General features: G+C 42.0%; 2 long non-coding RNA genes across 3 annotated transcripts; one reads left to right on the top strand and one right to left on the bottom strand.

Annotated features, from left to right (window-relative positions):
* Window positions 1–8,971: 8,971 nt before the first annotated feature.
* LOC148007339 (uncharacterized) lies at window positions 8,972–93,433 on the top strand. Of its 2 annotated transcripts, XR_015650882.1 has the most exons (5): window positions 8,972–9,464; window positions 29,822–30,009; window positions 86,851–87,008; window positions 92,625–92,708; window positions 92,800–93,433. It is a non-coding gene; the product is annotated as an uncharacterized LOC148007339 (long non-coding RNA). The 2 variants fall into 2 exon arrangements; XR_015650893.1 differs by lacking the exons at window positions 86,851–87,008; window positions 92,625–92,708; window positions 92,800–93,433 and adding an exon at window positions 31,227–31,536 and having other exon boundaries at window positions 9,007–9,464.
* Window positions 11,041–14,994, bottom strand: LOC102549042 (uncharacterized). The gene is made up of 4 exons (XR_015650868.1): window positions 14,911–14,994; window positions 14,588–14,820; window positions 13,952–14,057; window positions 11,041–11,393 (listed from the first exon to the last, which is right to left on the bottom strand). It is a non-coding gene; the product is annotated as an uncharacterized LOC102549042 (long non-coding RNA).
* Window positions 93,434–144,179: the final 50,746 nt, after the last annotated feature.

Raw genomic sequence — 144,179 nt, forward strand, 5'->3', positions numbered from 1 at the left:
ATCAAGGCCTTGCATATATGTCAGCACTCTACCAAGGAACTATATTCCTAGGTCTTTCCTAAAATGCAGTCTTGCTAAATTGTCCAGAGCAGCCTTGGACTCACTCTGCCATCCAGGCAGGTCATGAAATTTTTATTCTTCAGTCCCAGCCCCTAGTGGCTGGAATTATAGGCATGTGTCACTAAGCTGCTACATGCCAGTTGGACTGAGAACAAAGGCTAGTGACAAGCCCAGTCAATTTAGCATATTGTTCAATAATGTAATCCATATATTCACATGGTGACACATGTAAACTATGGAAGAGATTGGTAAGCCTTCCTGTGTTGATTGAAGTTCATGTCTTTAGACTATAGACAATTCTTTGCTATCATTCATAGATAACTGCTCCCTTCCTGAGAAGCCTTCAGCCTGATAAAAATAGATGGAAAACCTGGCTCACTACCTGTTACTTCAGCAAAGCTTCACAACTTTTATTAGCCCACTAAGCCATACAGTTGGGCATGTGCAGTAATGTTTAAGCTTCAAATTAAAGTGGTATATGTATGATTGGTCCCAAGTGGTCCTGAAGGCCTAATACATCACAGAGAAAGATGGCTTATGGCCTTAAATTTCCATTTTTGCTGAATTGTCTTTCCCAGTCTGTACCTATGGCCTCATGGGAATTTCCTTACTGCCAGTGAACAGAGTAAGAGAAGACTTAGAGTTGATCTAAAATGATTCTATACAACGCACAATACAATATGCAGAATAAGATATCTGTGAGCCTAAAAGGCTGAACCCTGCAGGAAGAAATGCTTCTATCATAAACCATCATGATTTCACTAAACTAAAATGTATGATTGCCACCTGGCCACTCTGGGATTGCTTGACGTCAGAATCGGAAGGAAAGCAGAAACTTATGTGTTGGGATGATGGACCCAGTTTGCTGGGGAGAAATTGGACTACTCCTTGACAATGAAAAGTATACCCGAAATAATGGCAGCTTCCTAAGGTTTTTGTTAGTAATTATTGTATTCCATGAATGAGATAAAAGGAAAAGAGTAATCCAAGCAGGGCCCAGAGCCTTTGGGAATAAAACAAAAAGCTACTTGCCAAGGTTTTTGCTGAAGGTTTCAGGAACATAGAATGGCTGATAGAAGAAATTAGCCGTAAGTACAAGCTCTGATCACATGATCAGTTAGAGGAACTACAGGAAGAATGAGTGTTCTTTCTTACATGGGCATGTTTGTGTGTGTATACATTGACTTTCTATCAGTATGCAAATACCGCAGACCTTATATTGTGGCATTGAAAATCCAGGCTATTCTAGAGGAAGAATTGGTATTTCATGTGCAGGCACAATGTATCATTCTAGGTTGAATTAGTGACTTCAATACTTGTGGTTAAAGGTTCATTATCTGGCTAGTTTAAAAAGAAGCCTATACCACTGACTGCTCCTTCAGAGGACCCGGGCTCAGGTCCCAGCATGCACATGGAGGCTGATACCTTTCCTTAACTCTAGGTCCAGGGGAATACGACAGCCTCTTCTGGTCTCCAGATGCACTGCACAAAACAATACACAAACATATGTGGGGGCAAAACACCCATACACATAAGATAAAAAATACATTAATCCTTTAAAAAGAAAGAAGAGTGTAGATTGCTGTCTATACTCAAGTGAGGGTGAGAGCCTGTGATTAGGCAGTGGGAAAGGAAAGGGGGCTGAGGGTTTTAGAGACAGAGACAGAGAGAGACAGAGACAGAGAGACAGAGAAGAGACAGGAACGGGAGAAGATGGAGGAAGAAGACAAACTGGCTGCACGTGGCTTGAAATAGCCACAGGTAGCTATGAATGCTGTAAAGGAACAATAGAATGGTATAGGGTCATTTGCCCCATCTAGCAGTGCAGCTTGTGTTTATATCAAATGAGTTTTGAGTTCTTTGAGTAAACATTGTGGTGGTTGAGAACTTACTGATATAAATTTGACTGATAAAGTATAAGCCTCTGGAGTTTTGATTTTACTGGGTTATGGGGATTTGTGACAGCTATCCACAGGGGGCAGCTGGCTGGGAAGATATGAGGGGTTTGGAGGCAGGCAAACTGAAACAGTGAAGGCTATGCCATGCTGCTCCCAATGGGACGGGAGAGCATGTACTGGAGCATAGCTGGCATTCGTGGGGATTGTTTTTTAACTATAACATGCAACAGAGGAAGAGGACTCTGTGTGTGCTAAGCTGCAGAGGGCTGGGCTTTAGTGGTTCATTTTGTTTGCCAGCTTGACTCTGCTAAGGATGTCTCCAATGGAGCCAATACCCATGGTTACTGGGAAAGTCATTTCTGATCATTCCTTAAAGTGGTTTCCATGAGCAGTTAGCATTTCAACTAAAGGGGACAGATTGTCACTATCCATGTGCTGGACATCATTCTATCAACTTAGTGTCCAAAGGAGAAAAAAAATGGGAAAGGGTAAATTTGCTTCGATACTGATTTAAGCCATCATTTCTTCCACCCCTCCTTTTGGACAAAGGAAAATCCTAGCCTTTTGGTTTTCAGCTATATTGTGTCTTTTTCCAGGCAAGCCTTTGTATCCTAGGTTTTGAATTAGAACTTCACCCATGGCTTTCCTAAGCCATCTGCTTATAGGGTAAAGGACTTCAGCTTGCATTGTCTTGTGACAAATCCCTTCTACTAACTCTTATACCCCAGACTCTCTTATCCTCTACTAGTTTTATTCCTCTGGAGAACTTGGTCTTCCTTTTCAAAGCATTATTTTAGCACAATATAATCTCAAACAAAATGTTTGTGATCAGAAGTGCCCCTGGTGTTCATTCTTTCCTGAAAAGTCATAGTTCATTAACAAAGTCAGGATTCTCAGAAGTCTTGGAATAAAGTCATCTATTGAACCCAGTGTTTCTGAATTTGACTTGAACTCTTTTCAAAGGAAACACTTTGGGACTTGCTATTCTACAGCCAAGTTTGGCAACAAGACCCACAGGCCAAATGTGACCTGCTGCCTCTTGGCGTAAATAAACTTTGATTGGAACACAGCCATGTCCATTAGTTTACGGGCTGCCTGAAGCTGTTTTTGCACTAAGACACCCAAGCTCAGTTGTTGTCATAGAGAATATATGGCTCACAAAAGCTAAGACATTCAGAATCTGGCCCTCGGCAGGAAAGGCTTACAGACCCCTGCTCCAGGATAACTTCTTCCTGTTCTTCTTAAAATACAGGGAGACAGAGTGGGAAAATATTGGTAGGAGCTACAGAACAGATAGTGGTACTGCAGGGACCCCAGAACACCAGGCTCCTAATGATATACCTTTCCCAGGACTCCTTTCTACCTGCATGGCCCAGCCTCAGTTCTGGCGCATCCCTCTGAGTGGTGAAACAACACCCATCTTCTGGTCTAAGAGCCTTTATTCACTACATTACTTGCCTTGCTTCAGATGTGGAGATGCAAGGAAGCCACATCAGGCAAGGTTCTGACCCGTGTGCATCCCCATTCAAAAAAGTATATCCAAACCATCTTGAGGAGAAACTAAAAAAAAAGTATATTATCTGGTGTTCTAAGGGCAGAAATACAAATGAACAAGAGGGTGGTCAAGATGAATGAATGAGTTTGTGCTGGGTATTGTCAACTTGACTTAAACGAGAGTCATCTGGGAAGAGGAAGGATCAATTGAAAAACTACCTCCATCAGATTGGCCTGTGGGCACGTCTTTGGGGAAATTTTCTTGATTAATGATTAATATAACAGGGCCCAGCCCACTGTGAATGGTACATAAAGGTAGTCCTGAGTTATGTAAGAAAGCAAACCGTTATGGCTAGAGAGATGGCTTAGCAGTTAAAAGAATGCAGAACTCTTCCAAAGGACTTGAATTAAGTTCTCATGTCAGTTGGCTTACAATTACCTTGGATTCTAGTTTCAGGACATTGAAACCTTTTTTTAAATATCTGTGGGCATTGCACAAACATACAGATATTCACTCAGAGACATGAGTGTCATTCCAATTAATCAAATCTTTACAAAGAAAGAGACGCACACCCCCCAGAAGAGCCCAATCTGACCAACTTATCTGCCATCTGGGCCCAGATCCAGTGCTTTAAATCAGTTAACCCCAACACCTACTCTATCAATGAGCTTCTAGACCAAGAGGAGCCTTGCTTCACAACCCAATCTGGGAGCATGAAGATGAAAAACTGAAGGATGGCTGTAATCAGAAAAGTCTTAGAGATGGTTTAGTATTTATCAAGGTTCAGAGAGCATAGGCCTTGAGCCCGATCAATGACTGGTGGCAATGGGTATTTGCATGTAGAGCTATGTGGACAATAAAAGTACTGAATGATATATTACAGTTTCAAATGCCACCGTCACTAACAGGTGGAGGGGTGGGAAGAAATGATACATGGACTTTGCAATGTACATAGCCTATGCTGCCATCTTGGGCCATGTTGACAGCTGGGTCTTTGGTTCTACAGCTCCTCCGGGTCATGTTATTGTCTGTGGCCCAGGTTACCACCAAAGACCATGAGGGTGCCCATGAATCCATGTACTGCCACCTGAATCCATGTTGGTGTCTATGTTGATGATCATGTGGATGTTCATGGTCTGTGCCACCACCTGAGACCAAGTTGATGCTTGTGGACCATCATTCCACTGGAGGCCATGCAGATATGAGTAGTCCTGCAACCACCTGAGGCCATGATGATGTTCATGGTCCATGTTACCGTTGAAAACTATGTGAATACCCATGGTCTCTGCTGTTTCCTGGAAGCATGTTGGTGTCTGTGGCCCACATTGCCACTGAAGACCATGATGAAATCCATGGCATCTGCTGACACCAGAGGACAGTTAGATGTTCATGGTCTGTGCGTGGAAGTGCATTATCTGTGCCCCTGCTGACTGCATACAAGGAAGCAATGTCTTCATTAGTTTCAATGACTACAGATGCACAGTTGAGAAAAAGAGTCACAAAAGGCTTCTGTGACAACCTCTATCCCTACAACCCCTGAAAAGTATAACAACCTAGACAGGAAGTCATTGAAGAGAACTCTTAAAGATAGTGATAAGGATACTGAAGTATAGCTCTTCACAACAGATGGCTACAGGTAGGGATAGAGATTAGAAAGGATTCACATTCCTTTAAGGGGCTGGCCACTGGGAGTTTGATCATTCTCCAGTGACTATATGAGCAACAGAAATGGGCTTGGATTTTTTCCCCCATTTTTGAAGGTGGGGAGAGGCCACAAGAGTGAGAGAGGGGAATCTGAGAGGACTGAAAAGTGAGGGTGATTGGGATGATTATGTAAAATTCCCAAATAATCAATAAATATATGATAGAAAAAGAAAGAGGCCAAGCATGGTAACACATCCCTTTATTCCCAACACTTATAATGCAGAATAAGGGAGAATCTCTGAGTTTGAGGCTAGCCTGATCTACATGGTGAGTTCCAGAATATTCAGGACTACATAGAAAGACCCTGTTCAAAACCAAACAACCAAACAACACCAACAAAATAAAAACAAACAAATAACCAAAATAATAAATAAATAAATAAAACAGAGAGAGACAAAAAGAGAGATACAGAGAGACAGAGACAGAGAGACAGAGAGAGAGACAGAGACAGAGAGATAGAGACAGAAGAAAGAACGAGTGAGTGAGATGACCAAGCCAGTAGTAGACAGTAAGCACTGCTCCTCCATGGTTCATGCTTCAGCTCCTGCCTTTATGTTCCTGCCTTGAGTTTCTGCTCTGACTTCCTTCAATGATGCACATTGATAGACAAGTGTAAGCTAAATAAGCCCCTTTCTCCCCCAAATTGCTCCCAGTATTTTGCCACAGCAAAACAAAGCAAATTAAGACAGACCTGGAAACTAAAACAAGTTAAGGAGCACAGAGGTTGGCCTCGTAAAGGCTTCAGCAGACGCTTCCTAAGCAGGAAGAAAAGGAAAGTCGAGAGTCTCAAGGTGGGATTTTACTCTGACTAGAGTCTAAAGGGAAATAGAGAGCTTTTGAGGCAGAGAAGTGGTCAGAAGTCAGAGACTAATGGGATGTCATTGGTCACAATTAAGAATTTTAGACCGCATCCCAAGTAAAGTGAAAACAATTCCCAGGATGCCTGTCTGATTTATGTGCAGATTCTCTTTGGAAATTCTGCTCCAAAGACCTAGATGGTACAACAAAGTCATGTGTTTGGGTGTGGCAGACGTGTTAAACAGGCACATGTGTACACCATAAATGAAGTATCAGATTCCTGTCCCCAAGATTCCCAGGTCAATTCCTGTTTTCATCCATTGCCTTCGTATTGATTACTGTGAGTGCTCTTTTCCACTCCCAACAGTGTCTCAGTTTGAATGATAAATTGTGAGGTCACAGTAATTATACCCCTTCCTTCCATGTAATTTAAGCCTTGGCTCGTGAGGTCCATTACTCTTGGGTCGATGGCTTATTCTACCTTGAAATATAAATCCCTTACAATTAATAGAAACTGTCACATGTTTATGTCTTGATTCCTCCCTCTGCACTATCTGTCCCCAAGGACAAGATGCAGGTGTTTATCTTGTATTTATACAAAGAGCATTTCTGATGTTTAACCTGAAATACAACATGGCCTTCAGCCCCTTACCATTCACAGATTATGCCAATGGCCTTCAAAACAATCCTGATGGATGTGTGGAGAGTAGCTTCTCTCTTGGGGACAATGAGTGGTCAACATTTCACAGTCCCTGTATGTCAGAAATAGAACTTGAAGTCATTAGGCCTCATTCCTTCATACAGCATCTGGCTGACTTCACTTCTTGAGTGGGGTACTGGTAACCAGACAAAGGAGAATCTTAGTGACATTTCCTGTGTGTGCTTTGGGAATATAAAATGAAAAATAATAGCCCTTGGCATAGTAAGTGATTGGGGAGTGGCCAGGGATGTTGACAGTGAAGAGATTTTTATGGTTATTTCCTAATATATGTCAGTTTAGATGTAATATCCTATAAAGTCAGAGCTGACCCATCTCCCTGGAGGCATTCAGAGCTGGCACACAGAGCCAAGACAGTGTTGCACACATCCAAGACCAATTTGTCAGTGATGCTCATAAGACAGTTCTCTGAACACCAGCCTCCAGGAAGGTGCACACAGAAGATCCAGAAGTATTGAGAAGTCAGATCATGGTGGGAGCTTGTAAGTCATGACTAGGACTATATACTGCATTCCAAGTTAGGAGGAGGAAATTCCAAAGGCAGTATCTTGGAGGTCCTGGTGTGTGTGGACTCCGCTCCAGACACATCTCTAGTCCCAAGGGCCATGATTTGCAGGGACAGGAACATGGTGCTTGCAGATGCTTCTATCAATGGCTTAACTTGGACACATCAGAGTAGTGTCTGCAAAGCTGAACTTTTCAGCTCCCATTGGAGATACTTGGGAAACTTGGGACAGATCATCAGGTGATATGAACTAGAGAAATTGATTTTCAAATACTGTGAAGGGGCATGGATTGGTTCCCTTCAACCAATGGCCATGGGGTAGCTGACATGAGGACAGACGAAAACTCAAGCAGGTGTTTAGACTATGTGGGCCATTCTCAGTATTACCGTAACTACCTTTACCGTAACTACCACTCTCCTAACACAGGCTGCCTTACCAAGCATTCTGCTAAGCAGAATGAATAGGATATCAAGTTCTAATGTTCCTTCTAGAAAATGCTTCTCCTAGCGTAGGACATCTGCTTTAGTGTATCCTAGTATAAATCAACAATTACTTAATGAGTAAACAGAATTAAGAAAGCCTGGAAAAATTGCTATTCTAACCACCTCTCTTCTCAAGATGACTGGTTTATTAATGCTAGTGGGGGGGGTGAACATAGAATCATAGAATTCCTTTTCAATTATTAATTTTTAATTTATGTTTCTTATTAGGGAAAATTTGAATTTTGAATGTCTAAAGATTAAAGACAATAACATAATCACTCATTTTCAATAATTACAATTAACGCCCTTTGCTATTCTTTTCTCATATGCTGTATTATACTTTTTAAAGGTTTTTATAATTTTTTCTTTATGTGCGTATGTATATTGATGTGTGAGGTATGTGTTCAGGAGTGCCAGTACCCAAGAATACCAGAAGAGGGCACCGGATTCTCTAGACCTGGAGTTACAGGTAGTTGATATGGGAACCAAGCTCTCGTCCTCTGTAAGAACAGATTGTACTCTTAAACACTGAGCCATCTTTTAAGCCCCTACCTTACATATTTCTAAGACAAATTTACCAACATCATATTGAGGACAGAGACATTATGAATGCATTAAGAGGAAAAGGAGCCCCCTTTCTGGGAGTCTGATCAAAGTCTCTCTACAACTGAGAAGTAAGAATTACAGCAGAACCAGAGGGAAAGATTGCTGACACTGAGTTGTTACTCCTTTCCTATACAGATATTTTATGTTAATGTAGCAATAACCCAAACTTAAGGTCTGAATGTCTATGACCTTGAGTAGGGCTTCATTTCTTCCCCAGGTATACCTGAGAATCTTAAATAAAACCATGAGTTTTGTTTGCAGAGAGAACATCCTCACATCTCTGTATCCCTTAAGATTAGACTTCTGCTCTATCAGTTCTAATCCTGTCACGTGCTCCTCAGGGCTCACTCAGAGGTAGCTCATTAACTACCATTTAAAACATTAACTTCAAACTCCACCAAAATCCTATATATGACTATTATATTAAAATAAAAACACCGAGCTGTGACTCTCTCAAGCAGCCCACACCATGTTCTCCATGTGTCTCGCCTTTTCTCTAACCTTCACACTTAAGTCCATACTGAAACTTTTTAATCAGATCTCTAATTCTGCTTCACAATCTCAAATTGTTGTCAGTATCAAAGCCACAAATTCTGACTTAGCGTGAGACTAGAACCCTAAAACTCTGAGAATTCCTCAGACTGCTGAAGGTGGCAGTGTAGAACTCCGTCCCTCTGTTACTTCACTGAGGGCAATGTCATTTTACTCACGAATATATTCTGTGAGTGCTCTAGCTCTCCTTGATGCATGGCATACATGGTGATCCAAAGAGGCCATCAAAGACTTGGATATATGATCTACAGAAAGGACCAGGGCTCAGACCTTCAGTACTTGTTCTTTTTTCCATATCCATAGCATAAAGGGCAGGTAGAGAGCAGGTAGTGCTTTGAGCACTATGGGAACCTAACACTACTGTGGGAAGTGTCATGGAGGACTATCTATGCTAATATCATGATCATGGGAAAGTCTGTGAGCATCTCCTGGGCCATTTGGACAACAGCCTTGGAGCAGAACAGCATCAATAATTAAGAAGCTGGGATAAACTCTAGACTTGGCTAGCCCTCCTGCCAAACCTACTTCTGTTCATAGGAACAGCTTACAAACATCAGTTAAAGCTGACTTGTGGGTGATACTTGAGCCAGCTGCAGAAAGGACAAAATGTGGCTGCCAAAGAAATAAGGTTCTCCCAATTTACAGGTAAGAAAGACAAGCCTTGGAGGGAAAAAGAAAACTGTTCAGCTACTGGTTAAATCTAATCCTGGGTCCCATCCCTCCTCCTTCATCCTGCCTTCCTAGCTTATAGTTAGGTCCTAGAACTGAAAGCATCCTTCCAGGGAAGAAGCATTTCTACATGACTGGTTTGCCAGTCAGCTTGGTTTGGGTTTCATAGAAGCCAATTCTGGGAACACTCAATCAGTTCTTACTCATGTTCAGCTAGAGGAAGCAAGAGGAAAGCTAAAAGCTGAGATATGCAAATGAGCACTAGGACTGCCAGACAAGTTAGTTCTTTTTTCCCCTGCAGAAAGGCATTCTCCTTTCTGCTCAACTGGTGCAAGAAGAGGAAAGATTTTCTTTTTTTTCCCCTAGACAACCAACCCCAGGAATATAAGTATCAGATCTGCACTTTTCCATATTGACAAATATTGGGTAAATAAGAACAATGCTGGCAAAACAAATGACTTGCCCTCCCCAGAGACAGGAGAAAGGGAACCCACATCACTGAAAGAGATCTGTTTTTTGCCCACCTTCCTTTCACATAGAACCAAGCTTTAATTAAGGTGCAGCTCTCTGGAGGGCACACCACAGTAGTGAAAAAGAAAGTGAACAGATGCTTCTTTTATAAGATAGAAAAGAAATAGTGGTTTAAATCTGTGGTTTAGACATTCAACTCTGTGTTACATCCTACAGAGAAGTCCTTCTCCTCAGTCCTGTAGAGCCATGGCCTCTAGAAACACTTGCAGAGTAGCTGTAAGACATAGCTGGAAAGAGCTCAGGGAAGGCTGGCTAACACAGCTGATGCATTAGTCAAACTTTTCCACTGCAGTAAATAGGTATATGAGAGAAGGAACTTAGAAGACAAAATGGTATGTGGGATTATAGTTTCAAAAGTTTCAGTGTGTGGCCAGCTAACTGTACAGCTTTAAGGCCTGTGTCAAGGCAGAAATATGATAGAAGGGTGTGCTTGAGTCATAGCAGCCAGGAAGGAGAGAGAGAAGGGTGGGGCGGGATCAAGGCATAGCACTAATAGTCAACTTCCTCTATTCAGTATCTGGATCCCACCTGTACCTCCCAATAATGCCAGGCGGTTACATCTCCACCAGTGGATCAAGCCATTATTTAGATCACAGTCATCGTAATGCATCTGAGACAGGATGCATAGACAGGGAGATTTGAGGGGATGTGGAAAAGGAATGGAGTCCTTCACCTGCAAGTCTGGCTGGAGCCCCACCAGCTGAATGTCAAGAACACATCTGGCTGTTAGGATGGCCAAGTGGTCTGAGGTGACAAACTCAGGTTCAAGAGTGCAAGCTAGCACAATTTGCTGTGAGGTTGCTGACTCAGAGATAACTCTTCTTTCAGATAGAGCTGTTGCCGGTAGGAATGTTAAAATAGTCGTGAGCCATGCTGAAGGCCAATGATAGCCTCTTTTTTCCCAGCTGTAAACCCACGTGTTTCTAGAGTTGACACTGCATAGGAGTACAGGAATGAACTCATTGCCTCTGCAGACTTAAAAGTCAGAAGAAGTTTGGAAGTCAAGCAAAGGCAAAGTTTATTCAAGGAAAACAATTTTATTAGACTTTAAAATACAAACCCTGGGGAAGCCAAACTGTAAATCTCAGTTGGTACCCAGAGAAGGAGAATGGGGAAGAGAAGGGGGAAAATCATGCAGTATGTTAAGCTGTCCTGGAGGTTAGCCACTTGTCAGATATCAAGCATGTGAAGGGAGTGGGATAGACCTTTAGAGAAAGAGTGAGAAAGCTCAAAATGCCAGAAAAGGTGCTGGCCAACATTTGAAAGAAAGATGGAGAGAGGAGGGAAAGGGAGGGAGGGAGGAAAAAGGGAAGAAAAGACAGATAGAGCTGAAACTCAGGGCTACTTATAAGGACTGCACGAGTGAGCAGGATTCTGGAAATAAAAAAAATAGATTATCTCATTAAAGGTATAATTATTCCACCTAACTCTTTAGCTTGGCTTAACGTAATCCTGACTTCTTAGGGATAGTCCATTGGCCAAAAGATTGACCAGCCCAACTAGATTAATAAAAGAATCCTGGCTTTAAAGTCCCGACAATAACTCAGGATGCTACAAGCATTAGCAGGGAGCCTTGTCTCTGGCCTTACACACTGCTGACACAAATATTTCCCCAAAGCCCTTCTGAACTTTGTATTGGGAATCTTTAAGCTCCCTGAAAGAACTCATTTTATGTCTCACCAACTTTTAAGAAGCAGGCTAGATGCACCGTCTCCAGTAAATCTGCACACTCCAAATTTCATCCCTGTAGTGCTTTCCCAGTCTCTGTATGACCATCTCACCCAGACCCCACACCAGAGGACCCTTAAACTCATATGGCTCAGGCAGCAACCACCCCCTCCTATTGCTCTCATCTTCCGGCTCCTGATAATCTTGCAATTAAGGGCTGGGCTGGAGGAATTGGGTTTGAACACTTAGATAAGGCCTGCCAGAGCTCAGCACTATCTCCTTTTGTTTTCAATCATCCTGACATAGCCGAGGCAGTGAGGGAATGACGTGCATGCTAATGATGCCCACAGAGTGAGGCCAAGATAACAGTTCTCACCATAGCCGTGGTTGAGTCTCCCACCACTGCATGTAACTGGGTCACTATTTTTAGTTGAAACTTCTAGTCAAAAATGTCAAATTGGAAATGAATCTGAATTTGGTTGAGGAGAAACTAGGGAAGGTGCTTTCCGTCTCATCTCTTAGCAGCTTGCCCTGGGAACTAGAAAAGGCCCTTTCTTGGCTAAGGCCATAGGATTGCCTACCTAAATAACTGACATTCTGTGGATCAAAGACTAGAAATGCCCAAGGGGGAAGAGAGCAGGCCCTATGAAGCCAACATCTCTGCTGTGAAGTTCTTACCTGCATCTGCCTTCTAAGTTCTATACCAAGGCCCGGTGTCCTTGGTTATTAGATAAGAAAATGGAAATGCCTTGTGGGGTCATCTCTACAGTCAGCACATATAGCAAGCACTCCTTTCAGTCTGAGCTGTAGAAGACACACCCACCTTCTTAACCTCCACTGCTCTTCTGCTCGACACCAAAAGTGCCTTATTTTTCAGGACAGAATAAAACACAACATCTTAGAAGTTTTCTTCTAAGGGATTAGGGATGTCCCCGCAGCTAAGAATGCTGCTCGGTCTTTCAGAGGACGGGGTCCCAGCATTCATGTGGAAGCTCCCAGCTCTCTGTAACCCCATTGGACGGGGTTTCATGCCCTCTTTTTTTTTTTTGTACTCTGTACACATACATACACACCAGCAAATGCTTGTACATAAAAAATAAAACCAATCTTTAAGAAGAAAATTTTGTTCTAGATCTGGCTAGATTAGAACTAGGTAGAACACTTGCATAATATGTGAGAGCTCAGGATTAATCTCCATACTTTCAGAAAAACAAGCAATATCAAAAATACTGTCTTCATGTAATAAAAGGTTGTGCCGAACTCAAGACTAGGGAAAGATCAGTCATTGAAAGCAAGTCTCCTTCTCCTGGGCTGGGGGCAAAATGTCTCAGTGACTTAAAGCTACAATCACTCTTCATTTTCTCTCTGTGTCTTTGTCTCTCCCTGTCTCTCTCTGTCTCTGTCTGTCTCTCTTTGTCTCTCTGTCTCTGTCTGTCTCTCTCTGTCTCTGCTTCTCTCTCTGTCTCTCTCTGCCTCTCTCTCTCCCTCTCTCTCTCTCTCTCTCTCTCTCTCTCTCTCTCTCTCTCTCTCTCTCTCTCTCATAGCCTCCAAGATAGAAATATCATGAAATGCTTTGGTTGAAATGACAACATGTGTTCTGTACTTTATACTAATTCTATCATTTAATAGGGATGTCCTAGGTAGTGACAAGAATATATGTCAGCCTCGGCTAGCCTTACCCTCATCCATCTTATTTAATGAAATATGATCATTTCCTGAGTTGAGGAAGGACTTAACAAAAAAACATGTACCAAAATGTGATACAAAACTATTACTATAACATGAATAAATTATACAGTGATATGGAACCAGGTTATATAGGTGGAAACTTAAGCAAATCTATTCTTTCAAGAATGATCTGCCCTGTAAAACTATGGTCCTAGTAAAGGAGAGAAAGTCAGAGGAGGTGGCTGCAGCGAGCAGATGGATGCCCCTGCTTCTGCAGAGAACTGGGTGGGAATCTTCTTGAGTCAGTACTAGTCAGGAATAAGGAAAATAACACGATTAAACATCCTCCTCACCAAGGGAAGGGACTTAGCTGAACTTATTTGCTCCCAAACCCTGAGAGAACCACAATTAGGGTAGAGAATGGGATCCTGAAGTGATTGAGAATGGATTCATGTTTGACTCCTTAGGCTACTCTCTTCCCCTTTCTTCTCTCTTCCCATATATATGACCATCTGTACAAGGGTAGAAAAGAAGAAATCCCACAAGCTGCTGGGGGGCACATGTGGGAGGGTTGCCTACACTCACGGGGCACTTACTGTGAGCCACTTCACATGTGGTCCTTCAGTCAAATGTCCACCACAGGAATGGATTTCCTCATTCCACAGATGAAGTTCCAGGCCCATCCAAAGGCACAGCTGGACTCTGAAAACAGTATAGCACACTAAGAGTCCATATACTTCTCACTGTCCCCATCGCTCCCATTGGGACAAAGACCCTTGAGCTCTGCCCCAAGAACTCAAGGTTTTGTACTTAGAGGTGATTTGTGGGATTTATAGTATGGACCTGATAGCAGCACACAGAAAATGTCTACTTATGGCAGTACAGATTCTTGAGAGCTTTCCGTGTGTGTGTGTGTTTGTGTGTGTGTGTGTGTGTGTGTGTGTGTGTGTGTGTGTGTGTTGTGTGTGTGTATGAGTGTGGGGGGGGGCTTAAATGGGCTTAAATCTCTGCCAATCACTTTATATCATCTCATCCTAGGACACCTCTCAACCCACTCTCCCTTTGGGCTATTTGTTATTTCTTGTCAGCCTAACTGCTACCCAGCTTTTCAGCAATTCCCCATCCCCTTATGTTTCCACTGACATCAAGCGGGCTTCATCTGATTATCCCTGCAATCACATTCACACACTTTATTCTACCTCATCATCCAAAAACCTAATCTTGGTATTTACCTTCCCTGTGTGAGCATGTCCACCCAATAGCCATGGTAAATTCTGGAGCCAGCCTTTCCTTTAGTCTTGTTCTACTTCACCGATGTAATATCAACACAGACAACATTTCTGCCACTCTGCCTACTTGTATTGATGAGACTCCCAATTATGAGACTGAAGCAATCTCCCAGTTGGGCCGTCTGCTTCCTGTTGTGGCTCTTGAGTGTATTCCGTAGTCAGCATACAGACAGGTCCTATGCAGGAATAAATTCGGGTATATACCTGGTACACTAGAAATTCCATTGTATTCCTCTCCAGAATGTCAAAGAACCAGCTTTACCCACATTGAAATGTAGATTCCCAGACCCAGAGCCAAGCCTCAAAACCAGGAAGGGATTAGTAATAACAAACACTCAAGTGGTGTCGCGTGCCCAACGTCTCGCCAGCAAGAATGACGCGCGGCAACAGGATTCTTCTGCGAACAAGCCTTTATTGTACAGCTCTCTTGAACAGGGACAGGGACAGGGGACAGGGGACCCCGAGGGAGGAAAAGGCACTGCTTATATATGCTTAGGAGACTCGTGTCGCTACCCGATTGGTGCAAGCCCCAATGCCCAATTTGCATGCCCCGAGAGCGGGCTGTGACTTGCTTGGCTCATGTGCACTGCGTCCTTTGGGGTGGACAACAGCTGTGCCCTGCTGACTCATTCACAGGAAATCGGCGCCATCTTTGGGCGCGGTACGGGCGGCTACCAACAAAGTGGTGTTCCTGCACACACAATGCTGAGTACCCGGATGGGTGAGACAGGAATTTCCTAAAGAACCTGCAGTGGGGCTGCTCTTCTTTCCCATAACCCCTGAATGGAACTAGGATCTGATTTCAGGTGCAAGCAGGTCAGGTGCCATCACAAGATTTGTCTCCGCCACTGCTTGGAGGTGGGACCCTTGGTCATGGGTTGCTTCTGCAGAACTGATATTACACAATGACATAAGCCATGTTATAATGACATCTCCCTGGCAGGGTTGTTGTGGGGATCAGTACCTCACAGTTTGCCCAGCACTTCTCAAAAGTGCTAAATACTTCACAAATGTGAGTGTTATGGTAATTATTGATGCATTTTCCTGAAAACATCAGTTATTTTTTGGCTGATGGCTTTCCTTAACTTGGAGGCTAGGTAGGGATCTCCGTGGAAAGTCACTGATTGCTAAGTAACATGATCCCCCATTTATTCCCTGATCCTCTTTTTCTTACACATGCACCCACATGCACAGACACTAAGCATATGTATGAAAGCTTCTATTGTACCTGTTAAGGATAATTAAGAAATGAAAGGTAGTTGTCAGTCACCGATAATCAAGTCGTGTTGGTACTACTTTCATTGATTGCAGAAATAAGCTTTATTTTGGCACCTGTATATGTTTTCCAAGTTAAGCAGAAAATATAGCTAGAAACAAGTAACATTTGTTTATTTAAATATACCTTAGATAGATAAGTGGTCCTCACACATTTCAGAGGTGGGCAGAATGTAGCATTTAAGATGTTTTAATAATGAAAGACTTTTCTGGCAGACACACACACACACACACACACACACACACTCAACATATAAATACACACCAAGTTTCATTTTTTGACACTGCTTCTTTCCACATTTAATGCTATTCACTGTTTCACAATTCTATCTACAAATCATCTTTGTTTTAAAGTACTGGGGAGTTAGCACATGCTAAGCAAACCCTCCCCCTGAGCTTCAGGCCCTCGCTGATGAAGCAATCATTCCACCTCTGTGCTACATTCGCACTCACCACCCTCTTTTGAGACAGGGTCCACTTAAGTTGTTTGTTCGGGGTCTAGTTAAATTGTTCATGTTACCTTGGTATCCTCCTGCTTCACCTTCTAAGACTCTGGGATCACAGACCTATACTGCCAGATCCTTCTGCCTTTTCTGTTAGAGTAGAGAAATGTTGATCAAGTGAATAGAATTCTAACCTGGATAGAGACCTACATTTCCAATTGGCCAAGATCAATCACATGGGTAAGGGACTAACTCTAGGGAGGTAGACTTACCTTAAGCCATGCTAAAGTGATGTGGGAAAATTAGTCCTTTACTGAAATCCTGTACCTTTTCTTCTTAGAATCCCTGTTCCTAGCTCAGCAGCTTGCTAAAACACATAAGTCTGCTTTTCTTCTTTCTACTTATTTCTCAACTATGCTTTCATTAACACCTCGAGCTTCCCCAACACTTGGTGTTTCCTTGTTCTTTGTCTGAAGTCTCCCTCCCTGCCACATAGCAGCTTGCCTGCCATGTACCCAACCTCAATGGCACAGCTTAGTTTTCTTTCTCTCTTCCATTCTCTTTTCAAGAGCTGATGAGATTTGCAACTTGCCTGCCCCTGGGTTTTGTGTTTAAAACTCTAATAAAACTGTTCTTGTACTTACATTTCAGTCTACTCTTAAATTTTTGTAGTAGTGAGACCAGAGACCCCCAAAAGGAGAGTCCAGTTTCTTCTGCATCATCACCTTCCCTTAGCCTTTTGAAAGATGCTCTATTCTGGGCTTCTGTTTTCCTTCTTGCATGAATTTTTTCAGTATCAACCTGTGGTTTTTCCCAGCAATGGGTCCAGTTCTGTTTTGTCCATTTGTGTATACATGTACCATGTACATGTAGTTTCCAGGAAGGTCAGAAAGAGAGTATTGGATCTCCTAGAACTAGAATTACAGATGGCTGTCAGCCACCATGGGGTTGCTAGAGGCTGAAACAAAGTCTTCTCTTGGAACAGCAAGGGCTCTTAAGCATAGAGTCATCTCTCCAGCCCATTATAGACACATTCTTTTTTTAAAATATTTACTTTATTTTATTTGTGTGTGTGTGTGTGTGTGTGTGTGTGTGTGTGTGTGTGTGTGTGTGTGTGATATTTGCAGTGCCAAAGGAATCCAAAAGAGGGCATTGGATCTCCTGGAGCTGAAGCAGCAAGCAGTTGTGAGCAGCGCAGTATGGATGTTCAGAACCAAACCCTGATCTGCAAAAGCAGCCAGTGCTCTTAAACATGGAGCCATCTCTCTAGACCACCTCAGCACATTATAAAAGGGGGTGTGTCTCGACCAAAGTGGGCATGGGCCCAGAGTGTTCCATGAAGAGTGGACCTAGCAGTCATGTGTTGCTCAGAGTTGTGCATGCCCATTTTCAACCTGCCATTCCAAAGCAGAAAGAAGGGAAGAGATACAAAGAACTTTGTACAGAGAACTGAGATTTCTCAGATGGCCAAGGATTCCAGATGCCACTTTTTCTTTATCCTAACATTTTAGGTATTCAGATTTTAGGATACCAGGGGGCTAACAGTAATGATATTCCTTCTACCTCTATGTGTAGCGAAGACTACAACTCAATGTGCCTCCTCCAAACATCTGTACAGGGTCAAAACTTCACATTCTTTTCTGGCAATACAAGTCACTTCTCTCCTTTTTATGCTTCCCTTTGGAAATGTAGAGTTAGACTGTCTACATGAAACCGACCCCCTTCTTAGAGACCCAAGTCTTCATCATAGGCATGAGCTAATCTCTGAGTCCCTGCCGTACTGCTATCTCTCTGTCTGTCTGTGTGACCATGGCTTTACTAACTCCTCTAATATACTTATTACCTCCTAGGAAAATTTGCTTCCGTGTACCCCTTGAATACCAGTGTGGTAGTTTTAGTGAGAACGGCCCCCATATGCTCATATGTTGGAATACTTGGTTGTCAATTGGTAGATGGATTAGGAGGTATGGCCTTGTTGGACAAGGTGTGTCACTGGGGAGGGCTTTGAGGTTTCAAAAGACTCAGACTGTTCCCAGTGTGTTCCTCCTTGGTCTCTTGCTTTCAGTTCAAGACATGAGCTCTCGCTATTCCTGATGCCATGCCTTTACTCTATCACACTGGACTCTAACCCTCTGAATCTGAAAGCACAATTAAACATTTTTTAAATATAAGTTGCTTTGGTCATGGTGTTTCATCACAGCAAAAGAATAGTAACTAAGATGAGCAGACCAGAGACCTTTCCGTTAGAAGCACAGAATCATAGTCATTGGGCCAGGCCTCTCTCTGCCTCAGTTTCTTCACAGAAAACTTGAAGCCTCTCATTCACAGAATTTGGTGAAGATTAACTGGGTCTCTGAGGAACTGAGCACTGTGTCTGATGTGGTGTATAATTTAACAGTGTTGGGAATGGCTGATCATCTTCTGTACCAAGCTTTTTATTTGTGCCACAAAACATTGCAAAACAGATGTTATTGCCAGACCCATTTATTAGACTGGGAAAACAGAACTCTCATCAGGAGACCTCTCACCAGTAGATGCCGTCTACTGATAGGGTAGCCTGGCATTCAGATTCAAGCAGTCAGCTCTGATTCCAGAGCCCCATTCTTGATCATTGTGGGAATCACCTCAGAGACACAACAGGAAGGTAATAACTCTGCTGGCCAAAAGGCTGAGCCCAAGGCTAGGTCCACACCGATTCCAACTGCAGGCCTCTCCTTCCCTTACAGAGGGTAGGACATCTTCTCTGGGGAATGTTTGGGTAATCTCTGCTCAGTGCTTCAGTGCTTCCTACAAATGTCCCATTGTGTAAAAACCACTAGTCACATGAGATCCTGCCCCTAGTACCTCATGTCACCAATCTCAAGATCAGCATTTCCCCTCTATAGTACCTAACCTCCAAACAGAGTAACAGTCTGAGGAGTCCTGATAATTAGAATTTCAGCATGTGAACATGGTAGTGGGGAGGGACATACAATCTGACCCATAATGAAGAGTTCAGTACCCTTGAATCGCTTGTTGCAAATCCCATGATCCAGCCCCCCACAGAGGCCCTTCTTCATTCTGAGCCAAATAAGCAGTCCTGTGTACCTAGAAAGGCTGGGGGGTCCGTAGAGCAAGGCCACAGGCAATAACCTGAAGGCGGGTTTCCGGCAGGGAGTGAACCTGGCACCAGGAAGATGTTTTCATGCTCCTAGTGAATGATCTGGGTTTTAAATGACTTTTGCAAAAACATGCTCATATCTTACTAAGGCCTGTGGGCTTGTTTTAATCACTTCTCAAAGCTACGCTAGACATTCACAGCTCAGGATACTCAGTTTAGCCTAATAAAAAAAAAAGTAATTACATCATATTAAAGATAATTTGATTGTTACTGAGACGATAATTGAGTTGAAATGCTTATTGTAACAGACACATCAGATTGGCAAGGAAGAAGCTAGGCTTAAATGCAAACAGTGTTGATAGTGGAATTAAAAGATTGTCGATGCCGTTAATCCAATCGTAATTATTTTCTCAACATAAATTCCCGAGTAGCAAGGCACAATTATATCTACAAACAGTCATAAGAAAATAATTACTTCACACTTCCACCTGAAGCAACAGTCCATAAAACCCTGATGAGGTACGTCCTGAGAAGCATGGCTCCTCTGAGTTACAGTAGACAGCAAAGGCCAGCTCCTGGGTACCAAGTTCTGCCTGCGCAGTCTTGTCTGAGAATGTTCTTTGCAAAGCCTGAGAATTTCTTTGCAGAGGAATAACACATCACCAGTCCTCAGCTCGTCAACCTGCTCAGCCTGCCAGCCACTGGCCTCATATTCATCAACATTGCACCTTCTTGCCTTGTTTGTCCCTAGAAGACTCACAGCCTTCTGGAAAATGCAGATTTCATAGTCCACCACATCAACATGTTATCTTTTTTCTGGTAACCCCCAAGCCAAAAACAAGTGTTCCATGGGCCAAAACTGAAGCTAGTGTCCTAGGTTGTTTTATATTTTGATAAGAGTTAGTTGTAGAAAAAAAAGGTTTTATTACATCATACATCTTTCATCACTGGGGGAAGACAAACTAAGAGTCCAAGGCAGGAATGTGTAAGTAGAAACAGAAACAGAGGGATCCATGACACCAGCCACATATGTGGCAGAGGATGGCATTGTCCAGCATCAGTGGGAGGAAAAGTCCTTAGTCCTGCAAAGGCATGTTTCCCCAATGTAGGGTAATGCCAGGGCTTTGAGGTTGGAGTGGGTGGGTGGGAATGGGAGCGACCTCATAGAAGCAGGGGGAGGGGGAGGAGGTATGGGAGGGGGGAGGGGATAACATTTGAAATGTAAATACATAAAGTATCCAAGAAAAATAAAATTATGTAAACAAAGAAAACAGTAAGGCTCATATGTGCTCACAAACTGAAATAGCAAGCACAAGGACCGCAGCAGTCTGCGACATCCCTTCCATGTCATATATGTTACGGCTGTTAGCTTGGTGTTGTGTGGGACTCTTAACAGTGGGAGCTGGACTCTTTTGTCTCTCACTCTGACTCTTTTGTCTGTTCATGGGATTCTTTTCTTCCCATGGGCTTGCCTTGTTCAACCTCAATATCAGGGCTTTTGTCCTGCCTTATTGTACCTTGTGTTGTGTTCGGTTGTTGTTTCTTGGAGGCCTGCTCCTTTCTGAAGAGAAAAGGGTGAGGTAGATCTGGGGGAGAGGGGATGTAGGGCAGGGAAGGAACTGGGAGAAGTGAAGGAAGGGGAAACTGTGGACAGGATATATTGTATAAGAGAAGATTATTTTTCAATAAACTTTTTGAAGTAAGATAAAAAAAAAAAAAGAAACAGAAGCAGGGACCATGGAGAAATGCTGCTTACCGGCTTGTTCCCATAGCTGGGCCAGCCTATGTACTTATGCCATCCAGGACCACTTTCCCAGGGGTGGCTTTATCTTCACTGGCCTGGTGGCCTCCTATGTCAATCTTCAATCAAGAGAATGTCCCTACAGGTTTACTTACAAGCCAATCTTATGGAAGCACTTTTCCAACTGAGATTCCTCTCCCCAGGTATTAGTTTGTGTTAAGTTGACGGGGAAAGTTAACTACCTCAGTGATGGAGGACCTTCATACTTCAGCATTTGGGGGTTCTCTGGAAATCTTGTTATACCTGTTGTCCTTGTCTTTTGTTCTTGCTTGCTATCTCACTCTTTTCTACCTCCTCAAACAACAATCCTACCTGCCTCTCACAGATAATCCACAGAGATACCAGGCTAACAGAGGCAATGGACAGGAACCCTATTGGAATGTTTGTTTTAGACCCCAAAACCACATGGACACCTGTGAGACTTGGAACAACCAGGATAGGGAACATCCATCAAGATCCTTAGGGAACCCTCCAGTCCAGATCCACTATTAGAGGCCCTGCTCTCATCTCCAGAGGTCTGGCCAGGAGATGTTCCTAGGAAGCTCTGATATCTATCTGTAAGAATATAGCATCTTGGCCAAAGCTCCCCATCCTTACAGACGGTCAGGCACATCCTAGCTCTCTGTCTTTTCAAGTGTACAAGGGGTATCCTCATGGTTACTAAACTCAGCCGTTGTTATTCATGGGAGACTTCACAGTATAGAATAAAGAAGCATCTATGCTCACAGCATGGGAATCTGATAGATTCTGTCCTCCTAGAAGAGCCAAGCTAAGGGGCTCACTGAAGTTTTCATAGGATGGGATGTGTTATATTGATGAAAGCTGGGGTCCAGATCAGCAAGGAAGGGGAATGAGAAGCCATACCACAGAACTGCAAGCTGAGTCTACCTTTATGCCAGAAGTTTAATCTTTATATAATAATATTAGATTGGTATGTCTGAAAATTCACTATGCTTTAAGAATGACCTGAACACGTTATCCGTTTCTGGTTGCTCCATTTCCAGAATTTTCTGGTATGATCCTGGTTCTGAGAATTTATTCTTTCTTTCGGGGCTACAGATCAAATCCATGGCCTTGCCCATACTGGGCAAATGCTCTCATACTGAACTACATTCCAGTTTGATATTTACCTTTTATATAGAAATCTGGTAACTCTTATCTTACCAACACAGAGACTACATTACTCTAGGGATAACTTTGGAAAGGGTAAGGCTTGGCTCTTGTCCTTAAAGTCACTTTGTTCCTAGAAAGGAATCCAATTCATGGAATGCACTGCACTCCATACTTGTGTGCCCTGGGGACTATTGACCCCATCAGCTCCTCTATTTTACCCATCAGAATGTCTGCTTAGAGAATGGAAAGGAAAGGGTTTTTAAGCTCGTTTAAAGATGAAGAAGAGTTTTTCACAAATCTATCTTGTACCTGTCACCTGTGGGCCTTGGTCCCCCTGAGGCAACAGGAATTCTCCTAGTAAAGTGTTGCCCTTATCATTTGGGTCAACAAAGGCTTTATGAAGGATATAGGGGCCAATCACAATACAGAAGGTTGGAAGCAAAGTAAAAAGAAAATATATGCCCCCAAGATACGAGCTATAGTATCCTTTTAGAAAGAAGAGAACCATACACAGTCCCTATTGTGCGGAATCTGCCATTTTCCCTGTAGGTGTGGAATCCCAGTCACTGGACTAACGAGAAGTCACATAGAAGACCAGAGAAGAAAAAGGGTATGGGACAACTAGAGGAAGGAGAGTGCTTGAATGCTGTCTTATGACAGTAATGGGCACCAAATATAGAGGGCATGGGAAAATGGTACAGAGAGAAGAAAGTAGAATGAGGGGTCTGCAGGCCTAATAGGCAGCCTGAAGACACAGCTCTGATTCAGTAATGAGAGTCATTGAGAAGATGCAGGGCAATTTGCACCTAATTTCTCATGAACAGAAACACCTTCACTCTGTTCTGCAACATCATTCCAAAGACAAGCAGTGAGGAAGGAGGAGGAGGGGGTGGAAGAGGAAGAGGAGGGGAAGAAGAAGAGGAATAGGGGGAGGAAGCAGAGGAGGAGGAGGGAAGAAAAGGAGGAATATGAGGGTGAGAAGGAGGAGGACAAGGAGGAGGATGAGGAGGGGAGGAGAAGAAGGAATTTTAACTGTAGTCACACTATCTAGAAAATAAAATCTAGCCTTTGAGTTCACGCTACACACTTGGCACCCCATTGGATCATTATTTAGATTGTGCAAGAAATTGATATCAGTCCAGGGTCCCCCAGACCAAGTTTTCAGCACAAAAACTATTTGTTTGCCCTAGAGGGATAAAGAGCAGGGGCTAAGAGACAAAGAAGAAATAGAAGGCTAGGGAGAAGGAGAAAGGAAGAAGGAAGGGGAGGCAGGAGTATTTGCCATGGGTGTGGGCCTGATGGACAAAGGACTGCCTCTGGATTGAGAGGTGGCAGATGTGGCCCACAGGCAAATGGCAGTTTATAAAGGTAAAATGGGAGAGCGTATGCTAAAATGAGGTCTTTAATTTTAATTGGGCATATCAATTATGTGAGCTAGAGGAGGCTTTTGATTGCTGGACTTCAATACTTGGATAGCTGGACCTTAGCAGTCAGCCTCTGGAGGAGGAAATGGACAAATATGGGAATAGACCTCGGTATCTAGCTTTAGCAATGTAATCCAACATTTTTTAGCAATGTAGAAAGAAACAGGATAAAGGACAAGTCCTACCAGAGCCACATTCACCCTGCTTGAGCTCGCCAGAGTCCTTCAATCACTGTCTGGAGCAATCTACAGAGACCTGGTTGGGTAGGTCCAACTGAGGAGAACAGAGATCTGGAGTGGCATTATTATGACTTCAATGTTGTGCTATTTCCTCCAGAAATGATGAGGAAGCAGACAGAGGGATATTCCAGGGAACTGAACAAGTTGGTGGGCCCAGTCTAGGATAGTGTTGGAAAGTTCAGTAGACAGGGGGTGCTCCATGAATAAAAAGGAACACTAAACAGACCCATGCTTTATCTGATCTAAAACATCATGACACTGGGAAAGTGGAGTGGGCAAAGACCATCTTAAAGCTTTCCCAGATGGGGATACTGTCCAAGAGAGGATATAAATGCCTAGCAAGGTTACTTAAGCATTGTTCTGGGCACCAGCAAATATTTACAAGATCATTTCCTTTTCCCATTGCACCTCAAAATGTGTTCAGTAAGGCTTGCTTTATGGTAACACCTACAGTTCATTTACAAATAAGATGATTATGCAGATTGTATTGTAACAAAGGAGGGTGGGCTCTCACTACAATGTGATCGAGTGTCTTTGCCGGAATGTGGTCAATGAAGATTCAAAGAGGTAGGAGAGTATGGGAAGATAGAGGTAGAGGATAGAGTTGGGAAGTCATAAGAAAAAGAGTGCTTGTGACTCCCAGAAACTTGGAAAGAATTCCAAGAAAGAGTGGCTGGCTTAACACTTTCATGTATAGGAAGTACTGCCCTGCCAGAACCATTGGAGAAAACATCTGTTGTTTGTTGTTTTAGCTAGGTATGTAGCGCTCAGAAGCTTGTCACAATACTGCTAGGAAACTCCCACAGAGGTGCATAGGAAGGTGTGTCTGGGGTTGAGCATGGTAGAGCATGACAGGGGCAGGAGCACTGGCTATGCTGTTGCGGAATATTGACTGCTGTCTCCCTGAGCTTTGTTCTTGCACACATCGCCCCCAAGGCTACCCTGTGCACCAGACCAATAGCCAGGAGTGATGTATAAGAAGTTCCAATCTGTGAGCCTCACAGGGCTCTGTGGGGGCTGCACAGGGGCTAGGTGTTTGCCTGACCCCATCCCAGCTGAAATCAGGCTGCCCCTGCCATTCTCCTATGGCCTCCATCCCAGTAAGGAGAATGGAAGGATGTTTAAGTAATTAGACTAAATCAAACAGATGTTCCTTTCGGTGTGTTTGCGATTACTTTATAATTAACTAATGGGCTTCAGAGCAGTCACTTTTATGTGCATCTAATGGCTACATAATGATATCACCTGTTCTGCGGCTACATTATAGCAGAGATGGAGGCTAATGAACTTTGAGTCTATATCCTGTCACCTTTGCAATCAAGAGTTACATTCTGAGTGGCAGTGACCAGCAGAGGGCTTGGGTATCTGATGCTTCCCCAAATATAATCCTTTACTCCTTGAATCATGGAAAACCTGATGGCCCACTGAGAAGAGAACTTCATGGCCACTAGGGAGGTTTTACTTAGCTGGGCATGGTGTGTGAATTCCCCATACCTCATTTATTTCTTAACTGCCCTACAGAGGAAGAGTGAAAAACAGCTTAACAGTCAGAGTCAATGAGTAGCAGACCTAAGCATCCTAATTTCCTTTAATACCCTTCTCTTAAGAACTGTGCCAGGTACAGCAGCAGAAATTTGGGAGTTAACAGCCTCAGTGCTACCCACCTACCCTGCTCTGGCTGCCAGTAGGCCGGAGGACGGTTACCCATTGCAGTCTCCTACTGCTGCAGATAGAAGAGTTCCTTACTGCTGCAGATAGAAGATGAATCAAGGCGTTAAGGCAGGGCTCACAGCATTGACTTTGTAATGAGTCAGTAATGAGTCTGTGCTGATGATTTCTGATGTTCCTCTGGTAGGCTTCCTCAGCCTTCCAAACTCTGGCACTCTATGTAGCTGTGAAAGTGAGCCAGGAGAACCATGGTGATGCTCTCATCCCCCCTTTCTCTTTCTTTGTCTTTCTGTCTCTCTGTCTGTCTCCATTTCTGTCTCTGTCTCTCTCTGTCTCTCTCTCTGTCTCTCTGTCTCTGTCTGTCTGTCTGTCTCTCTCTCTCTCTCTGTCTCTCTCTCTCTCTCTCTCCCCTACCCAACTCATGAGGCAATGTGCACCACATACATCCATCAGTGAATATTCAGACTGCTGCAAAATGTGGAGGTACCCAAATGAAATCAGTGTCCTAGTAGGGCCCCATTCAAGCCAGTTGAATGTAGGAAGTCAGGGCATTGCAGGCTTGAGCCCACCTGCCGCTCCCTTATTTACCTGTCATCTGGTTGTCAGAAATAGAGGAGCAATCTTCAGATGCTATTTAGGATTCATATCCAGAGGGGCCAAAGTCAAATGACCTGGGTTCAAGCCTTTGCTCTCTCTCCAGTAAGTTCACAGACCTCAGAGAGTTTATTCTCCCTGAACCTCGCCCCTTGTAGAAGAAAGACAACAAGCAAACTTTCTTCCCAGGGCCTGTTTATTTACTCAACAAATATTTGAGTGCTGCTCTACCAGGTGCACTCAGGATATAAATCAATGAATGCATCAAAGGCCGCCACTCTCACGGAGGACGGGAGAACACTATAGACAGAGGTGACCAGGGTTAAGGAGAAAATCGAAACAGAGCAGAGGCCTGGAAAAGGCCCCTGTGCCCACTCATGGGAAGAATTGCTGCTCTGCAGAAGAGCATGCTGGGTACCACCAGAAGTGCAACCAGATAACACAACTGACACCAAAGCTACTGGAGCAAAAGACAGAAGAAAAAGATGAGGGTCCCGAGGACTTTGAATCCCCAGTCCCAGCCATGCCGGAAGGGGCTTCTCCCTTCTTCCTTCCCAGCTTTCCTCCCTCTCCTTAAGCCAAAGTTTTTATCACAGATATCTGATAAGAACAAGTCAGGAGGGTGGTGAAAACATGTGTCATGGCTGGAGAGGTGGATCTGCTGAAAGGAAGGGTGTTGCACTTTCATAGGACCCTAGTTTCCTTCCAACATCCCACAAGTGCCTGGACCTCCAGCTTCAGATGAGCCAGCACTCTCTTTCCAGCTTCCATGTGCACTGCACTCATGGGCACAATCCTACATAGAGACACATGACTAAAAATAAATTAAGGAACAGGAAGCATAGCTACATAGCTACGAGAATGTTCTGCTCTTCCAGGGGACCCAGCCTCCCCCCACAGGACGGCTCACACCAATCCAAACTTCTAGTTCCAGGGAATGTCATGCCTTCCTCTGACCTCTTCAGGCACTAGGCACACACATGGTGTACATACATGCAGGCAAAATACTCAAGCACAAAAAATAAGTAAATCTAAATTTTCTTAATGTAAAATATCTTTAAAAATCCTATTTGTCTGTCTTTCTTATTAAAGAGCAAAGACATCTTTTTTCTATGACCTCACGTGGAGGTGACCTGCATGTAGGTTGGAGACCAGTCCAGTTTAAAAGCTGAGGGCCTTGTGTTTGTCTCTAGAGAGGTAGGGCTGAGAAAGCCCCGTCCAGACTCATTGATACGTCAGCTGCTCATCATGAGAGCACTTTGACTGCCACCTTAAAACTGTGGCTTTCTTTATGAATTACTCCTTTAAGCATGAATCCCACATCTTTTGTTAAAATTATGAAACCATCTAGTCACCTGACAATGGAAATAAACACCTCCATAGCGTCTGCTGTTACAATCCTTCATATGTTTTCTGAGCAGTATATTCATGCTTGTGACTGTTGAGCAGGCAAGGATATCAGAGCTGGATGATTAATGGAGCCTCTGCCAGCTTCCACAGCCAGGGGCAGGCTGGGAGAGGGAAGCAAAGCCTACCTCTATCAAGAATAGATTATTAATAATTTCATTCCCTTCCGATCAGCCATGATCATTAATCTATTGTGAGTCTCACTTCCTACAAACCTGAAGCCTTGACTCAATAAAATGTGGTCCACCAGAGCCCTGGGGAATCTCTTTTACACTAAGCAGGTGTTGCCAATCTCCATTCCAGATTAAAAGCAGAAGGGAAATCTTCTGTGGGGGTTGAGAACTTTTAAGGCAAACATGTCTTTGTCTGTGAAAGCTGGATTTTGCTCCACAGTATCTTCTGACCTCAGAATATGAGGACTAGATTGATCCTTTTATAAGCTATGGGTGTGCACAACATAACCTGTGAATAAGACTCATCTCGTGCATCATTGAAACTGTACTTCTATGTTCTTTGGGCTAGGATATTCCATGAGAAGTTTTATGTTATGAAGAAGGGAAACACTCAGAGGTAGTTGGGACAAAATATTGGTATTTCAAGGAGCAAGAAAGAACAACCAAGGAACCCCAGAGCATATCTTCAGAATCTCATTCTAAGAATAAGAAAAGAAAGCCTAGAGGCTTTTTATGTTAAATAGGGAACTAGAAGAATCACACAGACCAAGCCTGGAACCTGCCACACAGCCAGCATACAGGTCATACCGCAGGACATATTAGGTGTCCAGTGCTACAGTATCTTCCAGTAGTAGTCATCATGGTTCATAGGGAGTCAGAGCCAAGGGAACAAGAAAGGTGGAGGTCTAGGGCGTGAAAGCAAACGGCTAGGTTTTCGGGGAGGGAGAAGCATTGGAGACTATAGAGAAGGTATCCTAATTTGGTTTCTGTTGCTGTGGTTAAAAACTCTGACCAAAAACTAACTTGAGGAAGAAAGGATTTGTTACATCTTGCAGGTTAAAATCCAACATCAAAGGAAGTCAGGGTAGGGACTCCAGTAGGAATTTGGAGACAGGAACTGAAGGGGAGACCATTCAGGAATGCTGCTTCCTGGTTTGGTTACTGTGGCTTGCTCACCCCGCTTTCTAACCCAGGGCCACTTGCCCAGGGGTAGTGTCAGTAGGGTGTGTCTCTCATCAACTATTAATCAAGGAATCCTCCCCACCAATTTTCCAAAGGTCAGTCTTAGGTAGGCATTTTTCTTGTGGAAGTTTCCTCATTACAGATAAAAGTACATTGTGTCATGTTGACAAAAAGCACAGAACCTGGGAGGTGAGGGAGCAGGGTTAGATGGCTGAAATTTCCTTACCAAGGAGGACTTTGCCTGATCACTTTCACAGGAGCATTGGGGACCTGTGAAGGGACCAGGTGCACTGGATGTATGGTGCCTAGGTAAATACCTGTGAGCAGCCTCCAGCCAAGAACAGGACAACCAACTGCAAGGGATAATAATGGGGACAGACGTACAAGTCGGGCTACTAGCCCATCTCTCGGTGCAGCATCACTACTAGCAGTTGGCCTTCTGTCTGGGAAGATACTCCCTGCAGAGCTAGATGGCCATGGAGCCTGGAGTAGCTCAAATGACAGCTGAACCCCAGACACTTCTGATTGAACAGAGGGCAAACAGGCCCTGCCTTTGTTCTTGTTAATCTAAATTGAATCTAGGCAGAGAAAGATTGCAGGACAGAAGTGAAAAGCCAGCTGCATTTCAGATACTCTGCTCAGAATAGAAATGATGGGCGAGGCTTCAAGAAGGATGGCCAGTGCCATACAGTTATCCCCTTTGTGGAGATGACAGAGTAGAGTTGACTTTATAATGCTGAAACCTGAAACTTCAGTCACTGGCAGTCCCACTAAGGATAGAAGAGGGGATTCCATTCCTGTCTGTCTTTTATCTAGAAGCACAGGCTTCTTAGGATCAAAGGCATCTGCTGAGTGAATTTGCCTGGTCAGGCACAAGGAAATGCCCATTTACCCCAGATAGTACACTGACAGACCAAAGAAACATATCAGTGCACTCTAGGTATAGGAACTGATAGGTTTTCTGGGATTACTTCTAGGAGAAGGGATGATTCCAGGCAGCTGCATCACCAAAATCTGTACCCCAGCATGGACAATAACACAAAAACAGTGTGGCATTGGTCCTGCCCCTATCGGCCTTCTGATTCTTATGTACCCTGGGACTGCACAGGATTACATGGAGCCCTGCTGAGGGAAGTGGGCAATAAGAGGCCAGCTTTCAGTTCAGGTAAGGGTCATCATCTCCCATTTTCCTTCTGTGAGAGAATGTTAATAGGTCAGTCTCTTGCTCTCATGATCACAGCTGTTTGGGTTCAAGATGGTGATGGTCTTGTCATACCCTGAAGACAGTTCCAAGATAGTATCCCTCACAGGAGCAGCACCCTCACAACAGTCACATGTGCCTTCAGCCAGGAAGACCAGGGATGATATTATGACATCTGGGCTATAAGATCTACCTGCTGTTAATGTCAAGGATGACAGAGAAGAGTTGATAGTTTGAAAGCAAGCAGTTCAATCTTAGCTTTGTCAGGTGTAAAACCTTGGCCATTACACTCCTTGGCCATTACACTCCTTGGCCATTACACCCAGAGAAAATTCCTAATTCTAGGACTTCATGGTCTCTAGGGAACATTCCAAAATTTCCCCAAAAGCTAACCAACTTTTTTTCTTTGCTAAGACTATGTAGAAAGGTATACACACACACACACACACACACACACACACACACACACACACACACACACACGGTGGGATTGAGGAGAAACAAAGAGCCTTATCTTCCCTGGAAATTAAGCAATATTCATTCAGTCTACAGAAATGTAGCCCAAGCTCCTTTCCATGTTAATCTAAATTAAATCTGCAAATGGAAAGAGAGTCTCCTGTGACTAGAAACCAACCTCATCCAGTGGCCTGCCCAGCACTCAGTGAGTGAGTACCTTGGGTGAGCAGGGGTGTTATAAAGTAATATGCTGAATTTGGGGCATGCATGTCAGATTCTGAGAGGTGTAGCTAAGGTAATGTTTTTGTTGTTTATTTTTAATTTGTGTGTGTGTGTGTGTGTGTGTGTGTGTGTGTGTGTGTGTGTACAAGTACACTTGTATACTTGGCAGAAAGAGGGTATCAGATCCCTTAGAGCTGGATTTGCATTTGATTGTGAGCTCCCGGGTATGGATGTGGGTGTTGTGTACTGAATTCAGATCCTCTATAAGAATAGCTTAGTGCTCTTAACTGTTGAGTCATCTCTTCAGCTGCAAAAGCCATATAGTTTTAAGACAGGAACTGTGAAGAGATTTGTGTCTCTACCCTATCCCTACCTAACACTCTCTGCCTAGTGAGTTGACCACTTAACAAGCAGAAGCCAGGAGTACTGTGGCTACATTTTAGACATGAATGTAGGTATGCAAACCATGTGGTCCAAGATAAGGTGCTTTGAATTCTTACCAGGAGCCTTTCCTCTTAATCTTCTTGACTTCGAGCATCCTGGTCTCAGTCTAAACAACCTGGAAGCCTCATACCAACCACCTAGCCACACAGAACTCAATGTGTAAATGGATAACAGGATAATTTGCCTGGCCCTGGTGAGGAAGATTCGGAATGTGAGGTAGTAGGTAGTGGAAATGAATCTGGTTAATTGAAAGAAATCAGCTGTTCAAATGCCACAACTTGCCTTATACCAGAAGAAAACATTCAAGACTATTTAAATATAAACTTCTTATGTACAATTAATTTTTATAAACTTTGGTGTATTTTTAAAGTAGTGTTTGTGTCTGTCTGTGTTGGGTGGCAGTCGTGTGTGCAGGTGACTGCAGGTACTAATGAAGATCAGAGGCATCAGATCACGAGATCTGGAGCTACAGACAACTGCAAGTCGCCTGGCCTGGGTGCTGGGAACCAAACTAAGGTCTTTTGCAAGAGCAGCACATTCTCTTAACTGCTGAATCGCTGTTTTAATAAGTATGTCCTGTGCAACATTGTGGGCATATTTATGCTCAAAATAAACTAGTTATCTATTTGATATCCAAAGTGTGCCTTTCATAGTTACTTTCCCATTGCTGTGCCAGAACTTCATAACCATAGCAACTTATAAAAAAAAGTTTAATTCTGGGCTCACAGTTCCAAATGGTTAGATTCTGATCCCATCATGATGAGGACCCTGGAATGAGGAAGCATGCAGGCATGGTGCTGGTGCAGTAGCTGAGAGTTAATATCTATTATACAAGTGTAAGTTAGAGACAGAAGTTAGAGAATGTCATTTGGTTATTGAAACACTAACGTCCTGTCCAGTGACATACCTTCTCCATCCAATCAGGGCTTACCTTTTAATTCTTTTCAAACAGTTACAGCTTCTGGAGAACAAATATTTAAATATATGAGCTCATGAGAGAACCACTGTCATTCAAACCACCACAGTGCCTATATGGCTTTTATGATGGCCGTAGGCTGATGAGTGGCTTCTTATGAATAAAACTAGGGAGCTGGCAGCAGCTCTCTGCTCCCAGACCCGGTGAGAGAGAGACCCAACCGCCTGGTCAGGTGGGCACTCCTGAGGCTGCAGAGCGGAAGAGACCACCAACACTGCTCACCCCTGCCCACATCCCTGGCCCAAGAGGAAACTGTATAAGGCCTCTGGGCTCCCGTGGGGGAGGGCCCAGGAGCGGCAGGACCCCTTCCGAAGACACCGCCGGACCCTGAAGGAAACAGACCGGATAAACAGTTCTCTGCACCCAAATCCCGTGGGAGGGAGAGCTAAACCTTCAGAGAGGCAGACAGGCCTGGGAAACCAGAAGAGACTGCTCCCTGCACACACATCTCGGACGCCAGAGGAAAAAGCCAAAGACCATCTGGAACCCTGGTGCACTGAAGCTCCCGGAAGGGGCGGCACAGGTCTTCCTGGTTGCTGCCGCTGCAGAGAACCCGTGGGCAGCACCCCAAGAGCAAACTTGAGCCTCAGGACCACAGGTAAGACCAAATTTTCTGCTGCAAGAAAGCTGCCTGGTGAACTCAAGACACAGGCCCACAGGAACAGCTGAAGACCTGTAGAGAGGAAAAACTACATGCCCGAAAGCAGAACACTCTGTCCCCATAACTGACTGAAAGAGAGGAAAACAGGTCTACAGCACTCCTGACACACAGGCTTATAGGACAGTCTAGCCACTGTCATAAATAGCAGAACAAAGTAACACTAGAGATAATCTGATGGCGAGAGGCAAGCGCAGGAACCCAAGCAACAGAAACCAAGACTACATGCCATCATCGGAGCCCAATTCTCCCACCAAAACAAACATGGAATATCCAAACACACCAGAAAAGCAAGATCTAGTTTCAAAATCATATTTGATCATGATGCTGGAGGACTTCAGGAAAGACCTGAACACACTTAGGGAAGCACAGGAAAACATTAATAAACAAGTAAAAGCCTACAGAGAGGAATCGCAAAAATCCCTGAAAGAATTCCAGGAAAACACAATCAAACAGTTGAAGGAATTAAAAATGGAAATAGAAGCAATCAAGAAAGAACACATGGAAACAACCCTGGATATAGAAAACCAAAAGAAGAGACAAGGAGCTGTAGATACAAGCTTCACCAACAGAATACAAGAGATGGAAGAGAGAATCTCAGGAGCAGAAGATTCCATAGAAATCATTGACTCAACTGTCAAAGATAATGTAAAGCGGAAAAAGCTACTGGTCCAAAACATACAGGAAATCCAGGACTCAATGAGAAGATCAAACCTAAGGATAATAGGTATAGAAGAGAGTGAAGACTCCCAGCTCAAAGGACCAGTAAATATCTTCAACAAAATCATAGAAGAAAACTTCCCTAACCTAAAAAAAGAGATACCCATAGACATACAGGAAGCCTACAGAACTCCAAATAGATTGGACCAGAAAAGAAACACCTCCCGTCACATAATTGTCAAAACACCAAACGCACAAAATAAAGAAAGAATATTAAAAGCAGTAAGGGAAAAAGGTCAAGTAACATATAAAGGGAGACCTATCAGAATCACACCAGACTTCTCGCCAGAAACTATGAAGGCCAGAAGATCCTGGACTGATGTTATACAGACCCTAAGAGAACACAAATGCCAGCCCAGATTACTGTATCCAGCAAAAGTCTCAATTAACATTGATGGAGAAACCAAGATATTCCATGACAAAACCAAATTTACACAATATCTTTCTACAAATCCAGCACTACAAAGGATAATAAATGGTAAAGCCCAACATAAGGAGGCAAGCTATACCCTAGAAGAAGCAAGAAACTAATCGTCTTGGCAACAAAACAAAGAGAATGAAAGCACACAAACATAACCTCACATCAAATATGAATATAACGGGAAGCAATAATCACTATTCCTTAATATCTCTCAATATCAATGGCCTCAACTCCCCAATAAAAAGACATAGATTAACAAACTGGATACGCAACGAGGACCCTGCATTCTGCTGCCTACAGGAAACACACCTCAGAGACAAAGACAGACACTACCTCAGAGTGAAAGGCTGGAAAACAACTTTCCAAGCAAATGGTCAGAAGAAGCAAGCTGGAGTAGCCATTCTAATATCAAATAAAATCAATTTCCAACTAAAAGTCATCAAAAAAGATAAGGAAGGACACTTCATATTCATCAAAGGAAAAATCAACCAAGATGAACTCTCAATCCTAAATATCTATGCCCCAAATACAAGGGCACCTACATATGTAAAAGAAACCTTACTAAAGCTCAAAACACACATTGCACCTCACACAATAATAGTGGGAGATTTCAACACCCCACTCTCATCAATGGACAGATCATGGAAACAGAAATTAAACAGTGATGTAGACAGACTAAGAGAAGTCATGAGCCAAATGGACTTAACGGATATTTATAGAACATTCTATCCTAAAGCAAAAGGATATACCTTCTTCTCAGCTCCTCATGGTACTTTCTCCAAAATTGACCATATAATTGGTCAAAAAACGGGCCTCAACAGGTACAGAAAGATAGAAATAATCCCATGCGTGCTATCGGACCACCACGGCCTAAAACTGGTCTTCAATAACAATAAGGGAAGAATGCCCACATATACGTGGAAATTGAACAATGCTCTACTCAATGATAACCTGGTCAAGGAAGAAATAAAGAAAGAAATTAAAAACTTTTTAGAATTTAATGAAAATGAAGGTACAACATACCCAAACTTATGGGACACAATGAAAGCTGTGCTAAGAGGAAAACTCATAGCGCTGAGTGCCTGCAGAAAGAAACAGGAAAGAGCATATGTCAGCAGCTTGACAGCACACCTAAAAGCTCTAGAACAAAAAGAAGCAAATACACCCAGGAGGAGTAGAAGGCAGGAAATAATCAAACTCAGAGCTGAAATCAACCAAGTAGAAACAAAAAGGACCATAGAAAGAATCAACAGAACCAAAAGTTGGTTCTTTGAGAAAATCAACAAGATAGATAAACCCTTAGCCAGACTAACGAGAGGACACAGAGAGTGTGTCCAAATTAACAAAATCAGAAATGAAAAGGGAGACATAACTACAGATTCGGAGGAAATTCAAAAAATCATCAGATCTTACTATAAAAACCTATATTCAACAAAATTTGAAAATCTTCAGGAAATGGACAATTTCCTAGACAGATACCAGGTATCGAAGTTAAATCAGGAACAGATAAACCAGTTAAACAACCCCATAACTCCTAAGGAAATAGAAGCAGTCATTAAAGGTCTCCCAACCAAAAAGAGCCCAGGTCCAGACGGGTTTAGTGCAGAATTCTATCAAACCTTCATAGAAGACCTCATACCAATATTATCCAAACTATTCCACAAAATTGAAACAGATGGAGCCCTACCGAATTCCTTCTATGAAGCCACAATTACTCTTATACCTAAACCACACAAAGACACAACAAAGAAAGAGAACTTCAGACCAATTTCCCTTATGAATATCGACGCAAAAATACTCAATAAAATTCTGGCAAACCGAATTCAAGAGCACATCAAAACAATCATCCACCATGATCAAGTAGGCTTCATCCCAGGCATGCAGGGATGGTTTAATATACGGAAAACCATCAACGTGATCCATTATATAAACAAACTGAAAGAACAGAACCACATGATCATTTCATTAGATGCTGAGAAAGCATTTGACAAAATTCAACACCCCTTCATGATAAAAGTCCTGGAAAGAATAGGAATTCAAGGCCCATACCTAAACATAGTAAAAGCCATATACAGCAAACCAGTTGCTAACATTAAACTAAATGGAGAGAAACTTGAAGCAATCCCACTAAAATCAGGGACTAGACAAGGCTGCCCACTCTCTCCCTACTTATTCAATATAGTTCTTGAAGTTCTAGCCAGAGCAATCAGACAACAAAAGGAGATCAAAGGGATACAGATTGGAAAAGAAGAGGTCAAAATATCACTATTTGCAGATGACATGATAGTATATTTAAGTGATCCCAAAAGTTCCACCAGAGAACTACTAAAGCTGATAAACAACTTCAGCAAAGTGGCTGGGTATAAAATTAACTCAAATAAATCAGTTGCCTTCCTCTATACAAAAGAGAAACAAGCCGAGAAAGAAATTAGGGAAACGACACCCTTCATAATAGACCCAAATAATATAAAGTACCTCGGTGTGACTTTAACCAAGCAAGTAAAAGATCTGTACAATAAGAACTTCAAGACACTGAGGAAAGAAATTGAAGAAGACCTCAGAAGATGGAAAGATCTCCCATGCTCATGGATTGGCAGGATTAATATGGTAAAAATGGCCATCTTACCAAAAGCAATCTACAGATTCAATGCAATCCCCATCAAAATACCAATCCAATTCTTCAAAGAGTTAGACAGAACAATTTGCAAATTCATCTGGAATAACAAAAAACCCAGGATAGCTAAAGCTATCCTCAACAATAAAAGGACTTCAGGGGGAATCACTATCCCTGAACTCAAGCAGTATTACAGAGCAATAGTGATAAAAACTGCATGGTATTGGTACAGAGACAGACAGATAGACCAATGGAATAGAATTGAAGACCCAGAAATGAACCCACACACCTATGGTCACTTGATTTTTGACAAAGGAGCCAAAACCATCCAATGGAAAAAAGATAGTATTTTCAGCAAATGGTGCTGGTTCAACTGGAGGGCAACATGTAGAAGAATGCAGATCGATCCATCCTTATCACCCTGTACAAAGCTTAAGTCCAAGTGGATCAAGGACCTCCACATCAAACCAGACACACTCAAACTAATAGAAGAAAAACTAGGGAAGCATCTGGAACACATGGGCACTGGAAAAAATTTCCTGAACAAAACACCAATGGCTTATGCTCTAAGATCAAGAATCGACAAATGGGATCTCATAAAACTGCAAAGCTTCTGTAAGGCAAAGGACACTGTGGTTAGGACAAAACGGCAACCAACAGATTGGGAAAAGATCTTTACCAATCCTACAACAGATAGAGGCCTTATTTCCAAAATATACAAAGAACTCAAGAAGTTAGACCGCAGGGAAACAAATAACCCTATTAAAAAATGGGGTTCAGAGCTAAACAAAGAATTCACAGCTGAGGAATGCCGAATGGCTGAGAAACACCTAAAGAAATGTTCAACATCTTTAGTCATAAGGGAAATGCAAATCAAAACAACCCTGAGATTTCACCTCACACCAGTGCGATTGGCTAAGATCAAAAACTCAGGTGACAGCAGATGCTGGCGAGGATGTGGAGAAAGAGGAACACTCCTCCATTGTTGGTGGGATTGCAGACTGGTAAAACCATTCTGGAAATCAGTCTGGAGGTTCCTCAGAAAATTGGACATTGAACTGCCTGATGATCCAGCTATACCTCTCTTGGGCATATACCCAAAAGATGCCTCAACATATAAAAGAGACACGTGCTCCACTATGTTCATCGCAGCCTTATTTATAATAGCCAGAAGCTGGAAAGAACCCAGATGCCCTTCAACAGAGGAATGGATACAGAAAATGTGGTACATCTACACAATGGAATATTACTCAGCTATCAAAAACAACGAGTTTATGAAATTCGTAGGCAAATGGTTGGAACTGGAAAATATCATCCTGAGTGAGCTAACCCAATCACAGAAAGACATACATGGTATGCACTCATTGATAAGTGGCTATTAGCCCAAATGCTTGAATTACCCTAGATCCCTAGAACAAACGAAACTCAAGACGGATGATCAAAATGTGAATGCTTCACTCCTTCTTTAAATGAGGAAAAAGAATACCCTTGGCAGGGAAGGGAGAGGCAAAGATTAAAACAGAGACTGAAGGAACACCCATTCAGAGCCTGCCCCACATGTGGCCCATACATATACAGCCACCCAATTAGACAAGATGGATGAAGCAAAGAAGTGCAGACCGACAGGAGCCGGATGTAGATCGCTCCTGAGAGACACAGCCAGAATACAGCAAATATAGAGGCGAATGCCAGCAGCAAACCACTGAACTGAGAATAGGTCCCCTATTGAAGGAATCAGAGAAAGAACTGGAAGAGCTTGAAGGGGCTCGAGACCCCAAAAGTACAACAATGCCAAGCAACCAGAGCTTCCAGGGACTAAGCCACTACCTAAAGACTATACATGGACTGACCCTGGACTCTGACCCCATAGGTAGCAATGAATATCCTAGTAAGAGCACCAGTGGAAGGGGAAGCCCTGGGTCCTGCTAAGACTGAACCCACAGTGAACTAGTCTATGGGGGGAGGGCGGCAATGGGGGGAGGGTTGGGAGGGGAACACCAATAAGGAAGGGGAGGGGGGAGGGGGATGTTTGCCCGGAAACCGGGAAAGGGAATAACACTCGAAATGTATATAAGAAATACTCAAGTTAATAAAAAAAAAAAAATAAAAAAAAAAAATAAAAAGAAAAAAAAAAAAAAAACTAGGGAGCTACAATTTCAGTGTTCCTAGCATGCAATCTGAGATTGCTATTTTTTCATTAATTTATGTAACCATTTCATCCAAGCCACCACTTTGTGAGTCTGTAGTAGGTACTTTTCTTGATAAAAGTACTGGCCTTCTGTGACCAAGGCGACTTGTGGAGTGAAAAGTTTATTTGTGCTTCTGGTTCTAAAGGGGTGAGCCCATCACAGTGAGGACACATGGCAGCAAGAAGCAGGTGTGGTAGCAGAAGAGGGAAACTAAGTGCTCACATGATAAATTGCAAGTGTGAATCTCAGAGAGGTAACTGGATGTGGGATGAGACTATATATACTCAAAGCCCATCCCAGTGACACTCTGTCTCCAGAAAGCCACACCTCCTAAACTTCCCTAAACAGAGAGCTACGAATGGGGAACTAAATGTTCAAATATTCACATTTGTGGGGGATATCTTATTCAAACCACAATGGGCCACAAATGGAATCCTATCTTTCTCAAAGTCTGCCTTCTGAGTCTTCCCTGAGACTGTTACTTAAAGGCATAGATACACCTCAATGACCTCAGTTGTCGCTACAGAGCCAGCTCACTCCTGGGCAAAGATAGGAGTGAGGGTCTCTTGGGCTTTGGTTCTATTTCTGCTGGACACAATGCTTGTAAGTCTCAACAACCTTGTCTATATATTGGGATTGCTAATTCTTTCTATATTATACCAGGAGCACACACAGGAGAAACATGGCAAAAATGTTCACTGGATTGTAATGTCATTTAGATCAGGGTCAAAGTATGCATTGGTAAGATCATTGATTTGCATTGAGCAGAAAGACCGTGTTTTGTGTCTTTCTTCTCTTTTGAAGCAATCCCATCTGCAAACTAGGCATCTTCTCAGGATGCTGTGTCTTTCTGGTACTCCAATATTGTGCAGGCATGGGGAGAGGGCCTGTTCTATCAGAAGCATGGCATCCCTAACCCAGCCATTTCCAGACAGATTTTTACCACTTGATGACTGCCATTCCATCCACAGTGCAGACAGACAGCACACCAGTGCACCATAGATACAAGTATTTTTTTCTCATCGGTTTCTAAGAGAAATAAAACACAAAGTTTGGAGGCTGTCACAAGCAGGTGTAATTTAGACTAGTTCATTGGTCCACCTGAAAGATATCTATTGATGGAGCATTACATCCTATACTTTTAATAATGAACTCAGTAAATGATTCCTTGACCTACGTTGTGTATGTCAAATATTTTATTTTGGCTGATCCAATGATAGGCAGATGCTTACTGGCACCTCATAATCTAGGCTGCCCATCAATCCCCACATTCCACTGCTCTCCAGAGTTCAGTCAAAGTCTCTATGTAGACACTGGAAGCCAGTCAGCTATGCTGGAGGTGGTGACAACTATAGTTACAATTCTGGAGCATTAGTGACCTACAGCTAAAGTTGAGTCACAATCACTCTTCTTGGATTAGACCTTACAATTGTTGAGTCTTGACTTTCATTTAAATCCAATAAGTAGATTTCCAGCAGCAGCAGCATTCAAAGCTTCGTAAGACCCAACTGCATCTCAGGAGATGTTGCTGCTGTCACTGCCCTACCTATCCTAGCTCTCAGTGAAGATGGCACGTCTACATCATCTTCCCCAGCTAGCTAGTTTCCCTGTAAGGTCACAGAATGTCACCTTCCTGCATAATTGGTCATGCCTGCCAGACTGAGCTAAGATATAGTAAGCACAGATGATGTGGACCAGATTAAGAAGTAAGAAGAGGACGCAGATGCCTTGTGAACTGGGTATTGTCATATCTACTGCCATTTGCAGCACAGCAATGCCAGATTCTAACCTCATAGTCCACAGACTGGGAAGGCCCTGGTGTCTTATCACCTGCTTAGTCATTCATTCAGAATCCTTTCCAGGTCTCACTCTGTCCCCCTACAGATTTGTCATCAAGGACACCATAAGGACAGTTTTAACTTTTAGAAGGTGTATAAAATGGTGCCCCTTCCAGAGAAAGTGCTTAATGGCGGCACTGACATAGATTGGTCTTAGTCTTTAAGCCACAGGTAACATCTTAGCTCCACTAGGAGATAGTTGCTGTTAACACATGGTCACCAATGGTAATGGGGATTAGGTACCCCAGGATCTACAAGGAGAAGTCTAGTAACTGAGCAGCTAGGAGCTCTTCCAGAACTGAATTGGGGTCAGAGACACTGGAGTTCTTGCTTGGACCCAGTTCTGTGTCAATCAACACTGCCTGTTTTCCTACCCTCATTGTCCCTATCTGCATAAGCAGGCAGTGAGATGTTTTAGTGGGGCTTTTTAACACATTTGCTTAAGAACATGCTGAACACTTGTAGCGATGGAGTACCCAAGTGAAGCAAATCTCTACAACTGCAAAACAAATGCCATATCATACCAGGATCTGATTGGAAACAGGGAATACTGGGTCTTCCCACTGAAAGGGTGTCACTTCCTGAATTTCTTCTCCTTCTACCCAGGATGGCACAAAGAGAAGAGCCATCCATTTAAAAATCAAACAGATAAGGGAAAACGTGACCCTTCCCACAAACCAAAACCAACCATGGTTACACCTGTACTAGTTTAATTATTCATCTATTTGATCATGTTAGATTAAGTAAAGAGAAGGCATTCTTAAAAATGAATTAGTGAGCTAAAGGCTAAGGCAGAAGGATCACTTGAGTATGAGGGTCCATATTTGTCCTTGGAAGAGGGCAGCAGAAACAAATTAGACTACAAAAGCCATGGTGGTAATACAACTGAGAAAGGGCTGTGGAGGAGGGGGCTATGAACCAATGTATGCAGTTCAAACATCTGGAGAATTTTATCTGGAGAAACTTATTCTTCTTTGTACCTTGGAGAGAGATAGGAAGCACAACACTACTATTACCCAGACTAAATGATAATTCCTGGAAAGCTGGGTCTGAGCTGGCTTGATTAGCACTGCAATGATAAACAGAGGATAGAATGTAGCAAGTCTAGAGACTAATTACAAATTGTCTTGGGTTATATTTAGTCCCCTAAAGAAGCATTGTTGCCCGCTTCTGTCAAACCTAACATCCTGTGTCTAGCAGGTAAAACAAAACCTGAAGTTCTGATAAACAGATTAAAAAGAAACTGTGGAAATGTATTAACAACATACTACTCTTCACCAAAGAGCTGAGCGTGATGTCATATCACATTGGTGTCCTATACTGAGATTTTTCCACTGTGCCGGAACCGCCTACCTAGTGTTTCCACCAATGTATTTGAAAAGCACCTTGACTTATGACTTATCTCTGTTTTGTTAACATCACAAAACTACTGCCACATTGGAACATAGAATTTGAGGTGACCTAAATCTATGTCTGGGCCCTGGTCACTCATTGTCTCCAGTTTAAATGAAATGAAAGCTGTGGTTTTTGCACGGACACCAGTGAAATGAATTTTACACTACTTGTCTTCAAAGTGAAAAGAAAACATATGCTTGTTTTTAAAGTCATAAAATATATTAATTCATTGCTGCGGTTTTAGGAAATTAAGGTAACTACCAAAACTGTAGCTGCATTGTATCCCTGATTAAAACTATAACCAATAGTATTTTTTTATTTGTATGGATTAACCCAAAGTTTAGCATGAAGACTCATGCTAAACTTTTCAGTTTTGGGTTTATCAGCAATGGAACAACCAAGAGGCAGCGTTTGTCTTCAAGGTCACCCAAACTCAAAGATCATGCTTCCTAGAGAAGAAGCTGCAAAGCAGGTCAACTGCTGCCAAGAGAAGCTTCCCTGGGCTCCCTGACCTCTTTCATCTTTCCTGAAGCAATACTAGAAATGGCTATGGCTAGAAGATAAAATGGAAGGCTAAAAGGGATAGGTGAGGGCTGTCTTCAGCACTCCATCCTTTGGTTTTGTAGGGAAGAACAAAGGAATGAGACCTTTAAACAGGGATACTGTCACAGAGTGTGTCTGACTCACATACCCAAATACAATTCTTGAGAGCCACATCCTTATCTCCTCATTACCTCGCTCTCTTCTGTAGACCAAATAGATAGGCTCCATGGCATATGTTCATCTCAGAATTATGGACTTCAGAGCTCTTTCCTAGAGACTGGCAGAGCTGTGTGATAGATATCAAACCCTTAATGACATGGAGCTATGATAATTTCTCTTCATGGGAAAGGAACATCATAGTTTTCTTCCTTTAGCAGAATCAAAATTGACTGTGCAGAACATATAAGAATTTCTAGATTATTATATAGTATAGATTATTCTTGTTAGTAGTCTTTCTATCAGACAAATATCTTTATTTCTTCCTGTGTTAGACTTGAACTCAGCTTTCAAATAAAGCTCTTTCTTTTCAGCTTTCTTAGCAGACAGCCCCCAGGTGTCACATGTCATTTGCAAGGCAGTGAATTTGGAAATCACATACTAGCCAGAACCACTAACTGGACAAGAGGGAGGTTTAAGCTTGATATTTATGGGTGCCCTCCAATTCTTTAAGCCCAGCAGAATCATGAAGTGTCTTTCCCATCATCATCCTGGTAACTTGGTAATCCCAAAGCCTGAAAAAAGAGTATAAGATCTTTGACATATGTCCTTTGGTTTTTGGTGTCCTTTCTACAATGATTAATCTTGCATGTCAGTTTGAGCATAATGTGGGGGGCCAAAGATACCCAGATAAACATTACTAGACATATTGTGTCTGGGGATGCTTCTTCATTAGCTGTTGTAAGTCACTATTTCTGGGGAGACCTGACACAAAATCTATTCACTCTAAATAGGGCACTAATAACAGTCCAAAACAATGATACCACAAAAGGCCAATTTTGTGAACAAATGAATAAAACAGGTCTAGTTATAAGAATGAGGGTGAGTGGTTAGATATAGCAACAGGAACTACTCACATCACCCAAAGATCACTCAGCATTAGTCTACTACAGTTTATAACCCCTGGAAGCCTGGAAATTATTGCACAATTTACTGAAATCTCAGTAGGTCAGAGATTATTTCTTTCTGGCTGCTCAGTGGGTCCACACTATCAAAGATGTTAATGCTTGAAGAAGGAGGAGCCTTGTCTATCTGGTCAGCTTCAGGGATTTTCAGAGACTTCTGAGTTGATTAATTCCTGACTCTTACAGAGCCTCCTGAGTCTTCTGGAGCTTGGAAGGAAATTGCTATATAACAGGACTGGTCATTAGAATTGGGAAACTGAAATAAGTGTGGACCCAGCCAATCTTCTTGCCCCAACCCTGCTGATAGGAGGAAAAAAAAAGAAAAGTACAAAGATTGGGCTTTCTCTTTGCCTGGCCATCTTCTAGATACCACAGTGATCTTCTCTTGCCTCTAGACTTGACTCTAGACTAGGACTTTCTTCCTTTGCTCTCTTGTTTCTCAGGCATTTGATTTCAAACTAGAGCAATACCTTTAGTCTCGTGGGTCTTCAACTTGCTCAGTATAGGTTTTGAATTTCTCAGCGTCCAGTACCACAGACTATCTCCCTCTCTATCTAACTCTCTTTTCCGTATCTGTCTCCTCTCTATATATCTTTTCTCATCTGTCTATCTTTATTTTTAAGTATATCTCCACTGTTTCAACCTATCTCTATCTTCTGCCTCTGATTCTGTCTTCTCTACCTCAAGTATCTCTCCCCTTGGTTCTGTTTCTCTAAAGAACTGAACCTAATGATGTTTTCGAGATAATTGCCACTCCCAGAAAAAATGGTACCAGCGTCTCTAAGGCCCAAAACAGATTTCCAAGTGCTTCTTTTGTTAAAGATTCCAAAACTCTGACAATCCTGTATCCAAATTTCACAGTGTACTGCTGAACTTATGCTGGGAGTTTATTAAAACAAACAAACAAACAAACAAAACACTGAAAGGCCATACTCAGTTAACATTTATTCCCAATATAGTCTCCTCCAATGGCCTTAATAGACACAAAACATCAAAAGATGCTACAGGTGTCATGAGAAGGCACAGACTGTGGATTAAAGACAAGTCCTTCTGGGAGCAGTTTTGAGGGTTGTGTTTATTTTAATGGAATGAAGTTCTGGAAAGATGCTTCTCTATGCAAAAAAGATGAGTGACTATGAGCTTGCAGGAGTGGCCCAGGAGGGAGTGCCAAGTAGTTTTTTTATTGGTGTCACATAAAAATAACAAAGGCCCTTGGTGGCCCTTAGTGCAATTTTGCAAATTATGCAAAGTGAATAGAATTTGTACTGGATCTTTATTACCTTTTCTTTCTTTTAATCTTTTTTCTCTTCTGTCCTATTTTCTCTTCTCCTCTTTTGAGGGGTGGGGGTTGGAAAGTGAGAGCCATGGGTTTGTAGGAATAAGTTTAATTATTTGTGCTGAGCAGAGAGGCCAACATTCTCCCAACAAAGCAACCCATGTCCTTGGTGCCTCACCTACCAGAGCCTGGATCCTGGCACTCCGAGTGTGTGGTTTTCCATCTATCTCGAGCATTTGGATTAGTCATCTGGAAGGCTATCATTTGGCCCCACATCATCCTGTGGGAGAGAGCAGAGCCCCAGAATACTACAGGAAGAAGAGTGGCTACCCTCTTCCATTGCCCTTGGAAAACAATGGTGTTAGAATCATTGCACAACCCTGTTTCTCTCTGAGACAGTAAGTTGTCCTCCAGCCAGGGACATGAGTAGCCAAACCTTCTCACAATGCCTTGCCCAAGCCATCTTCCTGAGGGCATTCTGGAAGGTTCTACATATGAGTCAGACAAGGACCACAACTCAAGAACAAAGTCTATAGACCCTTCTTTGTCTGGAAACATTGTAATAGCACTGTCCTCAGTTGAGTACAGTTGTTATTCTTTGATGCTAAATCTCAGCATAAACCTTGGAAAAATTGTCACAGTTTAAAGTTCCTCAAGTAGAAACTTAAAGAAGTAGAGAAGGTTAGGAAGGTGTTTGCTAGGAGGTGTTCTTTGGGGTGAAAAGAGCAGGGTTAGACAAAAGAAGGTTTAGTTTGGGATTCAGACCACCAGAGACGCTCTACATTGGAGTAAGAATCTGGAGCCTTTACCTTCTGTCCGATTAACTGTGGCGTAAGGGCTATTCTGAAAGAGGTCAGTCAACTTGGTAAGGTGCTCTTCAACCAAGAGAATTCTCAGAGAACAGTGAAGGGTTGTCTGTCATCTTCTGATACTTCTTTTAGTAGTTTGGGAATAAGTCCTTTGAGGTTGAGAGGAGTTAGAGGCTGCATATCACAGTGATCCCTCACTGTCCCTAGGCCACTGACAGCATGCTAGGTATACTCTGTAACAATGATCACACCTGAGGCTTTAGCTAAACATTAAAGATAAACTATACTGTTTGGACTTTTGAGGGAAGAGGGGGAGATGATGTCACTGGCTGAGTAAGGTAGAGTGGGTGTTTTAATGGCAATCATTGCTTAGCCCAAACTGCTTTTTAAAAAATTTATTTTATTTTAAATGTACCTAATAGCTGCACAGACAATCTTTCCAGTCCTCCAATTAGCCTGTGTGAGAATCACCCATTCTCTTCCTATTTCGCCTTCATTCCTATCAGGACATTAGTGGGCACACTTAGCAGTGGATATGTGCCAAGAATTACAACTCTGAAAAAAACTCATTGTCCAGAATCTAATACTATCCACCAGCAACCATGCTTGTGATGATCTGCTGGCAAAGAGCTACTGGGTCAGTGGATAATACAGGCCTTTCAGGCAAGTGGTCTGAGACAATTTCCTCTCTGCTATCAGCATGGGTCATGGAGGGCTGCAGCACTTGACTATGGTACCTGAAGCTAGAGAGTTATGATGTACATAGGAAAGACTCAGGACACATCATCACTTTGGGCTATAAGGAAGCAGAAGTGGCACATAGCAGTGGAAGAAAGCTCCTCTCTGCTGTCAGTTTGGGTCATGCATGGTCCCAGAACTTGACTATAGAGCCTGAAGCTAGAGAGTTATCATATAAATAGGAAGGACTCAGGGTTCACCATCATTTTGGGTGACAAGAAAGCAGAGGTACCACAAAGCAGTCGATGAAATCAGTTATTTTCAGAAATGATGAGGGTCAAAGTGAAGAAGAGTCTGGGTACTTAGGGTTATTATTGCTACATCCTTTGTTCACATTGAAATCACTGTGATCAAAAAACAAGTGAAGGAGGAAAGGGCTTATTTGGTTTACACTTCTACCTCATAGCCAATCACTGGAAGAAGTGAGAATGGAACTCAAGCAGGGCTGGACTCTGAAGGCAGAGCTTGATGCAGAGGACATGCAGGAGTGCTGCTTACTGGCTTTCTCTATAAAGCTGGCTGAGCCTGTTTCTTACAGTCCATGGATGGTGCCACCCACAGGGGACTGGATCCACCCACATCAATTGATAATTAAAAAAATTTCCTACAGCTGGAGCTTATGGAAGCATATTGTCAATTGGGGTTCCCTCCTTTCAGGTAACTCTATCTTGTGTCAAGTTGACATAAAACTAGCCAGCATAGTCACAAGAAGAAGAAGGAGGAGGGGGGAGAGGAGTGAGGGAGGAGGAAGAAGAAGAAGAAGAAGGAGGAGGAGGAGGAGGAGGAGGAGGAGGATTCAGTTCTCTAGAGGACTGGCTCTATCCTGAGGCAATGAGGATGTGAAGTAGCAGTTTCTTCTAAACTCAAAAGCTCCAATTATTTGGGATTGTAGACTGTGAAAGAGCAGTTGTAGTCAGGTCTGCAACCAGTAAATCACACTGTTTCCCTGCTATATGGTCAGTCTCATACAGGAAGCCAATATCTATCTCCTACTGACTTAGGAAGCCCACTAACTGTCTTTAGACTCAGCATCACAGCTACCAGGCTAAAACTTGAGCCTCTGGTGTGGGACAAGTTCTGTATAGGATAGTAGAGAAGTCAGTCCTTTCCTATTTGTGCTTAGGTTTCAGCCTAGTTCAACAAAACTCTTCTTCCTGCTTGGCACTACTCCTTACAGGGAAGCCAAAGCCTATAGGCCTGGTTGTGCCATCCATTTCTGTTTCTTTTAAGTTACTGGAGACCATACTTCTGGGGCCCTATGATCACAGTCCAGTCCTGTGGGAGTCGCAAGACTTTGACTAGGAAGGTATCACAAATGTCTCTTTGCCCCAGCTAGGGCACCTGAAAAAAAAGACAATGCTACTCACATCTAGTATGGCTAACCAATAAGTGTATTGGATTTACATAAGAAGAAACAGGGGTAACACAAAGGCAATGAATCGTGAAAGTGACCTATCACATCTTTGCTGACCATTCATGAAAGCTGCATCCCTATAGCTATCTGCCCAACTTGTTGACAACTCCACTGAGTCTCCCTTTTGCTAGCCATTGTTTGCCTCTTTTATAAAACCTCGAGACTTGTAAATCTTGCAGTTTTCTGAGGTTTAAGAGCCTCCCTCCCCTTTCCTTCTCCAGGAGGAAATGTTTGAATATGGGGGAAGTGGCTAGATAAAATTGGAGCACATTGATCAGTAGTTCTTACTCTGAAGGTTGAAGGAGTGGGAGCCAGTCTATCAGCAGAGACCTGGACCTGAGTGAGCACCTTGCGAGCAAAATCACATACCCCAGGCTCAGAGTCCACCAAGAGGCTAGTGGGTAAGTTAATGGGGACCTGGGATGTTTTGCTCTTTTATACATGCTCTTTTATATAGCATGTGAGGTAAGACAAGCCAATCTATGCTTCTGTCATGGACACACTGAGAGCTTCAGTGAAAGCCTTGTAGGAATGAGTAAAAGAACTTTTCTGGCCTTTGTTGAGATACTGGGACACATAATACATGATTCCAGGGCTGGGCTAGTTTTCAACTGATGCTGCAATGTTAAGGGATTGCTACAAGTTTAATGGATTGGAGCAATATACATTCATCTTACATAGTTCTAAAAGCTGGAAGTTCTAAATGACTCCCAGGGGCTAAAATCAAAGGGCCTATGGAATGTGCCAGCTTGAGTGCTCCAGACCAGATCTGGTTCCTTCTCTAGTTTAGATTCTAGAGGCTGCCTATATTTCCAGCTTCTGGAAGTAGATGGCGATTCCAGCTCTAGTTGTTTTGTCCCTCTTCCCATCTCTGTCTCTGCCTCTGGCCCAGGATGTTTTTAATTGTTGGACTTAGTAGATAATCTCCTGTCTCAAGTCTCAGCCATACTACAGACTTATTTTTGCTTTCTTAGAGAACACATGGCAGGTTCTAGAGATAAGGATGTGAGTCTCTTTGGGAACATTTATTTAGAGAGACATCATGACTTCGCCTGTCTCTGAGTACGATTAAGTGATACTGTCTAGTTCTTCAGGAGCACAGCAGAGCCTAACACAGATTGGTTCTTAAGAAGTAGAGCACAATGTGGTCTTTGGAAAGAATTCCTAGAGAAAGCATGGCAACTTCTAGGTAGGCATGGTGGCCATGAAGCCAGAGACTCTTTCCTCCTCCAAATAATCCCTTTCCTTTACCCTTCAACATTCTGCCTCCCACAAGAGAAGCTATCAGCCATGAATTTCTTTACATGCCTTTCTACTCATGAAGGCAAGAACATGTGCTTAAGCTCTGGACAAGGGTCCTTGAGGAATTGCTGAGGACTTTATTCTTCTTTGATTAAAAATAAAAGGAGAACTAGAATCCTCTACTTCCTCCAACTTGTAAATATACACTAGTGTGAATACACATTAGTGTGAGGACAAGAAGATGAGATTTAGCACAGATGAGATGTTCACTAGTGTGGGGATCATGGGCAATATACCCAGGAGCTTCTTTGTTTTTAGAAACCTTTAGAATACCTTGCTTTTATATTCATTATCATAATATAAAGTTAAGTTAGAGCTGTGTGTAATCCTAGCACTAGGGAGACTGAGCCAAGAGGATGGCGAGTTTGTAGCCAGCCTTGGCCATGTTACAACACCCTCTCTTGATATCCCACCTTGCCCAGAAAAATAAATTGCATTGTTTAAGCTATTACAAGCCTTAGGGCCTTCCCATGCTATCAAATAATTCCTCAACAGAGCAAGGAAGAAGGAATGCTCTGGCGACAATGATGGCATGAGGCTCCCCACCTCAGGAAGATTTATGCAAGATCAATAAAAGGTTGGTATGTTTGTGCTAACATCCTCAGGCAGCTATGACAAATTGTCACAGACCAGTGGCTTCAAACAGCACTCTGTTCTCAGTCTGCAGGCCAGGTTTGTTACAGTCATAGGAAGAATCTGTTCCCCCTCTTCGGACTCTCTGAGATACCTAAGGATTCTTTACCATGCAGCAATATCTCTGTAGTCTCTGTGTCTGTCTTCACACACTGTGACATCACTGAACTTAGATCCATTCTAAGCCCTCTGTAACCTCATGCTAACCTCACCACCACACATTCGAAGACCCATTTTCTAATCAAATCACATTTGTTGGTTCTTGGTGGACAGAAATGGGGGCCACTATTCAACCACACAAACACGGATAATTATTTCAAGGATACTGAACGGGTACTCTGCAGATGTTTAAATCACTCAAAGATGAGTTTGCATGGATCTGAGGTCCTTGCACTGGACTGTGAAGTCAGAATCTTCACTGTTCAGCCATCAGGCTCCTTTTGTGTTGTATGTCAAGTGAGTGTATTTTCAAGACTAATGAAGACGTGGAAATGCCAGTGAGCGTTTGGAATCATAATTTCTGCTCTGTCACACATGGGAAGAGCAAACTACAAAAGGAACAGGGCCTTGAGGTATCAGCAGAGAGGTAATGGCAGTGAAGGTACAAAAGGGTCACCGCTGTGTCAGTGTCAATGAGCCAGTGTAGATTCTCATATGCTGGGTACAGTGCAGAACAGAATGAGTATTTCTCCCTGCTCTCAGCTATGCAATCAAAGAGGGAAGGTGAGGGAATGGTGGTGCAGTACAAGCTCTAGGAAATAGAGCTTCTCTGAGTTCCCTAGCAATAAAGATAGAGAGTCTAGACCACAGCAGAACTAAATTCATTATGCCTTAGGGCTGTAACTAAAAAGCCTTCAGCTTTCACTCATGCAATCCAACAGTGGATTAGGGAATGCACTAACCAGACCTTCTTGGACCATTATGGACTGGGTATTGGTCTGAGACCCTGGAAGAGTAAAAAGAGCTTACCAGCTGCAGCATGCCATCTGCTATTACCCAGTAAAGACAAGCTCATTTCACAAAAGGACAAATATAAGAAAAGGACAGGAACAGGGCAAGGATATGTAGTCAGCCCAGACAGAGCCAGGACTGGACAGGCACCTTGACGTATTGCCTGCACTCCTCTTCAGGCTGCTGTGTACCTTCTGAAGAAAAACCCTGTGAACAGTTGTAGAAAGTCTCTAAACAATAGTAGTTTCCTAAGTTTGTCTGCTATGAGGAAACATTCCCTGGGATGGTTGATCATCAATTGACTATGTCTGAAGGTACTTGGGTTTAGCAAAGCATACTTGGTGTGGTCTGTGAAGGCATTTCCTGAGAAGATTGGCATATGGGTGGCACCATCCACTAGACTGGAGTTTGGGGCCAGAGAAAGATTAAAGTTAAAGAAAAAGGCAGTTTCAGTGTGAAAGCTCCACCCTTCATGAGCCTGACAAAATCTAGAATCACCTAGGACTTAAGTTAATGGAGGCAGGAACACCCATGCTTAAGATAAGTGGAACTATGTGGTGGTTACGAAGCTGCTTACCTCAGCTTCAAATCTGCTTAAGTCCATTGGTGAGCTAGTGAGACAGGTTGTTTACAGGAATGCCTGGGATAAGGGAGATTCCCATCCAGCCTTCTTATTTCAATGGATATGTCTGACCTCCAGAGGAGCCTGACATTTAAGACAAAGCTCCCAGATCAGCGATCCATCTATCCCCTGTCTATTCATGACACAATTCACTTTCCAGAGAGCTAAAAACAGAAAAGCAGAGCCCGAGGTATGAACTATGTATTGTGCTATCCATAGTTTCTTTACTCCTTTCTGTGACCAAGTGTGTGTTGGAGGAGCTAATGGAGCACACTGCAATCCCAGAAAGCTACGGCAGGAGGATTATAACTTCCAGGCTAATCTGGATTATATAGCTAGCCATATTTCCTGGCTCCCATCTCTGGAGCCCACAGATCTTCAGGGATGGCTAGAGGTAGGTAGCTAGGGAAATGGGCCTCTACTGACTACCTTGGTATGTTATCTTGAGGAATATGAATACTCCAGAAGGACATGGCAGAAAAGAATGTTCCCTGTCAAGCTTGCTTGCTACTAATCTAACACACACTGATATGGACAAGCACTGACTCACACAGGCAGTTTACAAGAACAGGCAAAGAGCCACCTGATGCCTACCTTTTTTGAGCCTTTAAGAGTTTGGTGACATATAACAACAGCAAGTTGAACATTAATGAAGCAAGAGATAGGTGACCGCTATGGGGACCTCGGTGTGAGCTGCACAAGGCCTAGTCCACAAGAGATCAGAATGGTATGTGAGACGTCTTGCTAAAGAAGAGAAGGGAGAATAGTCCATCCCCAGGTTCAGTACTTTGAGCTTAAGAGCAAGTGAAATAGGATAAGTACAGAGATCTGGGAAGGTCCTGAGGCTAGATAGCAAGACTAGGGAATGTCTGCCATGTTGGTCCCAGAGAGCAATTTTGCAAATATGGGCTCCAGTGGGAAGCCAGTGACAGGGTAGATTTCACTGCAAGAGTTTGCTGGTTAGATTTTTTTTCTGTCAACTTGAGAGAACCCAAGCTAGAATCACCTGGGAAGAGGGACCCTCATTGGAAAAAAGAGTCTCTATCAGACTCTATAGGCAAGTCTCTGAGGTGTTTTCTTGATTGATATTTGAGGTGGGAGGGCCTAGCACACTGTGAATACTGACACTCCTATGCTGGTGGTTCAGGGTTACATAAGAAAGCAGACTGAGAGAGACATAAGGAGCAAGTCACTTAGCAGTGTTCCTGAATAGGTGTTGAATCAGTTTCTTCCTTGGGTTCCGTCTCTGACTTCCCTTTTTGAGGAACTACAAACTATAAACCAATACAAACCTTTACCAAGTTGCTTTTGGTCAGTGTTTTATCATAACAATAAAGAAGCAAACTAGGATATATGGTATCTATGTTCCCATGTCATTCCCATGCTTTACAGGAATAGGGCAGCATGAGGAGGCCACGTCAAGGGGACAGGACACAGGAACCTGGAGTATCTCATAGCGAGTTGGGAAGCCTAAAAGTCAGCTCACAGCTAGTACCAGGCATTTTGGTTGTGAGCCTAGCCTTTAACGGCTGAGCCATCTCTCCAGCCCAAGTACCAGGCATTTTGACTGCCATGTCTACACTACATTGACTATCATCTCTTCCCACAAAGGTTTGCTGAAGAAAGGCTTTCCAGCTGTGTATCCATGAAGAGAGGGGTCTACTTTTGCTTCTGTGGGGTGGGGCATAAAAAAGGGGAGTCACTCCCACAGTGGAACTTTTCACCCTGACTAGGGATGGATGGGGAGTGAGGAAAGGACAAACACACCTTTTGCAACCTAGAACCACAGGGTGTGTGCATTTGACACAGCACATGGAGAAAGGCCAGGTTTGGCCAACCATTCTGTGGTCCCATTCCTAGAGCACACATTCACTCAAGACTCTGCTCACCAAGGGCTCCCTCCATTTCTGATACTTTCCCAATCGGCAGTTTCAGGGTCCCCGCAAGGGTCTCTACACTATAGCTGTGTTGAGGTACAGAGGGAGACTGCTCCCCTGGACCCTGAAGGGAAAAGTTTCACCATTATACCATAGTCTAAGCAGACAACGCCATGGCTACAGTTTAGTATGAACTACCAACAGAGATGGAAGACAGATTGCTGCAACGGTCCTATTGGAAGGAAGGATGCCAGCAGCAGCCAGAGCGACCGGCTGCAAACCTGCACAACTTGAAAACCTTAATTGGTTGGCGTGTCATAATTTTCACACACATGTAAATAAGGTTAATGAATTTTATTGCACACAGATGATTTAAATTGTAAAACAATCAAATGACTTTTCAGGTAATACTTTGGGGCCCAAATCAAATAAAAATTTCAAGTCATTATAACTTTGGAAAAAGAAACTAATTTGAATATGCGATTTAAATCCATTAAACAGTCTTCACAACTTTAAATGGTGATAATAGAAACCAGAAAAGCTCGAGAGTGGTTAAGATTAATTAAGAGTGAACGCATTGGGGAGACGAAAATTACAGTGCCATAATTTTAGAATGCAAATGAGGTCAAAAAGTTTAAATTAATGCTCATCTATACAAACACAGCCTCCATAAAGGAGAAATATTTCATTACAAGGATTTTTATAAGTACTGAATTCTACACTTCTGGTTATATAAGTAGTAACAAATTGATAAACCACAGCCTGTTGTCAGATAATCACAGCACTTGTATGGCTGCTAACAGTTAAACAGGGAGCTATTTAGAAATCTTGATCCACAGAGTTCTCTGGTTTGATTTCTCTTCCTCTGGAGACAATGTTAGTGATGCTTAGATAATCTGTAGTAGTTCAGTTGGCTATCTACTATTTCATGGACTCCTTTGCAACGATGGTCAGAAATATTCCTTGGACTTCCAGAGTTGTATAGATAGCTAGGAGTGCTTGTTATGGAACCCAGACATTTGGTTCTGCTGGGTGATCTCTAACCAATGGTCATCATAAATATACAATGCTCCTTGGCTCTGAGATGGGACAAAACGTTTAACACCACCGAATAGCACAGAGTCAAGAGAAATCTAGAACCTGTACCCTGAAATTGCATCCCCCAACAGCCAGGTCCATGTAAGGCAGAAAGGCATTTCTTGTGTAAACCTTTTATGCAGGAAGTTGGGATGCCAGGCAAAGGTGTAGCTTCTGCCAGTGTCTGAAGTCTGGCCTCAGGCAGATCCTACAGGGCCCCCTGTGGAGGCAAAGAGAATTCTCTAATTGCCTTCTATACTCCCTTCAGTCAGTCCTTTCTTGGCTATGAGCCAACACCCAGAAGGTGAGAACTGTCAGCCCAAGGCAATGTTCCAGAGAGTGGAGTCTCTAGCAGTCACCAAGCACAACTCAGGGATCAGAAATCAGTTTAGCAAAGGCCACGGAGGACCATCAGCCTTCACTCTAGCTGTCACTCTGTGCTGCTTTTCCCCTTTCCTTTCCATTCTAGCCCTTTCCAGGTCCCTGGAGACACTTCCCTGAAAACTTGATGGCATAATGAATCCCCATCTCATATTTACTAAAATAAGGAACTATATAGGCTGGACGGCCTCAGGCTTCCCTTACCTTAGAAGCTTCTCATAATGGACAGCCTATCAGATATATGCTCATCCTAGGAATCATCCTCAGTGGAATCAAACTGCCCTTTCTTTGTCTGAAAACTTTGTTATATACACAGACACAGACACAAACACAGGCACACACACACACACACACACACACACACACACACACACACACAAACACACACACTTACATCCCAATACTCCACCTTAGTCACTTGACATGGGAGATGCCAATCAGAATGAAGAGATTGGCTCTGAGTCTGGCATATGACTCAAGATGAGACAGACCCTCAGTCGTGGGACTTTTGCTGGAACCCTGAGAAGTTGGTATTTGTCTACTCTGAGTTGATTAACCGGAAATCCATAACCCATCTAACAACAAAGTGATTTCAAAACCTGCTGAGGTGATCACAGAAGAAAATGAAGCCAAGTACTTCAGTGGAATGCTAACCACAACTGATGACACCATCTGAGCCCTACCTGAGGCTCTGTTTGGGTGGGAACTGTTCAAGACACCTAGGAATGAGTTCTGGTTACAGAGACCCTCCTCTGAGCAACTGATACCCTGAAAAGACACCCAGGAAAATCATCCACTAATCTTGAGCTGTCTGGTATAGCGTGAACTTCAGAATTCAGAGTTTTGTGGACACCCTTGGATCAGGAGTCCTAGTCATGGTGTGACCTTGATGAAATGCCCTTTCTTTCCTTGGTCTCACTTATCCTTTCTGTAATCTCAGGTCATTTGTGGTATATGTTCAGTATAGTGGTATCTAAGAGTGTGTTTCAGGAATCTATAACTGATTGTTTCAAGAAATGCAAATCAAAATTTTTTTTTGAGATACCACCTTGTCCAAGTCAGAATGGATATGAAACAAACACAAGTGCTAGTGGCTTAGGGGCACTTATTAAATTCTGGTAGAAATATAAATTTGTGCAGCAACTGTGTGGAGGATCTTCAAACACCTGCATCTAGAATTTATATATCCCAGAAATGGTATTCCTTAGGATTCTAAGTGAGCATTCTATAGGTGCCTTTGTATACTCGGGTTCTGTGCAGCATTCTGTACAATTGCCAAGCAACGAAATAGGACTAGGTGTCTATCAACATACAAATAGATAGAAAATGTGATGCATATGGTGGAGTATTAGTCAGCTCTAAAAACAATAACAAAATTACAGTTTGAAGTATTATGAATGAAACTGGGTGTCATCATGACAAGCAAAATAAACTAGATTCAGAAAGGTGAATATTGGATGGCTTTTCTGTGAAATATAGTATATGCTAAAATATGTATGTATAATGTGTATATATTTGTACACACACATACATAAACACACACACAACACACACACACACACACACATACACACACACACACATAAATACTTCACCCACAGATGGTCTGAAAAGACAACCAGGAAAACCATATTCTATTATTTTTAAATTAAATTGTTTATTTACTTTATGTCCTGATCACACTAGTCTCTCCCATCCTCTCTTCCCTTTTCTCCATCCATCTCTCCTCCCCTTCTCAGAAAAGGAGGGGCTTCCCATGAATTTCAATTAGCCTTGGTACATCAAGTTGCAGTAAGACTAGGTACATTCTATTTAGAATAGACTGGTAGGGCAGTTAGGGAAAAGGAGTCCAAAGGTAGGCAGTATAGTCAAGAGACAGCCCTGCTCCTTAAGAGTACCACATGAAGACACAGCTGCACAAATGTTACATATGTGCATAGGGCCTAGTTCCATCCCATGCATGCTATCTGGTTGGCAGTTCAGATTCTATAAGCCTGATGGGTCCATGTTAGTTGATTCTATAGGCTTTCTTGTGGTGCCCTTGACCCCTTTCCTCCTTCAATCCTTCCTCCACCTCTTCCACAGGATTCTCCAAGCTTCACTTAATGTTTTGCTGTGAATCTCTGAATCAGTTTCTATCAGTTGCTGGGTGAAGCCTCTCTAATAACAGTTATGCTAGCCTCCTGTCTGCAAGTCTAGCAGAATATTATTAATAGTGTCAGGGGAAGCTTCCTCTCAATAGTATGGATCTCAAGCTAGCTTAGCCAGTCATTGGTTGGCCCTTCACTCAAATTCTGCTTTATCTTTTACCCCTGCATATGTTGTAGGCAGGACATATTGTGGGTCTAAGAATTTGTGGCTGGGTTGGTGTCCTAAACCCTCCATTGGAAATGTTGCCTAGTTACAGGAGATGGCCAATTCAGGCTCAATAGTCGCCATTGGTAGAGTCTTAGCTTATCTTAACCCTCATAGATTTCTGGGAATTTACTTTGTCCTGGGTTTCTACATCATCTCAAAGATACTCCTGACCCAATCCAATAGACTCTCTTAGTACTCTCTCCCTACATCTTCCCACTTCATCCTTCCTGTTCCCATCCCTCCCCCTTCCTCATCCAGTCTCCTCCCTCCATCCAACACTCCTGTCAAATCTATTTCCCCTTCAGTGAGATTGAAGCATCCCTCCTTGTTATTTAGCTTTATTGTTTCTGTGTTTTGTAGCATGGTTATCCTGTACTTTATGACTAAAATCCAGAATATGTGAATACATACCATGTTTCTCTTTCTGTGTCTGCATTACCTCACTTAGAATTACCTTTTCTAGTTCTATCTATTTGCTTGTCAATTTAATGTCATTTTTAATGACTGAGTAATACTCCATTGTGTAAGAAATGTAAGACATTTTTTTATCCATTCTTTGGTTGGGGAATATTTAGGTTGCTCTCAGTTTCTGGCTCTTATGAATAAAGCCTCTATGAACATAGTTGAGCAGGTATCTTTGCTGTATGTTAGAGCTTCTTTTGGTAAATACCCAGGAGTGCTATAGCTGGGTCTACAGGTGAATCCATTTCCATTTTTTGAGAAATTGACAAATTGATTTCCAAAGTTGCTTTACAAGATTGCACTCCCACAAGCAATGGAGTTGTGTTTCACCTTTTTTCACATCCTTGCCAGTATGAGATGAGTCTTTTGATCTTAGCCATTCTTATTGGTAGAAAAGTCTTGGAAATATCAGGGATACAGGCACAAACCACAGCACAATACAGGCAAAAATACTGTAAGCCAATGGGTAACATGAAATTAAATGGAGAGGAATATAAAGCAATTCCACTAAAATCAGAAACAAGACAAGGTTGTTCACTCTCTCCATATCTATTTAAAATGGCTTTTGAGGTTTTAGCTAGAGAAACAAGACAGCTAAAGGAAATAAAGGGGATACTAATTGGAAAGGAAGAAGTCAAAGTATCACTATTAACAGATGATAGAACAATATACATAACTGACCCCACAAATTTTATAAGGGAACCTCTACTGCTGACAAACACCTTCATCAAAGTATCTAGAAACAAAATTAATGTAACAGAATCAGTAGCTCTCTTATATACAAATGATAAGCAGGCTGAGAAAGCAATTAAGGAAATAGTACACTTCACAATAGCCACATATAAAATTTCTTGGTATAACTCTAACTAAGCAAGTCTAAAGATCAGTATGACAAGAACTTCAAATCTTTGAAGAAAGAAGGTAAAGAAGATACCAGAAGATGGAAACATCGGAGGATGTCCATAGATAGGATTAACATAATAGAAATGGTTGGCCTACCAAAAGCAATCTACAGATTCAGCACAATTCCCATCAAAACCCCCAACACAATTGTTTACAGACCTTGAAAGAGCAATACTCAACTTTATATGGAAAAACAAAAAATCCAGAATAGCTAAAACAATCCTGTTCAATACAAGATCTTCCAGAGTTATCATCATTCTTGATTTCAAGCTGTGCTACAGAGACATACTAATCAAAATGTATGGTACTGACATAAAAACAGATGATGAAATCAAATTCAAGAGCCAGAACTAAATCCACACACCTATGGATGCTTGATTTTTGACCCAAAGTCAATACTCTATGATGGTCAAAGGAAAACATTATCAACAAATCATGCTGGCCTGCATGTAGAAGAATGCAAATAGATCCATATCTATCATCCTGCAGAAGACTTAAGTCTAAGTGGATCAAATTCCTCAACATAAAAACAGATACACTGAGTTCCCTGCACCCAAATCCCATGGGGAAGAGAGCTGAACACCGAGGAGTGCAGACATTCTGAGACCGAAGGAGAGACTGCTACCTCTGCACACCTCTGCCCACATCCCTGGTCCAAGGGGAAACTGCAGAGTGGCTCTGGACACAGATATATAGGAACAGACAGCCGTAGGTACCCGTGGTTCTGGTCTGCGCACAAGACCGAACTGAATCGACCAAACATCTCCCTGCACCCAAATCCCGTCGGGAGGGAGCTGGACCCTCAGAAGTGTGGAAACTCCTGAGAAGTCAGAGGAGACTACCCTCTGCCCATAATCCAGACCCCAAAGGGAATCACCTAGTGCCAACTGTAACCCCTGGGTGCATGCACCTAGGAGCAATCAAAACGATCATTCATCATGATGATCCCAGGAATGCAGGGATGGTTTAATATATAAAAATGTATCAATGTAATCCACTATGTAAACAAACTCAAAGGTAAGAACCACATGATCATTTTATTAGATGCTGAGAAAGCATTTGACAAAATTTGACACCCTGATAAAAGTCCTGGAACAGACCAGGAATTCAAGGCTCATATCTAAACATAGTAAAAGCCATATACATCAAACCAGTAGCTAATAAATGGAGAGAAACTTGATGGAATCCCACTAATATCAGGGACTAGACAAGGCTGCCCACTCTCTCCCTACTTATTCAATATAGTACTTGAAGTCCTAGCCAGAGCAATCCAACAACTAAAGGAGGTCAAAGGGATACAGATTGGAAGGGAAGGAATAAAAATATCACTATTTGCAGAGGATGTGATAGTGTAATTAAGTGACACCCAAAGTTCCACCAGAGAACTACTTATCCTGATGAACAACTTCAGCAAAATGTCAGGGTATAAAATTAACACAAACAAATCAGTAGCCTTCCTCTACTCAAAGGATAAACAGGATGAGAAAGAAATTAAGAAAATGACACCCTTCACAATAGTCCCAAATAATATAAAATATCATGGTGTGACTTTAACCTAGCAAGTCTGTATGACAAGAACTTCAAGTCTCTGAAGAAAGATCTCAGAAGATGGAAAGATCTTCCATGTTCATGGACTCGCAGGATTAATATAGTAAAGATAGCCATTTTGCCAAAAGCAATCTGCAGATTCAATGCAATCCGCATCAAAATTACTACTCAATTCTTTATAGAGATAGAAAAAGCAATTTGCAAATTCATTTGGAATAACAAAATCCAGGATAGCGAAAACTATACTCAACAATAAAAGAACTTCTGGGGGAATCACAAACCCTGACTTCAAGCAGTATTACAGAGCAATAGTCTGAAAAACTGTAAGGTATTGTTACAGAGACAGACAGATAGATCAGTGGAACAATTGAAGACCCAGAAATGAACCTACACACCTACGGTCACTTGATCTTTGACAAAGGAGCTAAAATCATCCAATGGAAGAAAGATAGCATTTTCAACAAATGATGCTGGTTCAATTGGAGGTCAGCATGTAGAAGAATGCAAATTGATCCATTCTTATCACCATGTACAAAGCTTAAGTCAAAGTGGATCAAGGATATCCACATCAAACCAGATACACTCAAACTAATAGAAAAGAAATGGGCAAGAGTCTCAAACACATGGACATTGGGGAAAATTTCCTGAACAAAACACCAATGTCTTTTGCTCTAACATCAAGAATCAACAAATGGGACCTCAAAAAACTGCAAAGCCTCTGTCATTAGGACAAAACAACAACCAACAGATTGGGAAAACATCTTTACCAATCCTACATCTGATAGAGGGCTAATATCCAAAATATACAAAGAACTCAAGAAATTAGACTCCAGAGAGCCAAATAATCCTATTAAAATGGCATACAGAGGTAAATAAAACATTCTCAGCTGAGGATTATCAAATGGACAAAAAGCACCTAAAGAAAGGTTCAACATCCTTAGTCATCAGGGAAATGCAAATCAAAACAACCCTGAGATTCCACCTCACACCAGTCAGAGTGACTAAGATAAAAAACTCAGGTGACAGCAAATGCTGGCAAGGATGTGGAGAAAGAGGAACACTCCTCCATTGTTGGTAGGATTGCAAACTGGTACAACCACTCTGGAAATCACTCTGGAGGTTCCTCAGAATATTGGACATGGCACTATCTGAGGACCCATCTATACCTCTCCTGAGCATATACCCAAAAGATACTCCAATATAAAACAAAGACACATGGTCCACTGTGTTCATTGCAACCTTATTTATAATAGCTAGAAGTTGGAAAGAACCCAGATGCCCTTCAACAGAGGAATTAATTCAAAAAATGTGGTACATCTACACAGTGGAGTACTACTCAGCTATCTAAAACAATGACTTCATGAAATTCATAGGTAAATGGAATGAACTAGAAAATATCATCCTGTGATCGTAATCACAGAAATGAGTGAATGGTATTTACTCATTGATAAGTGGATATTAGCCAAAAAGCTCGAATTACCCGTTTTACAATCCACAGACCACAGGAAGTTCAAGAAGAAGGATGACCAAAGTGTGGATGCTCCCACTCTTTCTTAAAAGGGGGGGAAATATCCATAGGAGGGGATATGGAAGCAAAGTTTAGAGCAGCAACTCAAGGAATGGCCATTCAGAATCTGCCCCACATGTGGCCCACATATCTACAGCCACCAAAACTAGATAAGATTGATGAGGCTAAAAAATGCATGCTGAAAGGTACTGGATATAGATCTCTCCTGAGAGACACATCCAGAGCTTGTCCAATACACAGGTCAAAGCTAGCAGCAAACCACTGAACTGAGAACAGGACTCTCGTGGGGGGAATTAGAGGAAGTATTGAAAGAGTTGAAGGAGCTTGCAACTCCATATGAACAACAATGCCAACCAACCAGAGCTTACAGGGACTAAACCACTACCGAAAGACTATACATGAACTGTCCCAGGGCTCCAACTGCATATGTAGCAGAGAATAGCCTTGTTGGGGCACCAGTGGAAAGGGAAGCCCTTGGTTTGCCAAGGTTGGATCCCCAGTGCAGGAGAATTTGGGGAGGGACAGTAAGGGGATGTATAGGGGGAATACCCATATGGGGAAGGGAGAAGGAAGGGGAGGGAAGATTATGTACAGGAAAGTGGGAAGGGGAATAACATTTGAAATGTAAGTAAAGAAATATATCTAATAAAAAATTTTAAAAAAAGATACACTAAATCTTATAGAAGGCAATGTGAATAGCCTTGAAAGCATTGGCCCAGGAGACAACTTCCTGAACATTAATTACACAGGCACTAAGACCAACAATTAAAAATGGGACCTCATGAAACTGAAAAGCTTCTATAAGGCAAAGGACACTGGCAAATGACCAAAATGGCAGCCAAGAAAATGGGAAAGGATCTTCACTAGTTCTACATGTGACATAGGCCTGAGATCTAAAATATATAAAGAACTCAAGAAATTAGACACCAACAAATCAAATAACCAAATTAAAAAAAAATGAGGTACAGATCTAAACAGAGAATTCACAACAGGGAAATCTCTAAGAGAAACACCTAAAGAGATGTTTAACATCTTTAGTCATCATGGAAATGCAAACCATCTTGAGCTTGTGTGATGCAGCATAGAATTTAGCATTTAGAGTCTTGAGCACACCCTTGGACTTGGAGTCCTAGTGACAACATGATCTTGATAGGGTAACTTTTCTTTCCTTGGTCTTTGTTGACCCTTCTGTAATGTCAGGTCATTTATGCTATGTGTTCAGTACAGTAGCATCTAAGAATGTTGTCCCAGGCTCTGTGACTAATTCCTGTAATAAAATTACACCATTTTCAGTAACATGCATGAAACTGGAAACCATCATGTTAAGCAAAAAAGAAAAAAAAACCCTAGAATCAGAAAGGTTAATATTGGATGATTTTTCTTATATGTGAAATCTAGAATATATGTGTATATGTATAATGTATATATATACACACACAAAAGCAGACACACACACACACACACACACACACACACACACACACACACACACACACACACACCACATGCGTACAAATGCCTTTTGAAGCCAGAAGGCATCAGATATCTTGGAACTGAAGTTGAAGACCATTGTCAGATACCTGCTGTTGATGCTAGGAATGGAGCCCTGGTCCTCTGTAAGAGCTCTGTTAACTGGAGAGCCATTACTCCAGCCCTTGGATTGGGTTTAAATATGATTATGTGGCAGATGTCATCAGGTTCGACACATATTCCTTTAGATCTTCTTAGTATTTCTTCATCTACCTCCTCCCAGGCTGGAACCTATATCTTTATATTGGAAAGCCAACTTCAGACTTCTAGATCCTGTTCCATTGGAGGAAGAAGAGCCCAAAATGCCTAGAAAGGCACATCCTTCCCCCATCTATCATTCTGATCATCAGTTCCTGCCAGCACGGGCTGGGTGTAGAGATGGGGGTGAATACAGGGGCCTCTCGATTTGATTTGAGCAGCTCTGTCATCTAACCACTCTTCACAGTCACCCTCTGAAGATCTTAACTGGAGGCTGCATCCATACTTGCCACCTTCTCAACTCCACTCCCCACTCTCTTCCTGGATTTTCTGGAGACAGGCCCTACTCAGTCACCCTCACAAACTTGGGACCCGTGAAACCCAATCAAAGGGACGCCTGCCTACTGATTAGCAGAGTGCCCTAGGCAGCACTGGTGCTCAAACAGAGATGATGACTATTACCGTAGAGAGTGCCTGGCAAGTGCTAGCACTCCATTAAGGGAAACAATACATAAATCCCTTATGGCTACAGAAGCATGGTGACCCCCACCTCACCCTGGGCTTTCTTCCTAGTAGTCAGAGTGAACATGGCTAAAAACAGTGTACTCGATCCTCCTGTAAGTTTGTCTCTGATAGTACCATAGATTGCCACAAGGCCAACTGGAAGACCCTAACGCCACAGCCACCTTGCAACTTGTTCCTAAGCACAGGATGAATTCCCCATGACTCCTCTACACAGGCACCCAGAACCTCCCTTGTATACAAGGGTTAATTGAGGGTCAGTGTCATCTATCACATTTATTTCTCTTTATGTTCCGGTGGCAAATAGGAAGAATATGCAGAGCATGGCAGGGGGTGGGGTAGTTTAAGAAATGTGCAAAAAAAAAAAAATAGGGAGGTTACTCAGAAACAAAGAAGATTGCCCTGGGGATTGGAAGTGTCAGGAGGTTTCAGGCAGAAGGCCTTCATTACACCTTTGCCCAGAAATTCTAAACCCTATCTTGGTGCTGGTGTTTGGTAGCCTTCAGGAAGCTAACTAGCTGGCTGTCCCCTTCCTGAGAGCATGGGGAAGTCACACTGGCTTTAAAATCATGTGAGTAAGAGTGACACTAACCAGACAAGAGACAGAAGAGAGACGGGTGTAGTGATTTGTGGAAGATTTATGCTGTGACTTAAGGATCTGGATCCAACCCACCAGAGACCTAGAATTTCTTATTCCTTCTGCCATATTTTCCCCTCTATAGCTTAGGCCAATGTAAACAGAGTTTTATCAGATTGAAGAGTGGTAATGGGGGCTTGCATGGCAAAGGACATTGTGAGGTTGGAACTGAAGAGGTAGGTGTTTGCCCTTATTCAAGACTCCCCATCTCATGCTCTGAGACATAGCTGGCATCTATAATATGATGAATACCTGAAGATAGGTCCTCTAAAGCCATCAGCTACCCCAAAATGCTTCCCAGGGTCTCACCAATCTGGTATAGGAATTAGTAACTGAGTCAAGCTTCAAACCCTGTTTTCTGAGTATTTCCCATTAATGCAGGTTTGCAAGGAAGCTGGGTCATAACTAGTGAGGATAAACTCTGATAATCTAGGAAGGCATATAACTCTAAGCTATTATGATCTGACACACAGTAAACACATATACCCTGTAAAGTTCTCTGAATCCAGGTTGCCCTCTGGAGCAAGTGTTCCCAATGCAATGACCCAGTGAGTCATATTGAATCTAGAATTTTGGTGGTTGACAAGCCTTCCCCAGTGGCTGAGGCAAGTGAACTATGTTCACACAGGGCTATAGGGATTTGTTCTAAATGTGGGCTCAGGACAATTAGCTGGAAGTCATCACAAAGCCCACACATGCCCTTTCAATGTGTTCTTTCTTGTTTTTAAGTGTGGCTGTCATACTCAGTCTATTTTACTCATGGCCAGCTCTGTGAGCCTGAGACTTTTAAAGGGGCCATGTATGGAAATTCTGTATGTTTAGATTACTGTTCTGGGTCACTATCAACTCGATCCCTATCAGCTTTGTCTTTGTATTTTGCAGAGTCCACAAATTAGATGCCAGTTCCAGCCTCATTGTGTGCCTCTGTCCATATGGCTCCCAGTAAACCAGAAAACACATGAACTTGGGACCAGACAGACAAGAATTCTGAATCCAATTTCACCATCCTGTAATCAGCATTTTGTAATATCAGGGACTTTAAATTTTGCTTTGGTGAATAGTTAGTATGATATCAGATGCCATAGACAGTGCACTTATGTGTATCCAATATTTCTACAATAACCACTTACAAATATGATTTTCATTTTTTTTAATAATTATACTTGCCTAAAGATAGCACCTAGCATTCAGGGATAATACTAGAACCAGGCACAGTGGCTTAGACCTGTGATCCTCAACACTCAAGATTCTGAGGCAGGACAGCAAGTGAGAGGCCAGCCTGGACCACCTAGTATGTCTAAGCCAGCCTGAGCTACACAGAAGCATTCTGTCTCAATAAAAGCAAAACAAAGCAACTGATAGGTCTGGGGCTGGGGCCCTGGGATCCCTACATTTATATGGACAGGCAATGTGGGAAATAGGAAGCAATGATGCTCATGGCAGCCACTTACAGCTTGTTCTCCACATCTTGCTTAGTTTATGTAACTCAGGACTACCTGCCTAGGGGTAGCACCATACACATCAATCATTAATCAAGAAAATGTCCCACAGACATGCCAATGGGCCAATCTGTTGGGGACAATTTCTCCAGTGAGGTTACTTCTTCCTGGATGAAAGTACTTTGTATCAAACTGACAAAAGGTAACTGGTGTACCTGTCAAAACCCTAATTCCTGACATCTCCCCTTCTGCTTTAGAACAAAGGTCTCCAAAGTCTGCAGAGCAAAAGTCAAATTTAGAAAGAGTTCATATATATCTATATCTATATCTATCTATCTATCTATCTATGTGTGTGTGTGTGTGTGTGAGAGAGAGAGAGAGAGAGAGACAGAGACAGAGACAGAGACAGAGACAGAGACAGAGAAACAGACAGAGAGACAGACATAGACAGATGGATATCCTCATATCTATAATCCTTTCCTAGGTCAGAACTCATACCTCTATGGCCTGAAATCTTGATAGATGTTTTGTCAGCTCAAAACCTAAGCAAAAGCAAAAAATGTGTACTTCTGCAAGGAAGAGAAGGACTCCTCACTGCTTATTCTTGGTGGGGTGTAAAATGGCTGTGGGATCTAAGGAAGCATCTCTCTACTCCCACAGTCCACAGAAGACTTTCTGCTTTCCACATCAATGTAGTCCATCCCCAAGGCTGCCACTTTCTGAGCTCCCTCAGCACTCGAGTTCTGTTAGGCTAACTCCAAGGCTGTAGCTCATTCTATAACCAAGATTGGTTTGGGTTCATAGCCTTTTCTGAACTCTGGTACCAAATGCCTCGGAAGCTTCTCAGGAGTAAGTTCTCAGAGGTGTCCCCCTGATCACTCAGGGTGCAGGCATCTTTGTTTTCTAACCACCATCCTCATAGCCCATCTTTCTACCCATTCATCTGTCTAACCACCTATTCATCTATCTACCCACACACCTATCAACCTACCCACCCATCTATCCATTCACCCATCCACTCATCCACATATCCCTCCATCCAACCATTCACTCACCTGTCCACCCACCAATCCATCATTTGTAACTTTAATTTTTTCAAACCTTATTTTTAATGATAGTTCTTAAATGCTTTAACCTCCCTTGTAGCCTACCACCCGCCAGAGAAAAGAAAGGATACCAGGTGGGAGGGGAGGAGTGGACCTGTTTAGAAAGGTTCTTTGGAGCATCTCCCATCTGCTTCGTCTGAAAATTGGCAGTCCAGTTCACAGGTTAGCAGGCAGTGGCAGCTTGATCTATTTGCAAATACTTCACGGATACACCAGTAGTTCAGTTTGGTAGAGTTGGGATAGCAAACAGGAAGCAGTGGTGGCATGAACTAGTAGGGACAGCCAGGCCTCAGCCTCTGCTCAGCAGGAGGGAAGTGGAGGGACACCAGGAGAAATTCTCTCAGGGAAGCAAAGATAAGCAAAGACTCAAGACCCACAAGCATTGCATAGCTAGCTGTACCAGCAAGCCAAACTCTGTCTCCACTCCGTGGAGGCCTATTTATACCCACCAAACATTATGTGTCCTTCGCATGCCTTTCTCCAACATGGGTCTTGTCTCAACACATGTCTTGCCTCAGCATGAGCATCCAATTAGCCTGAGTTGGCAGAAACAGCAAGGAACTGCAGTATACCACCAGAAGTTTTTTGGTGTGTTTTTCAATATGGAATCCTGACAAATGCAGGATTCCTGACAATGTACGGTGGATCAATATGTGCATGTAATTAGCAAAGAATTTTTCATCCTGTATCCTTTCCCATGCTTGCTTTAGCAGAACATCCTGTCTCCTGTGTCTGCTTCAGTGAAACTTTCCTTCACATGTTTGCCCTAGCAAACTCCATCCAACCGACTTTCCAAAAAACCCTTAAGTTTCCACTTCAATCATTCATTCATACTTTTCCATTTTCCCTTTAACTTTCCCTCACTAATACCTGTTTGATTATTTCTTCCCTCTCATACTTTGCTATTAATGTCTGAAAGCAATTTGTGAATGGCCCACTATAAGAAGAACCATTGAAGTCACAGTTGGGAAGCTCAATAATTTTACCATGGCAGACACTATTAAATGCAAACATTGGCAGAAGTTTTGTTAACATTGCAGAAAATCATGAAAACACCAAGGTAAGCTCATTGCTACTTCAGATTTAATTCCTCCCCTCTTAAAAGCTAGAAATTCTCTCCCTACCCAGCAGGAGATTAACAAGCCTAAAGTGGGGCCATGCAAGGCTACATTAAGCCAATTCCTCCTTGTACCCAAACCCAGCATGGCAGAGAAGTGGGCCGCCTGAGATTGCAGGAAATGGAAATTTCTTTTAGCTTTTCTCACCCCATTTTAAAATCAAGACTAAAATGAAAAGAATAATAGTTAATCCAGTGGCCTATTGTTTCTACCCTGGTAGCCATGGATATTAGTCTCCATTTCAAAATTAATTCCTCATGGGTATTTCTTACATCTCTTGAGATAGGGGAGGAAACTACCTTGCAAGTATTGAGAGTCTCTGAGAATGAACAGCTTGAGATTGGGAAAGGCTTTGCAGTTAGACCTAGTGTTGGGGTACAATGCGTGAAGGTGTCTCTGTATATTTCAACTGTTGCTTGTTGTGCTGGCAGAGAGCTAGGTCCTAGCTGGATTTGGTATTGCTATTCTTATGGCTCATGACCTGCCTCAGTATCTTGTAAATGCTCTTCCTCAGCTGTTGATTGGCTTGATGAAATGGTGATGCCCAATATCTAGGTAGGAAAGAAAAAGGACTTTCAGCATGAGAGAAGCTCTCTGTAAGAAAAGTTAGACATGGGGAATTTGCTGCCAGTGGGACACTGAGGTGGTTAGATGTATGGGACACTGAGGTGGTTAGATGTATGGGACACTGAGGTGGTTAGATGTATGGGACTGAGAGAGAGATAAAGATACAGCATCATGGTGGGTCATAGGCTAAGATAATAAGATTAAGTTAGACGAGCTAGCTTGGAGGTAGCCCAAGTAAAGGCTTAAGCTATAATAAAAATAATTTTTGTGTCATTATTTACCACCAGGAGGTCCATCAAGGCCATGCAATATTTGGTGTCAAATGTAGGATGGAAATCCAAGCTTAGAACACAAGAGTCAGGCTACAGGCCTGAGGAAAGATCTGGACACAAGCGCTGAATGTGGTTTTCTAGGAACCGCAGTTTCTCTGGCAGACCCAAATATGCAAAGGCATGGCTCCTTGAAGAGCCACTACTGTCCAGCTAGGCTGGCAGCCTAGCACTTGAGTGGGGCCTGTGAGCAGGTGGGTGACAGAAACCAGAGAGAAGCAGAGAGCCAGAGCCCGGTGCTTTGGACAGATGGCAGGGAATAGGATGGCAGGACTTGTGGGCTGTGAGAGGGTCTCTGGGAGAAGAATGGGGGGCAAGAGGAGGTGGGATTGACCAGTGAAACTCAGAGGTGGATGAACATGAATTTGTGTAGAGGGGAAAGATCTTGGTGGGACTTCATACCAGGACTAGTTGGGTTTAGATGAGCTAGCTGAGAGTCTGCCCAGCTATAGGCCTAAGCGTTTCTGAATATTAATAAGTCCTTGTGTCATTATTTAGCCACTGGATGGTCCAGAAAGCCCCATTTTAATTTAGGAATGCCATACTTGTAGTCCCAAACTCAGTGCCAAAGCAAGGCATGGCCAGCACTGTAGCTACCAACAGCCCGTCTGGCTCATCTTTCTGCTTCCTCTTTGATTTACTTATCATCCAAAATTACCTCTAGATTCTGAATGTCTTTATGTCAATTGGGTTTATCTAACTATTCCCAAATACAGTGTTCTTTAGATTACTTTGGGATCTACTAAGAAACATGGCACCATCCCAATGGTTTAGTTGAGCACACTCGAGTTCCTTTGATGTTTACAGAAATGGAAGACGTGGACGGCTAAGTAAGCAACAGGATGGTCAGCTCTAGAAGAAGGTAGCCATCATGGAAAGATATTAGCTATCCAAAACTTGAAAGGATAAGGGAAGGGCAGAGTATCTGAGGGGTAAGAAACACAGATGGGTCACTGCTCTGTGGAACAGAAGTGTGGAAGGCCCAGATGAGAAATGCCCTGAGCTTTCTCTCCTGTTCAGTCTCTTGGGAATGGGGAGTGAGATACACAGGGTTGAGAGTGTATTTCTACTTCCAGCTATACTGGGGTGTGCTGGGGTGGGAGTGAAGTATGCTGGGGTAGAAGTGAAGTGTGCTGGGGTAGGAGTAAGGTGTGCAGGGGTATGAATAAGGTATGCTGAGGTGAGAGAGAGGTACACTGTGGTGGGAGGATTTCACATTTACTTTCAGAGTCCCAGTCTCCTCGTCTGTAAAGTTAGACAGTATCTACATAAATACCCTGGGCTGAGGGTAATGCAACCACAGCACGCAGCACATAACGACTGAAACACATAAGCCTACTCCTGCAAGTGTCAAGGTCATTATCGTTTGTGGTTCCCTTAAGCACTGTTATTTTGCTCCATGACGGATACATGCACAAGGGCATCCCAGTCCCAGTCTGTCCTCTGCAAGGGGAAGGCATCCACTCCTCAGTGCACCACTGTATACACTCCCCTCAGGATTTCCTTGGATTGTTTCAGTGATGTCTGTTTCAGTGCCAGAAAAGATTTTATTGGGGCACTGTATTCATGTGTTTTAAAGACTTTATGTCCTGGAGTCACAGGGTGGCTCCTGTCCATCTAGAAAGGTCAGGATGAATCTCCACCTCATGAAAGCAGGAGGTGATTCTAAAAAGCAAAAACAAGTGAACAAGAAACCATAAACAAAACTTCTCCTATCAATTCATTGCTGCGCATTCAGTGGAAAAGATAATCAAGACGCCTGAGCTACCAAACCTAATTTTTAAGAATAAAGAGATAGATGGAAATTAACTCTGTAATTCAAAATCTGTTAACTTCACTGCTTTGCTGGTAAATTCTACCTATCAAGAGCTGATCAGGTCAATTTCTCAAGATCACTTCAGAAAGCAGAAGAGAGTGGGACATTTTTCAACTCATTTTATAAGAATGGTGTTTCCCTGATAACAGAATTAGAAAGCAACATTTCAAATGAAGGAAGTTACAGATCTCTCATGAGTGAAGACGTCATTAACAAAATTTCAAAAAGCAGATCTAGCAAGATATTTTAAAAGGCAATAAAAGATGTCTGGGATAGTGGAGCACAATAAGGTACACGCACACATTTGGTGTAAAGACACTGTAGAAACCATGGCTGTGGGATTTGAAGTAAATCAATAAAATCATCTGTCAGTACAGGAAGAAAAGAATACCCAAAGGAAAGCACACAGAGTGACAAAGACATATGCTACCAATACACATGTGAGTCTGTGCCTGTGTACACACACGCACACACACACACCACACACACACACACACACACACTACTGCACACACACAAACACCATACACACCACACCCACCAACCACACACAACTGCACAAACATAACACACACACCAAACACACAAAAACACCACACAAACACACATATTACTATACAACATATCGCACACATCCAACACACACACAAACACACACACACACACATATAAGCAGAGTTACAGAGGAAAGAACAAATAAAATGTCTAAGATTTTGTTTACCAAACTAGTTGCTATTTTTCTATTTCCGGGAATGGAACTCAGGTCCTTGCACACGTGAGGTATTTCCATGTGCTATGCCCTAAGCCCTATTGGAAGATTCTAGGCAGGTGCTTTACTGCCAAAACACACCTCTAGCTCCTCACTGAGGGATTCTAGGCAGGGCCTCTACCACAGTATATACCACTCTATAACCCTAACAGTCTCTTTATATTTTATTGAGCTCACTTTGTAGCCCAGACTGACCTTGAACTTCTGATCCTCCTACCTAAGTCCCCCAAGTAGTTATTATCACAGACTCTGCCACTGGGCCCAGCTTCTAAGACTGTTTTTATATATCATTTTCTTCTGTGGTGTGCCAGAGTTTACACTATACCCTGTCATTATGGAAATCATGCTGAGTTACCTTCAAGGTTGAATTTCATTGTTGAAAGACTGACTAGTAAAGACAGAGAAGCAGAAAGAAACTTAAAGCTTCTTGTCTGTTTTTAGAAGTCAGTTTTTTATTATCTCTCATTTTGATTCAGGCAATTACTGTGACTTAAGTGATTATACTTTCTCCCCAGATGGAGGGTTTCTAAAATTATAATTTCAGCATAAAATATTGCTAATAAAATTGTTTAACATAAGTTCTCTTGCCTCTGGGTCCAGGCTGTAAACTGGCAGCAAGAAGAAAAAAAAACTGAACTAATGAAAAATAGACCTTTTGAAGTCTGCCAGAAGATCTAGGAAATGGGTACACTCTTACCTGGAATCCTGGAGAGGTGAATGGGCAGATGTCGAGAATCACGAGGTGCTGGGGCAGAGATCTAAGAAGGAAATTCTTTAAGGAGCCTATGTCAGGAAAAGAAAACTGAAATGTCATTGACCCACTGCTGAGAGCTCACTTCAGACAAGCTAACAAACACACTTGGAGGGTCAAAAATTTACCTTAGCTTTATTCCCATCATCTCCCCCTAGTTAATACCGTCATCTCTTGATAGTTCATACCAGACTCAAAGTTCTTGTGTTTCTGGCTGTGAGCAGGGAAAGGGTGTGTTTTGAAATATGGCAGAACATTCTAACCCTAACAAATTCTGCTTCCTATTTGATTTATTTATTTTCCAGAATCAACCTTGGAAAAGTTAAACATGCTGGTGCATACCTGTAAGGCCAACCCTTAATAGGCAAAGGGAAGAACAACTCAAGTTGAAGACCAGCCTAGGGTACCTAACAAAACCCTGTCTTAAAAACTGGAAGAGAAAGGGGTTGGGGATTTAGCTCAGCGCTAGAGCACTTGCCTAGCAAGCGCAAGGCCCTGGGTTCGATCCCCAGCTCCGAAAAAAAAAGAAAAGAAAAAAAAAACAAAAAACAAAAAACAACAACAACAACAAAAAAAAAAAACTGGAAGAGAGGGTCCAGGGTTAGAGAGATGGTTCAGTGGTTACGTGCACTGGCCGTTCTTGCACCAGATCTAGGTTTGAACCCTAGCACCAACATGGAGGATTGCAAACAGCTGTAACTCTCTTCCAGAGGATCGGACACATTCTGCTTGCTTTTACAAAAACAAGGCACACACAGCTATACATACACAGGTGAAGGCAAAACATGGATGCACATAAATGAAAATGTTAAAAACCATGAGAAATAAGGAAGTAAAGGGAAAAGGGGAAGAGAAAGGAAGGGGGAGGGCCATGTGACCCATATAAGAAAATGGAAATATCCTACTCCTACCCCTTTAACAACTCATCAAAAGGAAAAGAAACACCTCTAGTCACAGCAGACCCACCCTCTCCAGCCCGATGGATGTGTGAGAACTTGTGAAGATCTGATCAAGTATGCAGTCTTGTGGTGCAGCTTTAGTAAAAAGGAGGAAATATACCCTAGACAAAACAGGCCCTTTGTCATCTATGCAATGATGAGATATTATTATGAAAATCTAAGATAAATCACACCTTACCAATGAATAGAAATCATACAATGTCTCTTTGGGGGATCATGAGGGAATTAAACTAGAAATCAATGGCATAAAAGGGCTGGAAATGCCCCAAATAGTTAGAGATCTAATAACATATTGCAAGCAACATATGGGCCAATGGAAAAAATCTCAAGAGAAATTAAAAGCATTTTGGACCAAATAAAAACTAAAAATATACTTTATTGAAATTTGTGAGATGTAGCAAAAGCAGCATTTAGAGGAAAATCTTACCATTGAATACAAGTACTAAAAGAAAGTTAAAAATCTGTACCCAGTAATTTAAAATGTTCACCTTAGGAAATGAGGAAATAGGGTAAAATTAAATCTAAAGCAAAGGGAAAGAAATTAAAAAGGAGAGCAGAAATCAAAGATAGAAAAAATGTAGAAAAAAATCAGTTAAACTAAAGCTTGAATTTGTTGCTGTTGTTGTTTGATTTGAAGAACATTCTTATATTAATTGTTGGTTTGTTGTTATTTTTTTTTTGTTCTTTTTTTCGGAGCTGGGGACCGAACCCAGGACCTTGCGCTTCCTAGGTAAGCGCTCTACCACTGAGCTAAATCCCCAGCCCCGTTGTTATTGTTTTTTGAGGCAAGGTCTCTTGGTCCAGGATGCCCTTCAACCTACTATGTAGGTAAAGCTGGTTTTGAATTCCTGATCCTCTGAGTTTTACTTCCCAGGGAAGTGTTGTGGGATTACAGATGTGCACCACCTTCTCCATTACCAAAAGCTGGATTTACTTTTATTTGTCTGTGTGTCTGTGTGTGTGTGTGTGTGTGTCTGTGTGTGTGTGCGTGTGTGTCTGTGTGTGTGTGTGTGTCTGTGTGTGTGTGCGTGTGTGTCTGTGTGTGTGTGTCTGTGTGTGTGTGTGTGTCTGTGTGTTGGTGCACCCACATGCATATTGTCTATAGAAGTCAGAAGGGGATGATAGATTACTAGAACTGGAATTACAGGCAATTTTAGGTCACTTGGCATAGATTCTGGGAACTGAATTTGGGTCCTTCCAATGAACAGGAAGCATTCTTAACCACCGAGCAATCTCTAAAGGTTGAATTATTTTTAAAACATAGATAGCTAACTGGGAAAGAGAGGTAAGGCTCTAATTTCTAACATCAGAAAGGAGTAAGAAGTCGTATTACAGATCTCACAATACAACCAACATGATAAGGACTATGAAGAACTCCATGCCTACAATTCTGATAACATAAATTAACTAAACCAATTCCTCCAAACCAAACTCTGTCCAAATTTACACATGAAAAACGTAGACTATTTGAACATGTTAAATCCATTAAAGAAACTAGGGTCATAATTAATCTTCTGAAACATAATTAATTTTGTACATGTTTTATTGACAAATTCTATGAAAACTACAAGGAAATGTAGACTTTTAGAATTTCTTTCAGCACATAAAAGCAGGGAAAAAAAAGCCCTCTTAACTTACCCATTTTGGTCAGTATTATCTAACCACACACTGGGTAAAGATCTTACAAAGGAAAAGAAAATTATACTCTAGTATATCTCATGAACATAATAAAAATCTTCAAGAGAATATTAGCAAATTGGATACAAAAACTTCATAAAAGGAATTATGTACATGACCATGTATGATTTAATTCTAAATGTGCTATAGTATTTGACAGTCAAAAGTATAGTCCAGTACATGCAATGTACTATTTTTTAAAAAGCACATGATCTTATCAGCAGATTTAGAAAGTGCAATGACAGCATGTAATGCCTATTTGTGATTAGAAGTTCTCAGCTAATTGGGAATAGAGGGAAATACCCTCAGCTGGATAAAGAACATTTGCAAAGAATCAATGAGATCCTAGAAGATTTTCCACTAAAATCGGGAGAAACAAGATTTCCTTCTTGCAGTACTGGAAGACATCACTAAAGCAATAAGATAAGTTAACTTTCTAAAAAGCAAGTGTGCAGCCTGGGCAGGAAGAATTAAATCACTCTGCTTGTAGATAGAATGTTGTCTCTGGAAAAAAAAATAAAGAGAACTGAGTAAAACTCATGAAAACTTTAAGAGATCATATCTCAGCATCCAGACACAAGCCAATGTGTATTAAAGCCAATGAAGTTTTTATATGTGAACAAGGAAATGTAAGAAATTGAAATTTAAAATGTAATAGAGGCTAGAGAGATGGCTCAGCAGTTAAGACCAGGTATTGTGTTTGCAGAGCACCCACATTCTGTTTTTAGTACTTTTTTTTTTTGCTTGTTTGTTTTTTTTTTCCTGACACCACAGAGAATTCAGAAAAAAATTCATATAAAGAGCAAACTGATCTTTGGTAAATAAAATGTAGCCAAGATAATGTTTTCAACACACGGTACTTGAATACTTCCCCGGGCAAAGAGAATAAAAAAGAAAAATGAACCGACATGCAGACCTTCATTTTACAGAAATACTAGATTATGAGCTGATTGTAAAATGCAAAACTGTAAAGCTCGATGATTAAATGTGGAAGATATCAATGAACTTGGATTTGGTGATTAATTTCTAGAAAAACAACTTATCTATGAAAAAATGATATGCTGGACTTTGTTAAAGTAAAAGACCACTTCTCTGTGAAATGATGCCAAGAGAGGGAGAAGATAGCTACAGCCTATATTCCTTGGGAGGAAATACTTGCAAAAAATGGAATTGAATAACCATGGTGCAAAGATCCTTTAAAACTCACTACAGAAACTTTAATAACTCAACTCATAAATCTCTTGAGCAGATCGTTCATCGAAAAAGATATATAAAGGCTTGAAATAATCATATAAAAATACTTTGGATGGCATGTCAACAGAAAACTGAAAAATAACACAAGATACATACATACCCACTAAAGGAATAACAAACACTAGCAAATGCTCGTGTAAGGAAATGGGACAACAGAGACTTGTAGTCATTGTTGGTGGAGCCACAAAGGCACGGACATTTTTCCTCTCCCCTCCCTCTCTCCCCCATCCCCTTCCTCTGCCCCTCCCTCCCTTTCACCCACCTCCCTCCCTCCTCCACCCCTCCATCTCTCCCTTCCATTCTTTGCTTTTTCCTTCCTTGCTTTCTTGCTGAACTAAATGCCTGTTTACTGTGTGAACTAGTATTTGTCTTCCTTGCTATTTACCCAAATGAGGCAAAACTTTATATTGACACAAAACCTTTGCACAAGTATTTCAAACTGCCAAAACTTGGAGGCAACCAATATGAGTTTCAATGTGTAAATGGAGGCATAAAATATGTTAAGGCCACACCATGGAATATTACTCAGTGTTTGAAAAAAAATGTAGTGGAAAAGCTCTACATCATACACCAAGGCAATGGCTTCTTTTGTACAAGACCCAAAAATGCAGACACCAAAATCGTAATTCCAGTTGGTGAGATGGCTCAGTAGGCAAGGGTAATGCTTACAGACCTGAAGACCTGAATTCAATCCATTGAACTCAGGAGGTCAAGAAGAGAAGTCACTGCCACAGCTTGTCCTCTGATGCACACAACACTGGCACACACCTGCCCCCCACAGTCAATAAATACATGCAGAAAATTCAAAATTAGAAAAATGAGATTAAATCAAGACAAAAAGCTTCTGATCAGTAGAGACAACCTCTGGCAAAGGAGATATATTTAGAAACCATACATCTTTTTTTTGCTGTAATAAACATGAGGTTTATTGATAGGAACCAGTGCACTGGGGTCGAGACTTGTATCTCACGCAGGGGCAGTGGAGTTCGTCCCCGAAAGGTTGGGAGAAAGGGTATTTAAAGGAAGAAACCAAAACCCGAGGGGGCAGGAATGGTGTCATTGGAAAGTGTCGAGAATACCAGTGAAAAATCACAAGGAGGAGCTTCCTGTTTCTCAAGATTATTCTCTAAGATTTTCATCTAATTGTGGTTAGCTAATACAGGTAGAGGGCAGGGTCTGGAATCTGAGGTACTTGGGGTGTTTTTAAACTTCTGACTTCTTTTTTTTTTAATTAACTTGAGTATTTCTTATATACATTTCGAGTGTTATTCCCTTTCCCGGTTTCCAGGCAAACATCCCCCTAACCCCACCCCCTCTCCTTCTTTATGGGTGTTCCCCTCCCCATCCTCCCCCCATTGCCTAGCATGACAATTCAGAAAAATTAGTTGCTATTTCTGTCTTTCGTATGTTCCAGGGTGTGCAAGTATTCAATTCTTGTGTCTCCAAAATGATCTTAAAACTTATGGCTTTTTAGATTTGATGATATATGATGGGTTTTGGCATCCATGTTGTCTTTTAAAAATTAACATCTATTATGGCATTTTTGAACAAAATGTGTTTTAATGCTTTTTCTTCCCTCCATCTCTCCAAACAGTTGCTACGACTGATCTTTTATAGAAACTCCCACACAATTCAAAGTATATATATAGAATTCGATTAGATATCAAAAAAGCAACAAACGATTTAAAAATGGAGAAAGATGAAATAGATCCTTCCCAGGTGAAGACAAACAACTGGCAATCAAGTCTATGTAAAATATTCCCCATATCTAACCATCATGGGAATGAAAATTAAAGCCACGATACTATATAACTTAATGCTTGATAGGATAACTATTGTCACTAAGAAAAAGGTATTGGGAATGTACACTAGTTTCCTTTCAATTTCTGTACTAAAATACTCTGACCCAGAACAGCTCAGGGTAGGAAAGGGTTTATTTGGCTTATACATTCCATCACAGTTCATCACTGAGGGAAGTTGAGGCAGAAACCCAAGCTGTACAGGAACCTGGAGTGGCGATTAAAGCAATGACCATGGATGGGCATAGCTTACTGACTTACAATTCATTGCTTTTTCTGCTTGCTTTTCTACACAACCTACAACTCCTTTTGGGGTGGGGGGTGTCATACCAAGTACAGTGGGCTGGGTTCTTTCACATTAATCAGTAATCAAGAAAACACCCTGCAGACTGACCCACAGGTCAATCTGATGGAGGCATTTCTCTGTTGACATTCCTTGTTCCAGCAAGATTTAGCTTGTATCAAGTTGATAAAACATTGTCCAGGAGAGGAAGATACAAAGTAAATGGAATACTTTTTATGATACGGGCAGGAATGTAAATTAATACAGCCGTTGTAGAAAGCAGAGTGGAAGTTCTTTTAAAAATTAAAAATAGAATTATTATACAATGCAGCAGTCCCACATCTAGATATGTATAAAGGAATTGAAAGCAATATGTCAGAGACGTTTATACTCCCATTTTCACTGAAATATTGACACCAGTAAAATGATAACCTTGTATCCATCAATGGATGGATAGACTTTTAAAGAACTTTAATAACATGGACTATCTACAGGACAGTATGTTTAGAATGTAAATCAGGCAGTGACGACAGGTACTGTGGTATGTCACATGTGGGTCATAAAGAAGTCAAATCCCAAGAACCAGAACATGACAATAATTGTATAAGCTGGGGGTGTGACATAATGGGGCCAAGATGCTGATGAAAGCTGGACAGAAAGCTCCAACAAGGCATGGATAATAATCATGGGATATGCTATGGACCATGGCAAGTCTAAGATCAACAGTAATCGATTGTGTATATGGAAATTGCTGAGAGCACAGATCTCTGTTTCCACAGGGGGCGGGGGGAGTGATGGTTATCATACAATGTAAATCCATAGTGAAATATCTCAGATACTGTATCTTGTTACTTGTCAGCTCTACCTCCATGTAAAAAGGCAGAGAGCTATGAAAACACACACACACACACACACACACACACACACACACACAAGAAAACATGGAGACTCGTGAAATGTCTAGCAATATGTAGATGAAAACACTCTTGAAGGGCTGAGGCCTATAGATATTATTGTGAAAGGCACGCTGTGGAACCAAAGAATTATTGGTAGCAAGAAATGGGGTTGAATAAGCATCAAATAGATGATTTTCTTCTAATTAATTTTATTCTTTTACATATTCTCTTTATATATTGCTACTGCCCCCTCCTGGTCACCCCCTCCCACAATCTATTCCCTCCCCCTCCCCTTCTCCTCTGAGTGGAGTAAACATGATTTTTTAATCCTATATTTTATTAAAATGATAGGGTGCATTTATCCAAATTCATGGAAGTGGTTGTACAAGAACTTGAAGTCACAATGACATATTAGTATAGGTTCTGTGACTGTAACAAACAGCCCTCTGGTGTAAGATCCTGATGATGAATCAGGTTGTATATATGGAGACACCAAGTTAAGGAGACATCTGTGTACCTTCTGCTTAATTTTGCTGTAGTGAAAAACTGTTGTAAAACATAAAATCCACTTCAAAATGCAAGTTGTAAAACAAATTGACTAAAATCTCCCAAATGAAGATGCGAGAGAGTGTAAGGATGAAGCTGCTTCCGGATATACTGGTGGTGTCTAAAATTCTACTATGGATGTGCAGAAAGCTACTGGACAACTTCTTAACATGTTAATTGCCCATTATATGCCAGAGTAGGTATCCCAAGGAGATGAAAATGCACACTCACAAGAAGCTCCCTTGTGACAACCTACTTGAAAAATTTCAGATGTCCATCAATTGCCACCAATAGGCATTTAATTGCTTTGTTACTACAGAGTCTCACTATGTAGCCCTAGATTGCTTGGAACTCACTATAAACAAGAATGGCTTCAACTCACAAACTCAAAAGGATTCACCTGCCTCTGTCTGATCTACATTAAAGGTGTGCATCACTAATACCCCTTGCTGGACAGGATGATAACTAAAGACAGCAGGATTCGCCTCAGCATACGGAAAGAAAATCACCACTTAAATATATGGTATGAATCCCAAGACCATGTTGCGTGAACTACATGCTCTGTTGCTTCATTTTTAGTTTCTTTGGAGGGACTATAAGAATGTGGAGGAGAGACACACTGAAAAAGTTCATAAGGAACATTTTGATGTCTCCTGCCATAGTGCATAGTGTTGAAATTAATTTGATGGTACTCTTGACTAGTGTGTCAATTGTCCTCCCACTTTGATTTTATTTTTATTAATGATAGTAAGTGGTTTGTTTCATTGGGACATTTTCTTACTGGATATCATCATGATTTAATTTACCTCCTGGTCTCTTGTTTCTATAGAGGGCAGAGGAAGCCCTGAATGGGTGAAATTCTGAGTAAATGTTTGTTATTGGCCTGGGGAAAGCCATGCCAAGGATTCAGAGGTCTTGGACCCACTGGGGATTAGCAAAGCTGTTCATCATATGGGTAAAGTTTGGAAAGGCAAAGCTTCCCTCAGAAGCCAACTACAAGTGTTTATGCATGATTGACCAGGGTTTACAAAGAATAGAAACTACAGCTTCCTCCTTCCAGATGTCTATAGCCTGATACTGTTGCTTACAAACACCTCTACCCAGACTGCTAAAGCCCTTCTCCTGAACTATCCATAATAATCATATTGAGGTTCTGGTTGGGGTGGGGAGTAAGTGATATTCCATCAGGATCCACAAACACCATCTGAACTCAGCTTTTCTTGTCTATGTGTCTGTCTTATCTCCATCCCCTCAACATGCCTAATCAGTGCTTTAGGCCCCAAACCATGTAGGAGGTGGTATACCTTCTTTGGCTGGCCTGCCTCACCACAAATAATCCCCCATTCTCTCTCTCTCTCTCTCTCTCTCTCTCTCTCTCTCTCTCTCTCTCTCTCTCTCTCCCTCGCCCTCACCCTCTCCCTCTCCCTCTGCCTCTCCCTCTGCCTCTCCTCTATCTCTACCTCTATCTTCTTTTTCTGCCCTCCCCCATGTTATGTTAGATTCTCAGTACAGCTATATTTATTGTAGCAAAGTTATTGAGTCAGCATGGGTACCTAGCTAAAGATGAATAAAGAAATGTATTTATATACTAGAGAGTACTATTCAACCACAAAAAAGAAGGCAGTAAATCATTTATAAAAGAATGGATGGAAGTAGACCATACTTAATAAAGTAAGTCAGACTCAGGGAGGTAATGATCACATTGTCTTTCCTATGCCTCGATTTTAAAATGATATATTTTCTGGTAGTTACTGTTTCACACACACACAGACTATCATATCAGCCAAAGCCAGTCCCTTGGCCATCAGAGGACAAGGAACAAAAACAGTGATGTTGGGGGGTTCAATGCTATATTAGTCACTTTTTTGACCATGCCAAAATATGTGCCAAGAAACAATCTAAAGAAGAAAGAGTCTGTCCTGGATTAGACTTCAAAGGTATATGCTCTGTTATGATAGGTAAGGAATGGCAACAGGAGCCAAGTCATATCACAACCACAGTCAGGAAGTAGAGAATGAACAGGAAGTGAGGCAGGGATATGAAAGCTCAAACCCCCGAATGACCACTTCCTCCAGCAAGGATCTGCCACCTTAAGGCTCCACAAATAGAGTCAATATTTAGATACCACGTGTTCAAGCACACACACCTATTTCACCTTCAAACCATGACAGATGCTGATTAGAAACATGTTTTGAGAAAACATTCCTAAGACATCAAATTCTGCAGCTCAAAAGCCAGGAGCACAAGGGATGCTGTCTGAGTTCTGCTTTGGGATCCATTTGTTAGGTGCTGCTCCTCCCACCCCCATGTCCAAGACACCATCATGGCTGCATCAAAGTCTGCATTCGAAGAGGCCACAGAAATAAAACAGAGTGCCAAAATCAGAGTTTCCACAATATTTTGCCACTGCAGACAGTGAAGCATGCATCTCCAGTCTATGCTGAGGCTGAGTTCTTCAAAATGATTGAAAGCTTTGCCTTCAAAATCAATGTGAAAGTGTCAACTCTTGATGGCACGAGACAATGATATAGAAAGGATATGGCATCATCTGTCTTTTCGTTGCTGGCAGAAGCTGTGCCTGCTACAGACATGGCATGAGATTATAGTGACAGTCAGTCACTCCCCTCCTCACTCACCCTAATGGTGGGCTACTTGCCAACCAATTGTTGAGTCAACCCAGAGGTGGCAACTGGTGGAGTTTTGTTAATATCATTTGTTCAACTCACTGTATCACCGACACTAATGAACCAACTACGGGTTCCCTGTAAAACTCTGAATTTTCAGCTTTTCTAACAGAATGAAGATGATAAAATTTATAGTATATTCTAAATATGTTCCACACATTAATGAAATACAAAATACATCATTGTCTTGGTTGTCTCTCTTTTTTAAAATCACTTTAACCAGATTATCTTCCAGAAATAGCTTACCAGAGGAAGAATTTATTTTTGGCTTAGGTTTTTAATGGATTTATTTTACATTGTGTGGCCTCATATTCTTTGGCTGAGCATCATGGTTGTCAAGAGTGTAGAGTAGAAGACAACAGCTCATTATTGGCCAACCAGAAACTTGAGAACAAGGTATACAAATGCAGGGATAATATGCCCTGAAGGACTGGCCTAGCTGACCATAACCTTTCCACATAGAGCTACCACATGGGCACAGAGTATTCATTTGTATCATATGCTGATAGATCATTGCACACCTAGACTCTAGCCATTCTTGCTATAGAATATGTAGAATATTCTATATGCCACCTAAACTCCCTCATGGAAAGACCCACTAGCAGCAAGAGGGGGCTGAGCTCTCCACTTGCCCACAGTATCCACCCAGCCTGTTTTACCCTTTATTAGTTTTCAATCCCAAAGTTCATGATTTTCTTTCAGTTGTAGCCATTTGACCTTTTTAATTTCCAAGAGCGTGAGAGAACAGTTCCCACTGGCAATGAAACATTTCATATAAATTACACAGTTTAAGCTGCGGTGCTATTACTACCTGAGCTGCTCACAGTGCTCCCTGGGACTCCCAGCAACAGGCCACGACCTTGAAGTTTCCCTTGAAATCTCCTTTTCCTCACTGGGTTTTCAGTTTTTAACTAAAGCTTCCAACACACACATACACACACACACACACACACACACACACACACACACACATATGCACACACACACCCTTTCTCAGGTTGATATTTCCCGCATACATCCCATTACAATCACCCTGTCAGGTTTTCTGTTCCCTTAGAGAGTGTCGTAGTTTGAAGAAGAAATGCCCTACTCTGTATTTGAACATTGGTGCCCAGTTGGCTGTGCCAACATTGGTGTCCAATTGTGGAGGTTATAGGACTTGACATGAAGCTAAGAGAATCCACATATGTCTACCATAAGCATAATAGTCATTTGAGCAGAATTTGTATGATACGTACTTTAAAAGTTCACAATCCAGAATGTTGAAACCACATATCTAACCACACACAGTGGAATGGATAAAAAGCTAAGTAATACAGTGTTCTCCCTTGGCCAGATAATACCACGAAGTTCTCTAAAGTGCCCTTCCTCTCACAGATAAACAAGAACCCACATATTACAGGGCTTTTCTGGATCCCACTTGTGGTTTAATAACTAAGATATAGAGACATCTATGTGGTTTAAGGCTATAGACCTTTATCTGGGATAGTCTCCTAGCTAGCCTATAACTTAACCATTACATCCTTACCATATGGTTCTCTCACTTTACCTCTCTGCTTCATGCTTGTCTATTTTCTGTCTCCTGCCTCTCTCTCTGTTTTTCTGCCTGCTCATTCTGCTGGTTCTTTCTCTCCCCAGCTGCAGACACCAGATCTTTATTTAACAAAAGCCACATTGCTTTCTCATATAAGCTTAGTGTGAGAGGTTCCACAGCTACTCATTGTAAGCCACTCAGCAGCAGGGCTACAGTCTGTCCAAGTCCTAGTATTGCCTTTTGGCCAAATTGAGATCAATGTGACCTGTGACCTACTGCAAGGCAGCTTGATTTCTTCATTTTTTGGGGTGGAGAAGCAGGTGAGGAAGTGACAAATAGTTACATATAAAAAGCAGGTAATGGCCCATAGAAATTACAATACCAAACATCCAGGCAGCATTTGGTGCTGCCAGCACAGCAATTAATAATTAAAAATACATGAGCTACTGAAATAGCTACTTGGTAAAACTATTTGTGGATAATCCCAACACCCACCTCCCCTTGAGGCATATTGTATCAACAGACCATTTTCTGTCCACATGGAGAGGTCAGAAGCAATCACAAGCTCCCTTTATTTGACTTGACACCTCCAGACACATCGTGTCCTTGCTAAGAGTCAGATATCATTAGAGAAAACACTAAGACACCACATGTTCAGAGCACTGTATGATCTTCCCATAGCTTCAGGCTTGGAGTGTCATAGTCTACAAATGCATCTTATACACTTACAGCCTTCCATGTACAGAATTACTTCCTCTCCAATTTTTTGAGAGCTGTAGATTGAATGATACTAACAAAAGACAAATGTTGAGAACCTTCAGTGAACCATGTTTAATGCTTAACACTTCCTAACTCTCTATCCTTTTGTCTGGGTTTCAAATGAAAAATTCCTGATCAAGGCACCATGGGACTTATAGCAAGACCCAGAGGTTTGATTTAATCTATTCTGATTGACAGGTGAACTCAGATGGGACAACTAAAATATCCTCATTGTAGATAACTAGTGAAGTTGACCAGGGGTTGGCATCCTTAGTGATGCTCTGCCTAAAAGCCCTTCTGCTCAATGGCTTCCTCTACCTTACTAACTACTCACAGGACAGCCACTTATATTTTACTAAAACTATTTCCCCAAAGCTGAGCATGTTCCCCGTGCTAAAGAAAAGATCCTTGTCAATTCATATACACCCATGATAGAGACATTATGGGCATTATCAGAGTGAGCTGAGGGTACTCAATGGCTCATACACACACACACACACACACACACACACACACACACACAGACACACACACACACAGTAGGTTGGGGTGAGGGCTTGTGAGAAGAAACAGCTATCAATATCACCCCTGGAAAATTACTCTCGTTATTTACAGTGTCACCTTTCTCTGGCCTAGCATGGCTCCTCAGAGACAGATCACATCCCTTTCATGGCGAAATAGGAATGAGAGTCAACGATGAACTTTCCTAGTTAGTTGTCTCTTACTTCTCTGAGTAAGCTCCGAAGCAGACACTTTCTGGCTGATGTGACACAAAAGTCACAGGGCTGCACACCAACATGATACAACCAAGAGCACAGCTTAAGCTGTCCTTGCAGTGTGAACAACAAGGAAACAGTACCCAGACAGTCAAGAGAGGGAGTGTGAGGTCACATGCATGTGCACCATATGTTTTCAAAGCAGTTATGAATGTGCACACAAAGGAATCTGATAAGCCACAAGATCCAAAGTGCTTAACAATGCTTGCAAGAAAGACAAAAAAGTGGCCTTGGGAGCTAAAGTGTTGGCTTTATAGTAAAAGCACTTGCTGCTCTTTCAGAAGACTCAGGTTCAGCTCCTAGCACAGAGATGGTGGCTCCAAACTATCTGCAACTCCAGTTCTAGATGGCTACTTCTGACCTCTACAGGTACTAGGCATGCAGGTACTGCATATGTGTGTGTGTGTGTGTGTGTGTGTGTGTAATATATATATATATATATATATATATATATATGTGTGTGTGTGTGTGTGTTTATTTATACATATATAATACATATATAATACATATATACACATATACACATGTACACACACACATATATATATACATATTTATATAGGTAAAATATTAATACACATAAAACAGTAAACTAACTGGTCAGAAATACCAGAGATGAGCTGGCCACATTTCCACTCCATTCCTCATCTTTTCTATTTATAGGTTGTGTTCACAAATGGTCTTTCACAGCTTATCACTGGCCTGTGTGGAGCAAGACTCCATAACATGACTGAATTCTCTCAGTTGACTGCTTCACTAGCAGAAAGTTGTCAAGAAACTAAACCATTTACAAAGAGAAGCTATGAATATATATGTGAGTAGAAGAGCGTGTTGGCTCCAAGTGAGATGTCTCTCGAGATTTGTCTCTGGGACACATGCCTCTGTAGTGTCAGGCGCTGGCAAGCAATTACTAATACAGGAATTAGAAGCCTCTTCCCCAGAGAGCTCAGGTCTTCAGCACTCACTAAACCGTACACATCCAATTCTAGACCTTCAGAGTCTATGCCTTTGGTGAGTCAAAGCTGGCTGCATGGCCTAGGATAGGCCTCTCCAAAGCTCTAGCTACAGGGAGTGTATGGTGATTTGAATTTACATGCCCAAATAGGCTTTAGAGTTGAATGCTTCATCACCAGGGAGTGGCACTATTAGAAAGGATTAGGAGTTATGGTCTTCTTGGATGAAGTGTGTCACTGGGAGTGGGCTTTGGGGTATCAGAGGCCCACAACAAGCTTCTCTCTCCTGTAGATCAAGATGTAGCACTCAGCTACTTCTCTACCACCATTATTATTGCCTGTGGGTCACCATTCTTCCCATCATAATTGTAAGGGACTGAAACTCTCAAACTGTAAGCAAGCCCCAATTAAATGTTTTCTCTTATAGGAGGCAGGGGCATGGTCACAGCAATAGAACACCAACTAAGACAGCACTTGAAATTAAATTTTGTGGAGATGGAGGTGCCCTGCAGGAGGCTCAATTTTGCACTGCCTACGGCTGACACAAAAAGTTCCTTCAAGTGTCAAAGGGACACTAGGCTAATGGTAAGTATAATACTAGTATTATACTTCCTTCCTGGTTATTTTCATCAGTATAAAAAGACTGTTAACTTCATCTAATTTCTCCATGAACCTATCTTGATTCTTTGATTTTCTTATAATTCTTTTTCTCAGGTGTGTATGTATACCATATACATGCAATACCTCTGGAAGTCAGAAGAAGGCACCAGATCCCCTAAAACTGGAGTTGCAAATGCTTGGTAGCCTCCACATGGATGCTGGGAACCAAACTCAGGTCCTCTGCCAGAGCAGAAAGTGCTCTTGACCACAGAGGCACCTCTGTAGCATTCTAAGTCATTCTTTTGTCCAGTGCCTTTTCTGTTAGGATCTCTATTAATGTTCTCTGTCCTATCATCCAGCATAACTCTGTCAGTTTCTAGTTTACTAACAGTTTTTACTGATTTGAACAACCATCCTGTGTCATGTACCACTCTCATTAACTTCATGAAAAATCTCCCTACAATATATATAACCCCCTGTGCCCCGCCTCCTAGTCTGGTAGTTTTGAGATAGGGCCGCATTGTGCACCTGCTGGCCTTGAATGTAAACAATCCCTCTGCCATTGTTTTCTAAGTTATAGGTAGTTCCATAGATAAAACCACCTTTAATGCATTCCAAGGACCTCTGTGTAACCCTATGAACATGTATGAAGGTAGAAGGAAATAAGAAACTCCACAAAGTTTGTCCTCTGACATGTGCCCCACGGCATTCAAAGTGCACATCATACATACATACAACAGTAATAAAGTAAAACGTTAAAGCTTGCATTATGTTTCTAGTCAAAGCTTTACAATAGCATGGAGAAGAACCTGAGTGGAGGAAAGGCCTTGCTATGACAGGAGTGAAGATGAAGACAGAACAGTTCCAAAATAAGGAGGGAAGTTTCACAATTACTAACCGTACAAGGCCACAGTGTTGCTATGCTATGGTTCTTCAATGATAAGTTATCAGCTAGCAATGACACCCGTGACCCTAAACTAAATGTAACCTGCCTTTAAGAGGACATGTGAATTCTTCATACAATATCATTCCAACTGATTTCTTTGTTCCTGCAATTGATGTGTTTGGGCATACCGAGTAAGGAAAGGCTTATAGCCCAAAGCTAACGGAGCAAGAAAGCATCATTCTGGTAGGTTCATATAGAAAAGCAGGGTATCATGGTTCTCCTGCACTCTATGGATAATGCCCACTTATAAGTGAGTGCATACCACACTTGTCTTTCTGCTTCTGGGTTATCTCAGTCAGGATGATATCCCCAAGGTCCATCCATCCTGAAAAATTCATGATGTCTTTGTTTTTAATAGCTCAATGGCATTCCATGGTGTAGATGGACCATAGTTTCTTTATGCATGCTCCAGTGGAAGGACATCTAGGCTGTTTCCGGTTGCTGGCTCTTATGAATAAATCAGTTTTAAACATAGTTGAGCAAGTGTCTTTGTGAGATGTTGGAGCATCGTTTGGGTACATGCCCAGGAGTGGTATAGCTGGGTCTTGAGATAGAACTATTCCTAGTTTTCTGAGAAACCATGAAATTGATTTCCAAAAGAGTTGTATATTTGCATTCCCACAAGAATGAAGGAGCGTTTCCCTTGCTCCATAAACTTGCCAGTTTGTGCTATTTCACTTTAGTTTTTGATCTTAGCCATTCTGACAAGTTTAAGATGGAATCGCAGGGTCATTTTCATTAAGGACATTGACCATTTTTTTTCTTTTCCTTTTTTCGGAGCTGGGGACCGAACCCAGGGCCTTGCGCTTGCTAGGCAAGCGCTCTACCACTGAGCTAAATCCCCAACCCCGACCATTTCTTTACTTCTTGGTCTTTCAAGATCTCTATGTTCAGAGTTCTCTGTTCAGCTCTCTATTCCATTTTTAATTGGGTTATTTGAATTGTTAGTATCTAATTTCTTGAGTTCTTCATATTAGATATTAACCCTCTGTTCAATGTAGAGTGGGTGAAGATCCTTTCCCAATCTGTAGGCTGCCACTTTGTCCTATTGACAGTGCCCTCTGCCTTACAGAAGCTTTTCAGTTCCGTGAGGTACCACTTATTAATTATTGGCCTTACAGCCTGAGCCATTGGTGTTCTGTTCAGGAAATTGTCTCCTATACCTATTCAAAGCTGTTCCCCACTTCATGTTCTATTAGAGTTAGTGTATCTGGCTTTATGTTGAAGTCTTTGATCTACATGGACTTGAGTTTTGTGCAGGGTGATAGATGTGGATCTATTTGCATTTTTCTACATGCCAACATTAAGTTAGACTGCACCATTTGCTGCAGATGCTTTCTTTTCTATATTGTATGGTTTTGCCTTTTTGTCAAAAGTCAGAATCTAGAGAATAAGAAGGTCCCAAAAGGAGAACGTGTGACTCTCACTCAGAAGGGGGAGCTATATTGTCATCAGAGGTGGATGGAGAGAGGAAACTGGATAAGAGAGGAGGTGAGGAGGGGAAAGGGGTTGAGAGAGGCCTGGTAAGTGAGACTGGAAATAAGGAGGGAGGCATCCATGACTAGCTAGAATCCTGGGATGGGGAGGCTATATGGGGTGTCCCTAGCTTTTATTCCTACCAGAGTGGGATATAAAGATTGAAATCACTACCTTCTGCAGCCAGGCAGGACTTCCAGAGAAGGGAGGGGGACAGAAATCCACCCACAAAACCTTCAACCCAAAATTTGTCTCGCCTGCAGATGTGCTGGGACAAAGATGGGGTAGAGACCTAGGGGGTAGTCAGCCAAAGACTGCCCCAATTTGAGAGCCACTCCACGAGAGAAAGCCAAACCCTGACATTATCCATGATACTCACTATGCTTACAGACAGTAACTGTCTCCTGAGAGGCTTCATCCAACAGCAGATGGGAGCAGATGCCCCAGGTTGAGGTGGTACCCAAGGGTGAATCCCCATCTCTGAGGAGAATGGGCAGGGGTCATGGGAGTAGGGATTTGTAAGGATGGGAATAGGAAGAGAGGAGGGAGTGGGGCTGTGATAGGGATGTAAAGGGAATTTTTAAACAGCTGCTTAAAATAAATAATCAAATAAAAATCTTTATGAAAGTGATTCCGTGCTGGAACGTGGAATTTGTGGTGACCTAAATCTGTGTGCCTGAGCCATGGTTAATAATCACAATGAACCATCTCCTATTTCTGTGGGGGGGAAAAGAAGCATGGTATCATACTGTGATTGCCCCAATGACCCAACTCCACCCACCTCTAAATAACTCCTGCTCAACTTAAAAGCCTCTTTCTTGTTCCAAGGTTAGAAGTGACTGGACCAATACTCTCTCTTGCTAGGTCCCTGGCTAACTGGGGAATTTGTTCTCTAATCTATTTCCTCAACCTAATCTCCTAGGATGTTGTGTCACTTCTGCAGCACCAGGGATGTGCCAGGCTCCACCTCCTGTCTGCTCCTTTTGGCAGGAATTAAGTATGCATAGCTACAGATGTGTGCGGGAAGATATCATCCACGCCTTGACAAAGAACCAAAATTATTCATATAATTTATCATCTCAGCCATCTTGAATGCTAACGAGAAGACTCGTTGATTAGAATTGTCAAGAAGCATTTGCACCCATGTCCTCGGCAGAAGGCTGCTGCTGCCAGATGCTGCCTTCCACACAGCAGCAGCAGAGACTGCTTGCACAGTCTCCAGGGCCTTAAAGGCACAAATGCAATAGAGCCAGCATCTCTCTTTTCCTCCTTTTCTTTGAAGATTGGTTTACCAAGAGGCTTCCAAATTTTGTTTTTCAGTGGAGGAATGGAGCATATTGTGCCATCTCCTCCTTTCCAGATTCCCATGAGAGCCCTGCCCTGCCCTGCCTGGTATGTTTAACCCATCTGCCCCAGCAGCAGAGGCCAGGCCCTAGTGCTCTTCTGCTCAGAAAGAGATGCACAGGGGGTGTGTGAGCTGCTAGCCATGTCACCCCAAGTTGAACTTGAATGTGACTTTCCTGGCTTGCTGGAACTTAGCTCAAATGGAATGTCACATTGTAAAATCTCATTAACAGATGCAGTGGCAGCTTCGGAGACTGAAGAATTTCCTCACCCTAATGGTGTAAAAGGCAAAGCACCAAGAACACACTAAAAGAAACACACACCCCTCTGCTCCCTTCCTCTGGAGAAGACTTCACTTTCTAGTCCTCCTCTTAACCCAAGAACTTTAGTCCATTTTCTGTTGTTAATGTCTCCATACAAAAGACTGGGAGAGTGATAAAGAAAATGCATTTATTTGGGTCCGTGGTACTGGTTCAAAGCTCACAGCATCTTGGGACAGCATAAAACACCATGTGGTGAGAGACAGGGAGAGCAAGAGTGTGTATCCTAACCTATTGTTAGAATGGATGACCCATTAGCCCATCAATCCTCAGTGGACTGGATTAATGAATGCATAAGGGCTTCTTAAAGTTTATACCCAGTTCCGTTGCTTAATATATTATAATGGGCATTAAATTTCAACAGGAGTTTTGGAGGAAGTAAACCATATTCAAATCATAGCATACCCCTGGGGAAAATATAAGTGCTTCTTTAGAAAAAGGAGAGAGCTTTCTACTTCACTATTCTGTGGGCTTCCCAAGCCAGCTATAAATCTACCCCCAACACTAATTTTTAATCCATAAAGATGAGTAGATTTCTTTGATGTAGCATTTTGTCACCATATTCAATGTTTATAAATTAATCTTTAAGTTGTTGTATTGATTGGAAAATGCATTAAGCAAAAAAAAAAAATCCATCTAATTATCCTCAGGCTAAAGGCTCAGTTAGATCTCCCACCGAGAGTGGGGGAGGGTGTGGTCAGAGTGGACTGATGCTAAATTCTGCTCTGGAAATCTCTCTATGTCCCAGTCATTGGCAACAGATATGAAATGGACACAGGGTGACTTGGGTAAGCCCCCCCAAAAAGCTGGTTTGTGAAAAGTTATATCGTGTCTCCCTGGAGGTTGGTATCTTTTTAACTAGGCAATGAAAATGTTTTCCATGATATTACTCACCAGGAAGAAAGCTAATGAGACTGGCTGGCTTAAAAGCCTTCTTCCACACATGGCTGATCATGTGGCCTGGGTATGGCCAGTGTCCAATATGGAGGCAGGGACAGGGCAAGATGCAAAAGGCTCAATTTCTTTCTTCCGGTTTTTTAAAATATATATTTGTGTGTGGGGGTGTTATATGCGAATATATGTCTGGATACAAAGCATATACCTGATACGCACAAAATCCAGAAATGGGCATTGGATATCCTGGTACTGAGATTACAGATGGTTGTAAACCACCATGTGGGTAATAGGACTCAAACCCCAGTCCCTTGGAAGAGCCAACAGCGTTCTTCACTAATGAGCTATTTCGGTAGTTCCAAAACTTAACTTCTTATTTATCTTTCCCATGCGTAGACTAAGCAAATGGAATGACAACCTTAGAGTAGCTCTCGAAGCTGACGTGAGACTTGCTGGCTAACCCTAAGACAGACCACTGTTTTTTTATGGGGTGTCTAAAGTTACAGACAGAGGTTAGACCAGCATTTCCAGTAGTAGAAAGAACAGGAGCTGCCACTTTAAGGATGTGCCGGAAGTCTGTCTTCTGGAAGAAAAAACGGTTCAAATTTCTTATCTGTATAGGAGATGAGAAGACAAATGCAAATGTATTAATGGGTTTATGAAGTCCACTGATGATCCTTGTCCAAGGAAAAGCAAGACAAGAAGGTATCTCTTTTTAAATTATTGTTCTTAAAAATTTTCTTCTCCCACATAATACATCAAAACCATAGTTTCCCCCTTTCTCTCCTCTTTCCAGCTCCCTCCAGGTCCCCTCTCCTCTGGAGATCCATCAGATCCCCAGATTATCAGAAAAGAGTAGGCCTCCAAGAGACAACAGTCAAATAGGACAAAACAAGATACAGTAGCACAAGGCAAAAGCCCTCACATTGAGGATGGACAAGGTAATCCAACAGGAGGAAAAGGGTTCCAAGAACAGGCAAAAGAGTCAGAGATACACCTGCTCCCACTGTTAAAAGTCCCACAAGAAATGCCAAGCTAACTGTCATAACCTGTTTGCAGAAGACCTGATACAAACCCATGTATGCCCTGTGCATGCCACGTCAGCCTCTGTGAGCCCATGTGAGCCTTGCTAACTTGATTCCGTGAGCCATCTTCTCACATGTGCTCCATCTCCTCTGACTCCCACATTCTTCCCCCCTTTCCAGGGGTTTGCCGATCTCTGATGGGAAGGATCTGATGGAAACCTCCAGTTTAGATTCTGCCTCTAGACAAGTCTGTTTCATTTATGTTTATAAACTTGTCATCAACAGATGCCATAAAATGAATGAAAAAAAACAAGAAAGCTGACAACTGAAAAAGAAATAGGTGAATATATAATTGACAGCAGATCTGTATATGATAAAAATAAAGAACTCTTTAAAATGGCCAAACAATGAGACAAAAGTTATAAGCATGTGACATAAGCAGCCAGGTCCAATAGAACATGATACAATAATCATCTATCAACACAAAAAGTGCTTACAAACATGGGGAGTTAAATGTAATTAAAGATAAGGTTTCTTTTTTTAAAAGATCTCTTATTGAAATGAACAGGTACTAATGTAAAATTTAACATATCCAAGGGCAGATAACTATGCGAAGCAATAGAATGGTTAGACAGTGTACACATACAGTTATACTGGAAAAGTCAATCACTAATACCTCAGAAGGCAAAAACATGCACTTAGCTTTCTAACACAGTAGTTACACTATTTTTGTGATTTTTGTTAGTTCTTTTAAAGTTTCAAACAACATATTTTGATCATATTCATCATCCTCCAACTCTTCCCTTATTCACACCCCCCCTTCACCATCACCCGACTTTGTGTCATTTGTCTTTAATCTTTCAAGACTACGTTTGCTGCCTAAATATTCTTGAATGTATGGTGACACTGTATTGGAGTATGGTTGACTCACCATGGATTACACTCTTAGAGAAAACTATCTCTCCCTCTCCCAGTAGTTAACAATTACAGGTAGTTCTAAGACTTAGGATGTAATTGTGTGCCCAGCTCCTCTCTCCTTTCTGGGCTATATTCTAGCTTGGGTTAACCCAGGTTTTGTGCATGTTGATGCAACCTGTTAGTTCACATGCGCAGTTGCTCTGCCATGTCTAGAAAATAATGTTATTCTGCATTTATTAGTTGTCTCATACTGTATCATTTTTGTACCCACCTCTTATTCAATAATCCCTGAATATTGGGGATCAGGTTATAGTAAATATATTCCCTTTAGGGCTGAACATTATGCATTATCGAATTCTGCACTCCTTTGTCAGTTGTAGGTCACTGTGTTAATCACAGTCTGCTGAAATTCCACTCTTTGGTATATACTGTAGAGAAGATGGTCACAATGGTGTTGTCCCTACACTCTAGAACAAGTTATGGAAGTCTTTGACTACCACAAGTAAAGCAGATTTGTGGTATTTAACAGGTTGAAAAAGAAACATTAGAAGTCCCATACCATGATGACTTAGTACACATTCTATATGACGACCACTTCCTGGGGCTGTAGAACTTTTGCAGAACAGCCCTGCATACTGACCTGATCCTGCAATCTAACACTTTGTCTTACACCTGAATAGTAATAAAGCTTGGAATAATTGTTTTTATATCTTTAATAGATTACATTTTTCAGGAACATCGCTTTTTAAATTAAAGAGAGAATTTGCATTCTATTGTTATTGCAGTTGCTGTCATCTGGATCCTTACTGGGAATTCACCAATTGTTCAGAAAATCAAATCTTGAAAATTTTGTGTGTGTTATTCACATTATTAACCCAGATTCTTCTATTGATCTGATTACCATAATTGTACATATAAACTTTATTATATAAGCATTTTTATTCTGGTTCCTGATACAATTATTTCCCCAAATTTAATCATTTCTACAAGTGTCCTTTATTATAAATTACCTTTTTATGAAATATGGTCTTACACTAGGTCATCTTGGATGGCCTGGAACTCACTATTTAGGCTAGTTATATCAGATATTTTTGCTACCCATGTGCTGGAATTAAAGCACTACCATACCATATGACTTTTATCAGTCGTCTATCACATTCAAAGCTGCGTTAATTTAAGTTCTAAGTAAGCACATTACAACACAGTATAAGTGTTTTTGCCAAGTACTTTTTGTCAAGATAGGCAAAATGAGTTTTATTCATAGTCCTCTAAAGAAAGAGAAGTGATATAATAGGTATACATTAAAAGGCATTTCATTAGAATGTCTTACAGACTGTGGTCTGGATGATCCAACAGTGGCTGTCTCCCAATGGAAAGCTAAGAATTGCATTGTTATTTAGTCCTTGAGACTGGTTGTATCAGCAGTCCCAAACTGGTGCTGTAGTCCCAAGGATTCCTAAAAGCTACTGGTCTTCAGTCTGTGTTGGAATAGTGAAGATGTACATTCTAACCCCAGTTGAAGGAATTCTTCAGACCCAGAATAGATGAACTTGCTAGCAAGAGTAAGGAAAAGCAGGCAAAGCCAACTTTTTCCGTGCCATTTTATGTGGCCTGCCACCAGAAGATGTGGACCAGATGTAAGAGTCATCCCGAATCAAATGATTCCATCAAGAAAATCCTTCACACATATCCCAGGCTGCTTGGGTTTTAGTTAATTCCAGGTCTAGTCAAATTGACAACCAAGTTGGTCATCACAGTGACATTGTAGAATGTTGGTCGTAAATACTTTAACTGATGTTAATACCCACACCTACTCCCACAAATATGCATATGTACCCCATAATCAATGCACAAAAGGGCTCATGGTGGCATGACTTGTTAAACAGAGTCAAGTATTTAAAACCCCAAATCTTCTATTAGTGGTGATAGAAACAAAGGCATCACAGCATAGCATTGGATTCTGCATACCAGAAATCAGACTGAGTGAACAGCAGCTACATTTTTATGGTCAGAGACTGTAGAAAAAAATATGTTATAGCATAACTTTTCATATTTCAAACACAGAAGCATATGGAACAGAAACATTTTTATTTCAAAGATGAGTATGGTTAATCTAATTCGAAATATATAATTCAATAGAATTATAATGAAAATTAAGCAATGGCAACCATTAAATTTCTAAGTTATGGTTACCTTGGAGTCTAACTCTTGGGATTAGGGAGGAAGGGGACTTGTTCTAGTTTGCTTTTGTTGCTGTGGTACGCAATATGACTAAAAGCAACTAGGGAGGGAAGATTTTTCTTTGGCTATGGATTAAAGTTCATTAGCAAGGAACCAGGAAGCAGCAACTAAAGCAGAAACCATGGGGGATTGTTACTCACCAGTGTGTTCCCCATGGCTTGTTCCCCATGGCTTGAACAGTCTGCTTTCTTTTGCAGTTCAAGACTAGGTGTGTAGCAACACCTGAGTGGATTGAGTCTTCCTCCATCAACTAGCAATTAAGAAAATGCACTCATCTACATGCCCATAGCACGTCTAATCTATCTAATCTAATGGAGAAAATTCCCTACTTGGTATTGTCTCTTCTCTGGTGTGTTGTCAGCTAAAGTAAACTATGACAGGGCTGAAGCTAGCAGTTTTGGAGGAGCATGGAATGGTGTTCTATGCCGACCAGCCCATTGGTTTATAGACTCTGTTTTTCTTATTTCAAATTGTAAATAGAAGCATTTTAAGATAGAGCTCATTCAAGAGTTTCAAGACTTTTAAAGAATAGAACCTCCCACACAATAATCCCACAGCTTTGTTTCTTTTTATAAATCCTTTATGAGTTTGGCAGAGAACTAAACGTGATACCAATCAAATGGATAGGACTCTTCTGAGTTGACTGCACACTCCCAGTACTCACCAAGGCCTGGAGACTGTTAGTATGTCCAGACAGAAAATGCTGATGTTGATGTTGTAATGAAGCTCTGCTACCCTACAGCCTCCCCCAATATGGTTCAAACCCAAGGATTACACAGCAAAAGGGATTCTTGGAGGGTTCAGATCAACCAGATGAGAAGAGAACATAGCTGTCTTGGACCGGATATATCACTGAACTTCCTGGCTCTCACAGATGGACTCTCCTTCTCTGGAGAGGAAAGGAGATAAGGTACACTACAGGAGCTGTCAACTTCCATTTCAGCCTCTTTGAGTAGGGCTAATGGCCCCTACTCAGGTACCTTGACTTCCAGAGAAGTTGAATGCTTTCTAGAAGCTCTATCAACCTGTCAGGTGATGAACTGAGACAAAGTGTGTAGGATGGGTTTTATGTCAAGTCAACATAAACAAGAGTCATCTGAGAGGAGGAAACCACAATTGAGAAAACACCACTATAAAATCGGGCTGTACACAGCCTGTAGGACATTTCCTTAAGTGGTGATTGATGTGGGAAGGCCAAGACCACTGTGGGTGGGGAGAGCTCTGTGATAGTGGTACTAGGGTCTATAAAGAAGTTGACTGAGTAAGTCATGAGGCAAGCCAGTAAAGACTTTGGCATCAGCACCTGCCTCCAGGTTCCTGTCATGTTTGAGTTCCTGCCCTAATTGCCTTGGATGATATCTAGTGATGTGGAAGTGTACATGAAATAAACCCTTTTCTCCACAAGTTGGTTTTGGTCACGGTGTTTTATCACAACAATAGTAACCCAGGCAATGTAAACACAAGGTTTACCAAACAGGGAGAATTTCTTTTGAGAGGATTAAACGAAACAAGGAGTGGATACTAGGCTCTTCGAATAAAAAGAAGTAACAAGAGCCCTGTACATGGGCCAACCCCATGCTGAGTTATAGTACACTACAGGATGACAAGACAATTCTCACACCATATCTGTGTTCCTCTCCAGACTACATCCAGCACCTTAGTAGCTGGGGCCCTATCCCCAAGGAATTGATACTCACTATGGTGGCTGGCAGTGAAAGAGCTGCTAGGTAAAACAGAGATTTATTGAAGAAAGTGACTGAAAGAGAAAGGAGTGACAGCTGACTAGCATAACAATGAGCTTATTTTGATTAATCATGGCTAGAGAAGGTTATATAATAGAGGTGGGACCTAGAGGCCTGCAGGTATCTCATGACAGAAGAGAGAGGACTAGGGAGAGGCACACCACAGTGTGGAGAAAAGAGTGATGCGAAGACACTAAGCATGTGAGGGTCAGGCTGCTGTGGCTTCAAAAGGGATTCAGAAGCTGCTAAGGATCAACTGTCTGAGTTAGGATTGCTATTCCTGTGGTAGAACGCCATGACCAAAGGCAAGCTGATAGGAAAGGAGGGAAGTATATTTGACTTCTGTTTCTTTATCACCATTCATCATTCAGTCAGGACAAGAACTCAAAGCAGGCCAGGAATTGAGGCAGGAACTGATGCAGAGACCATTGAGGGGTGGGTAAGCTCACTAGCTTGCTCCTCATGGCTTTCTCGGCCTGCTTTCTTACAGCATCCAGGATGGGCAATACTCATTAAGCTGGAACCCTTCCCTATCACTAACTAAGAAAATGCTCTTTGGGCTTCTCTACACTCTGATCTTATGGAGGCAGTTTCTTATTAGAGTTCTTCCCTCTCTGATGACTCTAGCTTGTGGCGATTTAATCTAAAATTAGCCAGCACATCAACCAACACCATGTCACAGAAGCCTTGACTTTCCTACCACTCTGTGGATTGGAACACTAGAGTGTAATTTTCAGGCAAAAGCTCTTGTAAAAAGTGATTCCCTGTCTTGTCTCAGGGACCAGCTAAGATTTCAGGTATAGATGGTCAGCATTCCACCTCAAAAGCTTGTGGAATTTCTGCAATTTGATGTACTGGGACTTCTCCCATGTCTACAACACTACTTAAGCTGTTCCCAGAGAAACAGAACAATCTGAAAATCTCCATTCTGAAAAGACATCTTTGCTCAGCACTTAGGCAACATGCTGAGGAGACCATTCACCCAGGCCCCTTCAACACACCCTGAGGGGAGCAGAGACCTGATTGGCTTGTAGGTAATGCCCTAGAACCACCACAGGATTAAACCCAGATTTCCCATCATGTTGTCTAGCTCCAAAACACCAGTTTTCTGTCTTCCTTGTCTACTTGGCTGGTCTCCCTCTCCAAATCCAGGGCTCTCCATTCCACCACATTTTCAGAAAATCCCATGATGAGACAAAAGTCTTGAGCATATCTGAGGAAAGAATTTGAAATGGTCAGTCAATAGACTTGAACCAGTAATGACAAAGGCAAAAGGAAAAGACTAGCAGGCAGAAATCTTCAGTGTATATGAATAGAATGGGAAAGCCATTGGGACAAGACAAAAGACATACACAGAGATGTTAGAGAAAAAGTGATACAAAGAGAAGATACTGACAAAGTCAGATGGAGGAGATATAAGGAAGATAGTCAGAGAGTAGAACTGTGGACAGCAAGCTAATGGAAAGAAGGAAAGACAAACACACACACAGAGAGACAGAGAGAGACAGAGAGACAGAGACAGAGAGACAGAGAGAGAGACAGAGAGAGAGAGATGGGGGAGGAGAGAGGGAAAGGGAGACGGAGAAGGAGAGGGAGAGGGGGAGGGAGAGGGGGAGGGAGAGAGAGAGAGACAGAGAGAGACAGAGAGACAGAGAGAGAGACAGAGAGAGAGAGAGATACACATAGAGCAGGTTATCAAGTAGGTGGATGAAAACTCTGGAATTCTTAGAGGACTAGGCAGGAACCTGACCTAAAAGAAGGCTACATGTCTTCATATGAATGATAGGAGGGTGGCCCTTAGGGAACTCACTACAATGAAACCTAGCTCTACCTGTTTGCTGTTTTAGTCTAGCCCTTAAGGTTCTTGGTCCTGTCTTCTGCCTTATGACTATTGCTCGAAATCTTTCATCTTTGTCCCTCATTGGCAGCAACAGTGGTGCCAAGGCAGCTTTTTCTCAGCTCAGAGGGTGTCAAAGATGCTTATTCATGGGGTACAGCATCACAGGCAAGGTGAAGAACAGTTCTCCAGACCCATACACCTGTGACAACACCTTAGAGTCACATGAATTATTAACATCTTACCCAACACAAAGCACATTTACATGGGACATATATTAATTTGGTCTTATGAATATTAGTGTTTCATTTGGAAAGAGACATGTGAGGACAGAACAGCAAATAGGAATGCTGGGGCACAGGGCTTGGCATGAGGCAGGCCTGCCAGGAACTTCAGTGACCCTGGAAGGGAACTGCTGAGGAGGTGTTAGTTATTGTCTCCAGTCTTACCTTTCCTTCTTCTCTGTTCCCATATATTGTCTCCCTACTCAGCAAGGGACTTAGACTCTGCTTCCTCTATAAACTGTAGACAGTCCAGAAAGATGCTGTGGACATTTGATGATGTAATATGTGGGATATAGTCACCCAGGCCAGGCACAAAGATGTGCCCCATGGACACTGGCTATTGCAGGAGTCTGTCAGTATACAAGCTCTACCATTAAGAGTATTTTCTGTAAGTTTAACTGTCCCACTTTACACAGTTCAATCTCACTTCTGGGAAACTCTCCCAGATCCCTATCGGCTGGCCTGCAAGAATACTCAGGACAGATACTATATGGAAAGAGATAGGAGGAGGGGAAGCACCGTATAGAGGAAAAACCAAAGCCATGGCACATAGATATGAAGGTCTGGGCACATGGAAGGCCTCTGGTTTGATGTGGTTTCATGTGATCTTGATGAAATACTGAGCTGTGGGGGCGGGGAGCTTAGCACCCTGAGATCAATTTGACAAGTCAGAGTATGACTGTGCAGTCTAATAATAAAATCCCAGGGGCTTGGCTATTGCATGGCTTTTAATTTTTTTCCACAATTCAAATTATATTGGATTATACTAAAGTATTGGCCTATGGATGATGAGGAATACAACGAAGGGTGGTGTTTGTCAGATTCCATCACTGTGACAAAATACTATGCTATCTAAGAGAGGCAAAGGCTTATTTTGTCTCTAGGTTTCAGAGATTTCAGCCCATGCCATTTGGCCTATGCTGAAGCTCCAAGTATGGGATTGAAAGTAAAGCTTCTCTCCTCATGGGGACAGAAAGCAGAGTAGCCTGAGACAAGCTACAGCCCCAAGAGCATGACCCCTGTGACCTTCTTCCTTCAGCTAAGCCCCAGCTCCTGCCTGCAATCACAATAATGGCATCAAATTATAAGTCCATCTACAGATTAATCTACTCATGAAGTCAGAGCTCTAGTAGTCCAGTCACTTCCCCCCAAAAGCCTACTTGCTGGGAAACCAAACTTTTAATGAGGCTTGTGCATGGGTACTTCATGCCCAAATCATGACATTGCTTCCTTCCCCCTGACATCAGCTGGGAAACATCAGTCTAGGTAAAGCCCCATAAGGCCCCACGCCTAGGTCCAAACTCTTTCTTAACCCCACTGTTTTTGTCTTCTTCTTCTAGGAAAAAAGTCCCCATATGGCCAGAAAGCAAAGCAAAATGTCCCTACCTGCTGCTCGTATATCAATAACCAACTCAATCCAAGGGTATGTTTCAGACAGGACACTGTAAGCAATGTCCCTCACTCAGGCTGAAAGCCCAGTGCTCTTTAATCCCTGTAAATGCAGTGGCCTGGTTACATGTTCCTGCAGCCAAATGATGCACGGTAGAGGGACTGAGCCATGGCATCTGGTGGCTCCCGACCATCTCTGTACGCTGCTGGCAGTCAAGCTCCCTGTAGGTCATTAATGGATTTTCAGAGCTGGCTTTGTCCCCTGGCACTATTTTTAACTTATTTTGGATTCTAAATTCTCAGAACACATTTTGATTTGTTTGTGTGGACATAAATAAACCCTTTGGTGCCATTTCTATGATGCTCCTCCGGTGCTTCAGAAAAAAAAATCCTTTGTGGTGCTATATTCACTGTGATGAAGGCTGGGTTGAATACCACTTACTTTCCCTCACAGTCTGAAGCAGCACCTCCACAGATGCTTATTTCAGATGGCATCAACTGAGGCGGTGACCACTGTTCTGCAGAATTTTAGAGTTGGTAGGTACCCTCATCTCATCCCTATCCAAAGGACACATCAAACCAGCAGCCCTAGTAGACTAAATAACTACTGTTGAGTCACTTCCAAGGACATACTGTGACAACAAGCATGGAGAAAACAACAAAAATAATGGTGCATCTGGTCTAATCCCAGAGACTGGAAGGTAATGTAAACACATGGGTAGCTAAGATTTACACACTGGCGGCCCACAGAATAATCCACCTTACAGGCACAGTGTTTTGTTTTGATGACACACATTTCAAATTAAAAAAGTTGCACATAAAACTCTGGATTTCAAGATTCTCAATCTGAATATGGGGCAGAATTAGCCTAGCAATTATATAACTCGATTGATCTGGGCTTGGTATGTGAAATATCTTGTGGAATTGAGGCATCTGATAGAGAAGGGCAGACCTAACTGACTCTGATTCTAGACTGGAAAGCAGAGGCTCTTGCTTGACAGGAATAGACTAATTAAGACACACTTGAATATATGCCTTTGTTAAAGGATGACCAGTCACCTATGCATACCTTCACTAGGCAAGATATGGACTGAGTACCCATAGAGAGGCTCTGTGTACTGACATTGCTCAGAAGGTAGTAAAGACGGAAGAAGTGACAGGTGGCTGCAAAAGTAGCAGATGCCAGAAGCCACAGCTGTCTCCTTGCCAGCAGCCGTGGCTTCCTTACATGAGCAATCCCCTACATTACTGGAATCTGGAACCTGATTCTCCTCTTGGCCAGGCCCCCAGCACAGCGTGGGCTTGGTCTCAATATGTTCTCAATTTCCTTGTGTACCTCCTGAGTTCTCAGTTTACAGAGGACCTCATCCAGACCCGGGATACAAAGTGGGAGAATCCAGCTAGTGTTGAGGAGGGTTTCCAGCTGGCAGAGGAGAGGCCCATGGACTAAGAAGAACCAGGCTTGAATGCAAGGGAGGCAGTGATTCACTCTGAGGATACCAGGTGGCTCTTTATGTCAAAAACGTCTATGTACCAAATGCCATGATTAGTGTAATAGCTCACCATTTTTTTTGGTATAATTAAGGCCTGAATCTTCCTTTGAAGTATGAAACCCCACCCCTCACCCCCGGATTGAGAAGCCGTTTTGATTCATTGCATTTGTTTGAATGTGTTTATCTGATTGGCTCTCTCTAACCAGAGCGTTCAGTTTAGGGCCAAGAGATAGTTCACTTGATTAAGTGCTTACCATGCAAGCACCGAGGACCTAATTTCAACAGGCAGAACTAATGTCAAAAAGTCAGGCTCCTCTAATCTCAGCAGGAGGGAGACAGAAGTAGGTAGAGCCCTGGGACTCACTGTCCAGGCAGTCTAGCCTGAATTCCAGGTCAGTAAGTTGTCCTTTCTCAAAAAGAAATGTGTTTGGCACGTGAGGAATGGAGCCTGAGTTTTATGTCTGACCTCCACATGCACATTAACATACAGGCTTGTGTACCCATGCACACACAAACACATACTAAGACACTAGGGAGCAATCCTATAGTTTACTGATCTGTTGAGTATGAAAGTAGGAGGGCAGGGGGCAGATGCTGATAAACTTTACCCTGCCCATGGGCAAACAGCAATTATCCAAGACACTGAGCTGGTTGGGAGACACTTAGCTTTGCTTTCACTGCATCCATTCAGAAGGGGCTTAGAGTCAATATCCAAGGAAGATGGTTGGTTAGAGGGACTTGAGGATACAGGTCCAGCTACATACACATTTGGACATGCTTGGTACAGAGAGGCCCCTGTGAGGTCATGGGAGTAGGGATGATAATAGGGGCAGAGTGCCGAGCCAGGATCAGTAACTGGGTAGGTTTATGTCTGTCCTTACCCTCCAGTTTCACCTTTTCTGAACTTTAACAGCATGTAATTATGAAATGTATTATGAAGACATGATCAGCAATCAACAGGAGGGAGAGGGTGGCAAGCTGGAGAAAAACAGTGGCAGAGTTATTTGTGTTTGTGAAAACTATAAGTAAACCCATTTGGTCTACCAAGAGAAAAAAGCCCGATTGTGTTGTAAGGCATGGAATACTCTAAGGTCAAAATTCTGTGAATACATCACAGTAAGGAACTATTCAAATCCTGAGAAGCGTGAACTAGCTGCAGAGATGTAAAGTAGGCTGCATGGGTGTGTGCTTACAGTTCCCTAAAACACTCTAGAAAGCTTGCCGAAATGTCAGCTGGGACAGTGTTTGAGTGGACTGTAAAGATACGATGGGGTTTTCCTATTTTGTTCATGTGCGTGTGTGCTCTGCTCAAAGCTTCCCTTTTGTTTCACAGAGTTTCCTGGCTCACATCAGAGAACTGCTGTTTCGATGTCATTCTTCCTGCTGAATTCCCCCAGAAAGCCTTCTGCCCTCGTCTAACTGTTTATTTTGCTTCCAGCCCACCCTGCAGAAAACCATTCAGCAGCCTTAGGTCACAGTCATTAACAGAGCAGTCCCGTGTCTTTTTTCCTTTTCTATTCGTTGTTTTCAGCACTGTTCTAAGAACTCAGCACAATGGGCTACCCAGACCCACTCGGAAGTTTAAGAAAACCTTGCCATTTAGAGGGCTAAAACGTGTGTCTGACTGTGTGACAAAATCATGAGCAGCTCTTTAAAGTACAACGTAACTGCTCAGCTGCCCTTTCTCCCTTTCCTTCCAGCAGCCCTAAGTGCTATACCTCCCTGGGACACTTGTCAGGAGCAATTGAAGCCAGGCACAAGGACAGCCTGCACAACTATTCTGGCTGTTTTTCTTGTGATGGAAACCAGGGCCTTTCCTGAACTTTAACAGCATCAAATTAGAATTCAAAAATAGCTGAAGGTATTCTCTAGCTTAATGGTCCCAGTATCCTTCCAGAAGCTTCCTAATCTTTCAAGCTAAAGACCTTCTGATATACAGGCTTGACCCGTGGCCACTAGCTACAAGCACTATCTATAAATTATCTCAATTTCTCTCCTACTGTATAGTTGATATTTAGAATAAGCTCAATGACATTCTTATTGGCTTCCAAAGTATCTTATAAAAGTTCTTTCACCTTGGACCAAGGATCACATTCTTCTAGTAGTTCAGGGTGTTCAAAGAACAATTGTTGGGCTTGATATGCTGGCCCAGATTTCATGTTATGCAAGGTTCACATTTTAAATCTGGCCTGCAAGGTTACTACAGTATATTTTAAAATTAAGTCTTTAACCAACACATTAAAATAATAAAAATTTCAGTGAAAATATTAAGGAATTTCTCCTGAAAACATGCAGAGGATCTGAACAGAGTCCTTTGATGTTTGTCACTATTATTATTTTTGTATATGTGCTCTATGTGAGTTTATGTGTACTATATGTGTGCAGTATGCTCAGAGGCCAGAAGAGGGCATCAGATCCCCCCAGAACTGGAGTTACAAGAAGTGAGCTGCCTAATGTGTGTTCTTGGAACAGAAGCCAGGTCCTCTACAAAATCAGCGAGAACTCTTAACTGCTGAGCCATTTCTCTACCTTGGCACTTGTCCTTTTAAACAAAGCATTTGTTATTAATAACCTTTGTGGAAACGTTGGTATTTCTCCATATCCCTCACAAATATTATATATTAAGATACTTTTCCCATGTAGTAGCTAATTTGATGTAACTAGGTGATGAAGGTATGAAACTTCCCAGCTAGTATTAATGTCCTCAGCAGGGCAACCACACAATTTTTCTGCAATTTGAGGACATAGGATCATCACTCTGCAAGCTATCCCCAGAAAATGAGCAACCTACTCTTGGAATTCCATTCTCTAGTACTATGGGAGAAAATGTGTTATTTATAAGCTGACCCTGGTGGTACTGTAATATAGCATCTCTAACTAATGAACTCACTCCTTATACCCTGGCCTGTCTCCATCCCAAATGACACCATCTGGCTTTGAGATGCATCATAGTAATCACTGACCTCCCTCCCTTCCTTATGCTTAAGTGAGGTAATGGAAACAGAAAGCATGTTCTTCCATTCATTCTTCTCTACTAGAGTTTTGGCAACTCACTAGCAGTCTCAATTGGCAGACTTCCTGGAGCTCTATGTTTGTGCTCCTGCAAATGAGCAGACAGGTACAGGAAGCCCCACACCGAAATCTATTTCCATTATGATGGTACCATTCACCACCCTTGCCTTGGAGCAATGAGCTGGAGGTGGGGGACTGGAAGCAGGTGGCAGTGGCTATGGCAGTGAAGTAACAAGAGCCCAGACTGTGCCTAATAGCTGCTTTACTTCAGAGATTTGAGAGTTACTGCTACCTTCTGAGTGGATTCCTGGAGTCTGTGTTGGGAACTTAATCTCCAACCATGTCAAACAGAGAGGCTCTTAAGGAGTCAATAGACAGAGGCAACACTGCCCTCATGAAAGAATTAGTGCTCTTATTCTGGAAGTAGGTTCCTGACAGAAGAATTATGCATGATCTTGCTGGCTTATAGTTTAAGGAGGTTCAGCCCATCGTAACAGGAACATGAGGCAGTGGCTTTACATATAATGGGTGAACCAGGAATTTGGAATGATTCTACCAGTGATCCACTTACTGTAGTCACCACCTCCATAATCTCCCAGAACAGTGTGATTAGCTTGGGACCAGGTGTTCAAAAACATGAGCCTATGAGGTATTTAATGTTTAATCTGTAACAAGTAGGTTTAGCCCAGTCTTACACGCATGCATGTATTCATGTGTGTGTATATAAGACATGCACACACACACACACACACACACACACACAGAGAGAGAGAGAGAGAGAGAGAGAGAGAGAGAGAGAGAGAGAGAGAGACTTTTATCACTGCTGTGAATGATGCATCAGTAAGGCCTTTGCCCCATTGGGCTGCTCAAGCTTTGACTTCCCACCTTCCAGATCTGTAAGAAATGAAATATTGTTCCTTGTAACTTACCTAGTCTGCTGTAAACTATTATAGCAATATGAGAAGACTAAGCTATAACTTAAATAAGATGTAAATACTAAAGATATTTATATAGACCAACAATTGGATGAGAATAACTTATTTAATATAACTCACCCAAAATAATAGGGATCATTGGTGAAAATTCATAGTACCTCTGGAATTATAGTGTCATCTTTTGGGGTAACTGGACAATTTTGAGGTACAAATATCATTTGGCAGGCTTTAGTCTATTAAGAAATATACTTTGTCCGAAGGTAAAGACAATCTCTGGGACTCACATGAGAAGCCAGAATTATTGTTGAGAGCCCAGGCACCCAAAGCCACAACAATAGATAAATTGCATATCTTGTGTATAGAATATGCTCTGTACAAGATCAAAGTTGGGCTAGCTCAGTCAGAAAATGACTTGGCTTATAAACACAAGGACTTAAGTTTAGGGCCCAAGGGCTATCTAATATGACTGGGCATAGTGTACCACTGAAATTCAACAAGTGAGAAAAATCACATACATAAAATTTTCCCCTGCACATTTTATGTGAAAGGGTCTCTTTCCTCCGAATCAATTCTGTCCACAACTGTCTGAACACTTGCAATTCCAACAGTGAGTCTTGGCATTCCCTTGAGATGTCCAATCATTGTCACTGTAGCACAGTCCTCATGCTCTAGCTGTGTTATGCCTGACCCATTCATTTTGCACCTGGCTTCTGTAGACATTAGTGTTTGCTGTCTGAACTGGATCAGTCCTCATGTGATTCTGAAACACCTGGAACAGTTACATTCACATGTCATCCACGGCCAGCCCTGGGAAGCATTCCAAAGGACCACAGCTGAACCAACTCTTGGACTTACTTGATCCTTTATGCCACATCCCAAGTCCTTGTGTCATCCCATCATGGGCGCAGTCTCTGTTTATTCACCAGCCTTTAGTGACTTCTCTGAACCTAGAATTCTGGCCACTCTTGAGAATTTGTTTCCCTCTTAATAATGCTTTGATTCATATGAACTACTAATACTGAAGGAGGAGGAAACTCTGACTCTCAAAGAGCCATTCAAATCACCTGGGCCTTCTTTCTAAGCTTTTAGGCACATCAATTGCCATTAGTGGTGATAACTTGTAAGCTCCTTTGCCTTGAACTGGAAACCCCCAGTAAATCAGAAGTCTCCCAGACAAGATGACGACTGGGAGAGTCCCAGTCGAGGTTGTGCTGATTGACTCTGTACATCAACTTACCTAAGAGGTGACCAGATAGCTACTAAAACACCATTTCTGTGTGTAGCTATGAGGGGATTCAATATATCAGCAACCTTTCTGGTCACTGGCAAAATAGCTGGCAGAAGCAACTTGGGGAACTGACAGTGTAAGGAGATATATTCTATTGTTGGAGAGAAGTCATGGGGCTTGGAGCCTGCAGCTGAGGCTCGGCACATCTCAGATCAGGAAGCAGTGAGCTCAAGTCAGAAGCAGAGGGAGACAATTCACTCTCGCAACCCAATTCTACTGACTAGCCCAGAGTCCCAACGAACCTATAACCTCCCAAAAACAATTCTGGCAACTGGGGACCAAACATTTTGACCAAAGTATAGCAGTGGTATGTGTGGATATTTAACATCCAAACTACAACATTCTCTGAAAAGATTAGCATGTAAATGAATGGACTGAATACAAAAATCTATCCTCACCAATATGGGCTCTGCATACTACCCCCTTGAGAACCTAGATTCTTTAAAAAATGGAGGAAGGGTGAATTCTACCTTTCTCCAGCTTGGAATTCCAGCATCCTTGCTAACTGAGCCTTAGGCCTTACACTGGGGTCCACTTTGGTCCCTAGTCCTTTGATTTTTCAGACTGGGCAATATATCTTTGATTTCCTTGGTTCTTAGGCTTCCAAACTCTGACTAAATTATATCACATTTTTCTTGGCTTTCCAGCTTGCAAATGGGTTATTATGGGATTTCTGAATATATAACCAGAGTGAACCAATTCTCATAAGTAATCTCCTCTTGAACACACACACATACACACAAACACACACACACACACAAACACACACACACACACACACACACACACGCACCATATATTTATCTATGTATACCATCTATCTTGGTTCTATTTCTATAAGAACTGGAATAATAGAGAAAAATCCAGTAGAAATATGAACTAGGTTTAAAAAAAAATCATTGTTTGGGCTGCTCATGACTCTGAATGCCCCATCGTACAAGACAGGGATCATCATATCTACTTCAAATCGTCACTGTGAACACTGAAAGAGGTAACATCTGTAAAACACTTAGCACTCAATGCAACATCTGCATCTTGCTGTTGCCGTTGTTATTTTTATATCAGTCAAGATTCTTTAATTGCAAGCAACAGAAATCAACTCTGGCTAACTCAAGCTAAAGTGGAGTTTAATGGGGAGATATTAGAGAAGTCATCAAATCAAAGGAACATCAGATGAATAGGCATATAAGAAACAAGAGCAAAGGCTACTCCAGGGAGCCATGCTGGCAGAGCTGGCTGGCAACTTATCAACTCTAAGCATTTCACTCATCCTTGCCTCTGTCCACTAGAGAGCCCAAGTTCCTAAGAAGAAACCCCTGGGGCTAGCTTTTGTTACATGCTGTCTTTTATCTAGTGCAGTGAGGATGGTAAGATACCCAAGCTAACAATCCCAGCCAGCCTGCATATAGTAGAACAGAGACAGTTTGTCAAAGGGAAGGAGGGAACTTTTACCAGAAGAGGGCATGGATGTGGTACAAAATCCAAATATGCCCGCTGCAAGCCTGGCTCCCTCTTTGTGGAGGCTTGTGGTTCTCAGTTCTTGGTTGGTCAGGTGATACAAGCAGAGAGGCAGGAGGCGTTATCGTGAGCTTCCGCTCCTTAAGAACGGTGTCTTTCTTGTCCATCTTATCTGTCCTCAAACACCTGGAGCTGGCCTCAACGGGACCTGCTCCATGTTCCAGTCTTTCAGGAATGGACGCATTTGGGACCGGTGACAACACAGATCCTGTAGCCATTTAACACCTGCTTTACTTTTATTATGCTATTAAAAAGTTTGATCCTAAATATTTGAGGTGTGATTCTACTCTCTCATACATATGCTAATGCAAATTTCACACCTGTTGCCATCCTGGCTCCTTTGCTGGTGAGATCTGAAATGACACCTTTATGGAAAATGGTAAAATTCTTATTACAGATGGATGAATGGGGTGCACATGCTCCAGCTGTGGCAGCCTGTCATTCCTTTGCCTTCCCATAGGACCTCACTGTGGGGTAATTGGGAGAATGTGAATGCTGCTTCATGGATTAATTTTAAGACGTTAGGAAAGACAATAAGCATGGCAGTAAAATTCTTACACACACCTGAAATGTGTTTTGTTTCTTGTTCTAATTATACTAATAAATTAATAGTATTTGTTTTCATCCACTGTAAATATCTTTCTAAATATATTCCTCTGATTTTAAATGAAGAAAACATTCCTGTGATTCTGGAACTGGTCCTGATGAGAACCAGAGGACAGCCAGCATCCCACCCAAGCATTGTGAAGCTAAAAGAACTGTCTCCTAATGCCTCAGGAGCAGCCTCAGGTGGAATATTCTTATTGCCCGGACCCGTCCCTCTCTGTCCAGAAAAAATGCACTTAAACTCACGCTGGTTTGGATCTTGTACATTTTAGTCCTCAAGTGAATTACTGTAGTCTCATCTATATAGGGCTTCTTACAGATTATCATCAAACAATGTCAAATAATGACACTCATGATTCTAAAGAAATTGTGACAAGATGGATGTTTCCCAATGTAGTGGCTAGCACATAGCAGTTGCCTGATATGTCACATGAAACTTCAAGGAATCTCTCCCAGTAGGAGCTATTCTTCACCATAGATTGGCAGTTGAAAGCATACTTCTGCCCACCACTGTCCACTACTGTTTTAGCAAAAGCTCCTTCCCCACACACTTACTGGAAACTGTCTCAGAGACAGGCCTGTGTGGGTTGAATTATTTTTACTAACATGTCCTCCTACCCATGACCTTAGTGTCTTTGCTTACAAGATGAGGATGAAGGGCCAGCAAGATGGCTCGGCATATAAAGGTGCTTGTCATTAAGTGTACTAACATGATCTCTGGAATCTATATTGTGAAAGGAAAGGACCAGTTCCTGTAAGTTGTCCTGTGATTTACACATGTACACCACTGCATGTGTTGGGTGTCACTATTCCTGGAGAGGTGTGAACAAACAACTACTCAGTCCAGATAAGGAAGCGACCGAAGACCAAAGCAAGAACACTACCCAAGTCCACCTTGATGAACTAATTAGTTTTATTGGGGTTCCTCACAGAAATATGAATGAAGAGTTACTTGCAAGAGCAGAAAGAGGTCAAAGTGAGCTCCATCACCAAATATCAACTCCTGCACAGGTGATGAAACCTGAAAACACTGTACAACACGGGGGCAGCTCAACATGTTGGAGAGTTTGAGTCAGCTCAAGTGGTCTGAGCTTCTTGCAGACAGCTTGTACTGTTCTGCCCTTTTTAGACAGTTCAGAATATATCTATTTAGTCCTTCCTGCTTACATGCTTGGGGAGCAATATGTCTACTGAACTGGTCAGTTTCAGGGATTTCCTGGAGCTATTGAATTGTTGGCTTAATGAGCTTCCCTGGAAGATGGAATGTTTCCCATTCCCTCTAATATCCTGTATAATAAAGAGATTCCATACAAAATGAACAGTTGTACTGCTACACAGTACAACACACACACACACACACAGAGAGAGAGAGAGAGAGACAGACAGACAGACAGACAGAGAGAATGTAAAGTATGTAGAATGTCAAACCAAATCATTTTGAGAGCCCATCCAGTCTTTCACATTGTGACACTACAAGTTTTCTGTGTATAAGTCAAATATAAGTGAGAAAATGTTCATTGTAGAGATTGTCAAAAAGTTTTCCCCTTCTTCCATCAAAGCTTCTGCCTGTCTGTGGAGCTGTCCCTGTATCCAGCTGGCAATCTACACCATGCCCTACTCCTCTGCCAGCCCTGACATAACACTCCTTTCTGGATTTGTGGCCACATCACAACTGATAGCGAACCCGGCTCCAACATTAGAGATTCTGGCTGAGAACATTTGGCACAAAAACAAGGCAATTAAGGGTGTTGATCCATCTCCCACTCCTGGGAGCTGAGGAAGCAGCAATGTGGAAAAGCTGCTGTGTTCAGAAGCACCCTTGCTTGTATCCACCTTAGAGCCCATTTGGCTCATGGTATGGACATGCTGCACCTCAGAAATGATATAAGTCCTCATCCAGCTTCAAGCTGAGGGTGACTACAAGTGCCTCTGCCTTCCCAGTACCTCTCTTTCCTCTAATATCTAAGCCAGGGACAATGGTCCTTCATAATTTTTATCTAATGTAAAGATGATCATAGTCAGTCCTCATGATCAGGGACTCGGAAGCCAAGAGCCAAGAGAAAGCAAAGTGGGGACAAGCTTAATAAATGTTTCCTGAAGATACAACTGACTACAAAGGTAGTGGTCTGGAATTTAGGGTGAGCACCTTCCAGGGTTCCCTTGTCTCTCAACAGGCTCAGCCCAAGCCTTAAAGTATCTCCAGAATGGTTTCTTGGAGCAGATCATGGACACCTCAGAATTTCATGTCAAGAAGCAAACATTCTGCCCAGTCTTGTGCTTGCTAAACCCATGTCATCTGTGGCTGAGATATTGTTGACTTTGGACCCTTGAGTGACAGTCAACACCGTCTTCTCCAGTCTAAGTGTTGCTGAATGACTTTACCTCTTTGTTGTTCCTTCTGTGACACTGTGTTTGTATCTGTGTCTGTCTGTCTCTGTCTCTCTCTGTCTCTATCTCTCTCTGTCTCTGTCTCTTTCTTTCTCTCCTACACTCTTTCATTCCTACTCCCCCTGCCTCCCTCTTTTAATGGAGGAATAGAGCTCTCCCTGCAAGGGATTCAACATCTTGCTGCCTATGTGGAAATTATCTATCTGCAGAGGGCATATGATGGGGCATAGAGAGATGTCTCTCCTCTTGATATTAGCTCCTATTCTCTTATGTCTCTTGAAGATTATTCAATTAACTTGATAAGTTTCCCATGATAAACTCAAGTACACTTATGTGAAAATATGACTGTCATTCCCTAATCATTGCACCTCCTTTTACCACAGCCCACACAAACGCCACTTTCTCTAAACCAGACCAGTAGATTTCCAGTCCCTATCCCACTCTACCCACATTGACTACTGAGTCTCCTCTTCTCTGATGTCTTCATGACCCCAGGTAGAATCTAGTTCTATAACTAGTGGGGCTAAAGTCTGCTTTTTTAAAGTTGTTCCTAAGTGCCTAACCTAAATGGCTTACATCTCATCATAAAAGACAACCTATGATGCTTTCCCTGGGATGAATCAAAACCAGGTCCTCGGAAAGAGCATTAAAATGATGAGTTGGCCCAGAATGCTCACACAAAATCAAGATGTCAGCTCTCTAGAAAATTCTAGGAGGTGGAAGGAAAAATTTCTCCCTGGGGGATGAGGGGAAAAAAGTTTTCAAATCCACACTTTATGATGATCAAGATTCTTCTGTGTCCTCAGCATCATCCTCACATCCTAGCACAATCAGTGTTGGTGTAGAGAGATTCTACTCTCCCATGATCAGCAGTCCTGCTAAGCAGTACCAGGGAAAGCAACCCAGAAAATCTCTAACCAATCCCTGAGAGTTCTCAGGGACTCTCCTTGTACAGGCTTCTCTGGAGATGGGCTTTCCTCAGCCATTCAAGCCACATCTTCCACCTCTGTAAAGGAGACCACGGGACATATAGAAATGTTACCTACCTTAGCACAAATGACCCAGAACAAACCATTTTCCTCCACTTGATTTACCACAGATAGATGGTACCCTTCTAAAATGGTGTCAATTATCTATTGGGGCTGGGTGCTGATACTTGCCTGGTATCACCCCAGATTTGAGAGCCAGTAATCAGAGGAACCACCTAATGCAGGTGCATACAATTGAAGTTTTGGGGTGCTTCAGTATTGGGCTTGATGATCAAAAGTCATCTCCTAAATAAGAAAGGAGAAACAAGAAATAACCACGGACTCCAGCCTATAGAATGTTATTCAAGGCTCCAGTCCAGTCATTCTAGATGTGCAAAGGACAGAGACTTGCCTAGCATTTCTTCATGTTCCAGTTTCTCCACCACTAGGGGGCTCTTAAATAGCATGATTAATCACTGGAGTAAGGAGAGGATGCTTAGAATACACGAAGGTTAGGGATAGAGGACACAGACCTGTAGAACCATGGAAACAAGAGAGGCAGTGGTCAAAAAAGTCAACATGTACCTGGTGCAGCCCTTAGGAGACCAGGCCCTGAACCTCATCTAATGTGAGATGACATGGGTGCAGGTGATGCCCTTCCCCTTCTCACATTACCACCTGCAGTAACTAGGAGAGCTATCCCTGTCCCCTCACTAGCTGAAGTACTTTATAAAGTAGGCCCTGCACCTTGCCTGGGCAACAAGAGTAGATATGGCCCAGACAGCAAAGACATTTGTGAGCCATCTCTGAAGGTATGAGAGTTGGAGAGCTGTCCCAGCCTCTCACAAGCTACAGAACTTGGGAGAGTGGGCTCCATACCTTTACTGGGCCACACAGTGCAGCTGGATGGAGGTATAGGTTTGAGTAAGCCAGCCCCAAGGGCATGAGATCAAGAGAGCTGAACCTGCCTCTTGCTGATTGTGGCATTGAATTGACCTAGCCAGAGCAGTTCTGCAGAGCTTGCCCTGGTAGTTTGAGATAAAGGACAGCCTGGTCACTGGCCAGCTCATCTACTACCTAGGCCTAGAGCCAGAACTCTTAATCTATATCATTGGAGAACAGTTGGGACTAGTGCAAGGGACTGTCCAGCAGGCTGCAAGATCTCTATGACACAGGGCAACAGTACAATAAGCAGGAGTCCTGATGAGGATCCAGCATTGATGGTGTCCCAGAAACCAGAGATCTTAAACCAGACCAATGACACACTGCAATGAGCATTTGCAAGTAAAGATGGATGGACAGAGATATATACTGTGGGACACACTGTGACATACTACAGTTTCCATAATGAGATGTTTTCTATGCTTTGGGCTTTGTTGTCATTGTTGTTATTGTTGTTGTTTTGTGTGTTTTATTTGAGAGGGGTTGCAAGGACAAAGGACAGATATGAGGGGACAGGAAGATAAGCAGGAATAGGGTGCATAATGTGAGGTTCACAAAGAATTAATGAAAAGTTTGAAAAGAAAACCCAGAAAGAAGTGCCAGCACGCAGTCTGACAGGTCCCAAGAGCACTTAGACACTATGGGACAGACAGGAAACTCTCATATCTGGAGAGGGAAGGAGCAGGCATCAGAATCATGGACCCAGAGAATTATAGAACCTGGAGGAAAGGTGGTCAGAGATGTTGCAAGAAGGTCAGCCCAGCAAGTCCTAGAAAAAGCATCTTGTCACCATGGCACAGGGAAGATGGATTTGTGTTCTGTCACTCAGCTTTCACCTCCCATTCTTTCCCCAGCTCCTTTTGTCTGGCTTCTCTAGGGAACAGATCCAATAGAATGAATATATATTAAAATGGGATTTATTAGATTGGCTTACATGTAATATATTCTCAGTAGTCCAGCTATCTCACGCTGGAGTAGGTGCTTTGTCCACATAGCTGGAGGGGTCTGTAGTTCCAATCTGACTCCAAGGGCCCAGAGAACGACTAGAGAGCCATCAGTTTTCAGCTCCTGTTGGAAGGCCTTAGAGCTGGATTCTGATGTTAGTGAATGATAGCAAGAGCAGAGTGGATGGGTTCACAAACAAATGGGGAAGGGGCACAAGCTCTTCTGTCAGACTTCTTTCTGTCTAGGCAACCACCTGAAGACACCATCTACATGTAGAGTAAGTTTTCCCATTTCAGATAACCTAGCCAAGAAAATCCCTCACTCGTGTGCTCAGAGCTTTATCTCTTAGCTGAGTCCAGATCCTGTCATGTTACAAATTAACCATCATAAGGGCTGACTTTGGCCACTCCCTAAGAAAATTGGGGGAAAGTCAATTAGAAGTGCCTAGGGGGAAATTTAGCGAGGCCCATGACCTTAACGACTAACTCAGGTTTCACATAATTTACTTGAACTGCAATCTCTATCAACATTTAAATGTAAGAATAGATTTCTAGATCTTTTTTTGAAACAGGAAACCCATTCACCAAAGCCCCCATTTCGTGGGGACAAGGAGTGCATGACACAGGGTGCCCTAGCTCACATTGCCATCTGAGCCTCCCTTCAGTAGGCTGCCTCCAATTCATCTGCTAAAAGAGTCTCAGCATCAAGGAGCCTAAGAACGGAGCTCAGGGCTGCTTCACATCTGAGAAAGGGAACCAGTAATGGGGGTGTCACTTCTAAACAGCTAGGGATGGCCTTAGTACTGGGTTCCTGCAGTTGGACTAAGGAGTTGGAGGCATTCCCAGTAGAGAGAATGACTGAGGCTGTCCTGTTTAGTTTATGTCAACTTAACATAAGGTAGAGGAATCAGAGAGGAGGGAGCCTCAATTGAGAAAATGCTTCTATAAGAGAGGGATGCAGGCAAGCCTGTGGAGCATTTTCTTAATTGGTGATTGATGGGGGTAGGGGTGGGGTCAGGCTATTGTGGGTGGGGCCACTGTTGAGCTGGTAATTCTTGCTTCTATAAGAAAGCAGGCTAAGCAAGACATGATGAACAAGCCAGTAAGAAGCATGCCCCATGGCTTCTGCATCAGTTCCTGCCTCCAGGTTTGTGCCTTGTTTGAGTTTCTGTCCTGGCTTCCTTCAATAATGACCAATGATATGGAAGTGTAAACAGAATAAACCTTTTCCTTCCCACGTTGCTTTTGTCACGGTGTTTCATTACAGCAATAATAATACTAAAACAGAGGATAAAGAACAGAGGGAACAAAAAGGAGTTTGACAAATATTAGTAAAGTGGGCATTTAATCTGGTAACTGAGAGATCCCTGGACCCTGGGACACATTTCAGCATGTCATAGATAACCTCCTGATATACTCCGGCATCTTCTGCCCTGAGAAGAAGTTTGGAACAAAAGCAGTTCCTGTCACTTAACGATGTTCCCTTCTATCAGAACAACCTTGGGTCATGCCCTGGTTCAATTTCAAGGAAGAAGACTCAGCATTTGCCCTTGATAATGGCAGACTATGCTGAGAGGTTCGGGCATGGTCAGCAGTTTAGAAGGGTTCACACTTATACTCTACATGGGGTAGACCATTGTAGACAGATACAGACAAGCATCTCAGTGTCCTACAGCCAAGACAATTGAAGAGCCACTGTGATCTTCACACCCTCATACTCTTTCTTTCCTCTTGCCCACAGTTAGGACATTCTATCTCTGCCAGAGAGTCTCAGTCGATTGCTGGCCACCAGGACCACCACAGTGACAGATACCTTCTTAGCTCTGCAATCCCCAAAAGCTTGTGTATTACTCAGGTTTAGTCCCTGCAGCCATGGCTGGACCTGTGTGATCTCCAGCGGTTTATCCAAAGCAACGCATTCCGGAGCCGAATTATAAGATCAGAAGCGCTTGGGAAATTGGTGCTTTAAAACAACGATGCCGAGATAAAATTTAATGGTGGAAGAAATACGGTATTTTGAAAACCTGAGAATAAACATGCTGCAGAGCCTGGATGTGAAGTCATGGAGGGTGCTAGTGAAACCATCCTTTCATAGAAGAAGTCCAATAATTTTTAATAGTCTTGTAAATTTCCCTTATGAAATGAGGGCACTGTAAACAATTCTCCATTTTTTGAGTATTTATGGGGTGCTGTTGAAGTTATTAAATGTGAATGATTTTCATTGATAACTCTTGTTCTGCACGAACTGCCAGCTGGCTCAGTGGGGATGGTGACAGGGTATATCCTTTCAGAGGTCAAGTGCATAATGTTGCTGGTGACATTTTATCTCTCAATTGAGGACCACAGGGGCCAGTGTGCACTTATCTACATGTTTAGTTTGCTTTTCATTGCTGCAATGAAACACCCAACACTGACTACTTACAAAACAAAGAGGTTTATTTACCTCACACTTTGGAAGTTCAGAGTGTAAGTGGTGTGGATCTAGTTCAAGGCCTATGGTGAAAGCCAGATGATGAAATGTGTGTGGAGAAAGAAAGCAAGCACATCTTTTTTTGATATTTCTTTGTTTGGGGTTTTTGTTTTCATTGTTTCTATCTTGCTTTGTTTTGAGAAAAAGTCTCACCATATATCAATGGCTGGGCTAGAAATCAAGACATATACTAGACTGGTAGACCAGGGTCCACTTGAACTCACAGAGATCCATATGCTCACCACCTCCTGGATGCTTCGAATTTAGTCATGTGGTACCACACCACCTCCATCAACCACACACTTCAGTGGAGCAGAAGGAGCGAATACTTGGACATATGGTCACTACTTTTATAATGTCTCTCAAAATTTCTAAGGGTCATGTGATAGCTATCATAAGTTACACACAATTGAACTTCCAACTAACCTCCCAGGAGGCCCTACCTCCTAAAAAATGCCACCACTGCCCATAAACACCACTTTGAAGATGAAGTCCAAAATGTATGTTGCTTCACATACAGTCAATGTCCAAATCAAAGCACATAGAGGTAGAAAGAAAAGGAATGGCAAACACTAGTGTTACAGGGACAGGAAATGCATAAGACTTTGGGAACTGTGACAGCTAATGTTGGTTGTCAACTTGACTCCATCTGGAATCAACTAAAATCCAAGCTACTGGACACTCGTGAGAAGGATTTTTCTTGGTCAGATTATTTGAAGCAAAAAGGCCAATCCTAAATATGAACCACATGCTCACATGGCAACTCCCATTAAAAGACATGGAAGAACAAAACTGTTTTTTTTGTCTTCTTGCTCTCATTCCCATCTGCAAGTCCATCTATCATGTTGCTGTGGCATTCCTTTCCTTAGATTAGAAACAGCTTCTCTGGAATCTCAATGTAGACTGAAGACCAGCAGCTCTCCAGAAAACCTCTGGGACTCTATCACCAGGTTGGAACTCCTGAAACATACAGTCTCATGGAGTGAACAATCACCATATTCTCAAACTTTCTATCATGTCTATCATGAGATAGCCATTGTCAGACTACCAGGAACACAGACTGTGAAAAGTTTAACAAATTATACACACACACACACACACACACACACACACACACACACACACACACTATATGTATTGTATATTATCTACTATATTATGTATTAGGTACTATGTACTATATGTTGTATGCTGCATGTTACATATTACATGCTTCACATTGTATGCTGCATGTTGCATGTTTTCACTATACATTATACATTATATATTATATGTTATATATTCATTCTGTCAGTTCTGTTCCTTTAGAGAACTCTGACTAATTCAGGAATATATCAAGAAACAAAAAGAAAATGATATAAAAAAAGATTGACTTTTGTGGCTTTTGTATAACTTATGGCATAAAGAAAGTCAGAGATATTAATTAAAAGATCACGTACCACTGGGAGCTCTTAAGAGGAAGATCTAATTTGGTCCTGTCTTGAAGGTCAAGAAAGTTTCTAGCAAGAAATTCTTGAGCTGCTGGCTGTAAGAAGAAGAAGACTAGAAGTCCACTAGAGTGTGGGTGGAAAGAAAAGAATTGTGGAAGCAGGAACAAACCTTCGTGAGATCCATTCTGGGGAAGAAGAGCATGATAGATGAGGAACTGAGAAAACAATGCTATGGAGGCTGGGGTGGGAGACCAGAAGAGCCCAGCTAAGGAAAACTGTAGGATGACATGTTTCTTTAAGAAAACACCATGGGAGGCTCTGAACAGTGTAGCATCAATGAGTCAACTGGAGAGGAGGCTGCTATGTGACTGCGATGGTGATAAGTATAGGAAGAGGAGCTGGACCAGTGGAGTTCTACACACTAGAATGGAAATAATGAATAAAGTATCAAGTTGGCAGGGCGTAGGAAATTTTTGAACTATGGGCTTTATGGTGTCAATCAGAGAGTGGGCTGAGATGCTCATGTGGGACACATAAAAAAATGTCCAAGGTTTACTGGAAGTACACAAAGCTGTTCGAATATGGATGGTTATTAAAACCGTAGGCTTGTCCACAGCTTTATTCAGAGATGGTGTAATGGCAAGACATGGATGGAACTCTGCAGAGTCCATTGCTTAATTAACAGCTCTCTGTCCATTACAGACATGCAGAGCTTTTCAAAGGCTAATGCCTGGTCTCTCCCTCAAGCAATTGTGGTTCAATAAATGAATTTCTCTGGGGTGTGACCTGAGGGTCTACATTTTCAAGTGCATCCCAAGTGATTCTAATGCATGGCACTGAAAACCATTATAGATAAGGAGAGAAGACCACACAGCAAAGGAGACAAAGTTATCAGCTAGAAACACCAGCCACAGGAAGGAACAGTAAGCATTACTGAGTAAGGCCAAAGTAAGTGATGTCAAAGTTGAAGGTGTCACTGTGTTCTAATTTGTTTTCTGTTGCTGTAATAAAAATATTTTGATCAATAACAACTTGTGGAAGAAAGAAGTAATTTCATCGTAGAGTATACAGTCTATCATTGGAGGAAGCCAGAGCAGAAATGAAACGCTGTGTAGCAAGAACAAAGGTAGGAAACACAAAGGAACACTATGGTTTGCTCCCTTTGGTTCACTCTTATAGCTCAGGACTATCTGCTTATAGATGGCACTGCCCACAGAAGGAAGGACCCTTCTCCATAAATTAGTAGCTAAAAAGATGCTTGTAGGATAAGGCCACAGGCCAATCTGATGAAGGTGAACTTTAGGTTGAGTTTCCCTCTCTCCAGAAGACTCTAGGTTTGTGTCAAGTTGACTGCAGAAACTAACTGTAACACACTCTATCTAGCAACATGGAAGTCATTATTTCCTTCAGTGATTTTACAAAGATCCATTGACAGTAGTTTTTCTTGCTGTCTCCTGAGCAAGCATATATCCCCCTACACTGCTCAAGTTTTCTGAAGATGACACGGGCAGGGCCAGGAGCAGAACATTTGGTGAACTGAGCAGAGGATAATTATAAACTGCTACCTTCAGTGTGTGTTGGGACAACCTCTATCGATTACAGTTTGTTCATATCCGTCAAGATTAGAGATGCTTGGATCATGAATGCCAAGCATCCACTTCTAAGGATAATGACATATGAACAAAGCTATTAATTAAAATACTTTTGACAGTAACTGATTAGAAAGTGTGAATGACCACCAGAACATTTCACAGCCACAGTGAAACCAGACTTCTGTCACATGCTGTCAGGCTCCCAGCAAGTGACAGTGAGCAGAAAAAACAACAGTATAGCAGGTCATGACTCCAGGCGTCATTGAATCTGCTTATAGACACTGATTTGCATGGAAATCTATTTTCTCTGGAAGGTCCACCCAAACTGGAGACATGTATTACTACCTGGGACAGAAGCTGGCCTCTGTTGATTGGAGGTTGGAGATCAAGTAAGAAAGAGCTCTCACTGAATGAATTGTCTGTTAATTGTTTGGATTTCACACCACTGGAAACTCTGGAAACTAAAACTGATGGGAAAATAAACCAGAATGAGGAGAGGAAAGCTGGGCTACAGCGTGAAGGAAGAGTGTTCAGAAAGCACATCTACCATATATTATAGTCTTTAAAATTCACACAAGTGTGTTGACTTACTTCATTCATTGTTTCAAGTCAATAAATTCTCAAGAACCAGATATGCTGTTTAGAATTGAGGCTGGGAGGCTATCCATCAATGTCCAAGATACAATGAGAGATTATGTCTCATTCCTGAAGACTGTATAACTTCCAGAAACTGGACTCAAGTTCTGAGACTGCTTTAAAAATAATCTACTGGGTGAAGAACCAGGCACAGGTTTGAATGTCACCTTAATCCATGATCTATGGCAGCCACAGGTGTGGTGTTTCATCTTTCTTTACCTTGGTTTCCTGTATGTGCCATGAGGCTGGTAAAGCTTCCCTTGTGTCCTTTAACCTAAGGAACAAATGACCTCTTGCATATGCTTCTCCTTTCAGGGTGACATCTGTGATGTCAGTGCTGTGACATCTGTGATGACCTCAGTGCTTCTGGTAGTATGAGGAAACCTTAGAATTAGCATGCATGTGCACACACACACACACACACACACACACACACACACACACACACACACACAGGGTTACATCCCAGTTTACAGTAGTGGGAGCCCACAGTAGAGGCTGCACTTATCATAATTGGCCAGGGAGCAAAACACATGATGGGAACAGGGATTGGAGATAACCTTCAAATGTACCCTTTAAAGAAAATTGTGTGTGTGTGTGTGTGTGTGTGTGTGTGTGTGTGTGTGTTTTAAAGATCTAGGCATAGTATCACACTCCTTTAATCCCAGATTTGGGAGGCAAAGACAAGTGATCTCTATGAATTCAAAGTCATCCTGGTCTATGAGTTCCAGGCAGGCCAGATCAGGGCATTTTCACCATGTAGTAACACTCTGACTCAATGGACACACACACACACACACACACACACACACACACACACACACACACACACAGATATAGGGACAGAGTCATAGAGATATAGATGGTAGAGAGATATATTAGATAGAGAAAGAGATAGACATGGAGACATAGATGCAGATGTAGATGTATATGTAGATTAAATATAGAGATAGACTGATATAGCTTAGATAGAGACAGAGAGATAGAGATAGACATAGAGACATAGATTAGACATAGATTTAGATGTAAATGTAGGTAGAGATAGATATCCACCCCTGGTGACCTACTTCTGACAGGCAATCCTCTCCTTGAAAAGATGTGAAAGCCTCCTGAAATAGCATCATCAGCTAGGGAACAGGTGTTCAAACCATGAGCCTGGGGCAGGGACATCTCAGAGCCAAACTGTTAAAACACCTGCCCAGGAGAACTGACAGTATCCACATCCTATAGGTCAAGAACCAAGTGACTTTCCAAACCTCGATCCTTGCCACATGCCAAGAGAAAACAGACGACTTCCGCAGCAAGGCCAGATCTCACACACATGGAAGGGCTTGGCTTGATTCCTGATAAGACTGTTGAGAAAGTGATTTGGAAGAGAAACGGATGGGTATGAAATTGGAAAGGGAACTGTGGGGGATGCCTAGGGGCCGTTAGGAAAGGATAAGACTGTGATACATTATTTGCATGTATGAAAGTATTGCGGCTGGCGAGATATCTCAGCAGTTAAAAAGCATTTGCTGTTCTTGCAGAAGACCTAGGTCCTCTTTTCAGCACTCAACTTTCTGTAACTCCAGCTCCAGGGCATCTGATACACTCTCCTGACCTCTTTGGGCACCAAACCTATGCAACATGCAAGCACATAAACTCATATATGGCACACACACATAAAATAATGAATAAATAAACCTTTTAAAGAGAACATATGGTATACATATATGTTTCAAATTTTCAAACAATAAACAAAATTCAAAAGGAAGGAAGGAAAATGAAAGAAAGAACAAAAGAAAGAGAAGAAAAGAAGGCAGGAGGGAATAAGGGAAGGAGGGAGGGAAGGAGAAGAGAGGAAAAGAAGAAAAGAAGGAATGAGGCAAGGGAAAGACAGAGACAGACTTGAGGTGGTGCAGTTGGCCATCGATCTAGAGGGCCAATCCTCACCTCCCTGAGCAGGCTTGCAAGGCCGCAGTAGCTCACCATTCTCCTTCAGGTCTGCAGTGCTGTTAGCGAGTGATCAAGGCTGTAAAGCATGACCTTTATAGCATCATGAAAGCAGCTTTGTTCATTTAATCTTCTCTGAAGGTACCATTAATGATTTATTGATTTTTCCTTTTAGATAAAATCATAAAATTTCTTTGTACAACAGAGATTTGAGCCTGGGCCTCTCCCCTCCCACACTCTACATTCCTGCTGACATACAAGAAATAGGAGAAAAAAAATCCTGGTATCAGTGCCAAAAGTCCAGAAAGTGGAAGGGTCCCAACATGGAAACACCAAAGATATCTGCTGATCTCTGAACCAGAGAAGCCAGCTACTGTGAGGCTTCTGTAAGATTCTCTATCTGCTTCAGTGATATGAGATATATGCTGGCAAGTTCTGACAACTTCTGCAGAGCCCCTATAGGACTAAGAGGAATGCAGGTGTTGAGGGAAAGAATTGGCCAGAGTCACTCTGATATCCCACAAGTATTCCTTTATGCAAAGCAGCTCTATATTGCACAAAATATGGGGCCAGTGGCAGTTATTGCAATCTGGTCATTGTCAAGCCACCCAGTGGCATTGAACGAGCAGTGGGGAAGAGGCCTCATATATTTTCTCTTTTTTGTTCTCAGCAGTGGATAAGGAGGGCTTGGAAGACCACTCAGTCACCTGTTTTTTTTTTGGTTTTTTTTTTTTTTTTTTTTTTTGCCTAGTCTTGGTGGGAAAAATCATTAGGCAGGAAAACAAAGGCACCAGGAATAAAAACTTACTTCAACATAATAAAGGCCACATGTGAAAAGCCTACAGCCCATGCTATAATAAGTGGGGGAAGTGAAAAGCCCACTCCCCCAGCATGTCCTTAAAGATGAGGCTCCACTCTGGCCACATCATTTCAGTATGGGACTGGAATCCTTAGCCAAAGCAAGTAGGAAGAAAAAGAAGAAAACCCACACACATTAAAGAAAGTCAGTATAGCTCTTTCTGTTGATAACATGATTACATACATAAAGAAATACGTACACTGTTCATGAAAATTCACAGAGACACAGACACACATGTGCAAAGTATGCATGCACAGTTAGAAATAATAAATGCATGCATTAAAGCTACAGGGTCTAGAGGATGAAGAGAAAACATAATGGTCACAATTATTTACTGCTCTTACGGAAGTCTCAGAAGCTGTATCAGGCAGTTCATACTGCCTGTTACTCTAGCAGCAGAGGATCTGAGGCTCTTTGGACTCAGGTGACATGCGCACTCGTGGTGCACATGAACTAGGGCAGGTATACACATAATTTTTAAATTTAATTTAATATGTAAAGCCTAAAGCTATACAAAGATAAGTAGCATATTGATGAACAAATGCAATCCAAAATTAACAAAGACATCCCATTTATTTTTATTGGACTTTTAAATTTACATTTTAAATGTTACCATCTTTCCCACACCCAACCGCCCACCCCTTCCTGCCATTCTGACATCCTGACATTACCCTACACTTGCCAGCCTTGGCAAGACCAAGGGCTTCTCCTTCCCTTTGGTGCCCAACAGGCCATATGCAGCTGGAGCCATGGGTCTATCCATGTGCACTCTTTGGGTAGTTTAGTCCCTGGGAGCTCTGGTTGGTTGGTATTGTTGTTCTTAGGGGGCCGCAAGGCCCTTCAGATCCTTCAATCTTCTCTAACTCCTCCAGTGGAGACCCTGTCCTCAGTTCAACAGTTGGCAGTGAGCATTTGCCTCTGTATTTGTCATCCTCTGGCTGAGCCTCTCAGGAGACAGCTATGTCAGGCTCCTGTCAGCATGCACTTCTTGGCATCATAAATATTATCTGGGTTTGGTGACTGTATGTATATGGGCTGAATCCCCAGGTGGAGTAGGCTCTGAATGGCTATTCCTTCAGTCTCTGCTCCAAAATTTGTCTCCATATCTTCTATGAATATTTTCGTTCCCCCTTCTATGAAGGAATGGAGTATCCCCACTTCAATCATCCTTCTTCTAGAACATATTGTGATCTGTGAGTTGTATTTGGGTAATCACAGCTTTTGGGCTAATATCCACATATCAGTGAGTGCATATCATGTGTGTTTTTTTGTGTTTGGGTTACCTCATTCAAGATGATATTTTCTAATTCCATCTACTTGCCTATGAATTTCATGAAGTGATTGTTTTTAATAGCTGAGTAGTAATCCATTTTGTAAATGTACCACATTTTCTGTATCCATTCTTCTGATGAAGGACATTTGGATTCTTTCCAGCATTTAGCTATTTCAAATAAGGCTGCTATGAACACAGTGGATCATGTGTCTTTGTTATATGTTGGGGCATCTTTTGGGTATATGCCCAGGAGTGGTATATCTGGGTTCTCAGGTAGTACTATGTCTAATTTTCTGAGGAATCTCCAGACTTATTTCCAGAGTTGTTGTACCAACTTGCAATCCCACCAACAATGGAGAACTATTCCTCTTTCTACATGTCTCAACGAGCATCTGTTATCACCTGAGTTTATAATCCTAGGGATTCTGACTAGTGTGAGCTCGAATCTCACAGCTATTTTAATTTGCATTTCCCTGATGACTAAGGATGTTGAACATTTCTTTAAGTATTTCTCAACCGTTCAATATTCCTCAGTTGAGAATTCTTTGTTTAGCTCTGTACCACAGTTTTTGATAGGGTTATTTGATTCTCTGGAGTCTAACTTCTTGGGATTTTTAAAGATATTGGATATTAGCCCTCTATCAGATGTAGGATTGCTAAAGATCTTTTCCCAATTTGTTGGTTGCCGTTTTGTCCTATTGACAGTATCCTTTGCCTCACAGAAGCTGTGCAATTTTATGATGTCCCATTTGTCGATTCTTGATCTTAGAGCATTTGCCATTGATGTTTTGGTCAGGAAAATTTCCCCAGTGTCCATGTGTTCAAGGCTCTTCCCCACCTTTTCTACTATTAGTTTGAGTGTATCTGCTTTTATGTGGAGGTCCTTGATCCACTTGGACTTTCGTGTTGTACCAGGTGGTTAGAATGGATCAATTTGCATTCTTCTACATGCTGATCTCCAGTTGAAACAGCACCATTTGTTGAAAATGCTATCTTTTTTCCACTGGATGGTTTTAGATACTTTGTCAAAGATCAACTGACCATAGGTGTGTGGGTTCATTTCTAAGTCATCAATTCTATTCCACTGATCTACTTGCCTTTCTCTGTACCAATAACATACAGTTTTTATCACTATTGCTCTGTAATACAGCTTGAAGTCAGGGATAGTGATTCCCCCTGAAGTCCTTTTATTGTTGAGGATAGTTTTCCATATCCTGGGTTGTTTGTTATTCCAAATGAATTTACAAATTTGAAGAATTGAGTTGGATTTTTGATGGGGATTGCATTGAATCTTTAGATTGCTTTTGGCCAAATGGCCATTTTTACAATATTAATTCTGTCAATCCATGAGCATGGGAGATCTTTTCATCTTCTGAGATCTCTTTCAATTTCTTTCTTTAGAGACATGAAGTTCCTGTCCTACAGATTTTTCACTTGCTTGATTAGAGTCACACCAAGGTATTTTATGTTATTTGTGATTATTGTGAAGGGTGTCCTTTCCCTAATTTCTTTCTCAGCCTGTTTATCCTTTGAGAAGAGATAGGCTATAGATTTGTTTGGGTTAATTTTATATCCAGCCCCTTTGCTGAATTTGTTTATCAGGCTTAGTTGTTCTCTGTTGGAAGTTTTGGGGTCACTTAAGTGTACTATCATGCAAAGAGTGATATTTTGACCACTTCCTTTAAAATTTGTATCCCTTTGACATCCTTTCGTTGACTGATTGCTATGTCTATGACTTCAAGTGCTATATTGAATAAGTAGGAAGAAAATGGGCAGCCTTGTTGAGTCCCTGAGTTTACTGGAATTTCTTCATGTTTCTCTCCATTTAGTTTGATGTTGGCTACTGATTTGCTGTATATTGCTTTTACTATGTTTAGATATGGGCATTGGATTCATGATCTTTCCAAGACTTTTAACATGAAGGGGTATTAAATTTTGTCAAATGCTTTCTCAGCATCTAATGAGATGATCAAGTTGTTTTTTCATTGAGTTTTTTATATAGTGGATTATGTTCATAGAGTTCTGTATATCCCTGCATCCTTGGGATGAAGCCTACTTGATCATGATGGATGATCATTTTGTTGTGTTCTTCAATTAGGTTTGCAAGAATTTTATTCAGTATTTTTGCATAAATTTTCATAAGGAGAATTAGTCTGAAGTTCTCTTTTTTGGGGGGGGGGGTGTCTGTGTGTGGTTTAGGTATAGGCGTAATTGTGGTTTCATGTGAGGGATTAGGTAGAGTTCCTTCTGTTTCTATTTTGTGGAATCATTTGGACAGTATTGGTATTAGGTCTTCTATGAAGGTCTGATAAAATTCTGCACTAACCCATCTGGTCCTGGGAGTTTTTTTGGTTGGGAGACTTTTAATAACTGCTTCTATTTCTTTAGGAGTTATGGGACTGTTTAGATGGTTTAACTGATCCTGATTTAACTTTGTTACCTGGTATTTGTTGAGAAAATCGTCCATTTCATCCAGATTTTCCAGTGTTGTTGGATATAGGCTTTGTAGTAGGATCTGATGGTTTTTTTTAATTTCCTCAAATTCTGTTGTTATGTCTCCCTTTTCATTTCTCATTTTGTTAATTTGGATCCTCTCTCTCTTCCCTCTGGTTGGTCTGGCTAAGGGTTTATCTACCTTGTTGATTTTCTCAAAGAACTAGCTCCTGGTTTTGTTGATTCTTTTTCCAATTATTTTTGCTTCTATTTGGTTGATTTCAGCCTTTAGTTTGATTATTTCCAACCATCTACTCCTCTTGGGTATATTTGCTTCTTTTTGTTCTAGACCTTTTTTTTACCTGTGCTGTTAAGATGGTAGTGTATGCTCCCTCAAATTTCCTTTTAGAGGCACTCAGGACTATGAGATTTTTCTCTTAGCACTGCTTTCATCATGTCTCATAAGTGTGGGTATGTTGTGCCTTCATTTTCATTAAATTCTAAAAACTCTTTAATTTCTTTATTTCTTCCTTGACCAAGTTATCATTGACTAGAGCATGGTTCAGCTTCCATGTGTATGTGGGCTTTCTTTTGTTTTTGTTGTTATTGAAGAACAGACTTAATCCATGGTGCTCTGATAAGATGCATGGGACTATCTCCATCTTCTTGTATCTGTTGACGGCTGTTTTGTGCTAGATTATAGAGTGAATTTTAGAGAAGGTACCATGAGGTGCCGAGAGGAAGATATATTTTTGTTTTAGGATAAAATCTTCAATAGATTTCTGTTAATTGTATTGGTTCATAATTACTGTTAGTTTCTCTGTGTCTCTGTTTAGTTTCTGTTTCCATGATCTGTCCTTTGGTGAGAGTGGGGTATAGACATGTCCCACTATTATTGTGTGAGGTGCAATGTGTGCTTGAGCTTTAGCAAAGTGTCTTTTACAAATGCAGGTGCTCTTACATTTTGAACAGAAATATTCAAGACAATATGCTGAGTTTATACGCTGAGATGATTCCTATTTTTAAAATATCCCTATTGTTTAGGTTACTTATTTTCATCTTGATACCAGCTAGTGTCGTTTGAGAGAAGGGAACCTCAATTGAGGAATTGCCTTCATTAGACTGTCCTGTAGGTAAGTCCATGAGGGCATTTTCTGGATTAATGATTGACATGGGAAGGCTCAGCTCATTGTAGATTGTGCTATGCCTGGGCTGGTGGTCCTGAGCTATATAAGAAAGTAGGCTGAGTAAGCCATGTGAATCACCCAGTCAGCAGCACCCTCTATGGCCTCTGCTTTAACTCCTGTCACCAGGTTCCTGCCTTGAGTTCCTACCCTGACTTCCTTCAGTGATGGATTATGACATAGAAACAACCCTTTCTTCTTCCAAGTTGATTTATCCAGTGTTTGATTAGAGCAACAGAAAACAAAATAAAACACCTATTATACAAAATAATCTACAGAGTCAATGGAATCCTATCAACATCCCAATGGTACTGAAGAGAAAACACAATTAAAATTCTGAACAACACAGGATCAAACCTAGGGCAAAAAGAACAAAGTGAAACAGCACACTTCATCATTTGGGGATACCTCAGCACAATGTTATGGGAGACCAAGAGAATGAAATACAGATCATAGAGAGCCCAGACATCATCCTGACAACTCATCTCTGAGAAAGCTCCCAAGAACATCTCTGAGTAGGAAGGAGAGCCCCTTCAGTAGCCTGTTGGACAAACCAGATATTCACATAGGTGTAGAAGAGTGAAATCCACATACCAATCTCAACTTAAAGTAGATACTGTTGATGCCAAGAAGTGCATGCTGAGAGGAGCCTGATATAGCTATCTCCTGAGAGGCTCTGCAAGAGCATGACAATACAGAATTGGAAACTGGCAGCCAACCATTGAACAGAGAACAGGGTCTCCATTGGCGGAATGAGAGAAAGGATTGAAGGAGCTGAAGGGGTTTGCAACCCCATAAGAACAACAATACAAACCAACCAGAGCTCCCAGGGACTAAACCACCATCCAAAGAGTACGTGTGGATGGATCCATTGCTCCAGCTGTATATGTAGCAGAGGATGGCTTTGTTGGACATCAGTGGGAAAGAAGCCTTCTCCAAGGCTCAATGCCCCAGTATAGGAGAATGTGAGGGCAGAGATTTGGGAAGGGGTGGGTGGATGGGTGGGGGAACAGACTCATAGAAGAAGGGGAAGGGGGAATAGGATAGGGGGGATGTGATAGGGGGTTTACAGATGGAAAACCAAGAAAGTGGACAACATTTGATATGTAAATAAAAATACATCCAAAAAGCTAAAACATATGACCTGAAACTACAAATCTTCTGAAAAATTACCCAAAGAAATATCTTTAGGACATCAGACTGAGCCAAAGTTGCAGGCACCAAGCCTGCATGCTGGTGACTAGATATGGAGTTTTCTGCAGGGCACAGCAAGCACTCAACAGCAAGAATACAAAGTGCTGCAAGTCAGGAGATACTGCAAAGTAGCCATCTGCATCCAGTACATGGTCAGTACCCAAAAATTTCAATCAATTCAGATGAGTCAATATGACAAGAGTAATGATAACCCTTTAGAAAAGAGACAAAAGGGAAGAATAGAAACTGCCTATAGGATTACATAACCAGTACACATAGAGAGTCTGAATACCTCCAGTTAGGGAATCACCTTGGACTTGTGTGATGCCCTCTGGGGACATGTACAAGCATCAGAGAGGAAACAGTAGCATACCTTTGAAGGGTCCCAGGCCTTTACCTGTAGACCAGAGCATCGCTGCAGGAATAGCATGAGAAAATGTGAGACAGGGCAGAGTAAAGCTTTTGAGAAGAGTGAGCTGTCTGTCTCAAGAGGTTTGCAAATTTGCTCAAGTATAAAATATCTCTCTGACATAAAAATTGAGGCTTTGTCATTTACAACTGAAAGTCACAGACTTTACTCACTAGGTTTCCTCAGTAACAATTAAATGAGTGTTAAATCTACTCATCAAACCAGCATCTACCTGCAATAGGTAGGATTAAGATGCTGACCCAATCTATAGAGGATGCTGAGGTAAAGCTTGGATCATGGCACAGTCTCAGGAGCTCCCCAGACATACACACCAGACAGGGATATAAGCACAATGAAGGGATCTTGGGTTTTGTCTGGAAACACCAAGAGCCAGGAAAGAATCTCCAGGAAATGACTGCCCCAGAGGAGAATGACTTAGGACGTCCAGGCATAGGGCAGGGAGAGATCTGTTTGGGAAGCTACTGCATTATTCCAAGCAAAAGATGAGAAGGGCAGGGTAACAGGAGAAGAGGACACATGGTGGTAGAGCCTGTACATGTGTGACATTCATATCTACCCAGAGGTACTCTGCAGGAAAATTTGCCATCAATTCTTAGAACCACACAGAAGTACAAGTATTCTTTTTTTCTACATAAGTAAACTAAAGCACAGGAGGGGTGTAATAAAAGTCAGGCAAAAGAGGCACGACTCACTGAGACTGCCATGAATATGAAACCAGTGCTGAAAATTAATTAACTCTTGGCTTGCTGGGACAGTAACATGTATAGGCATAGAGCCAGTAGTCCCTGTGGAGGAATGGAGACAGTGGTAGTAATCTAAGGTTGAGGAGCTGAGGGTGTAGAAGTGCAGAAGGCCAGTAGAGGTAAAAAGTGGGCATCAGGAATAAGTTCAGGGGAGAGGGGAGGGCTTCTTTCCTGCTCCCTCTCAAGCTACAGCCCGAACGTTCCCCAGCTGAACTGTAAGTGGTACAGAGAAGATGTGTGCATTTTAAATAAAGTTCCAGATGAATAGGGGGTACAGGCAGAGATACACAACAGTGTAGACCTAAGGAAGATGCAGGCATAAAGGCATCTGATACAAACACATGGTGACCTAGCACCTCAGCATCACTCCAGGCCCCACCAGGTACCCTGAGACTGAACCTAGCAAGTCGCAGAACCTGGTCAGCACCCATTAGAGAAAGGAGGTGGATCAAAGGAGCAAAGTTTTTGCCAAGTCTTTCTACAGCAGTTGGGCGCAGCAGCTCAGATTTAGAAGATGGCTCTTTTTTTTATCTAGCAAGACAGCATTCATTGGTTGAAATTGACAAGACTGCATACTACATCAGCCTTAAACCAGGTTCTTATTCTAGAAGGTTCCCTAGGAAAGTTTTTCTGGCATTTTGCAGAGCTGGGACACCTCCGTACACCAGTGTCATACCTTGAGCACCAATAGGCAGAAGCCCCTGCTCCTGATTATCTCTGGAACCTTGCATAGGAAATGCAGAACTGCTGGTACAGTACAGGTAGGAGGAGGGGAAACCTGCCATTTGTGCCTCCATGGTTTTCAGAAGACAAAGAATTTAGGTGTAGAGAAACAGTTAGCCATTATGTAAAGTGGGCACCTTTAAGGGACAAACTTACATTAACATACCTTCAAAGTGCACTTTCCTTTATTTCTAGCTAAAACTTTGGAACACAAGCTGAGCATGTGAAGTGATATTTCTGCCTGTCATATTGGCCTTTTAAAGGGGTGTCTATATCTTCTTAGATTATGATCTTAAATTGAGCATACTAATGTACTAGGAATGTTCCTGGCACTTCAATTTAGGGAGGTACTTTTTTACATGCATATATAGAGATAAATTCCCTTAGTAAAATCTCCAGGATTCTTGTGGTCCATGAGCAACATCACTGCTGTAGGACACAGACCTGAGTGCATACTGATTCTTGTATGGTTACTTTTGCTTTGTCCTTAACAACTGCCAAACCACTGTGCAGTTGCCTAGTCCGCAGGGTGCTCGGCTTAGTCCTTGAGATTCCTCCCTCTTCCTATTCACCTAAGGTCTGAGCAGATCAGACATCCATGGGAACTCCTCACTCACTTTTCCTGATTAGAGCAGGACACCTTCAATGGGTTGAAAAGTGTGGACCTGGACCACTCTTTCCTGGGCTTCTCCTTAGACTTTGCCCATGCTTACTCAGTTCTGTGTTCAGAGGGAATTGGGCTCACTCAGAGTCCAGCACCACCAACTGGCTATATTGCTAGTGACCATCCAGACACCTTGGAAATGGCATATTTTTTATCCTACACTGGATTTTGAAACTCTTTCTGAGCTCTGATGGGACAGCATGGCTACCCAGGTCTTTTCTGGTAAAGAGAAGCTGCTCTTTTCCATTCTATAAACCATGGTTCTATCTCTTCCAGGTTTCAATGTTTGTTCCAGTATAATGTTTCTTCTGCAGCCATTCTATTTCATATCCATACACCAACTCTGGATATCTGTCCTACAAACTTTATTAGAGTTACAGGTACTACCATTGTTCTACAAGGTCTCCTCTCTTCTCCGAACCTTGGCCATCTCTAGAGTCCACTTGATTCTTCTTTCTCCTCCCATGTCTCTGTTAGCTACACAGTTCAGTTATTCAGTTCTGAAAGATCTTGGTCATCCTCCTGGACTTGAGGAAAGATGCTACAAGGACCATATCAAGGCTAGTAGAAAGGCAACTCAAGGATAGTTTGCTTTTTATGTGGTTTGCCCCTCTTGAATGGGAAACAAATATTTCTGTAGAGACAAAATCATAGGGAAGGTACATAGCCTTGCAGGTCTGTATCCAGTGCTCCCCGGAGTGGAGGTGCAGAGCAGGGTGAAGGCCAACACTGCAGTATTAATAATGGATGCCGTGCTGCCAGGAGGCTGGCTGTCATCAGTGCATGTGCTCCACAGAAGTCCAATTAGGGCTGAATTATAGTAATCAATAGAGCAGCAGGCCTCAGATCTAAACAAAGAAAGCAACCCCTTCCACAGAGGGGATTTATGAAGGAAATGTGTGCCATAATTAGGCAATGAGCCTGCAGGCTGCAGCCTCTCCCAGGTCTTCTACAACATCTTTGAGAGAGAAACTTCCATCCTGACAAACACTAACTAGCTCCGTGTAAACCAGAGTGCTCAGACCTTTTGTAAGGAGAAAGGCAAGGGGAGGTAGGTATTTAATCCAGAGCAGACCCCTGTAGCAGGATGAGTGTGGCTCTCAACATCTGGCTGGTGATAGCCAACAGGCTTATCACTCTGTGTTACAAGGTTCTTGTATGCAAATACCCATTCCTAAGGTAGTTTGTGGTGCTTCAGTAAATGCACACAATGTCTGGTAGGAGAACTCCAGATGTTGTCCTTGTCTGTACCATTGTAGGTGTAGTACACTGGTCTTCCTATCCTTCTTTCTTGAGTATACTCCTTTCTCTTGTTGGCATGTAAAAAAACAAGGATATGCCCTACCACCACCACCACCAGCAGCAGTAGCAGCACCACCACCACCACCATGCAGCCTCCAGAGTTATCCTGGTTATAGAAACTTTGACTTTTCCAGGATTCCTGCATAGTATTCTCCTCTGTGATGAAATTGGAAGCAAACCTACTCCTTATACTGGAATCCAATGCAGCCCTTGGAATCTGTTCCTTTCTGGGAAAGCCCAAACAAGCAGGTCTCTAAAAACCAGAGGACAATTCAGGATTTCTCTGAGATTTTTCACTCAGTTCCTTGGGCCAATTATCAGAGGGCCAAGCTGACAGTCCTTACTTCCAGCCTGGACCACAGATACCTGCTAGCCATTTTAGAATCAGCCAGCACATACAGGGCATGCCAGTCACTCACTAATCTATTACTAGAAATCACATGTCATCTTTGCAGAGGGCTAGAATGGTAATAGTTTGGGGCATGTTGCTTATAGGTATATATGGAGTTATCACTCCCAGTGCAGGGAGTAAGCTTGCTTTCAAATTGATCAGTAGGAATACGACTCAGGAGTTCTGAAAAAGTAGAAGCTTCCATAACCAGGTTAAGCCTGGAGGCTGCATGGTGGTGGTGTTCATGGTGGTAGGATTTGTCCTTGTTTAAACAGGCCAAGAAGAGAAGGGAATATACACTCAAGAAAAGGGGATAGAAAGACCAGTATAATACAGTTGACTTAAGCCAGACCTATGCCAGGAAGACATTCAACAACTCACTCACTCCTAGTAACAATTCCATGAAAAGGAGTATGCCTTATTTTCCCATCTTATAGGAAAACAATGCAAACCTAGAGAAAAAGATATCTCTCAACTATGCTTCCCAGCGACAGCAATACCCGAGGCCCCAATGACTGGGAAAACCTTATTCCTTACCTCAGCTGCTGTTATTTACACAGTGGCTCACTGTGTAGCTTGCACTCACTTAAAATTATGTATACCAGGCTGAATGCAAAGTTGCAGCGATTTTTCTGCCTCCAAAGTGCTAAGATTTAAGCCTGGTTCATGTATCATAATTTTTCAGGAGCTAAATCCTAAAATTCTCCAGACTAATGCATGTTTAAGAAATGGATGGGGTGACTGGGGAGAATGAATTGGAGAGGTAAGGGTGTGCCTATGTCCTTAGCAACAATGGTAAATGCTGTGACTTCAGGACAACCCTTAAGTCTCTGGGAAAGAACTCTGACAACATGAGTTCAAAATCTATAATTTTTCTATTATGCAAAATATAAAGATGCAATATGAATTCTATGAAGAACCTAGAAGAAGAAAAGCAGCTGCACTATGACCTATGTAGTCAGAAAGATATTAAGGAAGAAGATAAAGATATTTGGGGAGTGGTGATCACAGGGCAAGATCCCACCCAGCTAAGTTTATTGTTTGTGCTTACAAAGGCAGAGAGATTCCTGAGTTTAAGGTCAGCCTGGGGTGGAAATAGGTTAGGCCCATATGTAGTGGGAATGACAAGATCAGAGCCTTATTGTCTATGCTTACAAAAGCAGGCAGATGTCTGAATACATTTGGAATGTTTTTAAAAAATGTGTTTGCTGTTTCTTTCTAAGAATCAAGTTCTCTAGGGTAATAGAATGCTGATTCATGGGAAAATCAAACAGTAACCTGGAGTAAATGACTGAATTAATTGTTTAATAAAAGACTGGGCTTTGATCTGCAAGAGCTGAATTATCTGGAAGAGCTGTCTGGCAATATTCAAAGAGCTGTCTTGAGCAGAACACAGGCTGTAAGCTTGTACCCCATGATTGACTTCACTTTGTTCTTTTCACTGCTCCCAAACACCCCTTCGTTGGGGCCCCCAAAGCACTCGAGACTGGTCCTTGGCAAAACTCTTTTGTGATCCAAGTCAGCAACTAGATCCTTAGTGTGCATAATGTGCCTTGAAGCCATTTAAATTAATTGGCTAGTGTCCCTAATCTATCACTGCTGTAGGAGCTGTAGCCAAGCATCATTCTGGCTCCTTGCAAGTGTGAGGGCCCACAGTCAGTCCTGATACCCATTATTCTTCCAACCACCACTGTAAACACATTTTCTGTTGCATACAGTAGTCAGAGTACCAACTGACTCCTGGTTCTGACCGCAGTACTGGCTATATTCGAATGAAGAGGTTGCTTGTTCTATTGGTGTAATTTTTCCAGCAGAACACAGGGTACCATTTATAAAAGCAGAGAAAAATCATCTGCATGGCAATGGGATGTCTATAAATCACTGTGGTCCCTCTACCTGAAGGTGGTCTCTAAAGTGTAATACAGAACACACATACATGAGAGACACTGAACCCTGATATACTATGATTCTACCAACATCCAAAAGAATGCATCCCTTTTCCTTAATCCAAAAGCTGAATCCTGTAACAAAGAGCATCTACAAGGACTATATCTATACCACACATGCTTTGAAGCCAAGAATAGGAGGACCAAACAACAGCCTAGCCTGCTAGAATCCATATCTTAGTTTTTACTTTGGTTTAAATAGTGAACATCTGTCAGTAGCACCACCCTGGGCACCAGGGCTTTATAGTGCTTTCTAGGATGCCCTTATGCTATGTTTTGGTTCAAATTCCACTAAATGTACAAGTGTTCAGTGTTTGGTTCCAGCATGCGACAGTTGGAAGGTGATAGAACCATCAGACGAAGTCCAGTGGGAGGCCCTTAAGTTAGGAGAAGTGGAACTTTGAAAGGAATAATAGATCTCTATAGAACACTTCATCCTAAAACAAAAAGAATATACCTACTTCTCAGCACCTCATGTTACCTTCTCTAAAATTCACCATATAATTAATCATAAAATGGCCTCAACAGATAGAAGAAGGTGGAAATAATACCATGCATCCTATCAGATCACCATGGATTAAGTCTGGTTTTCAATAACAACAAAAACAAAAGAAAGCCCACAAACATATGGAAGATGAACCATGCTCTAGTCAATGATAACTTGGTCAAGGAAGAAATAAAGAAATTAAAGACTTTTTGGAATTTAATGAAAATGAAGGCACAACATACCCAAACTTATGGGACACAATGAAAGCAGTGCATAAAGGAAAACTCATAGCTCTGAGTGCTTCAAAAAGAAACTGGTGAGAGCATAAACTAGCAGCTTTACAGTACATCTAAAAGCTCTAGAACAAAAAGAAGTAAATACACCCAAGAGGAGTAGACAGCAGGAAATATTCAAGCATAGGGCTGAAATCAACCAAGTAGAAACAAAAAGAACTATACAAAGAATCAAAGAAACCAGGAGCTAGTTCTTTGAGGAAATCAACAAGATTTAGCTTAGCTAGACTAGCCAGAGGGCACAGAGAGAGTATCCAAATTAACAAAATCAGATGTGAAAAAGGAGACATAACAACAGATTCTAAGGAAATTTAAAAAAATCATCAGATCCTATTACAAAAGTCTATATTCAACAAAACTGGAAAATCTGAATGAAATGAACAATTTTCTAGACAGATATCAAGTACCAAAGATAAATCAGGACCATATAAACCATCTAAACAGTCCCATAACGCCTAAAGAAATAGAAGCATTCTTTAAAAGTCTCCCAACAAAAAAATGCTCAGAACCAGATGAGTTTAGTGTAGAATTCTATCACACCTTCATAGAACACGTAATACCAATATTGTCCAAACTATTCCACAAAATAGAAGCAGAAGGCACACTACTCAATCCATTCTATGAAGCCACAATTATGCTTATACCTAAACCACACAAAGACCTAACAAAGAAAGAAAACTTCACACCAATATCCCTTATAAATATCAATGCAAAATTACTCATTAAAATTCTTGTAAATCAAATCCAAGAAATTAACAAACCAAGTATCCATCATGATTAAGAAGGCTTCATCCTGGGGATGGAAGGATGGTTCAATGTACAGAAATCCATCAACATAATACACTCTATAAACAAACTCAAAGAAAAAAGAAGCCACACTATCATCTCATTAGATGATGAAAAAGCATTTGATAAAATTCAACACCCCTTCAGTTAAAAGTCTTAGAAAGATCAGGAACTCAAGGCCCATACCTAAGCATAGAAAAAGCAATATACAGCAAACCAGTAGCCAACATCAAACTAAATGGAGAGAAACTTGAAAGAATCTCACTAAAATCAGGGACTAGACAAGGCCACCCACTCTCTCCCTACCTACTCAATATAGTACTTGAAGTCCAAGCAAACAGACAACAAAAGAAGGTCAAAAGGATACAAACTGGAAAGGACAAAGTCAAAATATCACTATTTGCAGATGATACGATAGTATAATTAAGTGATCCCAAAAGTTCTACAAGAGAACTTTTAAATCTGACAAACAACTTCAGTAAAGTGGCTGGGTATAAAATTAACTCAAAGAAATAAGTAGCCTACCTCTCCTCAAAGGATAAACAGGCTAAGAAAGAAATTCGGGAAGTGACACCCTTCACAATAATCACAAAAAACATAAAAGACCTTGGTATGACTCTAACCAAGCAAGTGAAAGATCTGTATGACAAGAACTTCAAGTCTCTGAAGAAAGAAATTGAAGAAGATCTGAGAAGATGGAAAGATCTTCCATGGTCATGGATTGGCAGGATTATGTAAAAATGGTCATCTTGATAAAAACAATCTACAGATTCAAAGCAATCTCATCAAAATTCCAACTCAATTCTTCATAGAGTTAGAAAGAGCAATTCACAAATTCATTTGGAATAACAAAACACCTGGAATAGTGAAAACTATCCTCCACAATAAAAGAACTTCTGGGGGAATCACCTTCCCTGGCCTCAAGCTGTGTCACAGAGCAATAGTGATAAAAACTCTATGTTATTGGTACAGGGACAGACAGTTAGATCAGTGGAATAGAATTGAAGACCCAGAAATGAATACACAAAGGAGCTAAAACCATCCGATGGAAAAAAGATAGAATTTTCAACAAGTAGTGCTGTTTCAACTAGAGGTCAGCATGTAGAAGAATGCACATCGATTCATTCTTATTCCCTTGTATAAAGCTCAAGCTCAAGTGGATCACTACCTCTAAATTAAATCAGATATGCTCAAATGAATAGAAGGTAAAATGAGGAAGATCCTCAAACACATGGGCACTGGGCAACATTTCCTGAACAGAACACCAATGGCTTATGCTCTAAGATCAAGAATCGACAAATGGGACTTCCTAAAATTGCAAAGCTGTAAGGCAAAGAACACTGTCATTAGGACAAAACAGCAACCAACGTATTGGGAAGAGATCTTTATCAATCCTGCATCCAATATAGGAGTAATATCCAAAATATACAAAGAACTCAAGAAGTTAGATTCCAGAGAATCAAAATACCCCATTAAAAATCGGGTACTGAGCCAAACAGTGAATTCTCAACTGAGGAATATTGAATGGATGAGAAATACCTAAAGAAATGTTTGACATCCTAAGTTATCATGGAAATACAAATCAAAACAACACTGAGATTCCACCTCATATCAGTCAAAATGGCTAAGATCAAAATCTCAGGTAACAACAGATGTTAGCAAGGATGTAGAGAAAGAGGAACACTCTTCCATTGTCGGTGGGGTTGCAAGTTGGTATAACCACTCTGGAAATCAGTCTGGAGGTTCCTCAGAAAATTAGACATAGTACTACCTGAGGACCCAGCTACACCACTCCTGGTCATATACGCAAACGATGCTCCAACATATAACAAAGACACATGCTCCACTATGTTTATGCAGCCTTTATTTATTATATTCAGAAGCTGGCAAGAACCCAGATGCCCCTGAACAGAGGAATCGATACAGAAAATGTGGTACATTTACACAACGGAGTACTACTCAGCTATTAAAAACAATGACTTCATGAAATTCAGAGGCAAATTGATGGAACTAGAAAATACCATCCAGAGTGATGTAACCCAATCACAAAAAAACAAAAACTCACATGTATGTACTTAAAGATAAGTGTATATTAGCTCAAAACACGGATTGCCCATGATACAATCCACAGGCCACGTGAATCTCAAGAAGAATGACAATCAACGTGCAGATGCTTCATTCCTTCTTAGAAGGGGGAACGAAAATATTAATAGGAGAAAATACACAGACAAGTTTTGAAGCAGAACCTGAAAAAAGGCTATCCAGAGCCGGCCCCATCTTGGTATCCAGCCCATACACATGTAGCCACCAAACCCAGTAAATATTGCTGATGCCAAGAAGTGCACAATATAGCTCTCTCCACCAGATCATGGCAAATATAGAGGTGGATGCTTGCAGCCAACTATTGAACTGAGAACAGGGTCCCAATTGGATGAGTTAGAGAAAGGATTGAAGGAGCTGAAGGGATTTGCAACCCCACAAGAATAACAATATTAACCAACCAGAGCACCCAGGGACTAACCACCATCCAAAGAGTACACATGGACAGGCCCATGGTTCCAGCTGCATATGTAGCAGAGGATGGCCTTGTTGGGCACCAATGAAAGGAGAAGCCCTTGGTCCTTTCAAGGCTTGATGCCCCCCAACCCCCAGTGTAAGAGAATGTCATGGGGGGAGTTGAGAAAGCATGGGTAGATGGGTGGGGTAACACCCTCAAAAGAAATGAGAGGTGAGGATGAGACAGGGGGTTATGGACAGGAAACTGGGGATAACATTTGAAATTCAAATTAAAAATATCCAATAAAAAAGAAAGGAATATATTGAATGCTTGCAGGAGGGAGAAGGTGGAAAATAGAGCATGATGATAGTATAAATATTATTAAAATACATTATACACACAGTTGGTCAGTTGCACATTTCTTTAATCCCAGTACTTGGGAGGCAGAGACAGGCAGATCTCTACAAGACCAGCCTGGTTTGCAGAACAATTTCTAGGACAGCCAAAGATACACAGAGAAATCCTGTCCCAAACAACCAAAAAAATTTTAACACATATATGACAATGGCAAGATAAAACCTATCATTTGTATAATGAATACATGTTAATAATAAAAGGAAATGTCTTAAGTGTTTCTCTTACTAGGATAAAAACATGACCAAAGACATCTTGGAGAAAGAAGGGTTTATTTCAGTTTACAGCTTGGTCTATCATACAGAGAAGTCAGGGATGCTGGAACTGCAGCCAGGAACCTAGAGGCAGAAACTGAAGCAGAGACTGTGGAGGAAAACGTGATGCCAACTGGCTTGTTCCCTGGAATTCACTCAGCCTGCTTTCTTATACACATCAGGACCACATGTCACTACCACTCACAGTGGACTGGACCTTTCCTATCCATCACAAAACCAGCAAATGCCACCACAGACTTACCTATGGGCCCATCTCATGGGAACATTTTTGTCAGTTACAGTTTCTTGTTCACAACAACTCTAGCTTGAGTCAAGCTGACACAAAACTAGTCAATACAGGGAGAAAGGGAGGAAAATTCAGTACTTCAAAATGAGGGAGGGAAGGAGGGAAGGAAAAAGAAATGAAAGAAGAAAGGCGAATTGTGAGCTTATGGAAGATACACAGAAGGCAGGCCAGACAAATCAGAAGACATATGCAGAAGGAGGAAGATTCTGGAAGGTCTTGGCCACTTGTGCCTCAGAGCTGTTGTACTTCTCTGCAGGGCCTAGAATTCTGATAGTTTAAAAGTGTTTTCCAATAAATAGATTAAAAAGGCTTAAACCTCTGTTTCCTCTTTCTCTGTAGTCATAAAGCAATAAACACTCCTGGGATGGCCAGGGTTTGTATAGGCACATTTTTTCAATGTGTCTTATATATCTGAACTATGGCTCATAAATCAAATTTGGTTCTTTTTGCTAGGAAGTAAATTATTTATCCAAGCAGAGCACAGGGCAATAGGAAAAGCATGGAGAAGAGTCTATTTGGGGAAGTCGTTTGTATTTCCTAAGATGAGGCTGCATCCAGAGTGGGAGTTCCTGCCTTGTCAATGCTGGAATCCTTTTTAATTTAGTGTGCTCTCTGTGGGTAGCCATAGACTTCTGAAATTGGCTTTGTATTGAAGATTCACTCATGGAATTCAAAGCAGGGTCTCTTGCTTGGGTGCAGCAGGATCCTTGATGGCTGCTGACTGCCTAAATGCAGCAAAGAGCATCCTCAGTGAGATCTTCCAAGGATTGTCTTTGGAGCCCAGGAGGCCTGTGATGAGCTCATCCTTTGCTTCACAGAATGTCCCACCCCAGCCTCCAACATACACTCTGCTCCTAGCAGACCTCAGTTTCCCCCTAACCAGATGGGATGGCCCCATCTTTTTCACAGGGTATTTACAGGATTGAAAGTGATTACATGTAGCTCAGAACAAGCCATAGTAACAAAGAGAGTCAACTGATAATGTCCAAGTCAAGACAATGACAATAACATAAAATTGTTCCTTCTTGCTAGACATCATGAAAGACCTGTAAAAGAAGACCAATGGATCCAATGCTAGACAAGTATCTTAAGAAGAAAAACACAAGGTGGACTCATTGTTTTGTCCTTCTATGGGCTCCAGGGTCACACACCTATATGTGGTGTCCATTGTATTGTAGGCTGAATCAAGTTGAAACCTCTTTTTGCTCTCTTGTCCACAATCACTGAAGGCAGTATGGAATCCTATTTCTCCAGTGAGTAATAAAACATCTAGCTGGTGAGATTTGCTTCAAGAATACAGAAAATAGTATGGCTGACTCCAGAAACAGAACTATATATCTCCATATATGTTACAGGATGGTCCCTGGGGCTACCATGGTCTGAGATCCCATGACCTTCAGACAAGAATTGTTTTTCTCTGATTTTGATGCATAGGAGAGACCAAGTTACAATAAACAATGCTGGTAACACAAAGATGTAGCAAGAAAGGACTCTGGCTAGTGCCATGAAAGAGATAGCTGCCATCTCAACCTTTAACTTATGGCCTCCAAAACTGGAAGAAAACAAAAATATTAAGCCATCACTTGGCCTTTTGTACAGCAACACTAGGAAATTTACATGGGAGAGGAGGTAAGTTGGGTTCTGTAGACGCAAACATTGATCGAGGCTCCACTTCATCTCCAGATGCCTATTAGTTAGTTGCCCTACCTTCCTTATAAGGACTTCATGCAGAGTTATAACTCAAAATGCAGATGACCTTGAAAACCAAACAAGTTTTTATTATTTATTAATCTATATTCTTCAGATGGAAATGGACATCCATACCTTCAAAAGGGAACACTGATAGATTTTTTTTATGCTGATGGAAGAAAAATATTTGATTGAGTCCAAGTTGACTCCAAACTTAAGTTAAAATCATCCATTCCCTGAGGATGCAGTTTATTGAGGAGTTTTTAGGAGCTGAGGCAAGAAGTCTAACATCAGAGTAGGCCCAGGTACCAGCTATAGCCCCATCCTCAGAACTCAGCCATGTACAAATGTTGATGCCAGCATCAAGCAAGCAAAGATAACGTATTCACTAGGGTTTCTATTCTTGTTATAAACTTTTATGACCAAGAGCAACTTGGTGAGGAACAGGTTTCCTTCATCTTACAACTCAGATGAATTCAGGTTACCCTCAGGGAAAGAACTGATCATGAGACCATGGAAGTACACTGTTCACTGGCTTGTTACTCATAGCTTCCTCCGTGTCCTTTCCTATAAAACCCAGGACTACCTGCCCAGGGGTGGCACACCACAGTGACCTGGGCCTTCCCACATCATTTATCAATCAAATCAATATCCTCACAGACTTGCCTACAAGACAACCCAATCAGGCATTGTTTCTCCTCCCAGATATATCGA

This window comes from Rattus norvegicus, chromosome 1 (genome assembly GCF_021556685.1).
Source record: "Rattus norvegicus strain SHRSP/BbbUtx chromosome 1, alternate assembly SHRSP_T2T, whole genome shotgun sequence".
Lineage (NCBI taxonomy): Eukaryota > Metazoa > Chordata > Mammalia > Rodentia > Muridae > Rattus > Rattus norvegicus.